The sequence below is a fragment of the Rhipicephalus microplus genome, chromosome 9 (assembly GCF_043290135.1).
Source record: "Rhipicephalus microplus isolate Deutch F79 chromosome 9, USDA_Rmic, whole genome shotgun sequence".
Taxonomy (NCBI): domain Eukaryota; kingdom Metazoa; phylum Arthropoda; class Arachnida; order Ixodida; family Ixodidae; genus Rhipicephalus; species Rhipicephalus microplus.
The window spans coordinates 132,491,843-132,633,302 of NC_134708.1; the positions used below are offsets into that span (position 1 = coordinate 132,491,843).

General features: G+C 46.0%; 2 protein-coding genes across 12 annotated transcripts; one reads left to right on the forward strand and one right to left on the reverse strand.

The window, feature by feature from the left end:
* Window positions 1–36,205: 36,205 nt before the first annotated feature.
* On the reverse strand, window positions 36,206–69,037 carry LOC119163062 (zinc finger and BTB domain-containing protein 41). 7 transcript variants are annotated; one of them, XM_075874323.1, is made up of 4 exons: window positions 68,919–69,026; window positions 65,454–65,516; window positions 61,762–61,903; window positions 36,206–40,393 (listed from the first exon to the last, which is right to left on the reverse strand). In XM_075874323.1, coding segments are annotated over exons 2-4 (381 nt in total). In that variant the 5' UTR covers window positions 65,455–65,516; window positions 68,919–69,026; the 3' UTR covers window positions 36,206–40,155. The 7 variants fall into 7 exon arrangements, with proteins under 7 accessions (XP_075730438.1, XP_075730437.1, XP_075730439.1 ...); XM_075874322.1 differs by lacking the exon at window positions 68,919–69,026 and adding an exon at window positions 68,205–68,904; XM_075874324.1 differs by lacking the exon at window positions 65,454–65,516 and having other exon boundaries at window positions 68,919–69,037.
* A 59-nt stretch (window positions 69,038–69,096) lies between these two features.
* LOC119163064 (uncharacterized) lies at window positions 69,097–108,055 on the forward strand. 5 transcript variants are annotated; one of them, XM_075874316.1, is made up of 5 exons: window positions 69,097–69,344; window positions 77,811–77,908; window positions 83,128–88,514; window positions 92,899–92,998; window positions 107,718–108,055. In XM_075874316.1, the coding sequence occupies exons 2-3, from the start codon at window positions 77,854–77,856 to the stop codon at window positions 83,718–83,720; spliced, it is 648 nt and encodes a 215-aa protein (XP_075730431.1). In that variant the 5' UTR covers window positions 69,097–69,344; window positions 77,811–77,853; the 3' UTR covers window positions 83,721–88,514; window positions 92,899–92,998; window positions 107,718–108,055. The 5 variants fall into 5 exon arrangements, with proteins under 5 accessions (XP_075730431.1, XP_075730433.1, XP_075730432.1 ...); XM_075874318.1 differs by having other exon boundaries at window positions 69,097–82,638; XM_075874317.1 differs by having other exon boundaries at window positions 69,097–77,908; window positions 77,976–88,514.
* The last annotated feature ends 33,405 nt before the right edge of the window (window positions 108,056–141,460 follow it).

Here is a 141,460-nt window from a genome sequence, read left to right on the forward strand (position 1 = left end):
GCGTTGCGATGCAAGTGTTAATATGGCGCAAGTGTGGCCGAGTTGATATCATGGAAAGCTCACTATCATCAAGCTTGTAGTACTACAGTGTTCTTTACTGTAGCCTAGTTATGCTGTACTTAGTGACGGCTGCCCTGGCGTTGTACCAGCGCCGGCTTAAAAAGGTTCTGCAACACTTTCTGAGCATGGTCAGAAAATGCTTCCGATCGGTAGTAGAGGCTCTAGAGATCACGCGAGCCAATTGTTATAGCACGCGGCCTGGAATTCACAATAAATTAGCAAATTCAGCTAAAAAATGTTTTACCATGGGGGACGATGCAAGTGGTGGCGCGAAAGCAAAGCTACCGTATACCACAACTACTACCCTATCTGTGACGTATAAACGATGGCAGCACCGGCCTCTCTAGTGGAAGCCCTCGCAGCCAATACTAAACATTTATCTTGAATTGAACTGGTGCTATATACCGCATTAAACATGGTATCTGTTTCCTTTTATTTGCCGCCATCAGTATTTTACTCAACGTAATCTTTCTAGAAGACGCATGAATATAACACAATTCAAAAACTCGTCAAATATTACGCTACGGCCTATAGTGACATTTATTACTGTGACTATTTGATGTAATGTAACGTGATTTTTTGTAACACGACTACTTGTTTCGCGATGTTGCCTTATTTCAGTCACGTGGCTATGTGGGGATATCTTGCGCACACTTAGCCACCTTAATAGATGTTACATGACCTTTAGTCACCTTACTAGTAATTACTGGCTATAGGATTTTAGTCCTGTGACTGGTTGCCACGTGATGTTACGTCATTGCAGTCCCATGACTAGTTCTAATATCGTGTTGCGTGATTTTTATTCTTGAAACAAATTTGCCTCTCATAATATGCGTATTTCAAGCCAGACGAACTGGCACACGTGTTGTTGGAGCGAAGGAGAAGTTGAAGGAGATGAACCGAACCCGTGTCATATCATGATGATGATAAACTGTGTTCACACAGCCTGGCGCAGCTGCAGTGACTAGAAACATATATTTCTAGTCATTCTAGCGCGGCGAAAGCATAGAGCAACATACTATAAGGCGAAGGATTCTAGAGCACACTCTCAAAAAACAAAAACTCACTATACTAAGAGAACTTGACTGGTAGACAAATAAGAACGAAATAGAATGAATAATGGAGAAATGAAGTTGTTCATTCTGCTGTTTTTTGCGGGCTGATTCGTGAAGAATCAATCTCGGAGTAGAATATCTGTCGCCTCAGGCTGCACGAAGTCGAATAGTATCGACAGACGAGAGGACAATCAAAAACCGTGGAGTGTTTGGTTCCGCCATCCTCACAATTGGCGTCATCCAAATTAATGGTATTTTCCCCTCTCTCTTACCATGCGGAATAAGGGTTGGGGAACAGAATATGTTTTTTTTTTTGTCTTTTCGATAAAATGCATTCAAGAACCTTTTTTTCTCACATTGTGAAACAATGTGCAGTATTTATTTTCGAGCCTACACTAATTTACCTACAATATTAACCAACACTGATTTCTCTCATGCCACCGTCAGTGGCTAGAAAATGTTCATTTTAGCTAATGTTGGTAAAGTAACAGATATCATTTAGACAAGTGTTTGCTAAAGAATAGATAATGGAGCCTGATTTCTGAATACTTGTTGTCTTTCAGTGCTGTTGTATACCTACAGCCTCGATAAGGCTTTTTGCTGGTGTGTCAGCGTTGACATATTTAGGTTGAAATAACGCGTTAATCCTTCGCTTAAAAATACATGGTTTAGCGTACCGTGTGCGCCACACTCAAGTTGGCTATGGGAAATCGCTAATCTGTCCGGAAAATAATGGCGTAGCAAAAAAGCATAGATTTTGTGTTTTCCCATAGGAAAGTTATGGCTCCAATCAGCATTTACAATCTACGTTGTGTATGTCGTTTGACAACGAAGCGGTAAGCAACCAGAAGGAATACCCACTCCGAATTTACTTTATTGGTATTCAACATCTTGATCGTGAAAGAGTGAGGTTGGTGCTCTAGCTTCAACGCGATAACCAAGAACGTCTGACATTGCAGAACAGCTACTCATACTCAATTGCATAAACTCATCTGACTCGCCGTGTTTATAGACGTGGCGCATTGGTTTGTGTCTAGGCCGTCGACGTATATCAGCTTTTCCCACTTGTTCTTCGTCTATCTCTCCTTAGTCCGGGAGACGTTCCGTAGATTCAGGCGAAATGTTGTTTAATTTGTATAGTGGTCTTTAGAGAAGGACGTCTAAAAAGTTTGGTAAGTGCGCCTTTGAAGTGGTTCTCAGTGTTGTAATTTCATCGCTTAAGCTGAGCGCGTATACGGAAGTATAGTGCCGAAAACGTCTATATTAACGCCATGGCGTTAAAGAGCTCGTTTCGCTGAAACTCTAATGGCGGCGTCGGCATTGTTGGTTGTGAGTGAAAAACCACCATCTCATGCGTGAGCTAAAAATCGAAAACGATGCAAAGAAGCTAAATATATTGTAAAAAAAAACCCTGCAGCTGAGTGGAGACCAAACCAGGGTTGTTCGGGTTCGAGTGGAATCGAATCCGGGTCGTTTGCGTGGCAAGCGAAAAAAGAACTTTCTCTGCTTGGAAATGCAGTGAAGTAGCTTTCATGCTTCACAAACACACGCGTCCTGTGTACATGATTTACAATAGAACATGACATATTGCAGTAATGATGCGTGGTACAAGCGTCCATTGCCAAAGGGCACCAGAATAAGTGATCATCATTTTGGCTCAGAGGTTGAAAACCCGTACCCCACTACAAAAGGCACACACGCTCCTGGGCCTATTCCCTTAAAACCACGTAGTGAGTGCATAGCGAAATCGAACAGGTTTCATGCACTAAGTGCTAGAAGTACGCATTTCGAAGAGATTATCGCTAAAGCGTTCAACTTCTAAAGGCGAAGCTTTAGGGCCCCGTAATTCAGGGGCAAAGCTTCTTAAACCGTGCGTCATGCGTCCGCGATGTATGTAGTACTAGTAGTAACAGCAATAGTAGTAGTAGTAGTCGTAGTAGTAGTAGTAGTAGTAGTAGTAGTAGTAGTAGTAGTATGTAGCCACCTCCACGGCCAGACTACAGGAGCGGCGTGCGCGCACTTTTTTGTAATGAGGAGGAAACCCGTGCACGTTATTCATAAATAAAAAAAATCACAGCATATCCACGGAGTGAATGATGATGAGTGGGACGAAGCATCCATCAGCTCGTCCGTGCTTCCATCCGTCCGCGCCATCATCCGCGCTTCAATCCATGCGTCCTTCCGTTTGTCTATGCGTCCGTCCGTGATTCTGTTCATTCATCTGTCTGCCTGTTCGTGTGTCCATTCATCTGTACGTCCGCACGTCTATCCGTTCATCCGTCCGTTTGCTAGTCTTTCTGTCCGTCCGTCCATGCGTTCATCTAGTGAACTCTTCAAGTACCCCCATCTCCCATCTTGCATCCCCTGTATCACATACCCGCTCTAGAGCGGATATGTGCCACCGGTGGCTAATCACTACTACATACATACAAGAGATGGATAGACCCAAGCCTTCAGGAGCTTCGCCCCTAAGTATGGTTGTTTCTCATGAAGTCACCTACAGAGACGAGCGTCCGTGGCTTAATCTCCCATAAAATTTGCCTTCAATTTGATGCTTATTAAAAAAACACTAGTATCAGAAGGACACACTTTGAGCACAATCTGACCAGGAAGCGTTTCCTCGTTAGACTCGCTCGCCGTAACCTCTTTGGTATTAGCAAGGTTTAGCTGGTGTTCGGTCGCAGTGCCATGAACTAGCCGCAAAACATGGGAACAAGACACGAAGTGCAGGCCGAAAGAAAGTGCGCGCGTGGCACTCCTCTAGTCCGGCCGTGCAACCTCTCGTTTAGTTCTTGTAATGTCCGCTGCATGGCAATACTTCTATATGAGGAATATATGATGAGTATATGATGAAAATATGCGAGATGACGGGGTTTGAAGAGTTCACTAGATGGATGGACGGATGGACATACAGACAGATGCACGGGCGGACGCGCAGACGGACGCACGGATGCACGGATGTCCGCACGGACGAATGGAAGCAAGAACGAACGGACGAACGGAAGCGCTGACGGACGCTTCATCCCACCCCACTCATATCATCATGCACTCTGTGGATATGCTGCGCTTCTTTTATTGAAAATCTGCACTCTTAAAACGAAGCGTCCGGACATGACAAAATTTTTGACAGCGAAGATTTTTTAGGGGCGAAGCGTCCGCGATGTATGTAGTAGTAGTAGTAGTAGTAGTAGTAGTAGTAGTAGTAGTAGTAGTAGTAGTAGTAGTAGCAGCAGCAGCAGCAGGAGCAGGAGGAGGAGGTTGCCACCCTCGCAGCCGGGCTAGAAATGTGCCACGCGCACACTCTTTTCAATCGGAAGGAAACCTATGCACGTTGATCATAAATGAAAAGTTCATTGTTTCTGATGAAATAACCGACGGGGACGAGAATCTGTGATTTCATCTGATATCAAACTTGCCTTGAATGTGATGCTTACTGAAGAAAACCTTGTGACAGAAGGACGAACTTTAAGTACTATCTGAGGAGTGAGTGAGTGAAACAACTTTATTCGGTCCACAATAGACGCGAGTAAACTCAGCGTCACCTGGCTAGGCCCACTCGGGGACCATCAGGTTAAACCTGACGGCCCTGTTCTGTTGCCTATCTGAGGAGAAAAGGTTGCCGCGCTAAACTCGCTGGGCGTAACCACCTTGGTTGTAGCACAACCTTCGCGAGCAGTCTGTTATTGAAGGCCAATCCCCATAAACGCGGAAATGCACGCGACAGCGACAAGCGATGTTATGCGCGACGAAACAGCGTTCGCGCGACGTGTCGCGTGGTAGTTTTCGCGCGATCACTCCTTTCTCAAGATTTGGAAACCGTCACCCATCGCCCGGAAAAGCTGTGCTAACAACAACGGAGCTTGATGTACATGACTGACGTACTTCCCGTTCTCTCAATGTGCCGGGAAACCAACCACCTCCCATGCGCTTCTTCGCCCGAGTCTCATGTGCACAACGAAGAAATAACGCATTGTTTTCACGTTCATATAAAAAAAGTGCTGCAAGGCAATAATAAACCCCTTCCGTTCAATATACAACAACACGTTTTATTTTTACCTTGCATATTGCCAATTACGTGGTTTTCTTGGTACGAGTAGACAGATGGCCTCTTGCAAGCAACGGTGGAGTTCGCTCGCCAAAGCCGTCGTGTGAATTAGGTTTGCCTGCGCTAGCGAATGTTCGCGCGATGGCAATCTACGTCGCGTCGCTTGTCGTTGTAGCGAGCATTTTCGCGGTCATGAAGTTTGGCCTTGACTCCCCGCGCACGTCCCCGTGCGTTCTACGTCAGGAGCATTCATCAGTGGCAGTCATGGTGACCGTCGAGTCTTGTACGCCTTCGAAGGCGCTTCTCTTCGACGTTGTTGTCCCTACGGGGACTAGTGCCGAGGACGTCGTTCATGCGACGGCCTCAATACTTGGCCACTCAGAGGTATACTGCGTGAAGCACCAGGGAGCTTCAAACTTTGAAGTCACCGTAAAGAGCACAGCCTCTATGTCTTTAATCTTTAATGCTGACTGCCTGGTGATTGGTGGCACGCGTGTGCAAGTCATCACCGTTGGCCCACAAGTGTCTACCATCGCCTGCCTGTTCCTGCCATAGTTCGTCTCGAACGAAGCTCTCGTCGAAGCATTATCCCCATATGGCGCTCACTGTCACCAGTATTTTGATAAGTGGGCGACGCAGCGTACTCTTTGGAACGCGGTTCGTTCAAATGGAGATGAACGCCGCTAATCCTGTGCCGAACTACCTGCGCATCTCCACGGTCGCCATCTTACGTTCGCCTACCGTGGTCTCCAGCGTGTATGTCAAGACGTAACTCATGAGGCCACCTACGAGCCCAGTGCACAACACCGTATTGTGGTCGCTGCGGTATGCACGGTCACGTGAGTGAAGGATGTGACAGCCCGTGCCAACGCTGTGGGGACGGCCATCCAACCGTGGTTTGCCCTGTCCGCCGCTCTTACTCAGACGCTGCCGCTAGTGCTTTTTCACCACTGACACCTGCAACGGAACCAACTACCGAATCGAGGGACGTGGAGGAGGTCACCGACGCTGCGCTGGCCTCACCCATTCAAGTTCCTTCGGACGAAGCGCACAACGAAAGCTCGATTGTCGATGCGACGCTATGCGCGTCGGCCTTCCCGCTGGTTCACGAACCGTGCGCTTCGAAAGATGCAGCGAGCCGCCCTGCAAACGGCGTCGGCGTCCCTTCTCTGACGCCACTTGATGTTCAGTGCACAAATGAGCCCAGTTCTCAGGCTTCTGGTGTTGGAGTTGACCCTACGACACCTTTACACCGGTAAACATGCGGAAAGTAGCACAGCCTCTTCTCTTGCTGCCGTTCCGATCACTTCGACGCCGCGTCGTACATGCAAAAAATCACCCACACAAAGAGTGCCTACACCAGTCTGCCGAGACGTGGACAGTGCTGCCAGCATCAAGGACGTAGATCCAAGCTTGCCGGCGGCACAATTACTACCTCCACAGAGCACGTCTTCGGAAGACAGCTTCAGCCTGGGTCAGGGTGGTAGTATCGGACTGTCTAGCCTTGGTGAATTCCACGTCGAAATGGGTGCTCCACGCTAAACCAAGCTAGGGCACACTTCCAGCTTTTGCTGCGATGAACGCAGTGATGGCCGCGGTAAATCCCAACGGTTCGAAATACCTCGATTCTCTTCCAGAGGGTCGAGAAGTGCATCGTGATTTGGTTGAGAAAATGTCCCCTAGACACTTTCCAAGGTATCGTCTAGAACTATGCGTCAAGGCTAGTCTTTACCTTTCATTCTGGCTACTATATTATTTAATTGAACGTTCGAGGTTTTCGGAGTACAGCAAATCTGACCGAAGTGATTAGTGTTGCATTTGCTACGAATTGTGATCCTTTGTGTCTGTATAGAAAACAAATTTTTTCTCGCTGTGTGACGTGCTGGCTTTTAAACGAAAGTTAAACCTAGATTGTTCTTTCTCTTTCGCCAGATCTCGTTTTACGATAGTAGGCATTATTATTTTTAATCAGGCTTTATTGCGACATCATCACGTTTTTTTACGATGGTATGGGTTGGTTGGCTTTAGAGAGAGAAAGAGAGAAGTGAACTTTAATAAACACCGGCGGAGATAGCAGGGTGTCTTGCAGGGCCCTCTTTCTACCCAACTATATGCAGTCATCAAGTTGCTTCTCGACGCTTACGCCAGGGAACGCAACATTCTGCATGAGGCTGTCGCCCCTGAGTCCCGTCAGGTGTGTCCTTGCGCATTTGGTAAGCAAGGGCTGTCTCGGTCCGCTGGATCGCCTGTAGCTGTTGCCCTAAGTCCTGAGCCGTTACGGCACTGGCAATGTCCGTTGGCAGTCTGCCTGGTTATGCCACTGCCTCTTCTAGATTCAGTTTACAATCCCACAACAGGTGAGGTAGCGTGGCAGTCGCACTGTTACACACACTACACTTTGCACTCTCGTAGACGTCGGGGCACATGAAGCGCGCGAGCGCAGGCGTGAGCACCGCGTGGGCCAGCACAAGCTGGACAGTCTAATAACTTTTTTAGAGACATGGATGTGTTTTTTACGGTCGTAATGTCATTCTACTTGGCGACTTCAACTGCGTTTTAAATACGCGAACTGATGTACAAGCTCCTGGCTGGGGTCGGTCAGCTTGGTATTCGCGAGAGCTGCGATGCCTTGTCCACCACTTTTCATTAGTGGACGATCAAATTGTAATGCACGGAAATACCTTTGTTCGGACATGGCGACGCGAATCATCCTCCAGCAGGCTCGGCCGTGCTTATATACTGCGTGCGTTAGAGGCGTTTGCCTCCGATTTACTCGTTCCGCCACCCACCTTCTTCTGTGTATGTATCTGATCATCGCCCTATTGTCTTGGAGCTCGAAGTTCCAAATTCGTTTTCGGAAAAGCGTGGCGTCTTGATGTTCGCGTCCTGCAGAATGCGCGCTCAATGTCAGTTCTGTCACGCGCAATACGTGTGTCGCTCACGCCGTCCGGTCCAGAAGTTCAGGATCCACTTAAACACATTGGTACCTGCACTGCTCTGTAGAAGGGCATTCGCTTCATCAAAGCATTTCTGAGAAGCTTGCTGATACTGCAATGAAGTTACGCATTGCTTTGCGCTCCGAAACGCCGTCTTCCCAAAAAAAGCTTGGCAACGTGAATTGCGCGAACGCTTTCAGCGCTTGGCTGCTGATTCATCCCTAGCTGCAGTAGCGGTGTGCTGTAGACACAACCCCTGTACATATTCTGAGGCGGTGCGCAACGCGAGACATTCCTTTTTTGGGCAATTTTAGCCATCTGTCTCTATGACCGCTCAAATACCACCTGCGCAGCCGCTTCCTACGCGTGATCAATCTGTTTTCTTGGCACATTGTGAACAGATTTCGTGTTCGGCCATGCAGAAAACCTTGATATAACACCGCCAATGCTTAAAGGTTTGCCCGTGTTCCTCAACAAGTTGCTGATTGTCTGCATATCCCACCGTCAGCCAAAGAGGTGAAGGTGACACTGAAATTTTTGAAACGTGGTACAGCCCCGGGGCCAGACTGTTTTCTTGTTCAGTTTTACGTGACATTTGGAATGACATCGGTACTGCCTTTACCGCGGTTATCCAGCGATGTTACGAGGACGGTGTCTTTCCATCTAGTTTTTGAAATGGCCGCATTGTGCTTATCCCAGAAGGTGACGCGTCCTCTGTTAACCTTGAAGATTGGTCACCTATCACGCTGCTCAATGTTGACAATAAGATATTAGAGACGGTAATCGTTTAATGTTTGAAGGGTCTCTTGATGATGATATGTGGCGTTTAACGTCCCAAAACCACCATATGATTATGAGAGACGCCGTAGGGGAGGGCTTCGGAAATTTCGACCACCTGGGGTTCTTTAACGTGCACCCAAATCTGAGCACACGGGCCTCCAACATTTCCGCCTCCATTGAAAATGCAGCCGCCGCAGCCGGTATTTGAACCCACGACCTGCGGGTCAGCAGCCGAGTACCTTAGCCAATAGACCACCGTGACGGGGCAAGGGTCTCTTGAGCGTCCTGGTGAGTCATCATCAGGCTTCATCAGTGCCTGGACTAGAAATACACAAGTAGTCCTTTACCACACGTGATATCACAATCTATATTTTGTCGCGGTCTGCGCGTCCTCTTCTTGTGTCTTTGGAGAAACCATTTGACTGCCTAGCGCACACGTATATCTTTAATGTGCTCGCAGCCTTTGACTTTTCTCATTCGTTTGTGTAATTAATTCGAAATAACTATACATTGGTCTGAAAAAGCACACTTGTTCTGGATGGCTGGGAGACTGATGCCTTTTTTTTTTCATTACACGTGGGGTCCATCAGGGATGTCGTTTGTCTCCTGTCCTGTTTGTCCTCAGCCTTGAGCTATATTTGCGCGTTCTTGAGACGAATTCGCACGTCTGTGGTCTTGCGATTCCTGGTAGCAGTGTCTTGAAAGTCAAACCTTCAGTTGACCACATAACCTTGTGCCTTTCAGATGAACATAGCCTTTCACAAAGCCTGCGTTTATTCTTTCAGTATGGCGACATTCCTAGTGCAGCATTGAAGTTCTTCAAATCCCGGTATTTCTTCATTTGCTCTTTAAACTCTAGGCTTAGCGTCGTTTTCCCTACTCATCCGGTCATGTCTCTTCGAATTTCAGGTATTCTATACAACCACTATGGCATACTTAATTTCGTTTGGCTAACAGCCGCTTTGTTTCTCCCGTTAGTTCCTCCAGCATGCCGCACCTGCCCTAATCGTGTGTCTTACAAAATAAAAAAGTTTACACCTAAAAGGGTGTAAAAATGGTTTTTTACGAAAAAGCACCCTTTGCAACACCTTTTAACACCCCTAAATGATCGATTGAAAAAAAGCACCCCTTTGTTTGGGTGCTTGCCTCGAAAGCACCCTAATATAGGCTCTAAGGGTGCTTTTGTGCCTAAGAAGGGTGTAGGTGACGATTCATCAGATGGAATATGCAGCAAAAAAGAAGACATTATTATATTATTTGGGATTTTCCGTCTTAACAACCTCGATATGATTATCAGGGTCGCCGTAGTGGAAAGCTCCAGAGATTTTGACCATTTGGTGTTCTTTATTGGGCGCTGATATCGCACAGTGCACAGGCTTCTACCTTTTTGCCTCCATCTTCATTAGACTGTCACGGCCGGCATCGAACCCGCGACCTTTGGATTGGCGGCCGAGTAGCGTAGCTACTGCACGAATATGTGGACCTTGCGTTAAATGACGGCCTAATTGACTTCGAATGTGTGAAGGTGCTCTCCGAACACAGCAGAATGCCAGCAGAAGCAAATCGCGTTTCATCTATGATGGCGATAAACGACAATCCATGTTACGAAAGCTTTCCTTAGCGTTGGTTATAAGCTACATGTTTGCTATGGATTATGTACACACACATAATGTTCGCCCGAGTATGGGTGTGTGTGCGTGAGCCTGCGCATGTGCTCGTGTGTAAGCGCGATTGTGTGTACACCCGTGCACGTGTGTGTGCGCGTGTATGTGCGAGTCCGTGCTTGTGTTGAGCGTGCCTGTGCACATGTGTACGCCCATGCGTTTACGGTCGCGTGTGTGTGTAGCCGTATGTGTGTATACGTATATGTGTCTGTGCCTGTGAATAAGCATGCCATTGTATCTCCCCGTGCGCCATCTAATTTCGTGTGTGAGTGTGCGGGGGGGGGGGCACTGATTCTTAGTGCTTAGGGTCCCACACCTGTTCAGACTGGGAGTCTATATGGGAGGTGGCTTAAGCAGTCTTATGGGAGGTGGCTATATGGCGGTGGTCAACGCACTGTACACGGACCATTCAGTACATGGAAAACACCTGCACATTCTCGTACCTCATCATTGCTTAGGAACTTGCTGTGGTAGCTGATTAGGTACGTTGAGGCGCTTCTACGCTCGAAAACGTCGGTTATGACCGATTCATACGGAAAGCTGTCACTGCACTTATGTACAACCATCGTTTATATCAACAACAATTACAAGAACGTACCTGCCTTTGCTACAGGTGCTTAGCTAGCTCATTGGGCAACCATATGGAATTATGTGCTGACCATGTGGTCAGCAAGAAGTTTGTAATAACGGCCTCGGCACGTTTCGTGGTGCGTGACAAGCCTTCTAAACATCCGCGACTGTGGATCAATTTGTTTCAGCTTCGACTACGCATTCAGTGTTCGCGCCACCATATGCGGAGTTGCCAGACACGGACAATGCGAAAAGAAATTCCTCTGAAAAAAGGTGTAGCGATGCTCTCCCGCTAATGCCACCAAGGACGAAATAATTATTGTTTCTGGCCATTCCAGGGTGCACTTTGTTTTCCGCAAGTTTTGCTTCACTATTTTTCGCCCACTGCAGTCGCATTCCGTGAAAATGCTCAAAGATCCCGAGGCTGGTAAACAACCTGCGCCGCTGTGCGGCTGGGTGGAAGGAAAGTTGCCATTTACAAGGAGTCATTCTTGAAGCGCAATTCGATTGCCTTCCGTGTCGAACCGCCGCCCGCCATATGCGCCATAGCGTTTGCCTTTCGGCGCCCTCTTTGGCGGGTTTCCCGCTCACCCCGCTTACCCCGGCCAGCGTTGCCCCCGCAACGGCGGTGTAGATAAGCTAATAGTTACGTCACAAAACACCTGCGTTGACAGCTGCGGCGCCGCCGCCAGTGCCTCCTCCTCCTTCTCTATCTCAACGTTGCTCTCTCTGTCTCATTCGTCTTTCAAATGCGTTGCGTTGGTCTGGGGTTTTGGTCACTGTGTGAGTTCCAGCAAACAGGCGTATCTTCAATGGTGGTCACGCATGACATCGTGTTCGAAGTGACGCTCGGATTAAGGGATATTCATGGAGCGGCGGACACGGACAGCGTGGGCCTGTTAACGGTGAGTGTATTGTTTTCGTAGGTAGTAATAGTACAGCCCTAGCTGGGCGCCTGCAGCATCTCTGCCGAAGTAGGCTGCCAGCCATTTACTACAGCGTACGTTCGCGGGCCTGTTGCAGATGCCTGATTAAACGTGTCACTTAACGAGTGCACACTGCTATGCACAATGTTGTGTAAGAGCCTGCATCACTCATACAGTGAGTGATGTGATCACTTAACAAGGGCGCGATTAGCTGCTGATCGCACTTTGTCTCTGCACTGCTGAAAGTGATTGATATTGTTTCAAGATGCGCTTTAGGCTACATCGTGATAACATTGCTATTAATACTCAAATGTGAAACGTGTTTCTGTAGGTGTAAGCGTAAAAAAAGAAAAAGAAAGAAAAATGTACAGAGGCGCACTGTACGAAATGGCTTTTTTTTGCTTGAAGACGGTATAGTTTAGGTGCTGATATAACGCGATGCTCCCAGCAGGTGCGCGTCCGTCTTTTAAAATATTTATGACACGTGTCCCTAGCAACAGGGAAAGATCTAGTAGGCTTGCAAAGGCGCGTTGTTGTGGCCATCGCCGTGCGTTGTTTTCCCTCGTTTCTGTTTGCTGTTTTCGAGCTTTGCTTTCATCTGCGATAACGTTCGGCGTTATAACAGAATCGAGAGAGTATACGTGACTGTGGGAGCTATATGCGGTAGCTCTAGCATGAGTCTTGGCTGCTGCAACGTAGACGGCGTCCGCGCGCGTTGGTGTCGTTGGAACGCTCCTCTTTGCTTGATTGTGTTTAACTGAGTATTTATAAGCACGGGTTACGTTTGTAAATCCCGTGGTCAATAATCGCTAATAGCGTGCCCCTGATTGCCATAAGAGGATGGGCTTGGTTGTCGAAATATGTTAGACGCTTTTTCTGAAAGCAAGCTTTGAAGATTTTTTTAAGAAATACTTTTATACGTGCTAGGCAGTGCCTATTGCAGGCCCGCAACTCCTTAAAAACTGGACGAGCTATCACATTTTTCATTAAATTACAATGAATTAAGATGATCGAATTATAGATGACGAATTTCTGTGCTAGATTAGGTCACAAAATACACGTTCGCAGACCTACGTCTAGAAAGCAGGCAAATAGGAAGCACAGCGTCAAATTTGGATTAGATGCCATGGATGGAGCTTCTTGTGAGGGTAGAAAGAACGAGAAAATTGTTCATTTTTGATGCCCTTATAGAGGCAGTCAGAATTGCACTGATTGCTGAATTGTCACAATTCCTCAAATTGTTAGAGGCGTGATTAAATTCAGTAAATCTTTTACTTTTTTTGCAGACGTTTTCGCTAGTGCCACGCCCAAGATCATTTGTTCTCATATAAAAGAGAAAGCAAAGATGCCTTGACTGTTTATACATGAAGAGGTAAGTTTCTTGTGCGTTTTGATTATTGCTACATGTTCTGAACGTTGTACTTTAAAAATTGTTTTTCACACTGTCTCATTACCCTATAAGGAATTTGATTCTTAGGTGAGTTCAGGCTTTCGTAAGTGCCATTTCTGAGCTGTAGTCTTACACTTCACCTCAATTCGGGAATTCGCTGTAGGCTGGAAAACTATCTTTTCTCTATCATACGAAATTATTGGAATGTATGGGCTGTATGCTTCGAGTTCAGTGTATTGTCAATTACACGCCATTTCAAAGGATACAGACTACACATTCTTCATATGTGGTGCTGCCGGAACAACACGAACATCATTTTATGAGAAATCATGTTTGCTCTTATTACAGGACGAGAGGGTGCCGCTGATGCCTTGCGTTGTCTACCCCGGCCCCAGCCTAGAGCAAGCCTAGTTCCTGAACCTCCGCATGGATGACCGAAAAATCTTCCGTGTCAGTAATGACGAAGAAGGAGTGGCAGTACTGATGAGTTGTTTTTTTTATTTTCGACATTGTCCACGGCCGCAAGGCCTTTAACAATTACCGTGATAGAGCGGCTTTTTCTCTGCGTGAGTTTGGAGTTTATCAAAGAAGTTGTTCAGGTAATACGACGCTGAAAATTTTAGTGTCACAATGCCTGAACAACTTTTTCTAGTGTGGTCATGGTAGATGAACAAATATTGTTATTTGTGTAAATTATTTTGCTTAAATATAGCTGGAGCATTCCATGCCAAACGTCCCAGCCACTTTGGTGACCATCTGAAATGTATTTTTAAAAAATGAGGTGACTTACTGCGTTGAAAACAGTGAACTGCTAGAATATTTCAGCGAGAAAAAAAAGTTTTGTCCATGTGGCTGGCTTCTGAACTTCCTCGCATAATGCCGTCTGTGTGCTGTTTGTAGAAAATTTCATTTTAAAAGTACCGCTTATTTTTTTCTAAAGCAAATTTGGTCTACATGTTAAGTAAATGTGCTTGTGTAAGCTATCTGAAGCTCCATAATAGTAGTTCAATTTTTTTGCCACACTCGCTTTCAAGAATCAAGCCAAAATGTGTTATGTTTGCATTTTTATTGCAATATTGCGCTTTGTATGAATATCTGAGCAGTGAATACTTACTCCACAGAAAGTATATTTTGAGAAAAAAAATATCTTTAGACCTCTGAAACTGCTGAAATATACGAGAAAATATCACGAATCTCACAAAATTGTGATTTTTGTCCCCATTGAGATGCAATTTGCTCCATGTTGTGATACAATGAAAACTCATCATTACACCTAAATTGTAAAAAAATAAAATTCTTTTTATAATAAAAACCTTATCACGAAAAGGACAGGAAAGAGCGCTGTCAACTGAATTTTATTGAAGGTGCTACGAGCGCTTTTATACTGAGCACAAGAACAGGGCTCATCTGCAACAACACATGTGTGACCATGACAAAATAATCTTGACCGAGAAAAGAATACCCTCTTTCGGAAAAGATAAGTGAAGGTGTACTGATGCATGGATCATTTGCCTTCCTGATAAAAAGTTCTAAAATCTCACATTTTTGTGCTTGCTTTCTTTTTCAAAAACCGTGTTTTATGAAACCTAGGACTGCACTTACATTCTTTACGGTGTCCGGCCATGAGACTACTATAGCCCTTCTTAACATTTGAAGCATGCTGTCTTGCTCGATCATTGAAGCATTGCCCAGTTTGTCCTATGTTTACTTTTCCACATGTTATCGGTATCTCATACACATTAGATTGGCATTCAGTAAACCTATTCTAGTGACAAATGGTGCAAGATTGACTATTCCTGTTGCTGTAAGTACATGCACCTTTGACAGCTTGCAAGGGGTGAAAAACAACAATATCATATCTGCTGGCTCTTGTCCTAAAATTGTGAGACACCTTATGTACGTAGTACCGTGTAACATGCAAATGTAATTGATCATTCTGTTTTTCTTTTTGTCCTGTTTTCTTTAACTTTACTTTCTGCAGCAAGGTTTCGCAAACGAGTGTGATGATGCTGTTGGGGTATTGGCTGGTGCTATCAGCCCAGGAGTGCTAAGAATGTTCTGCCTTTGATAGTGGACATTCAAAATTAGTAAAAAGAGGAATTGACACCACATGTTCTCAGGCCACCCTTCAGAAGTCATGTTAGCACAAGGGTGAGGTCAGGCTTAAAAGCCCGATTAAAAGGCAAAAAGATGCTGGATATTTTAACAGAATCATCACACCCGGTTGCAAAACCCTCCTGCAGAAAGTAAATTTAAAGAAGACAGGACCAACAAAAAAAAGAATGACCAAACCCTTTGCATGTTATACCACATTAGGTGTCTCACAATTAAAAAAATAGCCAGCCGATATATAATAGTAACGTGTCGTTTTCCACCCCTTGCAAGCTTTCAAAAGTGTGTGTACTAAACAGCAACAGCTAGGAGTAGTCAATCTTGCACCATTTGTCACGAGAATAGGTTTACTTATAGCCAATTTAAAGTTTGTAGAAGTATTTTTTATCAGGAAGACCAATGATCAGTGCATCACTACACCTTCACTTATCCTTTCCGAGAGGGAGTATTCTTTTCTCAGTTAAGATTATCTTGTAGTGGTCACCCTTCGTCGCGCATGAGCACTGTTCTTGTACTCCGTATAAAAGTGCTCGTAGCACATTCATTAAATTCAGTTGATAGTCGGTGGTCTTTCCTGTCCTTTTTGTCTCTTCCTGAAGTTGTCGCGCTGTGACTACTAGCACACAACCACGACGAACCAACTCGCCCAAATTAAAGTCTTGTTACTTAACACGTAGACCGAGTTTCGCATATAAAGAAGGAGCGGTGTTTTAAAATAAAAGTTTTCGCACACAACACCTGACAGCATTCCAGGAAGTTCAGAGGGCAGCCACGTGACCAAATATTTTTCCTCTCCTAAATATTCTAGAAGTTCACTATTTTCAATGCAGCACAAATTTTTCAAATACACTTGAGATGGTCGCCAAAATGACTGGGACATTTGGCTTAAGATGACCCAGCTGTGTCATTAGCCATAATTATGCATTACCTCTTTTGTTTTTGTGTCTTTACTCCGTTTTGCGTTTGTTTTTAACTTATTCTGTTTCTGATCATTGTATTGGTTTTTTAAGTATTCGCTAAAGTTATATGTGCTAAAACCCGTAAGTTTGCATGTACATTATTTCTCATAACCAATTGTTATACATCCAGGAATGCAAAGCTTAAACCACTGTGATTGTATACATTTGAAAACACTATCGGTATATATTTTCGTGTGCATCACTTCTTGGGAACGATTGTGTACATGAAGGGGTATATAGTGAAATCATGGTGATTGTATTGAAACGAAGACTATTCTATGAAATCTCAGCTCAACCTTCCTGAACTCGCCATTCGGCGTAAAATATCCCGGCTAAGTCTCTTTCATAAGCTTTATTATCATAACAATAGCCTTCGCGAACATTTATTTAAACCCCCTCATTCATATCACCCAGAATCGATCATCCACAAAACGTTCATGTTCCTCAATGCAGAACCACATCCCATTTGCACGCTTTCATTCCGAGAACTACATCTCGATGAAATCTGCTCCCACGATCAGCTACCACAATCCTGTTTGGCGCTACTTGATTTCTGCGTTGTGTTATATATGTGTATATCTGGATGTATGTATGTGTATGTGTATATGTGTGTCACGCCTTTTTTGTTTTGTTTTTGTTGTTTTTGAGAGTGTTTATTGTTCTTTGCTTAGTGCTTGAATATGTACTACCTGCATTATCACTACTGCTACGTTGTCTTTGTTGACGTACTTTATATATAACGTATTTCTGTATTATTCTGCCAATTATTGAATTTTTTTTTCTTGAATATATTTATCAAGTGTTGTTTCCCATTTTTACATGTAACATGCCCCTCCCCTCTCTAATGTGAAAACTCTGAGTGTATAAATAAATAAATAAATTCTGCACCGACTATTCTTCCAGCATTGACCGTATAATTAACAATTCACTTCCATCAACTGAACGGTTGCTGCTGCAGGAGGTGATCGCACGCTACGCCTCAGTCGGACTTTGCCCAAGATGAGACGTCTACCGTTACGCCACCGTCTTCACGTACGCAACACCGCATCTATACAGGCCAAGCACCACCAATACGCCAGAAGCCCTATCGTGTATCGCCTTCCGAAAGGAAAGTCATCGCTGAGCAAGTTGAAGACATGCTAAAGAAGGGCGTCATACAAGAATCGTGTAGTCCATGGGCAGCTCCTGTCATTTTAGTGAGGAAAAAGGATAATTCATGAAGATTCTGCGTAGACTATCGTCACCTAAATGCCATCACAAAAAAAGACGTCTACCCTTTGCCACGTATAGATGACGCTGTGGGCTGCCTGCATTCTGCCTCCTATTTTTCTTCTGTTGACTTGCGTTCTGGGTATTGGCAAATTCCTAAAGCATTTTGATCCTGATGCTTTGACTGAACTTCATACTGATGCTAGTGGGCTAGGTGTTGGTGCTGTGCTGGTCCAGCTCTGCAACAGTCGCCAGCACGTCGTAGCATATGCCAGTCGGACACTGACCAGAGCAGAGACGAACTGCATTGTCACCGAGCTCGAGTGCTTAGCAGTCGTCTTCGCCATTCAGAAGTTCCGACCGTATCTACATGGCCGCGAGTTCACAATAGTGACTGATCACCACTCACTATGCTGGCTTCTGGGACTTCGTGACCCGTCTGGCCGGTTGGCTCGTTGGGCGTTGCGCCTCCAAGAGTACAGCTTTTCTGTTACCTAAAAGAGCGCACGATGTCACACAGATGTCGACTGCTTATCCCGCCTTCCTTCAGTACACACCAACGCTGAGGACGATGACATTGATGACTATTTTGTTTCTGTCTCGTCCGACTTCCCAGATATTGCCCCGTCGCGGTGGTCTAGTGGCTAAGGTACTCGGCTGCTGACCCGCAGGTCGCGGGTTCAAATCCCGGCTGCGGCGGCTGTATTTCCGATGGAGGCGGAAATGTTGTAGGCCCGTGTGCTCAGATTTGGGTGCACGTTAAAGAACCCCAGGTGGTCCAAATTTCCGGAGTCCTCCACTACGGCGTCTCTCATAATCATATGATGGTTTTGGGACGTTAAACCCCACAAATCAATCATCGACTTCCCAGATACCAGCAGCTTCAAACGTGAGCAGCAGCGTGACCCTACTCTGAAACCCTTGCTCGAAGCTGCACATAACTCCGTCGACAAGCACTTTAAAATTTCAAATGACTTGCTGTATAAAAGAAACTATTCAGCCGATGGCCTCCCGTTGCTTCTAGTGGTGCCGGAAAGCCTGCGCCAGGTCGTCCTTCGTTCTGTCACGATGACATAACATCCGGTCATCTCGGTGTCACACGTACGCTACATCGACTACGTGAAAGGTTCTACTGGCCGAAAATGTGGAAGACCACAGAACAGTACGTCGCCAGCTGCGCTATATGTCAGCGCCACAAGCGATCCACCACTGCCCCGGCAGGTTATTTGCAGCCCATCCCTCCACCGACATCCCCTTTTGAAAAAGTCGGCACCGACTTGCTCGGACCCCTTCCTATATCCCTATCGGGCCCCCGATATGTTGTAGTGTGCGTGGATTATTTGACGCATTATACGGAAACGGACGCACTGACATCGGCCACAGCAGCCGCTGTTTGTTCTTTTCTGTTACAACGGGTCATACTGCGTCACGGTGCTCCACGGGTTGTCATCAGTGACCATGGACGACAATTTATCGCCGATGTGGTTGAAGAATTTTTGCGCCTCTGTGGCTCCTCTTATCGCGACTCCACCCCTTACCATCCGCAAACTAACGGTCTCACTGAGAGAACAAATCAAACTCTCATGAATATGCTATCGATGTGCGTTGATGCTGACCACAGGAACTGGGACGCCATCTTACCGTTTGTTACTTGCGCGTACAACACCGCCAAGCATGAAGTTACTGGACATTCGCCCTTCTTTCTGCTTTACGCACGAAATCCACAGAGTTTTCTGGACACTCTATTACCTTTCTCGCATCAGGAAGATCTATCCATCGCTCAGACGTTGTGTTGCGCTGAAGAAGCACGTCAACTAGCGCGTCTTTGAACATTGTCTTCGCAAGAACACAGCAAGAGTCGCTACGATGCCAAGCACATCCCCGTAGAGTTTTCTCCTGGTGACTACGTGTGGCTGTGGACTCCTGTTCGTAGAAAAGTATTGTACCGGTAGTTTCTAGCAAACTATTGCGGCCCATTTGTGATAGTCACTCGTCTCAGTGACGTGAATGACGTTGTCGCCCGAGTCACAGCCAATAACCGGCGTTCGCGCATTACGCAAATTGTTCACGTAGCCCGCCTCAAACAGTACCATCATAGGCCTATATAACTCGCTCGGCGAGCTTCGTCTGCCGCCGGGGGAAATGAAACGAAGATGCGCGAGCCTACGGGGCGCGGAAGAAGCAGAAGAGTAGTGGAGTGGCGCTTGGACAGTGTGGTTGGGTGAAGCGTTCTAGGCCTGTCTCAGAAGTACACTGCACTTTCACAACGCCATTTCACCTCATTTTTAAATAAACACAGTCACTCGTAACAGTATATATTTGAAAGAATTATACGTATATATTTGCCTGTATTTCATTCCTATTAGGCGATAGTGTACATGAAGAAGTATTAAACTGGAAACCACTCGGATTGTACATACTTGAAACAATTAAAGGGATATATTAGCGTGTATTTCATTTGTAGTCTCTATGTACTTGAAGCAGTATACTAAACTGAAACCAGTGTAATTGTATCTTTCAAAGAATTCTCAATAAAGTGAAACTGAAAAATATAATAAACATTTGATGTGTTGCGTCTGTAGTGTACGTATACGTGAACATGTTACACATCTGGTGACAAAGTTGTTAGGCAGAAGAAAAGTTTATAAGTTTTATTTGCCTATTAAATGACTGCAATATGCAAAGGCAGCAAGGCTTAGTTTTCTGTAACGCGCATTATGCATATACTGTGAAGTATATATAGATCCGGCAGGAGTTCATACACGATTGTACGTGTTTATGTTTTTGCCAACACGCAATGAATGGAGCTTGACAGGTGGCACACCATTGGTAATCAAGACCACTTTCTTAAAGTAGTGTGTAATCAGTGCATGCTGATATATATTAGTGCAAAAGAATACTGGCACCCCTGCCATGGGCACTCAACACCCTTGTGCACACTTGTCGCACCCTCCTCAGTGGGTGTTAAAAAAGTGAAGGACATTGAAGGCCCACTTCTTGAAGGGTGTTTTGTAACACCCTACAGTTTTTTTACATGTACACCCTATTCTAAAGGTGCATGGATAAGCACCCTTTTTGGAAGGTGCTGAATTAACACCCTTAGGGTGTCGTCCATGGGACAAGCTCATTTACACCCTTCTGGATGTAAAAATTTTTACTGTGTATAGAAGAGCGCGCTGACGGCATCATTACTGCCTGGCCACCTCCGGGACTTCATGTGGCGGTTGGGGTAGGGTGTTCTTCCTTCCCTTGACCACCTCGAAAGGTGCACAATGGTCCAATCAGCAACATGCCTGAACTGCTTCCTACGGGAAACAAATCAGCATGTTTTGAGGCAGTGCATCGTCGCTCATGTTTTCTGGAGGGCCGTGCATGCTGGATTTTGTGGCCTCGGGGTAAATCAATTCGAGGCGTCTGTCACTGTATTGTCAGCCGCCTCGGTCGATACAGCTGCAGAACCTAGTCGAATGTCCAGAGGTGCTGGTGTAAGTTTGTCAACTGATGTTGCAGATTCGCTGTTCAAATTTGCTGCGACCTGATCTACGCAACCTTCAGGCTCGTCCTCTGCTCTCGTCATGTGTTCGGTTGCATAATCTGCTTTCGCTGACCCGGTCACTGAGGCGTACGAACGGACGCATTCCACGTCCACGTGCCCGAAACGCCGGCAGCGTGAGCACCGTGGCACATGTTTCGCTGCAACGCAGGCATTGCATTGGTCGACCGGGGGCTACCAATGGAGCCAATTCACCGGCGACTCGTATCTGATGTGGCAGGTCCTCCACTTTCATACCGCTTTTCTGCTTAATGAAAACAGTGCGGGTCGTCAAATTATTCTCACTTACTCTTCTAAACGCCAGCGTTCTCGGGTCATTTCTGTAACGTTTCCGAACGCCGCCAACGCCATGCGGACATCTTCGTCCGCGACGCCATGTGAACAGCCAGTGTAGCCGCAGTCTCACTTGCTGCTCCTGAGGGTCGATAACAAGGCAGCGGCATCTCTTCACTGGGAGTTCTTTCCGCTCAGGCAACTTCTACATCACCTCCGGGCTGTTTAAGTTGACGGCCCACACATGGTTGATCTGGTAGGCGCCCAAAGCTATCACGTCGGGATGCAGTCGTTCCTTGTCCAGCGCATCCCTGAAATCTTCGACCTTGAAAGTCCTCACTCGAATATCACCATGCAAAAACGCTGTGTTTAAAACAACACGTCCTGTTGGCATACTCGGCAAGATTATCTCAAAATCCGCGTAATTTTCGTCTGTATTACTGTTTCCGGGGCCACCAAGAACCACCTTCGCCGCCCCTCGGGAGCCAATGATTCTTGCATCCGACGCGTGCGAGTACCGGCGAAAGAATGACTACACCAAACTGAAATACGGCAAATAAGTGTTTATTTCTTTTTGTCAAAAGTATGTTGGTGATATGTCTGCAATTTTTTTTTTTTTGACGTGTAGATTTTAGTGTGTCTACGGTTCTCAGAACCAGCCCGACTGTAGCTAACGTGTCTACTGTGTTAGCTTTGTGTTTCGTGAGATCAGAACGTCTATCCAACATGTTTTTTACAGTAAAAAAAGGAAGGTTAACGCAACCAATTATATCAACGTCATTTGCCTTGACTCTTAAAGTGGTTATAGTCATTTCTGCGTGCGAAATGTCGCGCTTCTGAAGCAAGTTTTTTTAACCCTTTCAAACATATTTTTGGTCATTCTTGTTCACGTTTTACGACTAAAGCCACAATACTTCACTGTAGCCGTACAATACGTTAAACTTACGGCACCATCGCCCTTGTGCAATGGTCGCAGAGAACATCATGATTATTATGTAACGAGGGCAGTGGGCATGGAGCTCGAGTATAGAGAACGAAGAAGACTTGCTCGTCGTGCGCACGAGCTTTCGATCAGCGACTGACGTTTGCCTGCTCTGAGGGTTTGGCCAAGAATTCAGTAGTTGTGATTGATTTTGTTTATTCTTTTTTTCGTAAGCGTTTCTATAGTGTTTTAATTGATTAGCGAATGTATTTTCAGATAGTACGACCAGGCAGATGCCGTTTTCCTCACCTGGACCAGAGGCTTTCCTCTGGTCTGCTTCTCTTGCTTCGCAGGAATTGTCAGTGGACTTGTTTTTACGCAATGGCATCTCATCCGTTCCTGTGGCATTGGTCCCAGGCAACGATGGTATTATACGGATGAAGAATCCGAAAATGATTCAGACGGAGTTGAGAGCCGCTACAACTCACTACCAAAGCATCACAGAGGTCAGGCAGTTTGGCAAGGGTGGCATTCTTTGCTTCTCGTCTGACCAGCTCTGTGTTCGAGACCTACTAAAATGCTCGGTATTCGCTACCAACCCGGTGAGCGCATTCATTCCACATCACCTAGCTTGCGTCAAAGGCCTCGTTCGGGGTGTCGATGTCAACTTGACCCCAACTGAGATATTAGATATGTTTTCAGAAGCAGGTGTGATAGCTATCTATAGATGTAGTCGAGTTGTGGACAAGAACAAGTTCCCAACGGAGTCCGTGATTGCTACATTTGCCTGGTCGAATCGCCCAACCGAAATCAAAGCGTGGCCTTTAATATACAGAGTGGAGCCACTATCACCTCGTCCCCTACAGTGTATTAAGTGTTGGCGTTATGGGCACACGGTGAAAGGATGCAGGTCAGTACCTAGATGCAGAATTTGTGGTGAGACGCACAACTCAAACGACTGTAAAAGTAATGAAGAAAAGTGCTGTCTTTGCCAAGAAGCACACTGCGCTGACAACCCAAACTGCTCAGCCAAGGCACGTGAAATCCAAATCCTTGAAATTGTGGACAGAAGGCGATGCTCCCTAAAGGATGCCATTGCTGAAATCCAAGCCCGAACCAAGGGTATGCAGGAGCAGCTGCCCGCCATAACATAGCAATGGAAGCATCCGTTTCCCTATCAATTGCGGACATGATCGAGAAGGTTGTGGATAAGGCTATGCAACGCCTTGCTACCACCCTATGTGAGTCGCTGTCGCACATTGTGAATAACCAAATCGCACAAGTCTATGGAGCACAGATAGATATAAGTACGGCTGTAAAAAATGCTGAGTCTGCACACCCGACAAGTGAGGCAGAATTTGAGATAACTCCACCGTATGCACAGTCTGCAGAGCTCTCTGGAGAAGGCGTTCAGAGGCAAAGCGAGGGTACACAAGAAGCTTCTCAGGACACACACGATAAGGACATAGATCTCAAATGCCTAAAGCGTTCTAGATCCCCTGTATCGAAAAAACCTAGCTCGCCGAAACATGTAAAAAGCAAGAAATACCAGAAAGACAACCTTTCAAAAACCAATTTTCTAAAAGAAAGTATTTTATATAAGGTAATTGCCGAAACCATTTTAACGAAATCATGGGGTCTCTTAAAATTATACATTGGAATTGCCGATCTCTTCACTCAGCCATAACAGATCTGTTATACCTGTCTTTCAAATTCGATCCGGCTATTACTGCATTACAAGAAACTTGGCTATCCACACATCATTTATTTCACCTACCCAACTTCCAAACCTTTCGTCTAGACCGTCCATCCAAAGGTGGAGGTTTAGCTTTCTTTATAAACAATAAAGTTAGTTTAAAAGTCAAAAACTCATACAAATGTATGTCTTCTGAATGCGAAATTTTCGCGTTAGATATTACCTTGCCAGGATACTTGCCTTTTTCGCTAATAAACGTCTACTTTCCTGTAGGCGTTCAAGACAAGAGATTGTTAGATATGGCTGCTAATTCAGGCTGTAAAGAAAAAATTATAGTTGGCGACTTCAACTCACACCATACCTGCTGGGGTTTTAGAACAGATCAGTGTGGAAAACGGTTGTGGGACTGGTCGGTAGACAACAACTTATTGTGTCTTAACGCTAGAACTCCCACATTTATTCGAGGTCATTCACGCTCCGCCTTAGATTTAAGCTTTGTAAGCTCGACCATTGCTAGTACATCGTGGACAGCCCTTGATTGCGCCTCCAACAGTAACCATGTTTCCAATAATGTTCGAGATCGCTTGCCCCGTCAAACCATCATGCTTCTATGCCCAGACCTATATAAATTATGCAAAATTTCAACACGACCTAAAGACTGCTTTAGACGCTCGTTCTCAGGATGGAAATGACACTAAAGCTATGAAAATAAGCGCAGTAATCAAACGGGCATACGAAAACGCTGAATTTGCTGTTAAATTGGCGAAGAGAGTACCCTATAGCCCCTGGTGGAATTCCAACTGTTCACGAGATCACAGACGAAGACAGGCAGCTTGGAAGAAGCTAATACATAATCAGTCCCCTAAGAACTGGTCAGATTATAAATTTCTTGCCGCTGTATTTAAACACACGGTGGCCCAAGCTAAAGAAGAATATGATAAAAGACATTTCGATTTTCTCTCGAAATCTAAAAATAAGAAAGCTTTATTTCAATATATGCGATCTTGCAAAATCCTGCCGTCTACATTAAATACTGATTATGAAAAACTATCATTGGAAGAAACGAAGAACTCTTTAGAGTCAATTGGCAGAGGTCTAGAAATTAGATTTTCTTCGATTATGGCTTTCAACTGGCAAAAGTCTAGCATAAGCACTGACTTCGAAAACGTAACGCTGTCTGAAGCATCAAAAGTCATTCGAGATCTACCATCGTCAGCTCCTGGTCCAGATAGAATCACAGTTTCTATGATTAAAATTTTATTCAAGCTATCCCCCGGTGACGTCCTCAATCTTATAAAGTACTCTTTAATGAATGCCTGGATACCGTATGACTGGAAAATAGCTAAGGTAATCCCATTAATAAAAAAGCAAGGATTAGGTTTTACCATAGAAAATATCAGACCCATCTCGCTAACTTCGAACATGGTGAAACTCATAGAGAGGGTTCTAAAGGGCCGAATAAACTCCTGGATGACGAATAAGGTCATATTAAAGCCAAATCTAATTGGTTTTCGTTGTGAATGCTCAATTTGGTGCGCCCATGCGGATTTAGAGAGTCGAATACAGCTTGCTCGTAAAAGGAAACAGTACGCCGCATTAGTAACTCTCGACATAGATAAAGCGTACGACATTGTCGAGCACTCTATTCTACTGACCACCTTGCAGAGTCTAAAGTTTCCTCAGTATATTACTGAGTGGATAGCAGAATTCCTAAAACCAAGGGAAGTGTATTGCGTGAAGGATGGCTGTTGTTCGCATAAATTCAAACAGAAACGTGGTGTTCCCCAAGGGTCCGTCCGAGATAGGACGGCATTATTCCAGCATTATTCAATATACTGATGAGCTCTATTCCAATTGTTCAGGATGTGAGTGTCTACATTTATGCAGGTGATATCGCGTTGTTCGCTGCAGATAGTGACATTTACTCACTACATCAAAAACTGCAAAGATATATTAATACACTAGAAATTTGGTTGCAATCCATTTCATTGTCATTGAACATCAGTAAAAGTGCGCTCTTGGTGTTTCCTATAGCAGATACAGTTTCAATTTCTGCATTGTATAATCGGGAACCTATTCCACAAGTAGATTCAGTTAGGTACTTAGGAATGATTTATAATGAAAAGCTAAATTGGAGCCCACACATTGAATATATAACAGCAAAGGCACAACGGACGTTAGGTTTATTACGCAGGTTAAGCAACAGAAAATACGGGCTGCGCAGACACACGATGTTAATGATATATAAAATGTATGTGCGACCAATATTGGAATTTGGGTGTGTATTATTCTCGGGGGCCGCTGGTTATAAAATTAAACCGCTAGTAATGTTAGAGCGAGAAGCCCTGCGAATATGCCTGGGACTTCCCAGGTTCGTGGCGAATAATGTATTGTATCAAGAAGCGCGATTGCCAACACTCCTCTGTCGATTCCGCATTCTAACGGTTCAAACCTTCTTAAAGTTCTACAGTTTATCGGTGCGAAGATTAGAGTACGCATTTATCAGCGACCCTGACTCTTTCTTTCTTGCACATTGGCCTCGATTTCATACCCCTCAGATAAGTTTCGTTAAAAAGAAACTGGATTGCATAAATGTAGGCATTAGCACAGCGATTGAAACTAATTCCTCAACCATCAACATTAGAATAGAGTACGATGAAATCTTCCCCCAACAAGCCAAGTTGCAATCTCTTGTATTTTTGACCACTACATTAAACGATTACTTGGTACATGCAGAAACAAAAAATGTAATAGCTACAGATGCTTCTGTCAACAATGAAAAGGCAGGCGTAGGAATTGCGTCTGATTCCCCCGGCTGGTCTTTTTCAGTAAGGCTTCCAGATTTCACTCCTATATTTGAAGCCGAGCTAGTAGCTATTATTATAGCTCTTCGTAAAATTCCTACGACCGAGACCAGTGCAATCATCCTAACAGACTCACTTTCGGTGTGTGCAACTCTGACAACCTCTGGACAATCTCGTGCCCTAGCAGCGTTCCACACATTAGCACCACCGCATTTAAAACTCCTCAAATTAGTGTAGGTCCCAGGTCACTGCGGATTACAATTAAATGAATTGACAGATGCTTTGGCCCGAGCATCACTCGATGGACCAGTAATTTGAGTACTTCCCGAGTTACAATACTTATCAGGGGTTAGATATAGAAAATTCGCTATTTTTACTGATAGTTTAGAAAATATCACACAATGGACAGATTATCAGCACCTCGAATTTCAATGAAAAGCCCAGTGAAGTCCGTCAGAAAAACTTGAAATTATAATCTCCAGATTCCGGTGCCGTGTCCCTCCATTAAATTTTTATTTACACAGAGCTGGTCTGACACTTTCCCCCCCTTTGTCCGTTCTGCGAAGAATCGGAAACTATTGAACATTATTTTGGCTCATGTCGTAACTATGCATTAGTTAGGAAACGACCTTCAGATATTCCATTTGCGAAGCTAAGTTTAAATTTAACCACAGAAAATGTTCTAAGTTTTGGTGCCTCTGTTTTGGGAAATAGCCACAGAGATGCATTCGATGCGCTGTGTAATTTTATTCAAGACTCTAAACGTTTTTCAACATAAAGCCCACGTTAACAGATACTAAAAAAAACGGGTCGAAAAGTAATTTTCAATTCTGGATAAATCTGTGACATACCGAATTAATCAGGTTTGGCAAAACCAGCTGTCTGGTCGGCTCCCAAAATCAAGTTGTAGCTATTAGTGTCTACTTTGTTGCTGATTCTTTATTCTCACTATCTAAACCTTTGGTTTCTTTCTTTTTTTTAAACATACTGTCTTCACTATACAACTCCCCCCCCCCTTTTTTTTTCGTTGTAAGTAATAATGCAGTCATCGTCCATATGAGACTATATGTTCTCTTGGCCGATCCCCCAGAGTGGGTACGAGCCATGGATTAGAGTATACAAACAAACAAACAAACAAACAAACAATCGCAGGCTTGCGTTCAGTTAGTCCTTGCGCTAAATAAAGCTTTCGTTCGCCGAGTCAACTACTGCTGGTTCAACACCCCGTTTCAAGTGGTGGAAGTGCTGGGATACATCTGGTCCTCCCCCTGGAACTTCGCAGCCACACGCTCCAACCACCTTCTGCAATGACTGATCCGGGACCGTCTCAGGCCGCCACTCCAGGTCTCGCACCCATACCTGTCTTCTGCGCTGGCGCTCTCCCGCAGTGCGACCCCCATTTGGTGGCACAGAGGACCAAGATGTGGACAACTGGATTGCCGAGTATGAACTGGTGAACGCGTACAATAAGTGGAACGCAGCCGATAAGCTCACAAATGTGAGTTTTTACCTGACCGACGTGACAAAACTATGGTACAGGAATCATCAAAGTGATTTCAGTACCTGGTCAGAATGGGCAAAAACCCTCTCGGAAGTCTTTGGACGTCCTGCTGTCCGCCGCCTTCGTGCTGAACAGCGCTTGCGTGGCAGAGTACAGAAAACAGATGAGACTTTCCCGAGCTACATCGAAGATGTGCTCTTCCTCTGCCAGCTCGTCAACCCGACTCTGGATGAGGCAGGCAAGATAAAAAAACATCATGAAAGGAATCGACGACGGTGCATTCCAAATGCTTGCTGCGAAGTATCCCCAGACGGTCGTCGAGGTGATTCAGCTCTGCCAAAGTTATGATGAGCTGCGTATGCAACGTGCTTCCACACGTTGCGCTGCTCAAGACACCGCGGACCTCTCATCCCTCGACTATCGCCATGACACTGCCGACCACTCTGCTTTAATGTCACTCATAAAGCAATTCATACGCGAGGAGGTCACCCGGCAGCTATCTCTGACCACCATAACTAACGAGCCGACGGCACCCTTATCGCCTTCGCTTCGCCAGGTCATTGAATCGCAAGTTGCCGAAGCATTGCCGCCAGCTCAGGCTCCACCATCTGTTACCGCACCACTAACATATGCAGCCGCTGTTGCTCGGCCACGCGCTCCATCGTCTCCGGCTATCTACGAAGTAACTCGCCACGTTTATTCGTCGACGCCACCTGCCCGCCCGTTGACTGCCCCGTCTCCGGCTGTATACGATACAACTCGGAACGTTTATATGAAGCCGCCGCCTGCACGACCGTTTCCGGTACCTTATTCAGCGACAAGTGCCCCTACCGTCAGCCAATGGCGCACTCCGGATAATCGGCCAATATGTTTTTCATGTGGCATCCCAGACCACATAGCTCGTCACTGCCGCCGTCGCAGCTTCCCTTCTCATGAAATTGCAGGGGCCTCACACTACATGCCCACTCAGCCGCGATATCCCGTTCCTGCCGATCCGCCTCTAGACGTACGTACCGGTCGCCGCCCATCCGGCTCAAGCCGTTCACCTTCTCCTCGTCGCAGATCTATTTCTCCAATGTTACGTCGCAACAGCCCACCACGAGGGGAAAACTGACGGGCGCAGTTCCGGAGGCAAGAACTGCGTTGGCAGCGAAAATTTCGAGACCTAACTGGTGTCCCCCGAACGAAATCGAACTCTATATTGATGGCATTAAGGTGCACGGACTTGTTGACACTGGAGCTGCCGTATCTGTAATTAGCGAGAAACTGTGCCGAAACTTGAAGAAAGTGACCACGCAACTTACCGACCTATCTTTGCAGACAGCTACGTCCCATCATATTCAGCCTTCAGCTTTGTGCACTGCATGAGTCGTCATTCAAGGTGTGATGTACGTCGTCACATTTCTAGTTTTATTTCGTTCTTCGCATGACGTTATCCTTGGGTGGGACTTTCTTTCGTCAAATTCTGCTTTGGTCGACTGTGCTCGTTCCCAACTCGCATTATCTGTGCCGCGCTATGACCCCGACGATGGCGCTTCGTGTAGAGTGTTTCCTGCTTCTGACGTTGACATTGCGCCTTTCTCAGCTGTTGTCTCGGTGTCGTGTGCCTCCCCTCTGAAATCGCCTGTGTTGTTTATGCCATCGGTCCCATCTGCGTGCCGTCGAAATATCATGCTTCCGTTTGCCGTCGTCGTTTTTCGCAACGGTCACGCTGCTATTTATGTGTGCAATCCCTCGGACAGCCCATCATCCCTATTACGTGGAGAATGCCTAGGAAACTACGAACCTTACGAGTGCATTCTTCCGGCTACTATACCCGATTCTGCGGTTTCGCTCCCAATTTCTGCTGTCACTTCTACCAACATGCCTAATGATGTTCTCGACGTATTCTCGGATGACATCGACTCTGAGCTCGCACCAACTCCGCGCGAAGAGATTATAAATCTTCTAATCCGCTTTCGCTCTTCATTCGATCGTGACCAGTCAGGCTTAGGCCGAACTTTTGCGGTCGTTCACCGTATTGACACCGGTCAACAAGCCCCGCTAAGACAGCGTCCGTACCATGTGTGATCTCCTGAACGCCGTGTCATCAACGAACAAGTGGACTACATGTTGAAACGTGGCATCATCGAGCCCTCCAACAGTCCCTGGGCTTCACCGGTTGTTCTCGTCAAGAAAAAGACGGATCCGTCTGGTTCTGCGTTGACTACCGCCGACTCAACAAGATAACGCGCAAAGACGTATACCCTCTGCCGCGCATCGATGATGCTCTGGACTGCCTACAAGGTGCAGAGTTCTTTTCTTCGTTAGATTTACGCTCCGGCTACTGGCAGGTGCCCATGGCAGAGGGTGACCGCCCGAAGGCAGCCTTTTTAACACCGGATGGACTATATGAGTTCACCGTTATGCGCTTTGGCCTCTGCAATGCGCCTGCCACTTTCGAAAGGATGATAGATACCATCTTGCGAGGTCTGAAATGGAAAACGTGCCTCTGTTATTTGGACGACATTGTGGTATTTTCAAGCGACTTTGCGACCGACCTCAGCCGCCTCGAGCAAGTTCTTACGTGCCTTACCACGGCAGGAGTTCAACTTAACTTGAAGAAATGCCACTTCGGCGCTCGCAAGCTTGTAATTCTCGGCCATGTAGTTTCTAAGGACGGCATTCTCCCGGACCCTACGAAACTTAATGCAGTCGCGGCGTTCCCAAAGCCAACCACCATCAAAGAGCTTCGAAGCTTCATCGGGTTATGTTCTTACTTTCGGCGCTACGTCCGCAATTTCGCCTCCATTATCGCCCCCTTGACCAATCTTCTTGCCGGAAGTTCTGATTTGTCAGCGTGGTCGCAGGCGTGTGATGATGCATTTCAGGAACTCCGACGGCTCCTCACCACGCCTCCCATACTCCGACATTTCGATCCGTCTGCTCCAACGGAGCTTCATACAGACGCTAGTGGTGTCGGGCTAGGGGCCATAGTGGCCCAACGCAAGGATGGCTTTGACGAGTACGTCGTTGCCTATGCCAGCCACACCCTTAGTAAAGCCGAGAAGAATTACAGTGTAACTGAAAAGGAGTGCCTTGCCTTTATTTGGGCAATCGGAAAATTTCGGCCTTATTTATATGGACGTCCGTTTGATATTGTAACAGACCACCATGCACTTTGCTGGTTATCTTCACTAAAAGATCCTAATGGTCGGCTCGCTCGTTGGGCATTGCGGTTACAGGAGTTCGATATCCGTGTTATCCACCGTTCTGGCCGGAAGCATTCCGACGCCGATGCCCTGTCACGTTCGCCATTGGCTTCAGAGACTGTCGGCTCGCCTATCTCCACCAGTGCTGCCTTGGCCATCAGCATTTCGGACATGCCTTCTGAGCAACGCAAAGATGCTTGGATTTCTTCTCTTTTGGACTTGATCTCAAACCGGACGCCCGCTCCAGTTTCCAGGACGCTTCGCCGTCAAGCAGGACACTTCGCGATTCGGGATAACCTGCTTTACCGCCGAAACTACAGGTCGACGGGCCGTAAGTGGTTGCTCGTCATTCCCCGACATCTGCGCTCTGACATCTGGGCCACGTTCCACGATGATCCGCAATGTGGCCACGCTGGTGTGTTAAAAACATACACTCGCTTGCAGCTGCGGTACTACTGGCGCGGTATGTACCGTTTTGTTCGCCGTTACGTAAGGTCTTGCCTTACGTGCCAGCGACGCAAAATGCCCACTCAACATGCCACAGGTCCCTTGCAGCCGTTGCCATGTCCAGCACGAGCTTTTCATCGTGTCGGAATCGACCTTTATGGTCCGCTTTCCTATACTTCGAGTAGCAACCGCTGGGTCATTGTCGCTATCGACCACCTAACGCGGTACGCTGAAACAGCTGCGTTACCTTCTGCTACAGCAAAAGACGTTGCATGTTTTATACTGCAAAACATGGTTTTAAGGCATGGAGCCCCTCGAGAGTTACTAAGCGACCGCGCCCGCGTTTTTCTCTCCGATGCCATCAAAGCGTTGTTGAGCGAGTGTCGCATCATACACCGCACTACCACAGCCTATCACCCGCAAACTAATGGGATGACAGAGCGTTTTAATCGTACACTTGGGGATATGCTGGCCAAGTACGCTTCATCCGACCAGTAAAATTGGGATAGCATACTGCCTTTTGTGACATTTGCTTACAACACTGCAACGCAAAGCACCACTGGATTTTCGCCTTTCTTTCTTCTTTATGGAAGCGAGCCATCATCAACAATGGATACTATTCTTCCTTATCGACTGGACCCTTCAGAGATGATTACCGTTTCTCGAGCAGCAGCACACGCTGAAGAATGTCGGAAGCTTGCTCGTGCGTTCACGTCACATGACCAGACGCGCCAAAAACATCGCCACGACGCGTCAGCCACGCCTATGAACTTTGCTCCGAACTCACTGGTGTGGTTATGAATTCCTTCTACTCCTCCAGGACTCGCCCACAAGCTTTCGTCCGGGTACCATGGCCCTTATCGAGTTGTACGCCAAACATCCTCTGTCAACTACCTGGTCGAGCCGCTGGATGCATCTCCGGACAAGCGCCGTCGGGGACAAGAAATCGTACACATTTCTCGGCTCAAGCCATACCATGACCCTTCTGTGTACACCTGTCCTTAGGTCAACAGGATGGCTCCCTCATCGTCCGGGGGTGATTGTAACGAGGGCAGTGGGCATGGAGCTCGAGTATAGAAAAGGAAGAAGACTTGCTGTGATCGCAAGCTTGCGTTCAGTTAGCCCTTGCGCTAAATAAAGCTTTCGTTCGCCGAGTCAACTCCTGCTGGTTCAACACCCCGTTTCAATTAATACAAAAAAGGAGAATGTTACAGCTGCTTGCGTTGGGTTTCGATCACTACCGAATAAATAAGATAGTATTAGCTTATTTCCCTACACAGATCCAAAGCTAAAAACGTGGATATTAGGAGTTACAAATGCCTTCCAGCGCGCTGAAATTCGCTGGCGCGCGCTGGAAACGCTGTTCTTTTTGTTAATCGCCTCCGACCCCTCCACAAACAAATGCATACGTTTTATTACATATATATGTGGTTATTAAGCAGTGCTAATCCCTCGCGGTGTGCCGACGCATCTAAAGGTAATCAAGAGCAGGAGTATAACTGCGTTTTACTCTCTCATGTCTGAAGAGTTTATGGGCATTTCACTAATGAGAGGAAGAGTAGAAAGCTGTTTCCCTCTCGTTTCATACAGAGTGAAAATTAATTTCACTCTATCTGATGCTTTGCGAGAGTAAAACACTCTGAAGAGTAACTTGTCCTTTTCACCCCTCCGATACTAGTACTCCGCAGTTTTTAGAGTGTACTTTGCTACATGGAGAAAAAGGGTTGGACGCTCCATCGCGTGCCCTTATCTCGTGATGGGGAGGATCCTGAGTCCTGTCTGGCCTTTCGCTTTCATCGGAACGATTCTGTTGTAGTAACCGGGTGCACAATGGTCGCTGCAATTGTTGCACAGTATCCGCTTGCGAAAGAGCGCGCTTTTCAGACACAGTGAAGTCACAACTGAGACGCTTATTTGCGTTTATCTGTAGCTGTGAGTACACTGCATGCGTTATTTGTGCGTGAGAAACGTGGGACACGTATCGATCTGCTTGCCATTCTGCGTGTCACCTTCAAATTTGCTGCTATCATATTCACTGCTTCACCTTTGCGGCAAAGCTGCGACTTTTTTTTTTTTCAATGCGAAGCATTTGTGACCGAACTTCGGCAAGTATAACCATTTCTATCTATCTATCATCTATCTATCTATCTATCTATCTATCTATCTATCTATCTATCTATCTATCTATCTATCTATCTATCTATCTGTCTGTCTGTCTGTCTGTCTGTCTGTCTGTCTGTCTGTCTGTCTGTCTGTCTGTCTGTCTGTCTGTCTATCTATCTATCTATCTATCTATCTATCTATCTATCTATCTATCTATCTATCTATCTATCTATCTATCTATCTGAAGCCGCCTACGACTATTAGCTCTCCTGGACGTTTGGATAATGGTATCAATACCGAAATCAGTATGGCATAACATGACTGTGAGACAAGCATAAGTTACTAGTCATAACATGAAAATCATGACATGCATGCCATGAATTTCAGGATTTACATGTCATGGTCTTGCTGCTCCTGTGGTGGTTTCGTTCACATGACCTATCGCAAAACTAGTATGGTACGGCGTGACTGCATGGTAACCATAAGTGACAGGTCCTCACGTGGAAATCATGACATGTATGGCACGTAAGAACATGACTACATGCCACGCTCATAGTGCGCTCACGGCCGTTTCGCTAGTTTCACACATATTAAATTTGGTATTACACGAATCAAATGGATGACGAGCTCAAATGCCAGACGCAAACTTGATAATTATGACATATGGAAGCCGTGTACAGCACAATTTACGTACGTCCACCGTGTAGCATTGTGCAGATTTTAATGCGACATTTCAACCTTCCTTATTCGTGATTAGCACATCATCAATTCCCTCTGTAGTTGGGATCTACCAATTTTTTTAGAAAACAAAGTTTGAAAATGGTAGCCGATTGTGGGATCGCACTTGTGAACGCGGGCGACCTTGCATATATGACGTAAAGGCCTACTCTTTTTCAAAAACCCCGCCTTTCCCAGCAGACGGACGCAGCACGCACTTTCTTCTACAAGACGACGACAACGCGAGCACAGTTCAGTTTTGTCTATTATATGTGTGGGTTAACGTCCCAAAGCCACCATATGATTATGAGAGACACCGTAGTGAACGGCTCCGCAAATTTCTACCACTTGTGGTTCTTTATTTACGTCCACTCTAATCTAAATACTCGGGCCTACAGCATTTTCGCCTGCAACGGAAACGCAGCCGCCGCAGCCAGGATTTCATCCCGCGACCTGCAAGTCAGCAGCCGAGTACCTTAGCCACTAGACCATCGCGGAGGGGCCAGTTAAGTTTTGGCAGTTGCACACAGCCTGTTATAGTCGCCCTTGTCTGGTCTTACAATATTAAGCAACGAGGAAATTGGTTCGAGGCCCGACAGATGCTTTACGCGCAGGCGGGTTCAAATCAAAAAGCGATGCTTCCGCACTCAGATCGTACCTTCCACATAGAGTTGAAATCTATCTCTATAAGCTGCAATCATCGCTGAACTTGTCACTGGTAAGTTCAGACAAGCGGCACAGCTTTATTCCGATCGAATGACATCGCCAACTTGCTTTTCGCACCTCAGAAGAGGCACGTGAGCTATGTTTACACCATGGCCAGCTGTGGTGGGGTGTCGTGGATCTCATGACGTCATCATCCTATACACACCGTGCATGACGGAGCAGCTGCTTGTTTGGGTTTCTGTTTCGACTCCTCGACTAAAGCTTCATCAAAATTCTTGACGAGTGCCTGGGCGAAATGACCCACCCTAGCTTTTGCAGGACTATCAATACTATTAGAAAACAGCATTATCTTAACATGTTCGAAAGTGCACCGGACTTCCCCTTTAAGCTAACTGTTACATTCTTCATCTTTATTGGAAAGTGGTGAGCAAGGGAATTTCACCCAATTTCTGTGGCACAACACATTCAGACGATAGTTTTCTGCGATCGAATCGCAAGGAGTGATTTGCTAAACAGCTTTGGCGTAAAAACAAGACTAGAAAAAGTTCAATGAGTGCATGAGCAACATTTATCAAGCCATGTCTTCATCATCAGCAACTTCAGCATTAATTCGAGTTGTCAACAGAGAGGATAACCAAGCATTTTATTGAAACATTTGGGCACAGTGCAATGACACCTTAATTATGGCCCTTGCCTATATACTTTGCTTTCAAAGGGGATCTAAACACTGACAATTACAACTTTATGAAATACCCAAGCCCACATATGCATTACACAAAACAAAACACTAAAAGCATTGAAGTGCAAGAACGCAAAAGAGGAGGCAACATTGTAACTAACTAACGTGTTGCACTTAGCCTGTGTAACGTACAAAGAGAGAGCATGGCACAAAAGCATTCTAGTCAACTACACCAAATATATGTATGTTAAACTTTGTCCATATGGAAAACTCACCTACAGCAACAGTGACACCACTGGTTCAAGAATTTTTCATCTCTTCGAGTCTCCATTTTCCATTCAATTCAAACTTTGTGCAGAAATTTTTAATAGGAATGACAAGAAATAAAGGAACAGAATTGGTTCCAAAAAAACCAGTGTGCTCAGTCCTGTTACATTATCCTGAAAGCTACAACTTAGCACAGATTGTATATGTGTGAGTCCCTCACACAAAAACTGGTAAATATGCCAAATACAGCAATAATCACTCATTGATACGAACAAATAAGCTGCCCCTTGACAGGTGTCAGAACGCAAATCATGCGAGTGAGCAGAAATGTAAATTATTTCTGCAATAAAAGTGACCTAGGGCATAGTCACGAGCACAGCCCCAAATGCGGGCTATGGCTGACCCCCCTCATGCCTAGTGTTGCTGCACTGTGGTTTCCGAGCAAAATTGTGGCAAACAGTTCGACATGAGGAAGTGGGCACTCTGCAAAAGTATATGTAGAAAAAACAAATGCAGAAGTAATAATAAAAGAATGTAACATCCAGTCATCTCTCGATGCAAATTACAGCATTGTGACCAAGACCACATACTGAAAAACATACGTGCGCTTCTGTATGAAAACAACTTTGATGCTTATGGCAAAAACAGAAAGAACGAAAAAGAAGGTGTGATCAATAATTCACATAATGTTGCAATGCTAGGCAAATGGCAACACTTGCTCTATTTTAGCACGAACTATACATGGGCAATTCAATACTTGTTCATACACAAGCCTGTCATTTATGATTGATGCAATCAAGCAGTGTATCACCCTTCAATATAATATGTAACTAAGTTGAACAGTAAGTAGTTGGGCTAGTAAAATTTGTAGCTGTCACAGATCTATAACTTGTTCCTGGTCAAACGCAGCCGTCTACAAACTACAATTGTGAGAACTCGGCAAGTCTGAACAGATACACTTAACTTGATTTCGCCAGTGTACGACATCCTTAATCTACCTGGGCTGCCAGTTACAAGACTTGATTCATTGCTGCTACAATAGCACTTTACATCTCTGAAAACTGATTTGTTCAGAAATATACAGGCGGCCATTTTGCAGTTTCCCATGCAAGAAACACCATAATTTATTGAACCAGGGTAAGCCAGGAAATCGTTTTTTTTTTATAGTGTTTTTCTTTAGAAGTATGTTGGATGTATTTGTAAAAGCAATCCTTCGTTTGACAAATCACAGGCCTCTACCAAACAACTTTATCAAACAAATGGCCAAACTAAGACAGCCATCTATAACAGGGCTGATCCACAAACACCATGAAATGGACTTTTTTAACACTTACAATGGCCATCCAAAGTGAGCACTCACTCAACTCCAAGGTATTACTGACTTGTTTATGCTGCAGGATGGCAATGCTGCTTCTAAAGAGTGCGATCTACTTCATCAGCTTTTGCTTAACAGAATGGAAGAGCAAATTGGTGCTTTCAAAGACCGCTGTATCACTAAAGGCCTGACCCAACGTAGTTGTTGCAGTGCGTCGGCGCCAAGCCCTCTCTCATATCGAGAGACAGAGCGCGCAGCTTCGGGTAGCCACATGACCTTTCTCTTTAAGGAGGAGGGCACGATGCCAAGTCAAAAACGTACTCGCTGATGCGCTTTAACGAATTCGTGGAGTTAGGCCTAAAGAGTGACCTCTCTATAACTGTTTGCAGCTCAGAAAAAAAAAAATGAATGAACTAACATGGTGCCGCCAGCTGCATGGGTCCCTCGCATGTTAACAACTTTGTGGCTGCTTCTCTTCAAGCCAGAGTTTACAGGCAACACATCATTGGTGCTCCATTCCTCACAGACAACTCCCAAGCTGCACACATACAACTGAAAAACTAGGGTGCACGAGCTCTCGTCCGTTATATGAGGGAAACACCACAACCCAGTTCTGACTTGTGTTCATGCACAAAGCTGGTCAACCTATGCAATCCTATTGGACACATTCAAAAAGAAGGTGCTGCCTTCAATTTATTTGTGGAAGATAGATACTTCCAGTAAAGCCAGGGAGAGTGAGCAGCATAACTTTTGACAAGGCACTTTGCTCACAGATCACCCACACAGAATTCGGAATCGTAAACATGCAACAAGGCATAAGATGCTCGGTAGAACGGTATCACACAGTTTCTAGAGGGCCACATCCATTTGGCTACTCATTAACGCCTAGTGGCCACAATGTTTTCTGAGTTGGCTTATAGAGTTTCATGCTGATGCATTACATGAATAAACAGACTATCCATACAAAATATCAAAACAGCAGGCCATCACATTACAAATGAAAACTAGTCAACAAAAAACAAGAGAAGCAGTCAAAGCATAGAACTGGCATAGATGCCAGCCAAAGTTGTGTAAAACTGAAATGGTCGCTAAGCACTGTAATCAGATGACGAGCAAAATCATTGAGGCATCCAAGATTATTTGCCTGGGGAATGACTGCATCAGTCTGGCTTCATTGGGACTAATGCAGACGAACATACTAATGTATCTGAACTCATAATGCAGGATGTGCAGTAGTTGCATGTTTCCTCGGCATGAGTGGTTATTGGTATTGTAATGCTTATATTTCTCGTAAATAACCATTTGTAAATGTTTTGTTGTAACCAAGAAAAGCAACTGCATAAAAGCATTGTGTCTGTCCAACAAATTTAGTCTAAAGTTTGAGCTTGTGTTCGCGTAGTTGCTCGTCTCCCAAGTCTTCTTCTTTCACGCGGTGCACAATAACGTAACAACAAAAAGCATGTCTTTACCAAAATCTATGTTACAAATTGCTTGCCACTGCATTGCTTTAGCCAGACAAGCACTTCTGCACTAGTATTGGTGACGGCAAAATCATCACCAGTCCGATGCTAATAGAGCAAATGCCAGCTGCACCATGCATGACTTCATAACACATACACACGCAAAACAAAATATTTAACAGATTGAGGAAGCTGCACAGCCTGCCAAAAGCCTCATGCCAAAGAACTTGAAGGCAGATGTGGGTTGCACCACATCATGCTGTTACAAAGTTTTTCAGAGATCAGACAGCTCACTTCTGCCACATAGTGCCACTGTAGTTGCTGTCTGCTGCAACTCAGGTAGCACAGTGACTGACAGCTTTCAAAATAATGAATCATTAGCCCTGGAAAAAGCAAGTCCGCTTGTTTGCTTCCCTTCCGGCTTAAAGAAAATTGTTGAGCTCAGGAGGTTTCGTAGACAAACCTTGCACCACAAACCACTCCAAGAGTACATAAGTAGTTTCTGCATATTAGGCAAAAGAAAACATCGCATGCAAAAGATAGCAGATGGCACATGTGGACCGATGTACGTGAATCAATGAAGATCCACCGCACAAATCCGCAAGGTGACAATCGCAGTCACGACATCGCAGCACAACTCCACATTCAGATGGTGTGCACAGCCAGTTACACCAACTTAGCAGGCTGTTGTTAGTACACAACATGGCATAATGAACTTTAGTTGGTCTTGAATCACTAGAGAAAATAGAACAATCAAAGGTTGGTCCAGGTAGTAGAAGGGCTTTCCTGTCCATGAAGGCTGCTTCAGCGAATTTACCTAGTCTGAAGCCACGGAATCACCGTTCCAATGCACTCCTATGGCACAGGATCGTCGTTGGCAAGTATCTCATCCTTGTGGACGCGCAGATGAACTGTCAGCAGCTGGCGAGTGACGAAGCCCTGGGGGCAGAAGCTGCACAGAAAGCGCTTCTCGTTTGCGTGCGCATATTCGTGGGCGATGAATGGTGTCATGTAGACGAAAGTACGGCCACAGTAGCGGCACTTGAAGTTTCCTCTCTTGCGTGACTGGTTGCTGGCCACACGTGGGCTATCGCTGCGAGCAGACAGCGAAGGTAATGTGATCCTTATCACATAAAAGCATGCCAACGTGTCTTACCTCTAAAGCATTCTTTTATGCAGCACTGACAAAAAAATATCACATATTGTTTTCATGTTGAATAAGTGACCAATGAACCACTTATCATAGCTGGAAACCTCATTTGCTCGAGCAGGCGACAGCTAGTACAAACTACCTAAGGAAATTTTGATTCACAGTTTCAGTGGGAGAGCACCAGGAGAGGCGGGAGCCAGCGTGGTTTGTTGGTGAACACAACTAGCCTCGCGAGACCACAAAACAATGACGAGCTTGCCATGGATGCATGTGCGAAACTGTAAGGAAAAGTGTCTACAAGGAGCATGGCAAAAAACCAAAACTCATGACACAGCTGTTTGTTGGTCGTTCACAATTAAACAAAATTGATGCTGACAACACAAGGTGCTCTGTGTTGTGCATAATTGCATGGCACACACATTACAATTGATTGTAAATATCTTTTAGCCTGTATTTATCACTATTATTTTGTAGATAACATGTGAGCGTGATGCACAAATATACTTCAAAAGTTACCTCGCCGCAAATGTTTTGTCTCAATACCTTTTTAAAAACACTTCCAATGCCGACTTCGTTCCACTTGAATGGCTCTGAAAGATATTCTGCATGGTTCATAGATAATTGTTGATGACCTCAGATGGCAAGAAGGGCTGGCAAGCAACAGCAGTGCACTAGTATATAAACCACATCATTTGCAAGGCTTTCCATTTCTGATTAATGCCACTTTTACCAATTGAATTTTGTTTTAGCAAGACATGAGCAAAACACAATGAGTTCTGAAAAAGGCATCGGTGTATCAGCAGGGGGGAGGGCAATGGGGGCACTAGCTCTTCCATTGAGAAAAGTTGGCGGGGCTGAGCCTCCCCACTTTTGACAGTAGTCACTGTCAGCTGCACGCTGGCAAAACGAACAACTAAGGTGAAGTTTTCCTTCAACACAGTGATCACTTAATTATATTGATACGAGGAAATGAAAATGTTACAAGAGAATGTCTTAATATAGTGAAATTTTTCCTAAATTTCTACTGTGACGATTGTCCTTGAATATTCCTTGCGGTGCAGGCCGCCTATGCGACTCTTTTGGGTTTTGTACTGTAGCATTGCAAAGCCGGCGAAAGTACAAGGCGCGAAAGTGTCTTGCACTTGCTTTGTTATGAATGAGAATGAGCAGTCGTTTGATGGAGCAATCGAAGCATTTGCTGCTCCAGGAAAATTGTTTTCTTCAATCAAAAATGAATAGTGCCATAGCTGCTTTTTTGAAGGTGCTGTGAGCCGATGATTGTAATAAATCTTTTTAAATACTTTAGTTCTGCTGTACATAAAGTGCCACAAAAAGGTTTGCACGTATGTCTCTGATAAATCTGATCAGCCTTGCTTACGGTAATTAGGAGCAATGGCAGCAGTTTGCAAAGTGGCGAAGAATAAAGCAGTGGACTCGAATACAGTGGGAAGCTCAGTTTCTAAGCTTATTCTGCCACTTGACCCACCGGACCAGGGAGAAGGTTAATGACCGTGGTTTTTTGCACGATGAAGGCCTGATTAGGAGTCGGGCTAGTTAGTTTTCATTCAACTTGAGTTGTCTATTACAGCTCAAAATACAACTCTGACAGAAAAGCAGCACACACGTGCAGCACTGTTTATTTCTTTCTCTCTCAGCAAGGATGAGTTCACAGAGATGTACAAGCACACATACACTCTAAAAAGTTTTCTGAAGTAACTGCACAGAGAGAGAAAAAAGAAACTTTTATTTGAGCAAATGCATTGTGCACCCAAGGTGGGCAGCCTCTTTGTTCCAGGTAGCCACAGGCCTTTGCCATCTCCCGTGCACATTGAACATTGAAGCATGCTGTGCCAATTCTTCAGACTCGGGTCTGATAACTTGGCCTACCACTGCTCTTTGGTTAGTGTAGTGGCTCCAGGGCTTTGTCTGCACCCCCATATTATATGAAATAGAGTTTCTTGGACACCACAGTGCTTGCAGTGGTATGAGTACTCAGTTGATGAGATTCGGTGAAGCAGCCTATCGTGAACATAGGTGTTCGTTTGCAGTTCCTAAGGGTTACTGCCTTTTCCCGAGTCAGGCTGTGGTGAGCTAGCGGATAAATTCTTCTGCTTAGCCTGTAGTGCTGCAGTATATCATTGTACTTTTTAAGTACATCTTTCCTCCTTAGCGCGTCCTGTGGGATGGGCCGGTGAACATAAGCTCGGGCAAAAGCATTGATCGCCTTATTTCCCATCAGGGACTAGTGACCTGGAGTCCAAACAATCTGCATGTCTGGTAGACTCGTCTTCGCTGCGGTGGCCAGTTAATACGAAAAGGGCTTTTTGCTCCTCAAAAAGACGAAATGTGTGTAAAAGATTGCACATGCCACCACTTGGAGGGGCATTTTCTTTCTTGTGGAGAAAAGCACGAGTTCTTTGCACTCATCAATGTCTACACAATCCTGTTTGATTTCAGACAGTTCTGTAGCGTGGTGTGGTGTAGTGGTTAGTGAAGGCACATGCTGACTGAATGGGGGTGAGTTGATTGATCTATATGTAGTGCTTAACGTCCCAAAACCACCATATGATTATGAGAGATGCTGTAATGGAAGGCTCCGGAAATTTCGATCACCTGAGCTTCTTTAACGCGCACCCAAATGAGCAGACGGCCCTACAGCATTTTTGCCTCAATCTAAAATGCAGTCATCGAAAAGCTAATATATATATACATATAATATTGACATCTAACAGACAATAATGCCAAGGAATGTATAGGGGAAGTTATTAGAACCAATGTAATGTAAATAAGAAGAAAGAAAATATATATATATATTGTAGTGAAGAGGAATGCCCACTACTGTAGCGACATTGACACGGTGGCGCGAGGCACGAGGACTGCCAGTGGCTGCTGCGACGCTGCCCGTACACCAGGCTAGCTCTTGCTGCTTTTGCACCGACGCTGCTACCGCTTTTGAGCTAGCATTTACATTATATTTTGGTGGAGATTGCTGAGGTCTTCCACAGTCCTGGAACTGCGTAGCCGAAAGCTGCCGTCCGTCATGCCTGACGACACTGTCTTCACACCCCCACCGGCTTCGCCACGCAGGAGCTGTCCCGGTGCCCAGCTCTTGCGCGAACCCGACATCTTCAGCGGCACCGACGAGAAAGACGTTGAGGATTGGCTGGAATCTTATGAACGAGCCAGCGCTACTAACAAATGGGACGATCCCACAAAGCTTGGTACCGTGATGTTTTATTTAACGGATGTTGCCAAGCTGTGGTACAGAAACCACGAGGCGGATATCCCCACTTGGACGACCTTCAAAACCTGCATCGCAGATGTTTTTGGACGCCCTGGTGTGCGCAAACTTCGCGCAGAACAACGCCTATGAGGCCGGTCCCAACAAACAGGTGAGACATTCACCAGCTACATAGAGGACATCCTCGACCTCTGCCGGCGTGTCGACCCGTCGATGGCAGAAACTGACAAGGTGCGACATATCATGAAAGGCATTTCCGACGACGCCTTTCAAATACTGCTCTCGAAGAACCCTGTCACTGTCTCTGATGTCATCGAGTTGTGTCAGAGTTACAACTGCTGCGACGACAGCGTCTTCTCACGCGACGCCCTAACGTCCCGGAGGACACCCTCTCAAGCCTGACCACCACATCTGACCTTCAGTCACTGCTATCGCAAATAAAGGAGTTTGTTCGTGCTGAGGTCGGATTCCTCTTCACTACAATATATATATACCATGCCTGACAATTGAGGTATGTTCTTTGCCCCCCTCCCCCCCACTCGTGAAAAAACTACTGACTAAATACCTACAAGTGCAAAGGTCTGATCAGTACGATTCGCTACACATGCTATTAAATTACTGGAAGAGAAAAAGGTGCTTTTTGTTAGGCACGATCAGATAAGGCCAACAGATAGTTAAAACAACAGAAGTGTAAAAGAGATTTATGATTTTTAATACTTTATGTAGTTCAAGACAGTAAATTACATAGTTGAAACAATTAAAAATACACAACACCTGGTAGGAGCTGAACCAATGACTGAAAACTGTTTAGAGCAGTAGCAGTCTCTGCAGCCACATTCTTGAGCTTGCAATAATCAAAGATAACGTGTTCTTGGGGTTTGTAACCTACTAACTTGTAACGCTTATAAAGATTTCAGATATAACAATCTATCCATTGTAACGACCGTAATTTGGTGCATTTACGATTTTTCTATGCTACCCTATGAAACTGAGTCAACATACAGCGAACATTTTTCAAAGCCTCCTATTTTTACAACAAACAACCATCACGGTAAAAATATGGCTATACGAAGCGAAAAAAAAATGTTAAAAACAAAACAGGCATTCGAAAGCATGTGATAGGTGCCTGTTCGCGTGTGCCCCACTGTAGTTTACTAGCGAAGAAGATATCACAGATCGTGGCCAGCACCGCACACAGATTTCAGGTGTTGCGAGCGAGGTCACTCACTTTTTAGATGTTTCTTCACCGCCAGAACGAAAGTGAGGAAAAAAGTAACGAAATGGAATATGAAGCAGCATGAAGACTTGCGGCCGTTCTTGGCATTTACAACCGCCGACGATTAACCAACCATGCCTTTGGATGCAAGAAGCCATAAATGCGAGAAGCGTTAAGTTTTCTTGTATAAACTTTCCCTGTTACGCTCAGCTTGTCAACACCACACTGTGCCGCAAAATGTTTTCCACCTTTCGGTAACAGCAGAGGCCAGTCGATTACTGATAATAACTTCCACACAGTTTGCGATGGTGCCCAAACGGATAAGCATCAGAAAAGAGTGGTGTCTTCGGCTCATTGCCGGCAACCTTATCACTGTCTTTTGCAGATAGCTGCTCAGCGGAGAGACGGTGGTACCGCTGCCGTTTGCAGGTTCTCCGCTGCCGCATCGTGCAAGGCTGCTTGAGTGCGCTTCTTGCAAAATTCTTCAGTGTGTTAAACGAACAGGCTACTTGCTCCACCTAAGCACGATCCCGAGTGAAGCTTGTGCAAAGAACACACAAACACGCGCATACATTGGACTGCAAGTGAACTGGCATGCAACGGCGAGGGCCGAGTAAGTGACGTGCTGATTTGATAAGCGACGTGCTGGATGATTGGTTCGACATGGCCGTAACGCGCTTCAGTGGAACGCCGCGAGTTCATTGTGAACATGGGTGAATTTACTCGTGAGCAAACGGCTGTCTGCAGCATGCCAAATGGCCTAACTTGTCATCAAAATGATCGTTCGCACTTTTTAAAAACATACACAAGATCAAAAAACTGGCATGGCCACTTAGTGAACGTTTTTAAGGGCGGGTCCATATACAAAGAGCTACTGATATAACGATTGATTGATACGTGAGGTTTAATGTTCCAAAACCATCATGTGATTATGAGAGACACCGTAATGAAGGGTTCCGGAAATTTTGACCACCTGGGGTTCTAAAACGTGCACCCAAATCTCAGCACACGGGCCAACAACATTTCCGCCTCCATTGGAAATGCAGGAGCTAATGATATAACGGCCTTTTATCTCGGTACTTTCGACTTTATAACAAACCAGTTCAACTGTATTCATTACAAAAGTCAGTGCGAAAGCTGGAATCATTGACCCAGTAAAGGCTTTGATATATATTGTACATTCCATGAGTATTGTGTTCTACATATAAAACACTTTTATGAGGCCCGCAATAATCTTTTCAACACTTTCACTCCATGGATCACCAAAACCTGGGTCTGCATTCCCAAGGTGCTCGTTCATCGTGCCTCAAACAGTGCTCATTTTTAAATGTCCTTGATGACATTGAAGATGAGGTGCTGCGCGTGGTCATCTAGAGAAAGTAGAGAGTTTCAAAATAGAGTGATAAATAATGATGAATATGTCTGTGAATAAATGTATTCGCTTTCTGTTTTATTCAAGCTATATTAGAGTGACAACTTTGCTTTATCATGTTTGCTAGCCCCAAAATATGCCTCACAATATGGACAGGTCTGAACTATATGCAGATTCTTATGGCAATGATAACTAACAGAAAGTGATGCTAAGGAAAGTATAGGGGATGTCATTAGAATTGTAATGTAATTATCAAGAAAAGTGGACGAAAAAATGACTTGCCGCCAGCAAGGACCAAACTTCTGAGGTATAGTTGTACTCATCCTATGTCCATTTTATGCAGTACATTTGTACATTTAAACCTAATAGTGTTAATGCCACCAATAACCATGACGGCAAGTGTGGAACACTCTTTTGCTGCCTACTGTCATCTTATTACAAGATGGCACCAGAGCAAGAAGATCATATTTGGATCACACGCTACATGACACTAATAGGCAGAAACTGTATGTTCCACACTCACTGTCATGCCTACTGGCGGCACTGGCTATCAAGTTTAAATGTACACATATACCCCATAAAATAGGGGATGACAGCTGCTGTAGCTCAGTTGGTAAAGCATCGAACGCGTTAATCGAAGGTCGCAGGTTCGGTCTCTGCTGGGGGCATGCTATATTTTAGTCCACTTTTCTTTCTTCACATTTACATTACAGATGTTTCTAAGAAATCCAAAAATATTTTCCTTGGTATCTTTGTCTAATAGATCTCATTATTATTGTATCTAACAAAAAAACTAGCCCTAAAATGTACATTTCTTTCCTTTATATGAGGCTATAGCATGTGCAGCAAGAGGCAGTGAGACACGTGAAATCCCGCCACTTTGTTCTAGGTTAAGCAGAGCGGCGGTGGCCGCCTGCATCCATACCGCCGGGCGCAAGGACTCGTTCTGTGTCTAGCACGTGCCTCGAGCTCCGAGTACGAGTGGTGCGAGAGGCACAGCACTGTGACTAAGAAGTGATGTTGATGATGAAAGATGAAGATGAAAGCGCTACAGATTACTCCTACCCCCGCAGAAATGAACCCGGAATGAAAAACTATGGGCACATATATACAAGAATGTTGATGTCGTGAAGCAAAGGGTCCATGGGCAGTCCAGATCGTTAACATAAAGAGGCACGAGTGTTCGTAATTATTGTGGTGGTCGGCACTGGGAGAAGTAAGATGGGCGACGACCTTTGTGATAGTATGTCATGGTCGTACCCAAGCGGGTGTCCGGATGACAAGATGGCGCCTGCCGGGAGCACACCAGGTGCAGCAAGTGAGCATTGGCGGTAGGGCGCTTGCACAAAGGCTGACGCAACCCTGGCGTGTGAAACAATAAGTGCCGCAATGGAGTCTTGAAAACCACCCATAAACAAGCAACTGCTGCAATTGTGCTTTTATGTGGATGCACAGTACTGACACCGATGTCGGAACGTAGGTATCATGATTTGAACAGCTCCGAAGATGGGTCAACTTGACCACTTACGTTGGTAGTGGCCAAGTAGTGCTGTAGACGTCGGATAGAGGTGAATGATGCCTGTGGCGTGTAGAAGGACATGCCTGCATTCCAGTTACATGCCTGCTGGTTCACAGCCTCCTCGGCAGGAGGCATACCATGGGATCCAGCAGGCCTGGACTACGGAGGAGGCTCAGTGGGCGCTTTTTAACTTGGGGCACCACCTTCGGTAGTCCGCGCACAAGGGCTTGTGCGCACATCGGTATGCCCTGTGGCTGCCTCTATGGCAGGCGCTGCATGTGTGGTCTGCTGTGCGGCGGACCAGGAACATTGTCCTAAGGAGCATCTGTCATTGTCGCAGCATCTCACATGATTGGCCATAGATGGTTAATAGTACGAACCTCTGCTGTGGTAGACTTCGAGGAATGGTTGTTCCTGCTGGTAAGATGGGCAAAATGTCATATTCAGTGAAAAGTTGGGTTGGTTGGACACCGCCAACGACAATGTTATCACGATGGTAGGGGGGGGCGAATAGTGAGTTTTACGATGTCCATGGTCGTAGCAGACTCCAGGGCTTACAGCGATGTAGCTGTCGTGGAGCCGACATGTCAGTGGGGTCGCGGGCAGTGGAGGTCGGACAGGACATGCGGGTGGCGAGCATGCCTGAAGTATTGTCAGTCGAGGACGTCGAAGAAATTCCCCTCGTGGCTGACTGGTCGAATGTAGCACGAACATTCTGAACCTCGTCATGTGCAGAAATCGCTGCACTAGAGACCGGACAGGAGGTGGAAGGAGACATCGCCGGAGAAGTTTAGTCATGGTCAATGAAGGGTTGAGGGCCTGTTGGTAGTGCATGCTGCGACGCAGGGGAAACGTGAAAGTCGTGTGTGCCCGGAGGCGGGCGGTAGATGTGCCTGTAGCAGGCAAGCACCGCAGAGCAGAGATCATCATAGGGCTGCAAACTAGAGCTTAATGTGGCAGCGAGATGACATGGCTCCACCAGGAGGGCGTTGAGTAGAATGGCATGCATTGTCAGCTGTGGCTTGATGCCATTCAGAGTGAGGATTGTGTCAGGTTGCATGAACCATACTTTGGGGTAGACTGAGTAAAAAGGCTTCACTGGCAGGTGATGAAAGGTGTGCTTTTCGGGTCACAACTTGTAGTGAGAGAAAGAGAGACATGTGGAACCTAGCCACTTTATTCTAAGCCAAAGCAGAGTGGTGGCGTCTGCCTGCGTCCATACCGCCAGGCGTGAGGACTTGTTCTCTATCTAGCACAGGCTTCGAGCTCCAAGCATGAGCGGCGCGAGAGGCGCAGCGCTGTGACCAATGAGGATTTAAAAAAAATTCCTGGAGTGGAAGCTCCAGCAATGCCTTGCCAGCAGAAGTGAAGCCAGCTTTTGCCACTGCCAAGATGGCAGAAACATGCTCTTTTCTGATAGTGCCCACTTAAAAATCAAGTGGCTTTGATATGTTAGTGTAAATTCTGGGTTAGTTCTATATTAAAAGACAGTTTTTCCCAATGAAATAACACACAGAAAGGAGTATGGGTGACTGAATTTCCCAAGAGCTTTGCCTCTAATTAGAGGCTCAATAAGCAAAACTAGTAACACTAAGATGCACTTGGAGCACTATGTGACCCGAAAAATTTTCCACATTACACTTGTTGGGCGTGCGAGGGAAACACTCGATTCTTAATCGCTGAAAGGTGACACTTTATCATGCCCCTAGTAAGATGGCCGCCACAGCCGCCATCTTGCCAGAGGCACGGCTTCACTTGTAGGCAATGATTTCCGTTGCAGCAATTTTTTTTTAAGCTCCTTGGCTGTGACTAAGTGATGACGATGATGAAAAATGAGGATGAAGGCGCTATACATGCTTTACTTTCTCACTCCTTTTCTTTAACCTCATTTCCATTTTCCACTCGTTTATACAAGGCTAGCATGCCTGGATACCTGAGCCGTTATGATGATCACCTTTATCACGAGTGCAGTGTTTCGTATTCTATCTTGCCAAGAAATATTTTTCGCCAAGAATTACTATCTTTCTCTTCATTCTTCTCTCTCTCTCTGCACTCTTTCTCTGACTCATCAGTTATTCTTGCATGCCATGTTGGACTAATTGGCACACATTTTTGGGAACGAAGAAGTTTACTGAGAGGATGAAGAGAAGGACAAAGAGCATGTGCCAGTTCCCAATGATGATGATAATTTCAGTTCATGACTAACAGGGCTTGATACTGAGGGGAACAGCGCAAAAAACGAGACAAAAAAAGATTGAAAACACGACGCAAGCGCTGTCTTCAATCTTTCTCTGTCCCGTTTTTCGCCCAGTTCCCCTCAGTATCATGTACCAACTAGCCCTTCAAGAAACCCTTCTATAACAGGGCTTCACTACCTTAAAGAGATCTGCTACAAAGAGTGCTCTCCTTACTGCTGCCAAAGTTTGAATGCACATTGACACATCTGATAAGCTGGGAAGGCCACAATGAAGTGCCAATTTTCTAATTTAGGTCGGGGGGTGGAGAAGCACGTAAAAGCAAGCCAGCGAGAGCAGACAACGAAGCAGCCAATTGATGGAAGAAGAGGAAAAAGAGTTTGTGATTCACAGAGAGACGAAAAGGGGGCTTGCTCAGGCGAGGCAGTTTGGAACATGGGCAGAAAAGGCCGGAAGTCTATCGAAGCCACATCGACGCACCGGATTCGCGTTCACACATGCCTATCTTCGGGATAGTATGTGCTTCCCGTTCCCGGCCTAGCAAGACCTCTTGCATGGCCTGCTGGTTTCGGGGAACCAGCAGCTACGAGCGTGGTTCATCCTACTGGGGCCTCGTTCCATGTTCGGGACAGCGAGTCCTGGCCTGGCACTGTAGAGGCACTCGTTGCTACTGACAATGGCAGCTACCAGATACCGAGCGGGGGGTCCTGACTTGCTCGCTCCCTAACTCCTGCTGCCTCTCCATCACTGCCACGCCGGTCGACGACCACCTGACGACAACTATACTCGGCAACAACTTTTTGTGGCAGCACAGCCAAGGCTACGAAGCCCAAGCACGCCCTTTTTTACTACGCTTTTGCATGTAGTCCACAAACGCTAACTTTTGTATACTGCATAGCATAATGAAAAATACAAAAAGAAAATATATGAATATTATGTTCAAGATTGTTCGCATTATATTAGGAAGCATCACTCGTGTAGGTTTGTCGTTCTTCGCTGTTTCTAGTTTTCTGGTTCTCAGGTGTCATTTCACCTTTTCCCTGCCCCGGTAAACAATGATGGCATCGCTCAATTGTAGCAACTTCACATCGAAGCTTGTGAGTGAGAATGAGTGCGTGTTCACTAGATGATCTGTATTCAACGAGCAGAAAGAAACGAAGACAGCGGTGCGTCATGAAACATTTTGTTTCCCGCACATGCAATCACTTAGAATTTGTGTGCGAGTGATATCACCAGTGAAAGTGGGACTCTAATCGCTATAGTCGCCTTGAAAGTAGCACCAGAGACCTGCCAGTCTTCAGCAACACCAGGAAGAAAGAGTACAACTGGAAACTGCACGCAAAAACAATGGCCTTTTTCCTAAATTGCGTTACATGCGTGGTTGGTCTTTCAGCTGCCTAATATTGTTGATACGATAATGCTGAAGATCGCGTACTGAAGCACCAATCTCATCGGCATCTACGAAGGGAGTCATTCCTCGCGCTTTGCATGGGTTAACAGAAGCGTTTGTGTATATTACCCTATTGACTGTGCAAAAACCAAGTTCTTAGCTGAGTGAAGATTGCGTTTCACCCACTTGGGTCTGCAAACGTCAGACGCCCCCTCATGACTGATCGCTGCCAAGATTTCTGCTTGCCATGGTTGTCATCGCGCCCCCTAAAAATTTAACGTTAGTGTCTCCTTACAGTTCTCGCGTCCCTAAAGGAATGAAAATAATGATGCCAACCAAGTATGCACTTAAATTTAGGAAATGCTTTCTTGGCTCTGCGTTGTTCCAATCACCCAGTACCTGCTCGGCTGTGTCTTTTTTTTTATGAAATAAATCTCAGTGCTTCAAAGAAGCTTTGTGTTCTTTCCCTTATTAAATGAGCATTTTATTTATTACCTCCCGAATGAATGTAAGATTTATTGCATGGTGATCGTGCAAAAAAGTACTATGTTTGATGTGCTTGCGACACCGAAATCGCCCGAAAACGGACTACTTGGCGTAGTAACACATGTGCAGAAGCTCCGCCCATGTAGCGTTGGCTGTGCGACCAAAGATGGTTGTCGCCGTGTATACATCACTGCCGGGACTCTGCCAGCCCACAAGTTCCTGGACTGTAGCGCTGCCAGGGGAGAGAATAGACTTTTGTTACGTGTATTTTGTGTGTGTGTGCGTGATCCAATATACCTGTCGCGTTCTTTTTTTTTTTTTTTTTCAAAAACAGCCATGGTCTCTTCCCTTTTCAACGTGTTACACGCTCTGCGGCGTGACGATTGTAAACACAACATCACTCAGGACTATCAAGCAAGGTCAGACCTAATCATAACTGATGACACTAGCATTAACTATATGTAGCATGGACTATAGTCGAATACACTTCAGAAGTGCGCCACATTGCCTTCTCAAACGCAAGCACACAAGCCTCACCCAGTGAGCAAGCACTCCGGACTCGCACCATGAGCCGGACAGCCCCAACTCTGGAAAATGTCGCTGAGTGCTTGAGGAGGGCTATTTGTTTAGTCAGAATATTAGCCCCAGTTCTCCAGTTACCTGGGCCTCTCCGGACAGTTCAAGTTATATTCAGCTATATACTAATAGTCAAATCATTGACTACATGGACACCAAAGTGAGGTAAAGACTTTGGAGTCATGCATATTAACTATTGCTCATCTTCACCAATAAGAGGAGAATCCATCACGTTGCTTTTAAAGTTTGTTGCTTATTGTCGCTATTTGAGTCATAGCCATAATCGAGTAAGCACACAGTAGTGGCGAAAGTTACAAAGTTAAGGCCGTGTGATACAAATGTGTCTATGTAGAGTTGCTATTTACCGCGTGCTTACAGAAGGTTTTCAGAGGCCTAGCATGGGAAAAGTTAGAGATAAGAGTTAACGGAGAGTACCTTAGTAACTTGCACTTTGCCGATTACATTGCATTGCTGAGTAACTCGGGGGACGAATTTCAACTCATTCTGGAATGACTGAACAGAACACTGGCTAATATGTTGTCAATGTATGTTTATATAGAACACCGTACGTGGAATAAAATATTACCCAATGCAACATTCGTCTATAACACTGCGATACAAGAAACAACACGGATGACGTCATTCCAACTTGTTTTTGGCCGGACGGTAACGACACCTTTAGATGCAATGTTACCTATTGACGAGACGCCCGAGAATTACTATGACGTTCACGACTACATACAAAGAGCAGAAGAAGCCAGGCAGCTGGCACGATATCGCATTCTCCAACAGCAGAAAACCGACACGCATCGATACAATCTGCGAAGAAGAGACGTCCAGTACGCACCAGGAGACAGAGTATGGGTGTCGATTCCTGTACGAATATGTGGCCTGTCAGAAAAACTGCTTCGCTGCTATTTCGGTCCGTACAGAGTGCTCCGCCGCGTCGGCTCGCTCAACTACGAAGTTATGCCAGAGAGACAGGATATTTCATCCCGACGGCGGCATCGCACGGAAACTGTGCATGTCCTCAGGATGAAACCATATCACGACATGCAATGAAACGCTGAAGATACAACGTTCTTTGACATTAGCGACATCCCCGACGAGGGTTTGTGAATGACTGCCATGCAACCAGTTTGACACAAGCATCGGGACGATGCACTCTGGAAAGGGGGGCAATGACACAATGTGACTTCAAATTACGCGCGCTAGCAAATACTTGTGTCTTCTAGATGATTTGCGACGCACGAGCCTGCGGGACCCAGCTGCGCGCGAACCGTGTTGGAAAAAGGAAGAACGTAGAAGAAGAGGCAGAAGTGAATCCTCGAGACAATCTAGCTGTGTTATTATTCTCGGGCACAAGTTCGCCCTGCCTACAGTAGCCTATTAAAAGAGTTCATTGAAGAGTGTGTTACAGTATGGAGGTCGGTGAATGGGACTCGCGTCACCAGTATTGATGCGATAGGTAACAACACTCGTTCGGCTTAAGGCCGTGCTGGCAAAGTCAGAAATGTCACTATAGGATTCCAGGACGTCACGAAGGGCTTCCGCTTGGTCAGGAGCGAGGTCTGATGATACCATGCGGTCAACGTCGACGCCCGATGAATGTGATAGAGTTGGTTCATGGTCTGAGGTGCATCAATCATCCACTCTGAAGGGCTCAACCATATGGTCTTGTTGGGCAGTAATTTCAGCCGGGGAGATACCTTGGAGAAGAATTTTGGCAGTGAGGGCAAGATTGACAATAGGAAGGCATGTGTGGTTTCAAATAATTGTCAAAATCGTGTGCGAAACAGCAACGCCATGCGTAAGCATCACGGCATTAATTGGTGCCACCATGTAATCGCCGTCAGGTACAAGTGGCGTAGAGGAGAGGTCGATGTGTGTAACACAATTAGGTGGAAGGCGTATGAAATCAATGTAGCAAAGATGGCTTTGGGGTGGGTTGGTCCGATTTAAAAGTAGAGGCATCTCAAGGTCAAGACAGCCGGCTGAACAATCTATAAAGGCCGAGTGAGCAGTTGGAAAATTCATACCTAGAATTAGATCATGAGGGCAATTTTCTATGACGGTGTTGAGAACAGCAGTGCTTCTATCGGCAATAGTCACACGAGCAGAGCACATGCCAATAATGGCGGCACTTCCCCCGTCGGCGACTCGAACGGCTTGGTTGAAGGCAGGTGTGACAACTTTCTTTGGGCGGCGACGAAGAGCAGCGCTCATTATCGACACATGTGCGCCAGTATCGATCAATGCGCGCACAGGTACATTGTCTAAAGTAACGTCCAAAAGATTCCGGATAGTCGGTAATGTTACACGAGGATTTCTCGCAGAGATCGTCGTCAATGCAGCTCCACCTCCAGAAGCTGCCCTGCCTAGTTTTCCGATTGGGGGGACTGCGAATAGGTCGGAGAGGCAGGACGGCACTGCGGAGCGAATGAGATTGACGGCGAGCAGGGGATGGTGAGCAGGCGTAGCAAGGTCTCGTCAGAGGTGCGGCAGAATCAGAGAATGTCGTCGGCACAGGGGAATCAAAATCAAATGCTGAGGACGACTGGTGGACAGACGTGGCCTGGTGGACAGAAGGCCCATAGTGTGCCAGTGCAGCCCAGTGATTGCGGCAGTGGCGAGCGATATGACCGACGCGTCGGCAGTTGAAGCATATAGGCTTGTCGTCCAGTGTGCGCCATTCGGACGAATTGAGCTGTTGAGAGTAGTTGGAACCAAAACGAGGAGCGGGGGGACGACGATTAAAAGGCTCGGCAGAGTAGACAGGTTGAACAACGTGTAGGCTGACGTTCGATAATTCTTGACGAGCAACAGCTTGTATCAGTGAGATCGTGGTCGGTGAAGGATCAGGCGTTGGGAATGGAGTGACTACTGGTTGAGCTGCCTCGAACTTGCGACGAATGATGTGGGTGAGGTTGTCACATCAGGGAACTTGGCAGAAGGCGTCATCGCAAGAGAAAGTAGCCACTGTGTTCGGCAGGCGCGTGATGTCGTGGGTGACGCGACGGGCTTTAGCCTGTTCTAGATGGCAGCATTCCATCAGGATCGTGTCGATGCTCATGACGTTATTAAAAACCAGCAGGTTGAAGGCATCGTCAGCAATCCCTTTGAGGGCGTGATTAACTTTCTCGTCTTCCGACATGCGCTGGTCGACCTTGCTACAAAGCGCCAAGACATCAAGAATGTATAAGACGTACGATTCAGTAGACGTCTGGGTGCGAGTGGCGAGTCATTTTGGCAGCGAGCTGACGACCAGATGAATCGGCAAAAAGATCACAAATCTTCGTTTTGAAGAGATCCCAGCTTGTGATTTCAGCTTCGTTGGTTTCGAACCATGTCCGCGGTGTGCCGTCGAGGTAGAACACAACATTGGCGAGCATGAGCATGGAATCTCAGCGGTGGGTAGCACTGACCCACTCGTACCAGTGCAGCCAGGAGTCAACGTCGATGGTACCGTCAGCGGAGAAAGTGCCAGGATCCCGCAGGGGTGGCAGGGAGACGTAGGTTGTCGACTCGGATGGAGAGGCCGGTGGTGATGAGGCACTGGCAGTTAAAGTAGCCAAAGAGTCCCCGGTGTTGCGACTGCTGCGCGTCTCCATCGAGGTACAGGAGTTGCCCACCTCCACCAATAATATTACAAGTAACCTATTTATTAAATTATATGCGATGCATCGAACTCGGTGAACAAGATGGCGCCAGTTCATCAACAACCAGCAACCGACGTCTTTCTCTTTCATGCAGCAAGGCTGCGGCGGCTGTTCTGTATCAATATTGTTACGTAAAAATGTCACAAGGCGTGTCTATTTAAAATCTATATTCAAACTGATGTGTATGGCGTCGACTAAGACGGTGTACAGCACGCACATCCAACAGACCACTTCCTCGTTGTCGTCTTCTGACCACTGATATGTCAGCTACGTAGCATTCCCCCCCCCCCTCCCCCGGCGGTAAAAGCGCCATCTCGCACATTTACGGTCTTCAGTAGGCAGGTGGTAAGGTTTTAGCCTGCTGACGTGCACAACATCACTGGGTGTGGTCGCAGGCAGGCTTGTAATCTCAGATGCAGGAATGATCTCATAGGTGACGTGAATTACCTGGCAGATGATATGGTAAGGACCCATGTAGCGAGACAACTTCTCTGATAAGCCAACTCGACCAACTGGACACCACAGGAGAACGAGAGAACCGGGTGAGAAGCGAACGTCAACATGCCGGCTGTCGTAGATGGCTTTCTGGGTGGCTTGTGAAGCCGAAAGTTCAAAGCAGGCAATCTGACGTGCGTGGTAGGCACGAGCAATAGCGTCGCGTGCATATTCGATTGACGGCGTTGTAGTGGTTAGAAGTAGGATGACGAGTGGTAACGTTGGATCATGGCCATAATGCAAATAAAAGGGTGAATAACCAGTGGTGTCGTGGTGCGAAGAATTGTACGCGAAGATCACGTGACATAGCGCCAGATCCCAGTCATGGTGGTCGGAGGACACATAAATCGCAAGCATGTCTGTGAGGGTGCGATTTAGCCGTTCGGTAAGGCCATTTGTTTGAGGATAGTAGGAAGTGGTCAGCTTGAGCTGCGTCGAGGAAGAGCGCAGAAGACCGTCGATTACCGGGACAAAAATGCGTGGCCGCGATCCGTGAGTAATTGGCGAGGAGCGCCATGGTGTAGGATGACATCGTGGAGCAAAAAGTCAGCAGCGTCAGTAGCGGTGCTGGTGGGGAGCGCTCGAGTGATGGCGTACTTAGTCGCATAGTCTACAGCAACGGCGACCCACTTGTTGCCCGATTTCGACTCGGGAAAGGGACAGAGAAGATCTATACCAACACTAAAGAAAGGTTCGGTTGGGATGAAAATCGGTTGAAGAAGTCCAGCCGGGGCTGCAGTAAGTCGCTTCCTACGTTGGCATTTATTACAGGAGAACACGTAACGGGGAACGAACCGGTCGAGACCGCGCCAAAAGAAGCGGCGACGCACGCGGTCGTACGTCTGAGATACACCCAGATGACCAGCAGTAGGTTCATGGTGAAGCTCGTGCAGCACGGTTGAACGCAAATGTTTCGGCACGACAAGAAGGAGCTCAGGGCCATCTGGCTGAAGCCTACGACGGTACAGCGTGCCATTCAGAAGGACGTACACGCGAAGCGACGTGTCGTTCGGAGCAGATTCGAGACGGTCAATGAGCTGTCGCAGAGAAGCATCACAAAGTTGTTCCTCACCAATCTGAAGAAACTGGGACACTGATATGATGCTGAGGCTAGGCTCGATGATGTCTGGTTCGTCGGGCTGATCATCAGGGTAGCGGGATAAGCAATCGGCGTCCAGATAAAGATGTCCAGACTTATAAGCAACCGAGTAGGAATACTCCTGAAGGCGTAATGCCTAATGGCCAAGTCGTCCAGAGGGGTCCTTCAGAGAAGAAAGCTAACACAGCACATGATGATCTGTGATGACACGGAAAGGGCAGCCATACAATTAAGGACGGAATTTCGAAACCACCCAGACAAGGGCGAGATATTCCCGTTCTGTTACAGAGTAATTGCGTTCAGACTTAGAAAGCAGACGGCTTGCATACGCGATTACACGGTCGTAGCCCCGCTGAATTTGTGCCAAAACTGCACCAATTCCGTGACCACCCACCTCTCTTCGCACTTCTGTAGATGCATCGGTGTTGAAATGTGCAAAAATAAGAGGTGTCATTAGAGCGGTGATTAGCTCAGAGAAGGCGTCAGCTTGAGGAGGGCCCCAACAAAATGGGACGTCTTGTTTGAGAAGGTCGGTGAGTGGCTATGCGAGTGCCGCAAAGTTTTTCACGAACCGGCAAAAGTAGGAGCAGAGACCCACGAAACTGCGAGCATCATGGACAGTGCGTGGGACTGGGAAGTTTGTTACAGCGCGTACTTTTGCCGGGTCTGGTCGTACGCTGGCAGCGTCAACAAGGTGACCCAACACGGTAATCTGACGAAGACCGAAGTGACACTTGGAGGAATTGAGCTGCAGGCCGGCCCGTCTAAATATGGATAGAATGGTAGAAAGGCGTTCAAGGTGGGTTGCAAAGGTAGGTAAGAAAATGATCACGTCGTCCAGGTAACACAAACATGTCGACCATTTAAATCCTTGTAGGAGCGTGTCCATCATTCTCTCGAAGGTCGCTGGAGCGTTGCAGAGACCGAAGGGCACGACCTTGAATTGGTAAAGACCGTCAGGGGTAACGAAGGCGGTCTCTCTCGGTCAATGTCATCTACAGCAATTTGCCAATAGCCAGATCGGAAGCCGAGAGATGAAAAGAAGGTGGCGCCATGGAGGCAATCAAGGGCATCGTCAATGCGTGGTAGAGGGTACACGTCTTTTTTGGTAATTTTGTTGAGGTAACGATAATCAACGCAGAAACGCCATAAGCCATCTTTCTTCTTTACTAATACCACGGGAGATGCCCAAGGGCTCGTTGATGGTTCGATTAAGTTTTTTGTAAACATTTTCGCCACTTCTTTCTGAATCACTTCTCGCTCGGATGCTGACACGCGGTACGGCTGACGGTGAATGGGCGCCGGCTCACCAGTGTTGATTCAGTGAGTGACAATTTAAGTCCGGCCCAAGGGACAATCGTCGGTGTCGAAAATGTCACTGTATGAGGCCAAAACCTGGCAGAGAGCGTCGGCCTGGTGAGGCGACAGCTCCGATCTAATCATGTTTCGAAAAATACCATCGTCTGAGCTGGGGGACCACGAGACTGCGCTTCGATCAGGAGCAGATACAGCGACAACACTGACATCGTCCTCTGTTATGGCAGTTAGCTGGGCTAGAGGCATATGGCAAGGCAACACTTGAGGGGTGAAACCAAAGTTAAGGAGCGGAAGGAACACACAGTTATGCGCTACGGTCGCGATGATATGGGGCACAGTAACACTGCACGTCAACCGAACGTCAGCAATCAGCGTAACGATATAATCACCGTCAGGACGGGAGGGGCCGATGACAAAGACACGTACGTGACGGCTCGAGTGGCAGGCGAACGAAAGTGGTTGGGCTCAAGCGGCTGGTGGGTTTTGCAGAGTAGTCGGCAAAGATTGGCAGATCGAGGCTGAGGGTACCAGACGAACAATCAATTAAGGCCGAGTGTGCCGAAAGGAAATCAAGGCCAACTATAAGGACATGAGGGAGCAGGCTAGCACGGCAAAAAGGACCATGGCGTGACAACCGGCAATGCTAACACGAGCAGTGCACATTCCGATTACTGGTACAGTACCGCCATCGGCAACACGTGTTGCCTGCGTCGTAGACAGCGTCATATTCTTTTGTAAGTGGCGGCGTAGAGAGGAGGAGGAATAAATGAGGAAGGACAGGGAGGTTAGCCAGTTCTCAGACCGGCTGGCTACCCTGTGCGGCGTAGAGAAGCACTCATAATAGACAGGTGCGCGCCTGTGTCCATGAGGGCGGTCACAGGAACATGGTCGACTTGTACTTCAAGCAGGCTGTGGTGCGTGGGAAGCGTCAGTAGAGGATTTTCGGCCGTCATCGGTATTGCAATTTCACCTCTATAACCTGCAATATCTAGTTTTCCTGCTGCAGTCGTCCAGAGAAGCTGGGCAAGGAAAAGCGCCGAGGTGGCAGAGAGCAGGATTGGTGACATAGCGGCGATGGGGAGCGAGCGCTGCGGCGACCGGGCAAAGGGGCGTTCAGTGGAATGCTCGCAAGATGACGACGAATGGAAATTGAAGGGTCCGGCGAGTGAACGTCCAGGGGTCGTCGGATGCATGTGCACCGAGGTAGAGAAGGTCTGACGTGGTTGGTTTGACCAACGGTGGCGGCAATAGCGAGAAACGTGCCCAGGCTAGTCGCAGGAAAAACAAATAGGCTGGTCGTCAGGTGTTTGCCATTCCGAAAGGTTACGGAAGGGTATTGTTGGAGGTGAACGGTGAGCGTGTCCTGGGGAGTAAGATGGGACTTCAGGGCAAGTCAAGGGACATGCTGATGGAATGCCAAGGTTTGCAAACTCCTGCCTCACCGCAGATTGTATTAACGCCACTGACAACTGTTGTTGGTCAGAGGCGAGCGTTGCGAAAACTGGTGGCTGAAGAGGAGCCGGACAGGCGGCTTCGATTTCCCGACCAACAATCCGTGTGACGTTGTCATACGTAGGGGACTGGCGGGTGGCTTCACACGATGAGGTTGTGGCCGTGTTGGGCAGCCGGGTGAATCACTGAGTAATGGCGGCTCTTGGCTTCTTCAAATTGCTGGCACTCTTTAATGATGGCGTCGACGGTGGCAACGTTGTTGTATACTAGAAGATTAAAGGCGTCGTCTGCTATGCCTTTCAGCACATGGTCCACTTTCTCAGACTCACTCATGTGATCGTCAATCTGGCGGCAAAGGGCGATGACGTTGTGAATGTACGCGACGTACGACTCCGTCGACATCTGTGCACGAGCCGCCAGTTGATTCCGCGCTGCGATCTGCCACCCAACGGTGTCGCCAAAAAGGTCGCGGATCTTCTCTTTAAGGAAGCCTCAGCTTGTAATCTCCGCTTCGTGCGTCTCGAACCACACTCGCGGTGGGCCATCGAGGTAAAAAAGCACATTGGCAAGCATAAGAGTCGGGTCCCACCTATAGCTTGCGCTGACCCATTCGTACTGGTTGATCCATTTGTCGACGTCAACGCCATCCTGACCGGAAAATACACCGGGATCACAAGCAGGAGGTAGAACGACGTATGTAGAAGTCACGCAAGGGGCAGGTGGTGAAGACGATGGTTGTTCAACCTGTGACATAGTTGGACCTATGATAATGCGGCCGTTGCGGAGCTTCGTGATAAAGACGGGAAAGTACCCAGCAGTTCACGACAAAGATGTTACGTAAAAATGACACAAGGCATGTCTATTTAGAATCTATATTGAAACTGATGCGTATAGCGTCGACTAAGATGGAGGACAGCATGCACAACCGACAGACCACTTGTTTGTTGTCGTCTTCTGACCCCTGATATGTCAGCTACGTAGCAATATCATAGTTGAAATCAAGAAAAAAATGGACATGGGCATGTAGCACGTAGACAGGATAACCGCTGGTCATTAAGGGTAGCCAACTGGATTCCTAGAGAAAGCAAGCAGGTTAGGAGAAGACAAAAGGTTGGGTGGGCAGATGAGATTAAGAAGTTTGCGAGTATAAATTGGTAGCAGAAAGCACAGGACCGAGTTGACTGGTGGAACTTGGGATAGGCCTTTGTCCTGCAGTGGACATAGTCAGGCTGCTGCTGATGATGATGGTGGTGGTGATGATGATGATGATGATGTAGAGTTGCATGTGACTAACCTGCCATGCTGTGGTGAGTTGTAGGAACCATGCTGCTCTTTGGAATCCCCCATGTAAGCTTGGGTGTTCAACTGGGTGCCTACACCACTTCCTTGTGTGCCAGGAGGCACCAATCGTGGCATGATGTTGCGCAATGCAGTCACTGCAGAGAACACGAAGGCACCCATGCAGGATAATTACTAACAGAACACCGTGAAAGGACCCAAATGTGTGAATTGGCCATAAGCAGCCAAAAAAGTGCAACCTTCGCACAGTGCCCATTCTGTAAACTCACTCTGCTATATAAGTGTTATTAAAGATCAAGCTAGGTGTATCATTATACACATATAAGTAAGCCAAGGCTTTAATAACAGTATTTACAAACAAAATTTCAAGTCTCGCATGTCTTCATTCAAAACTGAAGCTATTTGATTATAAGTCAGAGTGTAAGTTTACGCTAAAGTAATGAAAAGGTGAAACAAGTGGCCTCCACAGTTGCAGACTAAGTACATAACTGTATTTTAGTGACTGCCTATAAAGATAAATCACGCGTCTCTATGAAAGAAGATGAAAGACAACATTATGTAAGGCAACAGAATTTTTTTCCCATTAGTTTCCTCATATTAAAAACTGCGCCAGTTGGAAGTTACTTTATTCCTAAAAAAAACAATTTACCTAGATAACGTGTTTCAACATTACCATGATTTGAACAGTTGGCTTCAAAGATTATTTATATACATAGCCAACAGAAATCAATCAAACCAATGCAACAGGTTAAACAAGGTAGCAGGTTGCAATGCAAAAGTAATAAGAAACAATAAAATCATTTGTAGAAGCAAGAAAAGGCACACCACCAACATTCACATTACGAGAGTTGCTTTCTCCAAATTAAGCTATAACAGCAACTGTACCTCTCCGCCCTCATCCGCCTGTGGTATAAGCACACAAATATACCTCAATGTGGTGTCTGCACCACCAGAGGCAGAGGCAAGTTATCAAGAAGAGGAAAAATAAACAACCAACCGTCTGCAGCACAAAGCCACAAGAAAATCTCTACGGATTTCTCAAAAAGAAAACTTCTTAGTTGCCGAAAAATTCGTCCTGGTTTGGAGTTCAAACCTAGAACCAACGCCTTTCTGGGGCACATGGACACACGTAATGTGAAAATTGCATTACTTCTGTCCATATGCTTTGAGCTGGTGAATTCACCCTCACATACAACTTTCCATTTCATTGCTTGCTACACAGTCTTTAACTTTCTATTGCATTTCCAAACACTTTTGGCTTCAAGGACAGCAGCGAGCCAATGATCGAATTTTGAGGATGTCTAAAAACATACACCCAGGGCTATGTTAAAAAAACAGACACATGCAAAAAAAGTGAACAAGGGGAAGGGGGACTGTTGTGATTGAATGCTAAAATGGCTTGTATTTCTGTGCAGCACCACAGATTGAATGTAGTGCTGGGAAGAAATTCTCTGCAATGATGCTTGCATGCAATGTCTGCTTGGTTATAGTAGACAATGTTGCACTGTTTCTTCATCACAATGGTGGCAGAAGCAATTCTGATTTCACAGAGAGACAACTTCAACATTTTGCAAAATCTTCGTAAATCCTCACTTGGCCTAAACTAAATTAATTACTTTTAAACTTAAACTTAAAAAATTACTTAAAAGCACAATTACTTTTTGCATAGAAGAGTGAAGGCTTGGAAAAAAAAGAAGACAACATAGAAGACACTCTTCTATGACAAATGTAAAATCGATTGCCCAAAAATTCATTAATTTGACTGCATTACAACGTAAGAGGGTATCAAGAATATGTTGCTGAAGCCTATGGCAACGCAAAGGTCTTGCGCAGCCGTGCAAATCCACTCATAAGACAGCAAACGATTGCTTGGTTGACTTGATGCGACATGCTTTTAGTATTACCATAATCTTGACGATCACAACATACATTATGCATGATTATGCATGACGTGTTTCCAGAGTTTCAGTATGATTATGCGGTCTGTTAACTGCATTTAAAGAGGTGGTAAACAAAGGGATGAACAGCACGTATGCAAGGCATCTATATAAAACTGCATCTACGTTGGCCACAGCTATAGCACACAGGTAAGTGTTTTCGGACCACATTATCACTGAAGCACAAAACATGCATTACGCATGTTGTGATCGATCACCATTACTTTCTATAACATTTCACTCTAACTAAAAGAAATATGCATAGCTTAGCAATTTCCTTTTTGATTGCATCTGTGCTATATACATAGCCTCGTTTGGATGAAGCATGCTACCCTCTTTTACACCATTTATACAGTGAATTGGAAAACCTTTTTCAATGCATAATAAGAATAAAAGGAGCAAGAAAGACTAGTAATGCCTAAATGTGAAGCTGCACTAAATATGGAACATTACAAGAGTTCTAAAAAGCCTATTGTACAGCACATGACTTGCACATGACATTTCTATGAAAATACTAAAAGGGGCACTAAATAACATTGTTAGGGAATTATTTTAAAACATTAGTTCTATATATCAAAGTAAAAGCCTTATGTCAATATACTCTTGGTCATTAAATTTTACACCACAACAGCAGTACCTGCACACTAAGACCACGCACTCACCGTTGCATTCCTATCACTGCAATATCACAAAATAGCACATTTTAGAATGCTATACTTGAAAACCGAACTTTTTCAGAATATTACTCCTGAACAGATGGCAAAAAATAGTGTGCAGGTAAAAAGAAATAACAAGATATGCCAGAATGTCATTACATGCACTCCTATTTCTCTCCTAAAACAAAAAACTAGCACAAAGATAGAACGTTTAATGGCGAGCCCTTTCATGCTCAGAATAATGCCCTTTTCTGGCTACTCTGCAAGTGCATTTCGAATGAACACCAAATATTTAACGTTAGGAGAATGGTGTTCTTTTCGGCCAATTAAACTTGTGGCAATGCATTTGTTGAAACAGACACCACTCTTTTAGATTGCTTTTCTTCAAACGCAGCTGCCCTAACAGCAGGATGGCCATACTGGATGTACATCAGCATGAAAGGACACAAACAACAATCTTCGACATCCAGGCATTTACATTATCACAGGGTGTCACGATTGCATTTGTCATGCTCTCACAGAACTCGCAACATAGTGGGAACCATTTGATGCAGTAGGATGAACACAAAAAGGAACATCCGAAAAAAAAGTGCGACTGTTCTCTTTTCTGTCCAAATCGTTCCAGCTTATGTTCATATGAGTGCATGTGCCATGATTCCCACCATAGACATGCAGCAGCTCACTCAAAAAAGAAGTCCACAAAAGCCCACAAATATGTTGTCCCAGCTGCACTTTACTGCAAGAGCTTGCAATGAGACATGCATATGATGACATTCTTAATGTGCACAAAATTTCTCTGACAAAACAGGAAGCCAGGGATGTAAAATGGGCTGCTGAAGAATGTCCTCTGAAAAATATGATCACGTTAGTGAAAAATGAGGGAAACCAAAACAGCCATATGCACACAGTCTGTTTCCGGAGTTGTCAGAACGAGTACGTGGTCTGCTTACTTCATTTAAAGGGGTGGTAAATAAAGGGATGAATATAAAGCATACCAGGCATCTATGTAAGCACATTGCATCAATGCTGGCCTTAGCTATAGTAGGCAAGGAAAGATTTTTTGGGCCACATATTCACTGAAGAGAGGTACACACTGCGAAGCACTCCACCACGGCACTAAAAACATAATCTTGATGCTGTGGAATGCATGTGCAAACCTGGAACACAAGAAAAAAGGAGTCATCAGAAGAAGGGTAAGGAGAGCATAGACACAACAATTTTGTATCTTGTTCTTTTTTCTGTTCCTGTAAGTAGCTAGCGAGCCACTCATGAAGGTAGGAAGGCTCGCTTGCTCAAGCGCACAATGGTGAATTACTTGGAATAGTTTTATAGCACCCAGTCGCAGTTTCGCTTCTATAGAGGGCATAGTGAAGCGGGACCCAGAGTGGTTTCCATGTAAGCATAGCTGGCTGCATAAGCACACAAAACTACGTGCACATGAGCACTGCATTGGCATCTTTTTTCAATGAAGACTTCCTGTGTGCTGCTATTCGATTTCGAGATTGAGCTTAGTCGCTGTCTAACGGCCACTGGTTGAAGCACGCTTAATGAGGATTGCTCCCTGCTTCATCTGCTAGCCACACAAGGCTAGAACACACGCGTACGTGATGTTCATCTGCAAATGGAGGTTTATCCTGCTCTGTCAGCACAATTTTACCTGCTTGTACGTTTGCCTGGCACTATCTACAAAAGCATTTGACCTTGTTCAGCTGCATATGCTCTGCAATATAATTAGTTCGCACACTTGTTGAGAGTGCTGTGTATTGTCATCATACCGTCAATTCGCCTGGAACATTTCCGCATAGGTGCTGCTTTGCAGTTGAAGCGTAGTGCCCTTGGTGTCATCCCAAGCATGAAGAATATTATATATCGTTCGATTGCAGCGTTTTAGTGACTCGTTAATAAACTAAATTTTGCTTGCTGTGTGTGTAACTGCAGCACTGCTTAACGATTATGCAATGAGTTTGAATTGTGCTTTAAATATATTTTTATTGTACAGCGCTGGTCCCGCTAGGTACAGTGAAATATTCCTTTAAAGTAAGTTCCAAAATTCGGTACATAAATTGTTCCTTAAAAGAACAGAACACGAAGTGTCACGGAGGTAATTACACTTGAGTCGCCGTGTGCAACTTGAACTTTGGGCAATATGACTTGAGTTCACTTTAAAGAATCCAGACGGTCAATTAATCCAGATCATGTTCCCCAGTTATATAGTATGTTAATGCAAAATGTCTTTTTTTAAATAGCGAAAACTGTTATAAGAGGGTTGTGTGTGGCGCCGTAGTTGTCCGCCACTACCACCACCGGTGTCCGTAACCACTATTCCATGAAATAAGAAAAAGAACTTGATAAACAAAAACACCAAGGACACACTGGGATTCGAACCCAGGTCCTCTGCATGGCAGCCTAGTATTCTACCGCACAGTAATGCCCGTGCTTGAAGCACCATTGAAAACTTGCCTTGATGTCGGGGAAGGCTTGATGTCGGGGAAGATATTGAGTTAGCATGAGTCATAAAGCGTTTTAAAGCAAAGGAACAACCAGCCGTCACCGGATGCAAATTGTGTAACGAGTGGGTCATCCAATGCATCAAGTCAACACAAAAGCTTGTTCGTGATCACCTGTTAACTGTGGCGCATACCCACATCAGGCATAATTCTTCGTCGTCATCCACTGCATAAAAACTTTGCACAAAATTTCTTGCAAGTGTCTGGTGGGTACAACACTTCTCCGAAGAATGACAAAGGATAGCATAGCGAATGCTGGCCTACTACACAAAAATTATTATGATTATTGGCATAGTGGGTACCCACCAAGTGTTCTTGTAGCAATTACCCAGAGGGTGTTCTGAAAAGGTTCTGAAAGGCTGCTCTTCCCACTTTTGCTGTGACTGTGCTGCGTGCTTTGCACAGGCCAGGCAGTTTTTTTTCTTACATCCTCTTGAGTGCCTTTGTGGCAGTGTTATCGACTGACAGAAAAAGTGGACATTATTTGCTTTAAAAAATACTTTTGTCCCATCAATAAACAAACCTTTCTTGCATCACTATCATATGCAGGTAACCAACAGAAGAAAGCTGCGTGCTGAACTGTTAACTTTATATACCGTGGAGGGTTCCGGAAATTTCGACCACCCGGGGTTCTTTAACATGCACCCAAATCTTAGCACACGGGCCTACAACATTTCCGCCTCCATCGGAAATGCAGCCGGCGAAGGCGGCATTTGAACCCGCGACCTGCGGGTCAGCAGCCGAGTACGTTAGCCACTGGACCACTACGTCGGGGCTAGGTCATGCTTGAGTCACCTGAAGTAATGTGAATATTAAGATGGTCATCGTGATACTCAAAGTGAACTCACGCAGTTTTTGATCCTATAGCAGCTGATTCACGTGTATATTTGCACGTGTACCTTTGCACAAGTCTATACACTGATCATATACTTTTACTTTTTGCCTAATGGTGACGGATCCCACTAACGATAGCCAGAATATTATCAGTGGAGTGATATAGGTGGTTTCAAACGGGGAACTCTCGGTCGTGATCGAATTTCCTGGTCACACGAATAGCCCGAGTAAGCTTCGGAAAGAAGCCAATCACCACCAGAAAATATATTCGATACCGATCACCCCTCGATCGAAAGCGCAGCAAGAGACAGTAGCCCACGCAGAGACCATTAATTCGTTCCTTGACGAGAAGTACGCGACAAAATGCCCTTTCCTGGTGAAGTGATATGATCGCACGTTAATTGGCAACAATAACCATCGTGTTTAACTGCCACTGAGGCGAGTGCTAATAACAGGGAGCACGTGCTGATAACGGCGGATGTTCGCCGACACGAGCGCACGCACAAAGTGGTTTCTTTCGGATCCTCTGAGATGTCACCATCGTAACAGGCCGTGCAGGTATCTCGATGTAGGCACAGCGGGACGACTTCACAGAGGTTCAGAAAAGATACACGTTTGTTCTCTCGGATACAGTTCCTCGTTGTCTCTTTTCCTCCAGTGAAATCCGGCACTAGCGTTCGGCGCCGCGCACTTCACGAACACACGATAAATCGCACGTTTCCAACCGTGCCATCAGAGCGCGCGCAAACGGCCTTTACGCCCTTCACAAGTTTTCACGCGCTTGTGGTTGTTTCACTTTCCGCATTCACGCATTAATCCGAAAAAGCGTCCATAGATGAAGCTGTAGCGTTTAACTGCTAAAAGATTCATTTAGTTTTGTTGTCATTAGTGCTCCTTTGTTGTAGATTACTTACTTGAAACACCTATTTCACAAAGTACGCTTGTTCGGCCTGGCTCAATCGAGTGGCCTCGAAATCAAAACATATCGATGTTAACGATGCCCCCCATCACCTCCGTGCCCCCCATGATGCTCCTTGTGGTCATTGCTTTCAGTTTGCGTGTGTTGACTGTGTAGATAAGTTGTGTTTGTGGTGTCTTCTACTGTCCGTTGTGTTGCGTGTGTGTTCGGGCACCGTGTGGGAGTAGAAGACGCCAGAAAGGCCTGTCTCTTTTTTGTATCGCGGGGAAACGTTTGTGTACCGATATCAATTTCTTTACCTTAATTCTTCTTGGCCAAGCTTTGAATCGATGTCAGGCAGTCGCTCTTCGCGCTGAACACCTGGGAGTACGATGAACGTTAGTTGGTACTAGTTCATGGTGTTATAGCGCGACTAGAGCGAGGAAAGAAAAAAAAAAAAGAAACAGGTCCGCGTGGAAGGCGCAGCACGGTCACGGCGAAAGCTAGAAGAACGGCCTTTCAGAGCCTTTTCTAAACACTCATTGGATAACTGCGGCAAGCACACTTACTTGATACCCACTACGTCATTATTAATAAAAGTTTTTGTGTAGTAGGCTGACATTCGCTGTGCTACTTCTCGTCATTCTTCTGAGAAGCGTGGCATGCGCTGAACACTGCAAGGAATTTCGTGCCCATTGTTCATGCATGAGCTGCATGACGACGATGACGAATTGTGCCTGAAGTAGGTAGGCGCCATAGTTTATAAGTGAACAAGAACAAGCTTTTGTAATGGGTTGGAGTCTTTAACGACCCACTCGTTGCGCTATTAGCAATGTGTGACGACTGGTTGTTCTTTCGCTGTTTTAAAACGTTTTATAAGTCGTAATAACACGATTGCTTTCCCGATATGAAGCCTGCCTAAGGCAAGTTTGCCAACGAGTCCCACGCACCGGCGTGGCTCAGTGGTAGAATACTTGGCCGGCACCCAGCGGTGCCTGCCCAAAAGAGACAGTATTGAATTGGCCCATAAGATGAGCCTTAAGAGCGCATAGCAACGATGGACACACTAACTTTTCTGTTGGTCTCATAAATAAATTTTGTTATAATTTGGTGGAGACACATAGAAGTCTTTGCACCTACCAACTATGAAGTTTCACTCATTAATGATGCCACAATAACCCTCCGTCTACGCGACCTCCCAGGCAGATGCTTAGCAATGGGGGGGGGGGGGGCGCATTCTTTTGATTTCGGGAAGGGCACCCCCTTCAAATGGTCATTTTTCTGTCTGCATGCCATGGCGAGAAAATAAATTTAAGGGGGGAGGGAGGGGGCACGTGTTTGGTGTGCCACCGCCTGGGTACGCCGCTGCTCCCAGGTTCCAGTTTCTACTTGTCCCAATGTGCTGCCGCTGCATCACCCACTGATGTTCAGTGGCATTGATGACTAAGACTAGTTTGCTGCTTTCAAGATGGTGAGTGCAGCAAACAGGTGACATGATGCAGCTGAGCTGGCTTGTGTACGCTTTTGCTTACAGAATTGATTACAGAATCACGCTCTGATTAAAGAATCACGAAGCTGACATTGCCAACAGGGCTTAGATTAAGGCAGCCTTTTCGAAAGTCTTCAGCCGTCCCACTGTATAAAAACTTTGCTCAGACCAGCGACTTCATGAGCACACTCAACAACTGTTAGAGGCCCTCAGCAGCTATATTGAAGACATTCACTTGCACCAGTTTGTAAACCCATCAATGCTCAAATCAGACAAGATTGAGCAGATCCTCAAGGAAACAGCTGATGACACATTTGTAAAGTTGTTAACCAAAGACCCACAATAGTCGCTTAATGCCGGAGTTTTGACACATTGCACAAGTAACACACCTAAACACGACACCTTGTGGAACAACCCCTGGCAACCAGGATGCCATATTGACTCAGATGGATTTGACGAGGTCGCCTAGCAGCCCTGTCTTTTATCGAGCAGGAGGGTTGCAATGGGGGTATGTTGGTAACATATCTTCAATAGACTTTCCTGTAGTACACTCAGGACAAATGTAGGCATAAGATGAGCAGGGCACTGTGTGTCCATGTGCGACTGTGTTTGTTTTGCCTTCTAAAGTGAGCTTCAACAACACCTACATTATCAAGCATAGCCAAACCAGCAGACACAACTAATCTGGCCCCAGCCACATGATTAGTTAAAAGGATGTACTTGAAAAACCAACAGCCAAGGCTCAAAGATCTCAATCACTGTTGCGTGCTTTACGGGCTCCCTGACTTCTGTGCCCATTCTATGCCGTCTTTTTTTTTTTATTACAACACTCCTTTGAATACTAGCTTTGGTTCTGATACTGTACCTTGACGTCACGGCATGTTGTCAGCTTCTCAACATGTGCTCGCACATATCATGACGCTCTGCAGCTGCTTCATTTCGTGGTTCGTCTGTCAAGCTAGTGACCATGTCCATACACCACGCGAAAACTGACACTAGCCAATTGCCAACCCTTAGCTGTAGTTGTACTAGCTTGTAACAATATCGCTAATATTGAGTTACTGATCATCCGATTTTATTTTACACTTATTCCACAGTGAAAGACTATTATGGTTCTCAATTGCTTTGCCTGCAATTTTCCGACTCTAGTAAGTGGTAGCTGTCGATGAAAAACTGCATTACATGTCTGTCAAGGGGGTTTTAAGCTTGGCAACAGTAATTTCATAATGACGCTCTGCATGAAGAATGGTGGTGTCGGAAGAAAAAGACATTCTTCTTGGAGCAGTACAAAAAGCAGCATTAGTGACGATGTGGAATTTCTGTCAGAGTGTTACTTGCGCATTGTCTTTGCCCTAAACATTGCTCCAGATGACAAGGTTTTGTGTGGCACCATTCTTCGAGATTCACCACACAATGTACAACTATTAGTCGTGAAATCTTCTGTTACGACAAAGCAGTGTCCGAAACATTGTGTGTTGTTGTGCATTGCATATAACAGGTACTCTAACTTTCACCAATTACCGCGGCACGCATTGAGGAAACGCGGACTTCAGCAGAAGTCTTTCTTTAGTTACTTTGCTAATTCTGAGCTCATATCAGTGATGTCATATACCTTCAAAATCAGAATTACATGGAATAAAATTATGAATATGTGATAAAAATTGGTGATATTAGTACACTTTCTAGAAGTTATGTTGGCGGTTTGAGGGTTAATGTCGAAATGAAATATATCCTGAGTATTTCCTGAGCTTTGTGCTTGTTCCGAGTTGTCTTTGTTTACAAAAGATTTGTACAGTACAGTAAGCACCTCTATGAAGGGGTACTGACAGAATGGACCTCTATCGTTTTAAGACAGTAAAGACACTCAAAAGAAAAACAATGACTTGGCTTAGATTGATAAACTACACTCCAAGAAATTTAATGCCATAAGTTTCAGTGTCATAAGTTCATTATTAGCAGAGAAAATTAGGGTTGAAGTTTCATTTTTAAATTTTTTGCCAAAATCACCGCGTGTAACATAACAAATTAGAAAATGTATTTTTCATATTTTCACGGCATCGGCTCGATGAAACATTTTAAAACTTCGTATGCTAAGTCTATGGCACCCAGAGATGACAATGTACTTCATTTTTATTGGTTAGGAGCTATATAAGCCCCGCCGCGGTGGTCTAGTGGTTAAGGTACTCAGCTGCTGACCCGCAGGTCACGTGATCGAATCCCGGCTGCGGCGGCTGCATTTTTCATGTAGGCAAAAGCGCTGTAGGCCTGTGTGATCAGATTTGGGTGCACGTTAAAGAACCCCAGGTGGTTGAAATTGCCGGAGCACTCTACTATGGCATCTTTCACAATCATATGGTGGTTATGGGATGTTAAACCTCGCATATCAATCAAGGAGCTATATAGGAAAAACTACATCACGGTGCTTGGTGTGGGAATTTCATGCTGGCATCTCCACCCACATTTTATTTTCGTGCGTTTTCTGTCTTACGAAGGAAGTATCATGTTGCGGTAAGAGTGGCATTTTCGGAATTGTGAAACTTTACTAATACACGAAAAATAGTCTTACTCTTTAGTGTCCCTTTAAACACCGAAAAATATAATATTTCTATGGCACATCTACCGACATCGAAACTACCTTAACGTCAGGCTACAGTAGGAATTTTGGTGACATTATGCCGCAGTCTGCCTAGCTGTGATGACGTGAGGCACCAAATGCTTCTAAATGGCTGCTTTAATATCGCTAGGAGAGCCGTGATACAAGGCCGCTGTTAAAATGTCCGCGTATGATGAGAAGCTCGTGTCCTGCTGTGACGTCAGGGTACAGAAGTAATCGAGACTAGCTTTTTTAAATTTCACTTCAATTACTTTTTTAGGGTGCAATCTTAGTTAGCAGCATATTTTCTCCGCTGTTGATGGCTTGGCTTTCAATTGATGCAAAAAAAAAAACAGCAAAAAGTTTTTACATCGCTACCTGTTTGACTGTTTTGAAGAGATCATTGTTGTGTTCCAAGCAAAATAAGAAGATGGGGATGGAGAAGAGTATGATTAGAGCAAAATTTGAGCAGTCTCATATTCCTATTTTGTGATTTGAAACTGTGCTAATAGTCACTTTGAAGAAGACAACAAAAACGAAAAAAGAAAATGAACAAAAGATGAGTTCATTCTAAGTAGATCTACTGGCAATACTGAACTATAGATGATTCATTTTAAATGAATTGTCTATTAGTACAGCATTGCTAGGTGGCCTATTTGGACAGTGCCGCTGTCTGTGTCCTTTTTTTTTGCCATACATTTTTGGAACTCTTTTTATAAGTAATAATCCTCATGAGTACTAGCACACGAGTTGCTACTTCCCAGGCATGGGAGGTATCGGCATGGCCTCAGGGACTCCGGACAGCAGTGTGGGGCTGCTTTCTGTCCACCTTGTCTTGCATTGATGGAGTGCAATGCAAGGCACCTAACGTCATCGCAACAAGCCATGATGAATGTGTATACGTTGTGTCATATTAGTACTCAAGGTCAATTATTCTAAAGCAGCTACTTAAGTACGCAAGTGCACTTAGTGCGCAGGTCGGCAGTGGTTGGCATTGTTAAGGTTATAAAGATGCAGAACGGTTTCAATACTCTCTGCTTGCGCATCTTTTAGTGAAAGTGCATCAGTGTAAGGTATTGCTTTCATGTACGGCTCTCCAGGTGGAGGTTATAAAACTTTAATCTGTTCTGGCACATCTGTGACACATATGAAATTTTTTTTTTCTCCAGGCATTGGCTAACCCAGTTGCTCGGTGGCTACAATTTCGGCCACAGACTTGAAACACATGGGGTTGACCCCAGCTGCAGTTGTTGCATTTTGACTGGCAAAAAATGCTAGAAGCGTGTTTAGTGTGTTATATGAAAGCACGTTAGGGAAGTCTAGGTGGCTAAAATTATCCAGAGCCCTCCACTATTTCAAGAAGCTGGGCCACGATTCCTAGAAGTTTGGGTGTTAATTTACCATGCAATAATTGGAGTTGTAATACTAACTGCAGTATTACGATAGGGATAGTCTAAAGAACAATTCTAGTCTAATTCTTTTCATTTCCACACTTTACCAGAAATCCGATTGCTGCTGTGGCTTCATCATTACCAGGAATGGCTCGTTGCGACCGTAGGATAACATCAAAAAATCGAATACAGATGAAATGAAGTTGCAAGATTGCACGACCTTTATTTTTCTGACTGGATGAACTGCACAAGCACTTGTGTACTGCACAGTGGTGCAGATTAAACAAAAAGTTAAAGTTAGTGTGGAGCATTCCGCTTGGAGTATTTTTTTTTATGTGTCACTTGTGTGTTGTTTGCAGCAAAGAAATGCCACTTATTCGCACGCTATAACCTTGCTATAAAAGCAAGTATACTCAACGATCAATTATAATGGTATAGGTGAACAGTAGCAGAATGCTTATAATGAATTTTTGCTTATAATAAATTCTGTTTTCATGCCAGATGCAGCTGAATTGTAATGGTAGTTGTGATGTGTTGATGGCATGCCTAAGCAGCTTGTGTTCATGATTCTTGCCAGTGACACATTGTGGCTTAAAATGTTGAATGTGTTATCTAAGTTCTGAGTTCAATCTTGAAAATTTTTTTCCATCCTCGGAAAAAAAAATTACTTGCAGGTTTATGTTGTGTGCCATAAGATAATGAAAGTGTAATCATTTAGTTATATGGTCAAGCTTTATTTACACTGTCAGTTGTGTATGTATTCATGCATTTGCTCAATCTGAAATATTGTTGAGGCACTTTTCTCTTTGTGATGCTAATATTTTCATGTTAATTGACTTTTGGTATAGATTCTTGAGTAGCCCTACCGTTTTTGTTGTTTTAATTTTATTTTTTTAAGGCGCCCTGCAAAACTTTTTCTAGTTGCCATGAAATGGATTCACTAAAGGAGCTTATTGCTTTAGGAATTCACTGCCACAAAAATTTTTAGAATCCTTCCAGTACCAGCGGAGTTAAAGGCCTGTGTGCTCAGATTTGGGTGCATGTTAAAGAACCCCAGGTGGTCGAAATTTCTGGAGCCCTCCACTACGGCGTCTCTCATGATCATATGGTGGTTTTGGGACGTTAAACCCCACATATCTATCTATCTACCAGCGGAGTTAAGAAGATTTGTGGCACGCTGCAATTGCATTCTTTTTTTCTCTCACCCCGACGAAAGCACTGGAAGCTAAGTAGGGAGGGATGTCATCGAGAAAGGAAATGTGTCACGCGTATCTCGGGACCTTGAGCACTTTTTCTCTCTTTTTTTTTTCAATACGTGTCGTTCAGTGCGATTACACGTGCGTGATCAAATTGCGACCTCCCACGGCAGCCCGAGTAACAATCAAGCATGCCATGTTCAAATCAGCCAATGGCTGGTACAATGGCTGTGACAAATGATTTCCTAGCTGCTATCGTCATTTGTTGAGAGAAGAGAAAGCAATTTTTAGCTAGCTTTGAGAATGTATTGTGAGTTGCAGGCCGCATGTCGTGCTATGATATCTAGCTCGCATTTTCTCCGAAGATTTGATTACCGATCGGCACCGTTTCTTTACCATGCTCAAAAAGTATTGCAGGGCCCCTTTAAAGAGTACATGCACACTTGAAAATAAAAATTATTTGTGGCATAGCATAATTTGTGTAGAAATGATTTCATTAGTACCTTCATAGTTTAATCAAATAGGCATCTATCACTGGATCTTCATTGGAGTGTATTAAATACTCATTGATTGATTTTCGATGAAGCCTTACTTCATTTTTTATTGAGGCATTATATTCAGTGTAGGAAATATGATGAATTAGCCTCTATAGGCCTAATGTTACGCATACTGGTGTTCATCTGGAAACATTGTTAACTTTTACAGCAGAGCGTCTTGTGTTTTTAATCTTTTATGTGGCTTATTTTACGTGATTTTGCCATGCTAGTGCACTGGGTGTTGTCATCACCTCCTAATTTTTCGCTGCCCCGAAGCATGTACTTCTTTGTGTGTGTGTGTGTGTGGGTTTGTCTTGTTTTTTATTACAGTGGAATTAAAGTGCTAAAACTTTCATCTCTTTAAATATTCTGATAGAGAATAATCAATAACTTGTCCTTTTTTTTTTCAAGTTATTTGTTAAGACTTGGAACGTTATTTCACGCACTTGTCAAATGTGATGGCAATGAGTAAACCATGCTTATATGTACTTTCCTGTTGCTGTGTGCTGTGACTTAAAAATATTTGGTCACTGCAACCATGATTGATAAGAATTTCTAGATTTAAGTGTTGATTCAGTGCTCATATTACAGTAGTAGCATTATACTCTGCTACAACTTCAGGAAAAATGTCAGCTTCACCAACAGCCATCGCTGTACCTCCCACAGAGAATTCGCATGCACACTACATCCACTAAGGCCTTCCCATTTTTGCTTCATCCAGCACTTCTTGTCCTTCAAACACTAGTTGACTTTCTCATACAGACACATTTACTTTACTAGTATTAGGTTGGAAACTAGAAGATGCTGCCAAATTTCATCGGGGATTCCAAGACTGGTGCTCAAACATAATATTTTATATGATAACGGCAAATTCTTAACTCCTAATACAGATCGCATTTAGATTAGCCAAGAAAAAGTAATTGCAGTAGGAGCTAAAGCTATCTACCACTACTCTATTTCAATGCTGAAAGACTGGCATAGCACAGTTTTGTGGGTGTAGCTCATATTTTCTTTTAGCTTGTAACAACATACAACCTATTTCTTGCTCTTTTCATTTTCTCTGTGTAAAGATTGTTGGCCTCCGAACTCCCTGAAGTAATGCTAGTTAGTTTGAGAGCACTCTAGATATTCTGATAGCATTTCTACTCCCATTCTCTGCATTGTATCTAAAGGACCTACTGTGTAATCGCACAAAAGGTAGCTGCATGAGAGCAGGAAATTTTCGAAGTCTTCACGCCCGCGGCAACTCACTCACTTACCACCCATGCTGCTATTCATCTTAACAATCGATGTCACTCTATAACATTTTTTTTCTTTTGAAGTGTTTCATGCTCTCGAGTGTGGTGCCAGCCTTTTTCATCTATTCAAGCTGTTCAATTTCTCACTGCTGCAGTGATAAACAAAACACTTGCTACATGGATAAAAACTGTAGCATCATCTCTCATTGCTAGAATCAGAGCCCTTAGCATGTACTATAACAATCACATGTGGTGCTAATGCTTTGTTCCTAAGAAAACTCCTTTTTTTTTTTTGTCTGACATGTCTGCTAATGTGAAATATTGCTTTTATGTGGTGAATGCAATGAACTAGTTTTATACCATTAATAATAGTTACATGTTAATAATGTTCTCCATCTTTTAGTCTTTATGTTGGCTTGAATCTACAATTGTATATTTCGTACACAATTATTTTTTTTCTAATTGACCTGGAAGTTTTCATTGCTTGCACATATGAGTCTAAAATAGTAATAATTGGAATAAGTAAGTCCAGAGCATAGTGCAGTAAGCAAATGTGACATAGTACATTGTCTTTTCGGTGTAAATGAAGTGCAGAGGCAAATCTGACCACTTTGGAGGTTTGTGTGCATTGAGTTGTGCACATTTAAGCATAATGTGCATGTGCATTTGTGTGCCACAACTGCACAAAAGTGCATTGCATGTGCCATCTTACAACCGAGACAGCTTGCCTAAGTCTTGGGCACTTCCTTCTGCTTGGTGCATTGCGCAGTTTCGGATTCTGGCCATCATTCCACTGCCAACACTGCAAGAAGATGCTTCAAGCCTGTCAAATGTGCGTCGGAATTTCATCGAGGTGGCTTTTCGAGGGTGAGAGCAGTGGTTGAAATTTTATCGGAACCACATCAGAGCTGTGAAAAGACTGGTGCCATTGCAGCTCCTGAGGGTCGGAAGCTACATGAAGATTGGCGCTTTTTTTCTGGAGGACAGTCGGCCAAGTGTCAAAAGGGCGCGCTGCACCGCTCGCCAACTGAAATCTTCCAGCCACATTGCAGTTTTGTGCCAGTTCAAACTTATGATTGTGCGATGTGTGCAGAGTCGTTCAGTCAGTTGAAATACCTTATGTCCCATGTCAGAGAGTACCATGCTTAATGATGAGTCATTTATCACTTGTATGTGCTTGAGTGGTGTGTCTGTTGTCAGGGTTTTACTTGCAACAACTAGTGTTTACTTAGACAGATTTTTGTCCAATTGTGAATTTTCTCATGTGGTTTCGGACATATTAGTACTCCTAAAGTAGGTGAAAGCGTTCACTGTAGTATGATGAAAATTCAAACAAAGGAAGTTGGGTAACAGTTTTGTGTTCTAGCTTCAGTACAAAGCAGTGAAAGAGGCAATATGACATGTCACTGTTATCCTGAGATGGCTGGCATAATGCATTCTAGGAAAATCGTAGACAAAGTGGAATGCTACAAAAAATGCATTCTGGATGCATTCCGAGGCTGAAAGTGCCATAATGATATTTGTGATGTTGTACTCGTAGCTCGTTTCTTTAACAGGCATTAATCAACACTAGATAATGTAGAAATGGGCTGTGTCAACTTCAACAAAACATTTCCTCAGGCATGTATTTTAGAGTATCACATGTAATTTCTAGATGAAAAAGAAAAAAAAGGGATAATTGAAAATGGGAACGTGAAAGTTCAACTGTGTAGGTTATAGATGCTAGCTATCTTTTACTGCTATTCAATGGGATCAGGGCTCTTTGAAACCAATTTATAGAGCAGTTTTTCAGTAAATGTAACGCTTGTTCAAGTGGCCTGTTTTACATTTTAAAGATGGTGTATTACCATATTGTTATTTACAAAAGCAGCTTAGGTAGAGTTTCTAGTCAATCTGCTTTATTGCTCTATATTTTAGGAACTGTTTAATCACTCTTTGTAGGAAGCGCTCAACTTTTACACAAGAATTAAATAGAAGAGACCCAAGCGCTTGGCTTCAGCTCAAGGTTTATTGCAAAACGTCAGAATATATATATATAGGGGTGAAAGAAGGAAAAAGAAAAGTAAAAGGCAGAATAACCAATCAACAGCTCACGTGCCGTGCCATAAATTACTCATCCATTATTATCAATCACCCCATCCAAAAAACAGAGTTGTTTCTATGTGAGCGAGACAGATGTTCCGCTTACACACTAAGAGTCATCACATGTCAATTCTGCTGCTTCAACAATCAAACTGGTTAATAAATTCCTGTCACGATATAAAACGCATGTGTTGTCAAAATACGGCACACAACCACGCTCATTACAGTAGACAACCAAGTGACCAGCCAAGTGGCCTTTTGCACTTTATTGTGATGTCCTTTTACCCTCTTATTAATACATCTTTCAGTCTGTCTAACGTAAGTGCAGCCACCAGACAAGGGCACTCTATAAGCAATGGATTGTGCACAGTCAACATAGTCATTAAGATGTTTAATTCTGCAACCCTTCTTTCCTTTGAAAACAGGACAGGATTCATGACTTGTTTGTGACAGTATCTCTGGAGCAGACATAATCACTCGTACGCCAACCTTATTTCTAACCTTTTTAAGATGATGTACCACAGCATGGATATACGGGACAACAGTCGTTTCATGCTACTGTAGGGAAGTGTAATTACACGGCCAATTTCGTTTCTTTTGGTCCTTATAGAGTGATCCTGCCACACCCATAACCAGTCCTTGTGGGTAACCTACTGTCTGCAATTGCAAAACTTATTGCTCAAAGCTCTTCTGTTTTTTATATGGTGTGATTGACAATAATGGATGAGTAATGTATGGCACGGCACATAGCCTGTTGGTTGTTTGTTCTGCTTATTACTTTTCTTTTTCCTTCTTTCACTCCTATATATATTCTGACGTTTTGTAATGAACGTTTAGTTGAGGTTTAAACGCTTGTATCTTCACTCGTGTTCTCGCGTAAAAGTTGTGCCCTTCCTACCAAGATGGATTCATATCAACTTGCCCAGTGCAATTATATATTATGTTTTATTATGCAGCTGCGATTTCACTTCAAGTTCTTTTAATTTTTTCTTCTTGTATGATATTGTTGCTCGTGTCAATTCTGAAGTGGGCATTTTTTTAGAGCCTTCGCCGAGTGACAAGTTCCATTTAGCGTCAGCTCTTTGTGTAGCTTCACAAAATTGAGAGCTCCTTGCTGTATTCTTCTTGCAATTTATATTTATTGCATGCAGGTATTACTGCTGATGATTGTAATAAAATAACCATATTCAGTCACTACTGGTGACATAATTTTTTCTCTTTCCTGTTCTATCAGGTTATAATAATGAAAGCGATGCCCACTTTTGTGCTGTTCTTTGAGTTGACCATCCATTCGAATTCAAATGGTGCTGAGAAGGTATCACGTCTGCTATGGTCAGAGCAAATGTTAATACAAATTGTTTGTTAATTAGCTCAATGCTCATAGCAATATTGTGTGTGCTGTGTTCTAAGGTGAGCCTGGGCAACAACAAAATTGAGCATTGGCAAGATTTTTTTTTTTTATTGGAATGCTCCCATTTAATGCTGCATGCATTTGCTCTTTGAATATTTCGTTGTTCACATTTTTTTTTGCTTACACGTGCCTTGAATTTTAAGTGTGCAAGTCTCAGCAGTGCATAGTTAGCTGTATATCACCTTTGCCTACACCTAAGGTAAGTTTTAGAATGCCTGTTTTAAGGAAGTTTGTGAGAGGTTTTTTTAACCTGTACAAGCACTTACAAACTCTTTTTTCAGTTACGGTCTCTTATAATTTGCCTATTTATTTAATTGAAGTATTTGAAGGTAGGAATGCCGTGCTGGGTGCCTTGCCGGCTGCCTAAAAATAACCAGTTTGTTCATTCTTTGGCAATACAAGCTTGGGTGTACCGCATTGCCATGCTACCTTTTATTATTTGTGATTTTCACTATCAAAAGTGCCGCCTTATCCACGAAGTGAATGATGATGAGTGGGCGAAGCTCCGGAAGTAAACCTGGTAAACCATGAATCCTCCGTACATTTTTCCCACTCGATTTTATAACAACGCTCCCCCTAGCGTACGTCGCCGCACTAAATCGATGATTGCCTTCCAGCAATGACACGTGCCATATGTGGCATCATTCTTATTTTATAACATCTCGCGTCTTTCATCATCAACTACAAGTACCACCGTCTAGTTTATAACAGCTTGCATCTTTTTATCATCTAGTGAACACTGCAAGACCTAAACGAAAGGTGGCTACATACAGGGGACGCACAGCCCACGCCTTAAGGAGCTTCGCCCCTAAAAGGCCTGTTCCCTTAAATGGTTCCTTCATAAAAATATTGTGTCTGAGCCTGCAGCAAATGAGTCTGTCACGTTTTTTTTTTTTTTTTTTCAAAATTTATGGCTACGCTGTAATGAAAAATCAGGCTAATGCAAATATAACTTGCTATTGGCTTCAAGCATGGTCAAAGTGAATGCTAATTAATATCAATTAATCTATAAGTAAATTAAACTTGCAGAAGGACTTTAATTTTTGTATGGTACAGGTTATAAGCAGTAAAATAAGGCATGTTTTAAAATCTGTCATATTTAACCAATGTAGGCTTGTATAGCAGGCTTTCAAACTTTACAAAGGAATTGAGTTGCTGGCAGTGTGCAAACTGAACCTTGAAGTGTGGCTTGATGACTGTGTGGATTTCCCGAGAGTGAGTGGTCTCGCGGAACAGCAAGCCTAAACTGCAGTAAAACAACCTTTTCAGGAGGTTTACACGAGTTAAAATTCACCCGTTTAGTTGTTTTGAATAGGTTTGAATACCAGACATTTTAAATTTGTGTCAAAGCAAATTTGATTATGGCAATATTCAATAAAATATTAGAAGCACTGGAATGTTCACATAGACCTAAAGAAAAAATGAAACAGTTACTGTAGATTTCAGTTCCATTATTTGCTTATATAATGATGATAAATGCTTGAAGTGGTAGCCAGTTGGAGCTTTGTTCAAACTGCATTATTATAAGTATATTCATGAAGCATTTTATTTTCTTGCCACCAAAAGATTTAGTAAGATACTTTGAATGACCAGGTAAAACAGAACATTGATATCTGCTATTAGGACAACTGTCACACCACATTGTGCATTCAATACTTTTTCATATAAATAGAACATCATTTAGTGACCATCACGGTACAGTCACTTGTTACCATGCTTTTTAATCTTTTGTTTCCTCTGGCTTTACAGTTCTGTCTGGTCACCTATGTGGGTGGTATTGTCAATGCACAAGCTGTGGAAATTGAGAGAATACATTCTTTTTGTGAACGAAACTGCTGTAAATATTCAGCAGGGGGCCCCAGCTTCTTGCATGTCGTGTAGTTGTACAGACATGTCGTTTTACTTGTTATACTCCACTAGTAAAGCCAGGGGACATTTTTCATTTAATTATTAGTTTGAGCTTGTGACAAACAAAATGAGGCCAAACTTCTGTAACGATTATGTAATGGGCTTTCATTAAGTGTGCACCATTTCTTTAGTTGTACGTGCAAGTGGCAGGGTGTGAAAGATTACGATGGCATCCTTGGCATTTCCTGTTGAAACAGTGAGTAGCAGCTGGTACTGATCAGTTGACTAGCATTCCTTCAAAGCTTGGCAGGCATTTGTTTGTTTGTGCTAACAATTTTCATTTTTACTCAGTGTGAATTTTTGTTGATTAAAAAAAAATTTATCTAATGGAAGTGAGTGCAATGACTTCAACAAGTAAGAACTGCATCTATAAAAAGCTTGAAAAATTTGTCCGCTATGTAAAAGTTCTTTTAGCAACCTCTGAATGGGTCAAAATCTGGCAAGATGTCACTTGGTTGTTCAGTATATTGGAAAACATACTTGAACACATTTGTGATCTATCACCTCTATCTTGCCGCTATCACAGAAGGTATCTGCTTTTGTGCTTCTTGTTCAGTTTTTGTATCCCTTTATGTTTTACTGAGGCAGCGAGTTTTACTTATTTTGTGCCGCAGTTAAGTTGTCTAGCTCATCAGGATGTAAGCAATGACATCGTTCAGAAAGCTTGTTTTCCTCAATTTCGCAGGTTGGAGTCCACTGCCATGTACATTTTCTCAAGAGTTGACTCAGCCAAGTCGCGTTCGCAGTGGCTGCAATGAACGGGCCAGGCATATGCCGACTAATATCACCCCTGAAACTAGCGGCACACTTGACCAAAATGACATCGTCGAAGAACTCCGTCTGAGTTGGAGTGCAGCAGGCCTTCCAAGCGTCTCGACGGCTCCGTCAGAGCCGCAGCATCGACAGCCACCACTGGCATCGCTGAAGCGCCGCTGGCCATGCCAGTTGTGCCCGATCGTCTGCAGCACAGAGTTCAACCTAACGAGTCACATGCGGCGTCATGCAAACCGCAAGCGCCATGCCTGCCCCGTTTGTCCAACAACGTGCAGCACGCTGTTCAACTTGGCCAGCCACATGCGCACCCACACGGGCGAGAAACCGTTCAAGTGTGAGATGTGCCCCATGGCGTTTGCCGCCAAGGGCACGCTGGTGAACCACCGACGGACGCACACGGGAGAGCGGCCATTCCAGTGCCCCATCTGCAACAAGAGCTTCACGCGCAAGTTTGTGCTGCGGGACCACATGACCTTCCGACACGCAAGCGAAAGTGTCTCGTGATGAAGCTTCTAGACCAACAATTCTCCGCTAATGTAAATGTTTTGAGTTGGCATGTCGTAAAGCCAGAAAGGCTCGGTGATGGATGTGACAACGGTAGTCCTTTTGACGCGACAGCGTTAAAGTGCTCATTTTGCAGAAATTCTGGCGTCGACATCGGTGTCGTTGGTTGTGAGCGAAAAATCGTCTGTGGCATAAAAATCGAGAACGATGCAAATAAAATAAATAATAAAAAAATCCTAGAGCAGAGTAGAGAGCGAACCAGGGTTGTTTGGGTCCAAGTGGGGATCAAACTTGTGTTGTTTGCATGACAAGGGAATGTTCTACCCCATGGCCACGCCTCCTTTTGTGAAAGCAGTGGAAAAACTTCCTCTGCTTGGAAATGCAGTGAAAGTAGCTGTCATGCTTCACAAACACATGCGTCCTGTATACATGCTTCACAATGCAACATGAAATATTGCAGTAATAATGCGTGGTACAAGCGTCCATTGCCAACGGGCATCAGAATATGTGATAATCATGACTGGGTGGTTGAAAGCCAGTAAAATGTGCACGCTACTGCACCTATTCCCTCAAGTTAAGGCCACGTGGTGGGTGCATATCAAATTCGAGAAGGTTTCATGCACTAAGTGTTTGAAGTATGCACTAGAAACAGGATATTGTGTTCAACTCCTAAAGGCGAAGCTTTAGGGTCCCCTAATTTTTTGTCCAAACAATTTAGTCTTCAATTGTACAGCACATCACAAGCAGTTATTGTTGTGTCACTGTACATGAATACTCAGGCAGTACTGAGCAGTTATACCAATCACAAAATTTATACTGGTGTGCTGCTAAAGTTGCAGAAATAGTAAAAGTCCTTAAACAACTTGCTGTGTGTGAGTGCACAAACCTTTTCGGGGATGGTATGTCGGTAATCATTCATTCCAGGACATCACAGTACCGCAGGACTGAATAGTTGCAGTTATACTTCTGTCACTTCATTTGTCTGCTTTGTTAGAACACTTTCTTTTGTGTCTGGATTCAACTCTAAACAAAACCGAATGTTTGCATTCATTGTGTGTCTTTGTGTCTGCCATGTTTCATTATTTATTTTGCCATCGCTGTGATAAAGAAATCTATTTAACGAAATTTCCAATATGAAGAAGAGAGGGACAGAGAAATTTCAGCTGATTTTTTTCTTTTGCTATTTGATAAATTCTCATCCCATTCATTGTATACATAAATTATTACTGCATCAATAAATGCATTCATTAGTTTCTTGCAGCTCGGCATGATAGAAATCTAGCCGCTTCTTTCCAAAAAACATATTTATCACGGAACTTTGTAACGTGCACAGAATGCTGAAGATTATGCCGACTTGACACTTTGCTTCCTGCACAGGCCATATTTACCCATTTCACACACCTGCAACCACGTTCTTGCTGCGATCGTCCTAAAAAAATGTTGCAGTCGTTATTGTCTAAGACAATCTGCACCTACCGTATTTGCATGACTGTAGGTTGGGCTGTTATGTCTTCTTTGGAAATCCAAAGTTGGAGGCTCGACCTAGAATTGAAACCTATTTCCAGTTGTGAAGTCATTACAAAAATAATGCCTGCATATTTTTGCAAAGCTAGCTTTTCTGCGGAGCTTTAAAGCACTGCCATGAAGCTATCTTATCACACCAGAATTCAATTTCGTTGATTTTGGAGACGTAATAAATTTTGTTTCATAAAATGTGCTCGTGCTCTTTTTGTTTGTGTTTTTTCTGTTGCTTTTTTTTCTAAGCATCTTTTTAGGGGTCGACCCGCATTTAAGACAAGACTTTTAGTTGTGTATATGCGGTAGCTTTGTTTTTGTCTTGCACGGAGTGTGCTACTATTGCAGTGAAGCCAGCTATTTCCCATGTGCAACTAAATTTTTCTTTGTGTACTTTAAAAAAAGTGTTCTTTTTAATGTCTGTCTCATGTATATTTGAATTGTTAATTGCTAGAAACACAGAAAAAAAATCTGAAGTTCAGGAATGCTCACAGGAATGCTAACCTGAAACGGTTAGACAATTCTAATTAAGCAGCAAGAATATGCAAGATAAGCACACTGCACTTGTATCATTAGTATGTACAGTCGAAGTGAATGGTGAGATGCAAACCCCATTTTATTTCCCCCCACAAGGTGCTTATATTTTAAATTTAGTTTCAACAAAACTTGATATTGAAAGCATATTTGTAGCTGTTCGATACAAAGTTATCTGTATTGCCTGTGAGAGAACTAGTGAAAGCAGTAATATTATAAAGAGTGATTTGGCACATATCTTGTATCAACGAAGCTTTGTTTGCATGTTCATGATTGTGCATTGGGTGAAGTGTGATAGACAAGCCTTTTATGTCGTGGCATTTTCAAAGCATTGCAGTGCCCTTTCAGAAACTTGCATAGACAGGCAGTGTTGTGAAAGGCTAATCTTTAGTTGATGTGCAGATGAGTGAGAGCATGTGTTTTCTGCATTGCCAGGTTTGTTTAGGAATATAAAAAATTTTCGCTAGCACTCGTAGTAAGTTGCGTGATGTTGCATTTATTTATAAAAAAAAAAGGTTGTTTTAAAATGCACAGATTAATACATTGTTCAAATACTCATCTCATCAGTAATAGAGATTTTTTTTCCTTATTGAGAAGCTTGCTTTCTGAAATAAATCATTGATTGTTCTTCAGCATCGTCAATGAGTTTCCTCCTGTGATGATTATAAGTTTTATGATCAGAAAAAGAATGGACAGTGACACTAGCATAACAGATTTGATTTCCTGTATCCAAGTTCTGAGAATGTTCTTTCAAAATTTGCAACAGAGAAAAAGCGCTAAGAGTAGTGACATGTGCTCAACTGCTTTAGTGACCTTTTTTCACTTGAAATGGAATGTCAGTGTTCTTTAGTCATGTTAAAATATTGCCACTTTCAAAAGGTAGTGCAATATTGTGATGTCAAGGTTTCTTCAGTTTGCTTAGAAATTCATCAACAATATTGAGTAACCAAGAAACAATGTACTAAAGTGGGCAGTCATATCGTCAGTGTCTGCAGCATTGTCGCACCCCTACGCCGTTTTGTAGAGGCAGTGCATCTGGTGCTAGTTCTGGAAAATGAAATTTCATGATGCACAAAGCTGTACCAGCTTTTCAGAACTTGACTCACTGAAATATGATTGTTTTCTTTCGATCCACGCTGTCTGGCAGCTTATAATAACAGACACCATTGGTCTCTGCAGCTTAATTTTTTCAACCTTGGGGAGACGCCAGCTTTCATCAGTCACATTTAACCACATAAATATAGTACGGCTTGCAAAACCTAAAAGTTTGTAGTATTGGTATTGGTTGTCGCACTGACAAAAAACCCAGTTTCTTTGCCTGCTCCACAAAATACTCAGGGAGGCCTGTATCGTGCAAACACAGGGTTGCCCACATTTTAAAGCGTAATTTGGGAGCTTCAGAGTTGATATTTAGGAAAACTGAACAACTTTCTGTTTTCATGTGGCACATATCAGAGTAGCTGAAGAGATGTATGGAAAATTTGAGATCAGTGCTTTTCAGAAAATCATTGGAGTTGTCCTCTTTGCTTTACTGTTGCTTGGATGTTGGCTTTAATGTTAAAAAGTGCACATTACTCTCACATCATCAAATTGGGTGCTTAAGCCATCAGGCTCCTGAGTACCACATTACAACTGGAAGGGATTTATACAGCAGGAAGTGTAGGTGTCTTAAGCCTATTGCATGAGTCTCAAAGCGGCGCTTAAGATTCACAGCTCAGCCATTGTTCAAATTCTGACTGCCAACAACAATGGCTGCTGTTCATTCACTGCATTGAAGGTCTACCTACGACATACTTCAACCCTATCTTCTCCTGAAGCTCCTCTCAACTGTCTGAAGCGAGCATAATTGATGAAAACGAAAACTTACACTAACTTTTCAACCGAGATATTTTACTCGACCACGGACTTTGTAGGAGTAGGACAGGATGATGAAGCACACCAGGGCCCACATGTTAGTGCTGTTAAATAGAATAGCTATTGCTGCCTTGCAATCTGGCTACACTCTTTCCTGTGTCACACGATCATTGTAGTCAGTCATGCCTCGGGAGTTAGATGTGCCTGTAGTTACTGATGTTAACATTGGTTGCTGCATAAAGATGCTTAGGTATGATCACTTTGCATCAACACACATGAGATGTTGTTTCAGTTACATGGAACTGTGTCATCAATTAAAGATTGAAGAAGAACAGATAGTTGTTGACTACGCAAACTAATAACTATAACTCTACTTTTATGAGCAGAGAATTGGCATAGTGAGCTCCAGTTAAGAATTATCAAATGCGGTTTACAGTGCAAGTATACCATACCAATAACTTCAGCTGAATGTATGTGAATCAGCTGTGGATTATGTTTTCGGGCTTGAAACTGCTGTATCTTCATCCAATAGTGAAAATGTATGGATGTGATTGGCAGGTTGGCATTGCTTAATGCTACAGCATGTGTGGATAACATTGTGTGCTTTTGTTTTCCTGTGCTCTCTCATACCAAAAGTCAGGCTTTTTTTATATATTTTATTGGTTTCCCTTGTGCTCCCCTACTGTGCATCTGTTTTCAAAACTGCTAATCCACCTTGTTGTTTGTTCCCCCCTCTCAGTGCTTGGGCAGTTTGAGCCGGCAGATTCATTCGACCTGAGCACTGCTTTTAGCATCCACGAAGGTACAGCGCCAGCTGGCCATGTGCTTCTCCAGTTTCCTTCTTCGGTCCAGCTGATCTTCACGAAACAGCTAGAGGCAGGAAACGTGGAGGTTAGTGAAGTATTGCTTTCTACTGCTGTGGCAGTATTCTTATATGACCACTAATAGAGAAAAAGGAAAAACATTTGGCATTAGAGCTGCTTCATAAGTGGAATCTTCAGGGACTGCACAAAATATTATAACAATTTGCATGTTGTCCCTCTAAACAAAAACAGTTGTGTCGAGAACCATAAAATAAGCATTGCTGGGCCTGGGAATGCATGTAGTATATTTTTAATGTAACTGCCTTAAAAAACATCAATGAACAAATGCGTCTGATGATTGAAGCACGGCGTATCAATAATAGTGGCAGCACATGTGTGAGTCAACCATTGATTAGCATACATAAAGATGAAATCAAATCTGAAGGTCTACCTGTCGTGTAGACCTCACGTGTCGGATCGATAGGATCGCTTATTACATGGACATGCGCAAATAAGTTTTCGTGCATTCTTTCCTTTCCATCATTGTGCGCATCTTCAGTTGTTAGGTGCTTGTGGTGTCTTCTGTCCATGTCTGCACACCCTGTCTTCTAGAAGAACACACTGTTGTGCCAATTGGTAATCCATTATGAGAGAAACTGCACATACTAACTGAAGTTTTATTGGAAAAAAAAAGCGAAATGTAAGAGGCAATAAAATCACGTGTGCAAGATTAAACAGCAGAAAGGCACTACGTAGGCAGATCGAGATACCGAATCTCTACTTTGGTTAATTCCACAGATGGCCTCGTGACACAGATGTCTGTGGCTTTGAAAATAAAGTGACCTTAAGAAAATATAACAAGCAGCCTTCAACAAGCCTGTCATTACAATGCCGGGCTTGTGTAAGTGCAGCCTGGTTTTCCAAGCAACAAAAGTTGTGGCACAGCACGAGGAAAGTACCATACATGAGGTTGTTAAAGCTTATAGTATGTGTTTTCTGGCTCAAATGTATGATGTCTGAATACTGCATGCCGTGAAAGTTATCAGTGTGGCTCTTGCGATGCCTCAGAATCATTTCGATACTCCTTTGAATTGTTGCAGAGCTTCTTATAAAACGCAAGGCAGAGCTCTCATCGGAGCTTTTTTTTTTAGACTTGTTAATGTCGAGGCTTCAGGCGGTAGCGCAGATTTTTTTAACCCTTTTTAAAACAGGCATCTTAATGAACACTGGTCACCACAAGGGGATTCAAAACATGCACTGCTAACCAAAGCCACTGAGACCACAGCACATAAGGACACGAGAACAAACGCAAGTGCATGGTATCATAGAAAAAACAAAGAGAACATTTGTTGGCTTTTGGTGAATCCAGTGGTATTTGGCCAACACATGTTGCCAACATAAATTGTGAAATGGCCGGAACTGTTGCCGTTGATTGGAATTGGGAGCATTGTTGCACTATTTTGGCAATTTTAAATTTCCGGATTTGACTATAAAGCAAGGTTTGACTTCATGTGATAAATATCTGGGAAATATATAAATAACTCTTACTACAATCGAATAAGTATAGTGCAATGTTGTTGGGAGTAAATTAGTATATTCTCAAATTTGTTTATATTGCAACATAGTTGAAAACATTACATCACCCATAAAATTATTTGCTGACGACTGCGTCATATACAGAGAAAGCACGACTGAATCTGATACTTGCGTTTTGCAAACCGACCTAGATCACATAGCGGACTGGTGTAAAGAATAGAAAATGAATTTAAACATTAAAAAGTGTTGCAGTGTAAGCTTCTCAAGGAAAATATTCAAATCATTTCATGAATATAACATCTATGGCGTACTTATTAACACACACAGCAATTATAAGTATCTCGGTGTTCATTTTACTGAATCGTTTACATGGAACCAACACATTAACACGGCCATAGCAAAAGCTAGTAGGATGTTATACTTTATTCGAAGGAATTTCAAACAGGCGACGCGCGAAATCAAGGAAACTTTATATTTCTTGCAGGTCAGGTCCATACTTGATTATGCATGCGTAGTATGGGACCCCCACCAAGACTATCTTATAAATAAAATAGGAAAACTTCAGAACCAAGCGGCAAGGTTTGTTTTAAATAATTATAGCTCCTACGCCAGCGTTTCACAAATGAAGGCCACTTTGGGATGGGATCTGCTACGTGTACGTAGACAGAAACTACGGCTTAAACTGTTGCACCAGATATATTACTCTAACACAGGAATCAATCACCATAGCTACCTTGTTCAACCCCCCTACACATCCACTCGCTGTGACAATAGCAAAAAGGTATCTACCTTCAAATGCAGATCCAATACTTTTTTTCACTCATTCTTTCCAAAAACAATAAGAGAGTGGAACAGCTTAAGTGACGACTTGGTTAATATAACAAATGATTTGTTTTTTCTATGCTGTTCAATTTTTCTTGCATTATGTATGGTCTGTGTGTATGAAAATGTATTTTGTGATGCATTATTATGTTCTGATAAATGTGGCGGTGGTTCTTTTTTTATCTTTATTTTTATGTATTTTGCTACGAATTCCTTTGTACTGACTGTTTTTTTTTTTTGTTCCCCCCTACGTAATGCTTATATGGCGATGTAGGTACTCTGTAAATAAATAAATAAATAAATAAATAAATATCAGGTTCAGTGGTAATGTGTGATAGTAAGGCATTCTAATCAGTTATGGTGCATTGTAAGAAATAAAATGCATCATGAGAAGACTGATAGATTATGCATTTGACGCTATATGAATGGTCACAGCGAAGAAAGGTAACTTGAGTGACTGAAAAAAAAAAATTGTGACAAAGTGAAGGATTGGGATATGGAAAACTGATAGGTGGGAAACCATATCATTGCAAAGTTCTATATTGTTTGTCATCTATATTTTTTAGCTTGTTGATGCTGGTGCAGCATGGATAGTCTGAAAAGATGAATCGCACAATACTGTTTTGCAGGTTTTCAGCGCTACTGATTGTATAGGTTTGCTAGATATCCCAAACAGCAGACATGTATTTTACTTTAAAACATGTATTCTGTTTTTTTTTTTTTATTATTTACTGAATACTGCAGGCCCAAAAAGGGACCCAAGCAGGGTGCGAATGTACAAAGAAATGCATTTAAACAACGCAAAATGCACACAAACATTACAAAATGTCAACAATACATAATGAGCAAAAAATAACACAATCAATATAAAACAAAAAACAAACAAGAGAAGAAGGAAGGCGCAAACCGTACAATTATGAAGAATGAACAATGCAAAATTTAGACATCAAAAGTAGCAAAAAACCAAAATTAGACACTAAAATAGAGTCAAACATAAAATGTTGACATATTTCAAGTTAAAGCCACATTAATAAGAGTGCACGATATATAGATACTCATGTATGCATGAAAAAATAAAATAAATAATCACTTTCCAGAAGTTGTGATAGTTTAATAGACTGTGGATCAGGGAACACGAGATAACTAATTAATGAAGGTATAAATATAGTGTATGAATGACTGTAGTGTCAAATGACTACATGTTGTAAAAGATAGGCGGTAAAAAGACGTGAAAAAAGTAGGTTGTTCCAAGCTGTTATGGTGCGTGGAAAGAAGGAATATTTGAAAAGATTAGTTCTTGTACGATGAGGTCTTAAAAAGTCAGCATGACGATGCCGGGTTCTACGAGCTGTAAGTGGTTCTTAATAATGACTTGGGTTTATAGCTAAAATATTATTGGGAATCACTTGGCAGCACCTTCATTAATGCGAAACATTTTTTACCAAACTTTGGTGACTTTGAGCGTATCCATCCACCCATCCATGTTTGTTTGTACATTCGCCCGTCCACCTAGAACTTTCTGTTCTCCAGGCCATGCTGTTAATGAGATTTATACCAAAATTGGTATGGTACAACATGACTGTTGGATGAACATAAATGACAAGTGGTAATATGGAAATCATGACATGTCATGTGCAACACGACTTGCATGCCATGCTCATGGTGCACTCAGGGTTGTTTCGCTAGCTTGATATATACCCCAAAGTCGCTATTGCATGATGCGACTGTATGACGAACATAAATGACAGGTTCTGACATGTAAGTCATGACATGCATGTTATGCACAGCATGATTTGCTCCTTGCTGGCTACTTCTCATTACATCAATGCTCACAATGCATGGGAGCTGCCTATTTTCTGCACCAGATGCAAGTGCAGTGCTCTGGATGAATTTTACACAGTACTAGTTGTATGCAGTTAGTTCAGTGCAATTTTGCATGTTTGTATGAATTAGCATTACTTGTGTACACAACATTTAGTAGTGGATATTCTGCTCGAGATTCAGTGGTAAATTGCTCCTGCATTTCTCACATAACTGCCGCAAAAGCTGCTATAGCAATAAATGAAAGGGGAAGCCTTCTTAGTGTACTGATAATGTGTTCTTGTTGGTTGCAGCAATCTGGATGTGGCACGAGAGTTATTGGTCCAAAGCCAGCTGTGATCCGAATAGCAGAACCTGTCCACTCTGAAAGTCCTAAGCCAAGATCCAGAACTGGTACGAAGTTCTCACCAGTACATACTGCAGTGGCTGACTAGCTCTGCTTTCGATCATTACATTGCAGGTTCAGTAGCTGGCTAGCGGTAGTGCAGAGGCAGGCTGTTCCTTTTAAGTTTAGGAATTACCTACCTCACTATCTTATGGCCACTGCATCTTATCTTGCCAACCGCTTCAACATCATGCACAGTGCCAGTGTTTATGCACAGTATGCAGCCTATTTCATTCTTAGTTTAACCATTTGGGCTCCTCCATATCCCCTCGCGATTTGGTCATTTTTGATAGAAGGTATCAAAGATACAGAAATTGTTTCATTCTGCGAACTCTACTAATAACTCTTCTCTGGCATTTTTCGAACTGTTACCATATTTGCTCAATGTAGTAAAGTTGAATTCTGGGTCAATTAGTACATAACGCTAAAGCATAAACCACTCAAGAAGACGGCAGACAAAGTAAAGAAGCAGTGGCGTAGCCAGGAGGTTGCACATCAAGCTTGTGCCCCCTCCTCCACCCCCAAAAAATTCTGCATACTCCCGTGGAAGAAAGTGACACGCAACTGATTGTTTGGTGCATCACTTCTCTTCCTTGTCTTCCACCATCGTCTTAACTGGTTTATGTCTTAGTGTTTCCCAATGTCTGAAGTTCAGCCTGCTTGTTGCCTGTCTTGACATTAAAGTCACCCATCAGTACAGTATACTGTGTTTTTATTTAAGTCATTGCCGATTCCATGTCCTCATTGTTAAGAGAGAGAAGACACCGACACCCGCATTGCCATGGTAAAACCCTTTCTTTTCTTCTCTTTTTATTGCGTGCTCACATGCAGCCCCACTCTGTGCTCACTTCTTTGCGCGTCTCGTGCACAGCTTAGTGTTTCCCGCCGACGTTTTTCCGCAGTAAACTCAACATTCTCCCAGGGCCGCGGCGTGGTCGCTTGCCTGCAAAGCGTGCAATCGTTGAGCGGCGCGACGAACTTGCTCACCGTTTGGGAGGGCGATCTAAAAATACTTTTCAAGGCGGTCTTTGCCTGGAAACACCTCGACTTTTCTGCCAAGCTTCCATTGCAGCACTGGCACGTTGTCGTCCCTAACAACCACCAAGTCACTGAGGGGCAGCTAGGATGAAGACAACGGCTGGCAGTGATGGGCGGAGCACAGGAGAAGTAAATATTCCTTCTTCCACTGTGTCCACGATTGGTGCAGAAGCTCATCGCTGTATCTCACTCTTCTTTGCAAGTCATGTGCAGTGAAAGGAGGCAAACTGCGGCTTGTGCTTGCTGGTAATCCCACAACACGCTTGCCTGTTAAGAAATGTGATGGCGTCAGTGCCTCTGCATCCTCGGCATCCTCGCAGAATTGGGTCAGAGCGTGGAAGTTGACGATTGCTTCCACTTCTGCAAGCACAGTGAGCAGCTCTTCGTAACTGAGGCTGCTTCGTCCAAGGCAGAGAGCACATTTTTAAGTGTCCGTATGACTCGCTTCCAGAAACTTCCCCACCGTGGGGCTCGTTCAGCGACGAACCTCGAATAGATTCGGTGGGTACTTGCGTGGTTTTGCACGGTCTCGCTGAGCAGGATCGCAGTTTCTTAAAACAGTTGCGAAAGGTCTTGGCGTTATCCGAGTAAACGGTAGACAGAATGCCACGCCTAGACGTGAGTGGTCTGTCATGTTCGAGTGTTCTGTCATGTTTGAGGTTGAGTGGTCTGTCATGAAATGAGGGGTCTGTCATTTTCGAGGTTGATTCTCGGTGCATTGCTCGTGTCACCGCACAGGAGAAAGCAGCAATATAAAGTTTCGCCGACTTGAGTAGAGGGGTAGTAGAGTGGGCCGCAAAAGTCCACTCCCGCAACGTGGAACGATGACGCCTCCGTGATGCGGTCTTTTGGTAATGGTGCCACTGGGACCAACTTTGGGCGCAAACGTCCGTGATGACATAGCAAGCATGACTGAAGCACCCTTTTAACAATTCGTCTGCCCTTCAAAAATTCAGAACCTTAATCGGAGGTCCAGCAGCGGAACTTGAACGCCGGCGTGCAGAAGACGGACATGCGTCACGGATATCAAAAGCCTCATAAACACGTGGTCGTTTGGTAGGATGATTGGGTGTTTTAGCTCCTCTAATCCATCAAGTTTCTGTAAGCGGCCTCAAACTCTGAGTGACCCGTCCTGGTCAATATCCGGCCTTAGTGTCAAGACACTGCTACCCGACAACAAAGGCTGGCCCACCTGACGCGTAATGACCTCTGCTAGGAAGGCCATTTTCTGGACAAATTTGAGCTAGTATCGCTACGTGTTATCTATTTTCAGGGACATCAGCAGCCCAGAGAAGAGTGGCGGGTTTCAGTAGGCGTTTCAAACGAACCTTGAAATCCAGGTGGTTACTCTGAGGGGCCTGGAGAGAGAGCTGTACTTCTCTAGGTCCAGTAGTGTCGGTGTATGTATGGCTTGCGGTGAGACTGCAGTTGGGCACACGGCCGCCACTTCGCTGTTGAGGTCCTGCACCATAAGCACCGAGTAAGGATTCAGAGGCCAGATGCCTTCTGGTTCAGCCAACCAAAGAGGTCCTGTCCAACACTTGGCCTCTTGTATTAGAACCGCTGCAAATATTTCGTGCGTCAAACGGTCTGCTGGATTGTCTGCGCTCGTGCAGTGCCACCAAGTGTAGCCTGAAGTCAAGGTCTGAATCTCTTGCACACAGTTTTTTACGAAGTTCTCAAATCGATGAGCATTGTTAGAGACCTAATGTAATGCAATCATGGAATCCGTCCAGAATGAGGCGACCCAGGATGAGAACTCGGGCATTTTCTGGATATAATGCTATAATCTTATCGCGAAAAGACACGCAAGAAGCTCTAAACGTGGCAGAGAAATTCTCTTTAGTGATGTAAGGCGAGACTTGCGCATGAGGAGTCACACTGTAAAACGGCATATTCTAGTGGTTGGCACACTAACATGGCGGCTCCATACGAATGAGGGCTGGCGTCAGCAAACAAGTGTACAATAGTGTGTCCATGATCTTGCGATGCAACTGCGAGACAACGTGGTATGCAAATGGTAGACAAAACAGGCAGTTCGGACACCCACTTCTTCCATATTTTGTCAATGTTAAGTAGAAGATGCTTGTCCCAGCTGATGTCGCCATAGCCTCTGGAACAGGAGTCGTGCTGCCACGTGAAATGGAGCGACGAAGCTTAGTGGGCCGAAAAGTCTGGCGAAGGCTTGCAAAACAGTTCGTTTCGTCGATGGTTGGGTTGCAATGAATGCGAGTGTAGATGATGATGTGATCTGATGAGCGATCCCAAAGTATACCAAGCACCTTGGACTTAAAGCTCTGCTCGGTGACATTCTCAGGTGAGAGGACGTCTTTCAAGAACTCGGCGCATAGAAGGCGAGAGTTGAAACCCACTTTCTCAATTTCATTCCCACATTGGCAATGATAGCATTCGCTTCCCTGTAAATTTTCAACGCCTCCTCTTTGGAAGACGCACCTATGATTAACTCGTCCATGTAGAATGACTGCTGCAGATGGGAGGACATGTCTGAGTGTTTAGTCTTCCATGTTTCGAGGTGGTGCTGCAGAGTGTCTGACTGCAAGAATGGGCTAGAAGATGCTCTGAAAGGGACCCGGGTGACGCGCCACTCAACGATTGTTGGGACAGGATGCTCAGATGTCGGAAGTTGGTCAAGTCACAGGAAACGAAGAGCATCTCTGTCTTCCGGGTGGATGCATATCTGGAGGAATGCCTTTCGGATGTCTGCAGTAAGAACAAATTTGCTGCTCCTAAATTGTAACAGTAATTGCAGGAGTTCAGGACCCAGCTTGATGCCTTTATCGAGCATGTCATTCAAAGACTGTTTACCATGTTCATTTGACGATGCGTCGAATATGACACAGACCTTTGTTGTCACGGCCCGTCATCGAACTACCACATGATAAGGCAGGTAGTAGATCGTATGTCCAAGAGGTGCTGATGGTGCTATTTTCTCCGCATGGCCTTCCTTAAAGTGCTCGCTGATGGTGGCATGGTATTCCTGCAGAACCTCTGGGGGATGCTCGAATCCCTGAAGCTGATGCTTGTGCATGGTTTCAGCCACGCTTCGGTTCGTAGAAGACGTGAGACTTGGTGTCTTGATCATCAGCAGTACCTCGTAGTGTCCTGCACGCTTGCATACTGTGCTACGAAAGTGTAGGAGTGCTAGGTGCTTGCTGACATCGTCTTGTCCATCAGTGATACCGATGGCATCCAAGCCCTAGATATCTCCACTTCAGTGCACCAGTTGTCGCAACAAGCCAGGAACAAGGCAGTGGCACTGATGTTACGCGATGACAACTGATGGTTGACTTTAGTGCACACTTCTTGAATGACCAAGTCAAATGTGGTCTTAACTGCACACAGAGTGTCCGTGAAACACCCGATGCGCCCGGTCAGTACTGCCCAGTAGTGGTCGGAGCCGATCAAAACGCTTATCATGGAGTATTGGCGTTGGTTCCTTTGAGTTTCATCAGCAAATGCCTGATTGCAGTCACACATCATAGCGACAACGCTCAGCTCTAACGTGGGACCATTTATGGTGCAGACCTCCAGAGCTTCAAGATCAACATCGATAGGCTCCATACGTCCACAGAGCGTGACGTTTACCCTTAGACACTGGTAACGCCGTAGATGATTTAACCCGCAGAATGTAAAGACGTCGACCTCTTCAGTTACAGTGCAAAATAGCCAAAGCTGCTGCGATAGGTCCTTACGGATGAACGTTTCGTGGAAAAACACAGACGACGAGCGCATGCTGCTTGCAGGAGCCGTTGTTACGCGCTTTTCTTGCTATGAGGCCACCTGGCGAGGTTCAGTTTCACTCAACTGTGGACTGTCAGTTCCTTGTTGGCCCCAGATCTCGCACAAAGCAGAGATAAGGCGTCCTGAGTATTGGTCGCACTTAAGGGGGGACACGGGTCTTAGAAGGCAAAAAATCACAAAAAATTGACGTTTTGAAGCTGACATTTTCGAAATCTGCGCCTATTTTTGCACTTATCTGAGAAGTTTCTAGCTTCTCGCGTCATTATTTCTGGCGCAAAAACAGTTTATAACATCCCTGTGAGATGAATGCGATCGCAGATTGACGCTAAAATCGCGCTTTTTCCGTGCCAAACTGTTGCCGTTACACACAAGCTATCGTGTTCATCTTGGTCTCGTTTGTGAGACGTCTTCACTACGCCACCGATCGCCAAAGAGAGGGAAGACCCCTCAACTTCTTTTTATCCGGTTCCCTCTTGACTACGTGTCCCAATCACTTTCCACATACAGGGATTCGTGCTGGGGCCGGGAAGTAAGAGACGTCACGATCTTTTCTTAATCATGGACGCATTTAATTCAATAGCAACTGCAAATGGCGTACACACATACTGTCCGTGAACAACATCTCTGTTACACGAAATTGTAACACATCAGCAAATACTCGCGACACGCGAAACAGGATACATAAGCGAAGTAACGGTGACAATACAAGGGTCCCTCAATACAGAGTAAACACAGGACGACACAAATGATAAAGTCATAAATAATAAAACTGCGCAATGTCTCAATATGCCGCATCCATTCCCGAAAAGCTCGTTTAAGTAAGGGAGGTAAAGTTCCTCCTACAGAATGTCCATGTAGTCGGAGCCTCGGAGTTGGCTGCTCGATTCGGGGCCGAAGGTTAGTTCTTAGTGTCCAGGTCTGATCTGTTCAATTCGTCAGCGTCTTCATCGTCTTCGTCATCGTCGCCTACACCGTGCCTCTCAATGATTTTCATCTTAGCCCTCTTTCGTAATGCTCCATTCACTCGCCTCCTATGCCTAACTTTCATTGCTCATCGTACCGTCCTTGCCCCAGTCATCATCTCATCGCCTCTCATCGCTATCTCTTCGCACCGTTATCTTCCTTTTCCATTCTGTCTCTCTACCATCTCGAGCTCATCGCATCCTATATCTCTCTGACTCTCCTCGTATTGTCTCGTAGTCTTTTTTTGTAGGACCCGACTCCGCCCCTCCGTGGCACCTAACCAATCGCCACTGTTGACACGACACATTTCTCTGTCAGTCGGAGTGTATCATCTTCGACGGCCGCCCACGCGGCCCACACCAGTAGAAAACCCTCTCCCAAACAAAGCCGAGCAAGTAACAATGTACAAACTCAAGCCTCAGAGAGAGAGATGGGCGAGCTGTCCCAAGACACTTTAATTACGGGCGAACAATGGTCCCGATGCTTCCGACAAAGTGCGTCGTCTGTAATGGCCAACGTCCGGAGTTTGCAGTGTTGTTCCGAAAAGTTTTCGGCCGAACCAATTGCCCCGGTTTCTGGTACTTGATGAGCTGATGTCCAGACCAAGTCTCAAAGTTTCCATGCAGCTCGGTGTCTCCCGCGAAATTCTCCGTAGTTGCTGCTTCTTCGTTATTCAACGCCGCGGGTGGCCATCCGCGCAGAGCGCAGTAATGAGCCCTGGAGCCACGGAGACTGACGGAAAGTCAAACCGGACCCGGCACAGGCGCTGCGGCAGGGTCGCATTCCCCGAACCAACAAAAGGTACTCTGCTGCTCCCCCATGCCACAAATCTGAAGGGTGCGCGGTTATTGCCACCGTACACTGTCTGTAGACAACAAGGCGCCGCCCGGTCCTCGTGTTTGCGCGGGGGGGCCCGCGAGAACAGTAGAAATAATCCTTCCAGGTACTCCACTTCGGAATGCCCATTCGTTACACCGAAGGTTTTTTTTTTCCTTTTTTTTAATGCGTGGTTTAAGAAACGAGCGTAAACATCTTAAAATGACTGAAGTTCAGTCCGTGTTTCCGGGGACGTCACAATCCCTTCATCTTGCAGAAGAATTTTCCTAGCGGGGAAATTCAAACATGAGAAATGCGAGTGCATAACGCCTTCAGGTTGCGCAGCGAAATTGAGGCATTGTAGCAGGTTTAGGAATATGGTAAGTGAACACAGCACACTTGTGATTCAGCCCTGGCGGCAGCGCGTCACTGAGAGGAACCAATCTGTGATTGTCGCTGAATCATCACCCACCACGAAGCAGTTTAATTCCGTGTTTCTACCGCGCACAACACACTTGAAACCTTCAGAATCACCGCAGAAACTCGTGGATGACGCGTGGACAAAACGCACACTGGTCACAGCCGCTCATCGGATGGTTTGGCACGCCGCGTTCATTCATGTGTGCCGAAGGTTCACTACAATGCAAACACATCACACACTTCGCCTGCAGTGTCCACTCTCACCACAACCGAACAGAGGATACACACATTTCAATATGCTTTCATTCCACACATGTACAAAATTTTAAGATCTTATTGTACATCTCAAACCAGACGAAAAGCGGGATGGCGGGAGAACATAGGTCATGCAGGTAGCAATACTGAATTACCCTCGCGTACCATCTCCTGCCCGGCCTCTGCTGCACCTGTCGGTGAGGGAAAAAGACCTTCAACGCGAATTGCGTGTTCGGATGGGCTGAGAAAGTAGCGCATATGCTGTCCTATGCAAATGTGACGTTGGGCGTTGTACATCAATACCGATCACGACGCCCCCTGCCTCCTAAGGAGGTGCGACACTTCCATGCGGGTAGACATTGTGAAACCATTTCAATTTAAACTTTCACCTCGCCTCGTCGATACCGGGGCTGCTTCATCTCTTCCCACAATGACCGAGCAGAAATCATAGAACATAAAATGGCATACAACATTGCGGACTCTTATGACCCTAGCCGATCCCCGAGCGCTCAGCGTCTACCCGTATGCAGACCTCTTCCCCGACCCCGAGTCCCGGACACTCGTTGGATGGTCCAAACTTCCACCTACTCAACTCAGTCGCGGAGTGAGGCATGTGCGAAGCTATCTGACAAGACCACCGCTGCGCATGCCTGGGTTTGGTGCAGTGTACATCAAGTGTGCTGCAGTTCCCCTTTGGCCCCACACAAACCACCCCATTGCGATCTAGGCATTCCTCAATCTCACTTACTCTCTCTAACGTTCGGCCTACCGCCGTGTCCTCCAAGACTCCGACAACTGCATCCTCAGAAAATCTATTCTCATCCAACTCCATATCTGCCACTCCTACTGGTAATGGGTCATCGTCTCGTGGGACCTTCGAGGTAGAAACCGCAGCTAAACTGTCTGTATCTGCTCCAGCAACTTCGACAGCTTTTGTTTCACACAGTGGCACCGGCGTGCTAGCATTTCCCCCAAACGCACACTCGCTCAATGGCGAAACATCCTCCTCGATCACGGAAATTACATTAACCACATCCACACAGGGTGAACCGCGACTCGTTTTTACGGAGCGTCTTTCCTCACGAATATTTACGGTCGCGATTGACCTCTGCACGTCACCGTCATGAGGAGGAGTTGCGTCTAGATTTTCAGATTAGAATTTTGTCACCATCTCCTTGTCTTTGTGCATGCGGCTGCCACCCGTCGAATTCCACTTTCGTCGCCAGTACCGATAGCATTCTCGCCAAAAGTGACCAAACCTGCCACAGTTATAGCACCCGCCGGAATAAGGGAGCTGCTTCGGGAATTCCTGCCAATTCTGTTTCACCTTATTGCGTACTGCCAAGCTCTCCACAAGTTTTTCTAGGCGGTCAAGGCGGCTATGCATCTCATGAATATCTGTGTTCTCTTCTACGTATCGAACGGGTAACGTATGGCTCCACGACACTTTTTCATTCTGTTCCTCTTTGACCGCTATAGCAATGGCCTCGCCAAACGTTTTCGGGTCCCAAGAGAGAACAAATCTGCGGACCGGATCACTCAGGCCTAATAAAGATTGCAATTGTTCGGCTAGAATTTCGCGGCGCAGTGAAGCTTTCACCGGATCCTGACTATCGGAGCTTGCCAGGGTGGCGGTCCCGAGCGTGCGCAAGCGACTCGCAAATGACCTCACTTCCTCATCTGCCTCCTGCCTCGCGTTTAAAAACTTTTCTATTTTGAAGATGAGTGGCTCCGTATCGAACCTGTTGAGGGCCGAATATTTGAACTCAGAAAAAGTTGCAGCCGCAGTGACGCCATCGTCCCACCACGCAAAATCGTGCGCCGCGCCTACCATTTTGCATCGTGCTATGCAAATTAGCGCACTGTCTCGCCATGCACCCAAGCGACCAACCTGCTCCAAAATTTTCAAGAAGACCCCAACATCCGGACCCGTATCACCTCCCGTAAATGATGCAACCATGTCCACTAACATTAACGCGCTCATTTCTAGTGAGTCGTCTCTGTCGGTCATCTTGATAGCCTGCTTGTTCATTTTGCTGCCTCTCCTTTCCTAGTACGAGGGTGAAATCTCGCACCGTTGCCCCAGCAGTAATCCCACCGCTGCCACCACTTGAGACGTCCTCACTACGCTACCGATCGCCAAAGAGAGGGAAGACCACTCAACCCCTTTTTATCCGGTTCCCTCTTGGCTACGTGTCTCAATCATTTTCAACATACAGGGATTCGTGCTGGGGCCGGGAAGTAAGAGACGTTACGATCTTTTCTTAATCATGGACGCATTTAATTCAATAGCAAGTGCAAATGGCGTACACACATACTGTCCGTGAATGACATCTCTGTTACACGAAATTGTAACACATCAGCAAATACTCGCGACACGCGAAACAGGATACATAAGCCAAGTAACGGTGACAATACAAGGGTGCCTTAATACAGAGTAAACACAGAACGACACAAATGATAAAGTCATTAATTAATAAAACCGCGCAATGTCTCAATATGCCGCATCCCTTCCCGCAAAGCTCGTTTAAGTAAGGGAGATGAAGTTTATCTCACAGAATGTCCATGTAGCCGGAGCCTCGGAGTTGGCTGCTCGATTCGGGGCCGAAAATTGGTTCTTAGTGTCGAGGTCTGATCTGTCCAATTCGTCAGCGTCTTCATCGTCTTCGTCATCGTCGCCTACGTCGTGCCTCTCAATGATTTCCATCTTTAGCCCTCTTTCGTAATGCTCCATTCACTCGCCTCCTATGCCTAACTTTCATTCCTCATCGTACCGTCCTTGCCCCAGTCATCATCTCATCGCCTCTCATCGCTATCTCTTCGCACCGTTATCTTCCTTTTCCATTCTGTCTCTCTACCATCTCGAGCTCATCGCATCCTATATCTCTCTGACTCTCCTCGTATCGTCTCGTAGTCTTTTTTTGTAGGACCCGACTCCGCCCCTCCGTGGCACCTAACCAATTGCCACTGTTGACACGACACATTTCTCTGTCAGTCGGAGTGTATCATCTTCGACGGCCGCCCCCGCGGCCCACACCAGTAGAAAACCCTCTCCCAAACAAAGCCGAGCAAGTAACAATGTACAAACTCAAGCCTCAGAGAGAGAGATGGGCGAGCTGTCCCAAGACACTTTAATTACGGGCGAACAATGGTCCCGATGCTTCCGACAAAGTGCGTCGTCTGTAATGGCCAACGTCCGGAGTTTGCAGTGTTGTGCCGAAAAGTTTTCGGCCGAACCAATTGCCCCGGTTTCTGGTACTTGATGAGCCGATGTCCAGACCAAGTCTCAAAGTTTCCATGCAGCTCGGTGTCTCCCGCGAAATTCTCCGTAGTTGCCGCTTCTTCGTTATTCAACGCCGCGGGTGGCCATCCGCGCAGAACGCAGTAATGAGCCCTGGAGCCACGGAGACTGACGGAAAGTCAAACCGGACCCGGCACAGGCGCTGCGGCAGGGTCGCATTTCCCGAACCAACAAAAGATACTCTGCTGCTCCCCCATGCCACAAATCTGAAGGGTGCGCGGATTATTGCCACCGTACACTGTCACACTGTCTGTAGACAACAAGGCGCCGCCCGGTCCTCGTGTTTGCGCGGGGGAGGGGGGGGGGGCCGCGAGAACAGTAGAAATAATCCTTCCAGGTACTCCACTCCGGAATACCCATTTGTTACACCGAAGGTTTTCTTTTCCTTTTTTTTTTAATGTGTGGTTTAAGAAACAAGCGTAAACATCTTAAAAAGACCGTAGTTCAGTCCGTGTTTGCGGGGACGTCACATTTGGAAGGGTCGTTCTTCATCTTCGATTTCCCGCTACTGCTGGCTCACCTTGCTCATTGGTTTTTTCACAAAAACGGGTCATCGAGAAGCACTAGTGCGCGATTCAATTGGCTGCTTGGGGCACGTGATTAAATTTAGCCATCCGATTGGCCAAGGGGCGTTTTCGGCGTCTGCTTCACCATCATGACGCGCACGGACATGCGCCATTTTGTCATGCTACTGACTGCTTGCGGCAGTAAAGAAGTTTCGTGCTACAGTAATTTGTGAAGCGGGTGTGGCGGTCAATCGTTCGCTGTGAACTTCAGAAAGATCCCTGCTATGGCTCAGGACAACGAGGATAACGAACTCGACGCGGTCAATGGCGGTCGCTGAGTCACTGGTGTAGGCCTAACTCACGTACGAGCCCGTTGGTTGCCGACAACATTACTGAGAACGGCTGTGTTTTGCAGCCTCATCAGTTAGAGGACGGCAAGTAAAAAGCAGAAGTGAAGCTACCAGAGATATCAATCTTTGTAGTGACGGAACGGAAGTGCGGTCTTATTGCTAAACCCGCCGATGTTGTGGTTCCCCCCCACCTGACGAAAGGACTTTGAACTGCGCGACGGGTCGTCAGAGTGGAGTACGCCGCGCGTCGACCAACAACAGAAAGTCAATCCGTTCGCAGTGAACATGCTCGCGGCCCCTGCAACGGAGGCTACTGGCAACAGATAGACTGCATTTAACGACGTGTTCGCAACGTTGTCGCGATCTTCGCTCGAAAATGCGGCAGTCTCAGGTGAAAAGGAAACTAACACCTCGGCACTCGTGTAGCCTCGAAATCAATGAGCGAGGGAACAACTTTGGTTCGCGACACTTACGAGTAACTTATTCTGGACAAGCCGGAAAACATTGCCGCGTTATTCGACGGATCGTGTATGACGCACGAGCATTTGTCGCACATCACCGTCAGTACAGTCACCGAACTGATAAGCGGCCTCGCGCGAGACGAGGACACAGCGATAACTTGCTACAGGACTAGAAGAAACGACATGCTCGTACAAACAATCAGTCCTATTACATTCCTGGTGCATATTAACTGACTAAAAGTATGTGTGCCATGATATTTTTCCCTCGGAAGGGCGAAATTAAGTTTCAACAGCATTATTCGCAAAGCACAGATTTTGACCACTTTCTTTTGCTTGTTCGGTAAAAGTGGACCTAGGACAGCTGTAGCTGTAATTGTTTTTCACAAGGTAGCTAAATGTGCACAAAGGACAATGCTGGAGGCCTATCTTTAATGGGCAGCTTCATTTTTTATTTTAATATAAAAATTTCTGTATTTGGTTACATGCAATGAACCTTACTGTGCTGTAATTTGAGAAGTACTCATTCAATTTTCGATCAGCTTGTAGCATTGCACTCCTTAGGCTTTCTAGTATTCATTTATATGTCAATGGCTATGTAATTATAAGTGCATACATTTTTACAGTTAAAAATGTTAGAATTCTTTGTTTTCATCATTTTCTCAAATTGGCAATTTTGTACACCCTGCATGAAAATTACTGCAATATATCTGAAGCTATTTTAGATAGCAGAATATCCTATTCTGCAGCATGAAGCTATATGTTTGGAGCACACAACATAGGAAGCAGATTTTGATTTCTCTTGATGCAAGTTTGTCAAACTAGTCTTTTGTGTGACCACTCAATGGCCACATTCAGGGCTGTGAAGTTCAGTGTACTGTAAAGTAAGAAATAATGACCCATTCAAAAAAGTGCTTCTTATGTTGCATGTCTTATGCTTTGTACTGTCAATCCCTATGATATTTATAAATTTTTGACAAGTGGTTATTTTTCTATTATGGTAAGAACAATAGAAATTGTTATCTTGATTGTTTAGTTAACTAATGAAGCTACAGAAAAAATAACTACATTTTTAGAATATGGAGAACAAACTAAGTAAGCATGCCAACTTTTGTCACATTTGGTTCAAAACTAAATGAGAGAGCCCAAAGAACCATGTCCCCCCTTAAGGGAGACTGTGGTTCGGCAGCTGCGAGCAATGTGTCCTTGCTTCCCGCACCTGGAGCAGCTGCTGTTACTTGAAAGACGTTTGCGCTTTTTTTCTGCGGATAGCACAACCTGGAAATCACGTGGGACGTTTCCTGAGTTGCCTCAGAGGGGCCATATTGTCTGTCCCGGGCTTTAGATGGGCACCTGGCGATGATTACCGTGCTGTTAGTGCTAGGGTAGACGGTAAATGAGGTGGTATCACTGTGTCCGCAGCCTTGCAGTTCTTTGACATTCTTCCTGAAGTCCTTTTCTCGCATGACGCTCGACTCTCCTCTCTACTTTCGACTTCAGCTTGAAAGAACTTCAGTATTCCTTTCACTTGCTCGTCTCTCGACTGGACTACAGAAATACAGAAAGGCGGGCTAGTGCGTTTTGTTGCATACTGAAGCTTTAGCCCACACACATGAGGACAAATACGGTAGAGACACAGGGACCAGCGCAGTCTCTATCGTATTTGTCCTTGTGTGTGTGCGCTAAAGCTTCAGTATGCACTACAAAGTCCGCGGCAACTGTCTCAGTTTTCATGCACTTTCGATACAGGATCGCGAGGTATTCTGGCAATGAGCGCATCAGAACCCGGTGCAAAACAACCGTGTACTCTGAAGACGGCATATTAATGCCTTCCGAACACCCGGTCCTGAACTGTATTTGCTCGTAGAGGTCCCACAGCCCTGATACTTGCGACAGTGTCTCAATTGCTTCGATTGCAAGGAAGCTGTAACTGTGGTCGTCAATGAGGAGGTCTTTTTGGCCAAACCTTTTGGTGAGCACCTTGACGGCGATGTTGTAGTTCGCTGCTGTAAGGCGTAGCCTTCCGCGGTGGTCTAGTGGCTAAGGTACTCGGCTGCTGACCCGCAGGTCGCGGGTTCAAATCCCGGCTGCGGCGGATGCATTTCCGATGGAGGCGGAAATGTTGTAGGCCCGTGTACTCGGATTTGGGTGCACGTTAAAGAACCCCAGGTGGTCAAAATTTCCGGAGCCCTCCACTACGGCGCATCTCATAATCATATGGTGGTTTTGGGACGTTAAACCCCACAAATCAATCATCAATGCTGTAAGGCGTATCCCTTCAATGGCTTGCACGTCTTCAGGTACTTGAACTTCTCGATACTGGTGAGATTGCCATTGCCATCGCTATTAAATGAAATTGCCATTGCCATTATTTCTAAAGTACACTTCGCTTCCTCGTGTTGCAGCGAACTGCCAAAATGACACTTTGTGAGCGTAAATACACTCGCTCAAAATGCACTTGACTTGCGACATGCAACAGGGGTATGAGCTTCACGTCATGTGCTCGCACAAGATGTGACATTTCCCCAGCCACTCCACGCAGTCGCTCTGTTGGTGATGCACAAGTAGCCTGACTGCTGTGTGTACTCATTTTGAAAAGACAGCATAAAGACGCAAGGAACAGAAAGACAGCGCGAACTAGCAGCGCTGACTAACAACATCTTTGCAGCAGGCATAGGCAGGCTGATGATCGTTAGCTGGTGTAGTCTGCAAAATTTTTCATTCCAGAAATTCGTGTTGTCGATTGCTAACTAGCCTGGTCTCACACCATGATACAATTAAGCAGCTCTTTCGTTTAAGAAATGTTCGTTTACTGAGTTTACTATACAGCCAAGTGTCTTATGATTTCTGCCATGCAGCAAAGGAGCGGCATAAGTGCCACCTGTGCACGAAGAGCTTTGTCACGTTGCGGGACCTGCGCACGCACCTGCTGAAGCACCAGGGTCACAAGCCATTCCACTGCCACCTCTGCCCAGCCACCTTTCTGGCACGTGGCTATCTGGCTGACCATCTTCAGAGTCACTCGAAGACCAAGCGGTGGAAGTGCGACGAATGTCCACGGTCGTTCCTGCGCCCTGCACAGCTTGCTCGACACAGAGAGCGCAGCCACTCCAATGTGTTGTGAATGCTACCGCAGTGCTTTGCACTGGTGCCTCTGAACAATTTGGCTAATAAAGTGCTGCATGATGTTTTTTTATTTGTGCAATGCAGTGTTGTCCTCTGAAAGTGAGCTATTGCATTGTTACGGTGTGGCGCAATTTTCAGTTAAGTGTACTGGTAAAAATGTGTTCTTAGATAGACACTAAAAGCAAACAGCATTTCATGTGACAGTGGAAGATGAATGCTTCAAATGTCTAAAGCTTCAGTATTGCACACCTCAGCATTTCTGTAATCGAGAGATAAAGGTAGATGTGGGTCATAATGTGCACCACGAGTGGGACATTCTGGAACAAAAACCGTACAATGTAGTACACTCTCAGTACAGTTAATCGCAAGTACCCACAACTATCCATAACAAAAAGACCATGTTAGTCCTCTGCAATGGAGCATAAAATGCAAATTGTGCATTGCAGTCTGAGAAAGGTGGCACAAACACAGTTTCTGTCAGTTTTCCAACCAATGCAGCAGCTAATCTCCTAGTTTTATATGTTTGACTTATATGTCATTGAAAATCCCAATCCTTCTACATTTCACATAAATATTATCGCCGGGTCACTACTGCAACCTGGCGATTGCTGGTGCGGCGCAAAGCTGGTAAGTGAGCTCTTCTGGATTTATCTGTGTTGTTATTGTCAGGTAGTGATAAAATTGGGCAGTAATGGGTTGATGAGCAAACAGGTTGTCAATAATAGGCTAAATTTACACAATCTCAGGAGGGAAACAAAGTCACTGGAAGTTCTGTTATGTTGTTTGGACGCGTTTCTCTTTCTTCACATCGGTAATTTTAATCACACCATTGTAAGGCTTACAGTGGTGATTAGATATGCAATAATAGAAATTATGGGTTGTTGATTTTATGAAAGTTGTGGGTTTATACTATGAAAACCTAACAATTGCTATTAGAAAATTTAATTGGCTAAAAAATCTTTTTTGGCCTTGTCAGTGTACATAAAAGGGAATAATTGTCCGCTTTCCATATTAATAAAATTCTGGCCGAGGTCTACCACTGCGTATAAATTATTTTGATCGATCATGTAAATTTAACTAATATAAAACGTAACTGTAATCAGCATTAATTCTTTTTAAATGTAGTCAACTGCGCTAGAGAAATGTGCTTCGTACAGACTAACGTATAGACACACCCATTTTGGTGAAGAAATTTTGATTCAGTGGTATCTGAAATACTGATGCCTTTGGGGGTTGTCGTACTTTCTGGACAAGAAGGAGAGGAAGCAAGGAGCTGATGAGGAATGCGTAAAGAACAGAGGGGTTGCATGGCAGAACTGCCAGAACGGGGTGTAGGGCGGTCCACGTTTTCGTGGAGGGGGGGATGCAAGTTTGAGAATAAGAAAATAACGCTTATTTCTGCAACCCATTTGACAGTGTTGCAAATTGTGTATGGCTAAACGTAGGGCAGAGAGTGTTGAAAATATGATAAACGCAGCCAGCCAGCGAAAGGCAATGATCGTGTTCAGTGACCGCAACGATGTCTTCTAGCTGAGTTTCTCCGTGCTAGTTAACGTTCTAGTACCCACCTAATTCAGTGGCGAAAACCCACGTGCGGGCAAGCCTTCCTTTTTGCGCACGGCGCACAGGTCTTCTACTCTCGCTTCACGTCACGGGCGAAGAGGGCTCGACTGGTGGCTGCGAAGATCGGCGTTGGCCGACGTCAGCCAAGAGCAAGGATTTATGAGCTCGAAGCATCACTCCGTGACCACAACTGACTCCAGCGAAAGTCTCTTTAACCGAAACCTTCAACAGGGTAGGAAGACAACTAAGCAGTCTTTCGACCGACAATGCGTAGTACTACCATGGACAGACGACCGCAATCAACGGGGCGACGACTTCATAGAACGGCGAGGGACACGCATGCCGTTTACCTCAACGACAAGGCTTTCTCTCCCTCTAGGAATAATACACCACGATTTGAAAACCTTAAATGCAGAAGACGGAGTAGCTGCCCAAACATCGAAGCAGAGTTTCTCTATCGATGGTTTGCGGCGAGGAGCTGATCGACCCTTTCGACGAAAGACTTCAAGCGTGTAACTCAAGATCAAACGTGGGCTACTGCATAATAAACCTAAAAAAATGGAAGACAAGACCCTCGATGAATGCCCGTTTCCTTCCGCTACACCCTATTGGCCTACTTGTCGGCCATTCAGTCCCATCTCATCCGGAACATCGCTCATATGTGGCGGAACTTCACCACAACATTGGCGCACCGACAGGGGGATTTGGGGGTTGTAACCTACCCCCCCCCCCCCTCCCCATGAATGCCTAAATGTCCGTGTCGCCGAATCCTCTCCGTACGCCTTCAAGGACCTTGCGGACATTGTGATTTCAATTCAATATGTGATTTGAGCAGAAACCTGGAGCAGAAACCTGGAGACTAACAAAGAGGGTTCAGCTTAAATTGAGGACGACGCAGCGAGCAATGGAAAGAAAAATGGTAGGTGTAACCTTAAGAGACAAGAAGAGAGCAGAGTGGATTAGGGAACAAACGGGGGTTAAGGATATCATAGCTGAAATCAAGAAGAAGAAATGGACATGGGCAGGGCATGTAGCGCGTAGACAGGATAACCGCTGGTCATTAAGGGTAACTGACTGGATTCCCAGAGAAGGGAAGCGGGTTAGGGGGAGACAGAAGGTTAGGTGGGCAGATGAGATTAAGAAGTTTGCGGGTATAAATTGGAAGCAGCAAGCACAGGACCGGATTAACTGGCGGAACATGGGAGAGGCCTTTGTCCTGCAGTGGACGTAGTCAGGCTGATGATGATGATGATGATGTGATTTGAGGTTCTTTTTTTTTTCCTGAATGACTATAAATGCACTGTATTCACCACTGGGTTAAAATTGGATGAGTGCAAACTGCATGACTGGTGGTTCTGTGTTCTAATGTAGTGAAGCAGCTTTGGATGAAAAAGATGCTTTCACATAGTTGGCAGTCACCTGTTTTTTTCCCCCTTTTATTACAGTCACACAGCACGGAGATATCTCAGAATATCCAAAACAGACTAACGTTGGGGTTTTGTACAATAATAATAGGTTGCCAGACATATAGTCACAGGCTTTGGTGCACATGGTATATATCAAAATGTATTACATATTTTATTGTTTGGCTACATGAGCTATGTGCGCACTGTTAAACATGTCCAGAAGAGTTCATTGTGTTGTAACTTCCTTATTCACGTGTGAAATCTAATGCACTTACTTGCATATATGCAAATAATACCTGTTAAATGGGACTCTTCCAACGTATTTGAAGTCTCATGTACCTAATAAATGCCTTCAAACTGTCGCTCGGCAAGATTTAATGGCATATAATGTCCGAGAGCGATAGTTCCGCAACAAACATGTTGTCACGGACAGCCATTTTTGGCGGCCCCGCGTCACGGCAATTAACGGACGCCGTACTCCCCCACTGACCGTGGGAACGGCGGGCGCATAAAAGAGAGCCGAGAAGTGCAGAATGGGGTGCTCTTCTTGGAACGTCGCCGCCGACGTTTGATCCTTTTGTGACTGCGGCGGCGTCTGTAAGGTCGTGGAAGGCCGCGATGTACCCCGAACAAGGATTAGACTACGGGACGCACCGGCTGAGAGCCAAACAGTCTGACAACCGTTTCCCACGGGGGAAACCGTGGGAAAACCTCTGATGGCCAAGCCGTATGACAACATCCCAACAGGCTGTCATTCTCGCTAGTTGAGGGCCCTCTCCCAATTAAAAAGGGGTGGGGCCAATATATTTTTGGGGCGGAGTTTCCATCAATGAAACGCGCATGATTGGACCCATGTAGAGGTCTCTTGTCCCCAAGGAAGAGAGCGAGGAGACACGAGAGAGATTTAAGCGCAGGATTTTGCCCTGCTAGGCAGACTAGTCGCTGACCAACATGGTGTAGAAACAGATCCGCAAGCTCCTCAAGATCCACAAACTTCTAGAAGTTTTTAGTGTGGCTCTGTATCGGCTGGCCACCTAAGCTTAGCCGTTCGTCTAGTTGTGACGCGATATTAACGTCTGAAACGTAGACATCGGGACTTCGCCTCGAGTTAGCTCAACCTGCCCGAAGTCACCTGCAAGCACTAGCCTCCCGGAGCCACCAGCGTTGCAACACCGCCGACATCGCAGTCGTGTCAGAACTCTCTTCGACTTCTCGCATCCGATCGTCGGGGACTCAACGCTGCCGGTCATCACACGTATGCCTTCACCTGTTTATATCTTCGAACTTTCTCCTCCGTAGTTCTATTGTTGTTAGTTTGTGTAGTTTGTAATAGTTCTCTCTCGTGAGCTGATTTATTGTTTTGTTTATATATTTTTTAGTTGTATCAAGTGTTGATGTATTTTGTTAGTTGTATTGAAGTGTTGTACTAGATTCCGTGTGCTGCAATATCACTAGAGTAATGTTGTTTTGTTTTCTCACGTCTCTGATCTCTTCCCTGTGTCTGCTTGCGTACGGAACAAACTAACCTGCTGTCATTCCCGTCGCCGACTTCGCGCTGGCGACGCCAGAGTGGCAGCTTGTAACAAAACTGGCGTCCGCAACAAGAACGTTCCGTACAAGAGTAAGACAGTGAGGGGTGAACGAGAACCGTGCGGACAGCGTAGTGATAGAGCCGCACAGTTGAAGCGGTTGCATCCTGGATATGATTGCGCTGTTTTTATAGTGGCATTATAGTGACAGTTGCAGTATGGAGTGTATGGATTTTGATAAGTCAATCGCGCACGGCAAACAGTTAGGCCTCGAGGGCGCCGAACTGAGACAATGGGTTAAGGAGCAGCAGGAACAGGCGCAGGCGTTAGCCAGAGAAGAGCGGGCACTGGCCCGGGAGGAAAAGGAAAAAGAAAGGGAATCGGCTAGGGAAGCCGGAGAACGGGAAGTGCAGTTACTGCAATTAAAGATTCACCTCAGTGAGAGTATAGCAGTGTGAGCCGATCCAGAAGTGAGCACGGCGATGCCGGGGAGGAGCCGAGTTTAAGAATACACGCAGGTAGATTGCTCGTCACCTTTGACGAAGGAAGGGACGACTTAGATGCGTTTATACGCCGGTTTGAGAGCATCGCCAGAGGGCAAAAGTGGCCTGAAAGCCAATGGGCGACGGCGCTTTCAACATGTCTTACAGGAGAGGCGCCAAGTGTTTATGGCAGGCTACCACTTACAGATGCAGCGGACTACACCAAGGTTAAAACCGCCCTCCTGAAGCGCTTTCGCTTCACGGCGGATGGGTTCCGAGACAAGTTTAATAAGGAGAGGCCAGTAGGGGGTGAAACAGCAACACAGTACGCGGCTCGCTTAAGACATTACTTCGATAGATGGGTTGAGCTGTCCAAAACTGAGACAGAATTCGAGTCCCTCCGCGCATTGTTGATTAGAGAGAGGTTTTTGCATGGATGCGGTTCTAACCTGGCATTATATTTGAAAGAAAGGAGGGCGGAATCCCTTGGAGACATGCTTGAGCTGGCAGACCAGTTTTTAGAAGCTCAGGGTGGAGCAAGCCTAGCGAAAACAAAGAAAGATGGTCCCATAACGGACGAGAAGGGGAAATACGAGAAAGGAGGCAACAGCCACGCACCACTACCACGGTGCTATATTTGCAATCGTGGGAATCACCCGCCGCACTTGTGTCGCAACAGACCTGCCGCTAATGTAGCCATCGTCTGCTTCAAGTGTGGGAAAAAAGGACATAGGGCAAACGACTGCCGGTCAGGAGCAAATAACTCACTCCAGGCGTCCTGCCTCTATGCACAAAGAGAAACGCGTGAGGATCCCATATGCGACGGGTATATCGAGCTTGGGAATGGCGAAAAAGTCCCCGTCGTCAACGCCGTAAGGGTGACACCGCCGAAAAATCTGGCCGAGAACCTACCAATGGCCACAGGGACCCTCCGAGGCACAGAAATATCAGTGTTGCGGGATACGGGGTGCAACACAGTAATCGTGCAGAGGAAGTTGGTGAAGGAAGACGAGCTGACAGGTACAAGCGCACTCGTCTACTTGGTTGACGGAACAGCGAGGATGCTGCCCGAAGCACGGATTGAAGTTGACACCCCCTACTTTACTGGCAATCTGACAGTACTATGCCTGCAAGATCTACTGTATTACCTCATTCTGGGCAATATCGATGGCGTAAGACCACCTAATGATTCCAGAAAGGAGACTAAAAAACCTGTGTCGACAAAGGAGTTAAGGGAAGAGCCTGTAGCAGCAGCTATCACCCGTTCCCAAGCACATACACAGCCGGAAAAGTTTGCCAAGCTTCGTACGCCTGGGACAACGGCGGGATTGCCGGGAGATAACTATGGCTGCGAGCAGAGGGGAGATGCGACACTCAAACAGTGTTTTGAGAAGATCGGCAGGAAGCAAACATGCCGAAATGAAAAGGGAAGCGTCGAGTATAAACAAGAACAGGGACTGCTGTACCGACAGTACACAGAGGCCAACGGACGGCTTGTACGCCAATTAGTCGTTCCGCACTGCCACCGAGAAGCTGTGCTTAAAACAGCACACGATGGTATCATGGCAGGACACTTGGGCACGCAGAAAACCAAGGACCGGATCTCGGAGGAGTTATTTTGGCCAGGCATCACAGCTGACGTAAAAAGGTTCGTCGCCTCATGTGACATTTGTCAGCGCACCGTACCAAAGGGCCGTGTACCACATGTTCCACTGGGGAGGGCACCCATAATCGACACCCCGTTCAAGCGAGTGGCGATCGATATAGTGGGACCAATTCGCCCACCCTCAAAGCATGGGAACCGATACATTTTGACTTTAATGGATTATGCCACCCAGTATCCAGACGCAGTGGTGCTCCCGAGTATCGAAACTGAGCGAGTGGCCGAAGCCCTGGTCGAGATGTTCTCCAGATTTGGCGTCCCCCGCGAGGTACTGAGCGACCGGGGCACGAACTTCACGTCGGACCTAATGAAGAAAGTAGAGCGGCTCCTCTCCGTGCGCCTTCTCCATACCACCCCATATCACCCCATGGCGAATGGCTTGGTGGAAAAATTCAACGGCACCTTAAAATTAGTGAAGCGCGTGTGCGCCGAAAAACCGAGAGATTGGGACCGCTACCTGGCACCTCTCCTCTTTGCCTATAGGTTGGTTCCGCAGGCCAGCATGGGGTTTTCACCCTTCGAGCTTCTCTACGGCCGCCATGTGAGGGGACCCTTGGCAATACTGAAGGAGCTGTGGACGAACGCCGACTTGACTGAAGAAGCTAAGACGACGTACCAGCATGTCTTCGACCTTCGGAACCGTTTGGAGGAAACGTGCCGCCTGGCACACGAGGAGTTGGAAAAAGCCGGAGCACGGTACACGAAGCTGTACAATCGAAAGGTGAAGGAGCGGAGTTTCAACCCCGGAGACAAGGTACTGATTCTACTTCCTACCGACACAAACAAGCTGCTGCTGCAATGGAAGGGCCCTTTTGAAGTCCGGGAAAAGAGAGGGGAAGCTGACTACGTCGTAGACACGGATGGCGGCAGAAAAATCTTCCATGCCAACTTACTGAAAAGGTACGAGGAGAGGGACAGCAGCCCACCAGGAGGCTAAGTCTCAAACAACATGTCTCTACGGAGCCGATACTACGGCTACCAAATTTGCACCAACCATTCGTTCTTCGAATGGACGCATCGGACACAAGTCTCAGAGCCGTGCTCATGCAGGCCAACGAAGGCAAGCTCCACCCCACAGCTTATGCCAGCCGAAAGCTGCTTCCACGGGAGGCTTCCTATAGTACCATCGAACGCGAATGTCTCGCGTTGGTATGGGGAATTCAGAAATTCTCCATGTACTTATATGGAGTGCATTTTTGTGTCCAGACAGACCACCAGCCTCTGAGTTATATCCAACAGACAAAACAGCAGAACGCTCGAGTACTTCGATGGAGTTTACTACTCCAAGAGTACCAGTTCACCCTTACGCATATTAAGGGTAGCGAAAACGTGGGAGCCGATTACTTGAGCCGGATATAGTTCTTGAGGTCTGGGGAGCATGTTTTTTTATTCCTTTCATCGTTTGTTTTCTGTTTGTATGTGCGTATTTCATTGTATAAGAAGTGTATTTTGAGTTATTTTCTTTTTGCTTGGTGCATTGGTTTGTTTTTACATGTTGTAACGCATATTGAAGGATTTCACTACAGTAGAGGAGCGCACCTGTTCCGTTTTGTTCGTAGTATACCTTCGTGCAGTGTATATTGTATCGATGGCTGCCGTACACGGCTATTTCTTTTTGTTGTTTGCATGGCGCATTGATATTGTTGCGTGTAACTGAAGCTGGTACTCTAACAATTGTTTTTTCCCTTTTGTTGTTACTTTGATGCACTCTGCCTATTTATGTTGTGTATGAGAGGGACAGTCCTCATGTCTCCCTTGTTGGTGGTGTTTTGTTCCTTGTTATCGAAAAATTCCCCTCCGTGTGAGCCATAGTTATGAATAACATTCTGAAAGTGGGGGGAAATGTCACGGACGGCCATTTTCGGCGGCCCCGCGTCGCGGCAATTAACGGGCGCCATACTCCTCCACTGACCGTGGGAACTGCTGGCGCATAAAAGAGAGCCGAGAAGTGCAGAATGGGGTGCTCTTCTTGGAACGTCGCCGCCAATGTTTGATCCTTTTGTGACTTCGGCGGCGTCTGCAAGGTCGTGGAAGGCCGCGATGTACCCCGAACAAGGATTAGACTACGGGACGCACCGGCTGAGAGCCAAACAGTCTGACAACCGTTTCCCACGGGGGAAACCGTGGGAAAACCTCTGGTGGCCAAGCCATATGACAACATCCCAACAGGCTGTCACTCTCGCTAGTTGAGGGCCCTCTCCCAATTAAAAGGGGGTGGGGTCAATATGTTTTTGGGGCGGAGTTTCCATCAATGAAACGCGCATGATTGGACCCATGTAAAGGTCTCTTGTCCCCAAGGAAGAGAGCGAGGAGACACGAGGAGGATTCAAGCGCAGGATTTTGCCCTGCTAGGCAGACTAGTCGCTGACCAACATGGTGTAGAAACAGATCCACAAGCATCTCTTCTAGAAGTTTTCAGTGTGGCTCTGTATCGGCTGGCCACCTAAACTTAGCCGTTCGTCTAGTTGTGACACGATATTAACGTCTGCAACGTAGACATCGGGACTTCGCCTCGAGTTAGCTCAACCTGCCCGAAGTCACCTGCAAGCACTAGCCTCCCGGAGCCACCAGCGTTGCAACACCGCCGACATCGCAGTCGTGTCAGAACTCTCTTCGACTTCTCGCATCCGATCATCGGGGACTCAACGCTGCCGGTCATCACACGTATGCCTTCACCTGTTTATATCTTTGAACTTTCTCCTCCGTAGTTCTATTGTTGTTAGTTTGTGTAGTTTGTAATAGTTCTCTCTCTAAGCTGATTTATTGTTTTGTTTATATAATTTTTAGTTGTATCAAGTGTTGATGTATATTGTTAGTTGTATTGAAGTGCTGTACTAGATCCCGTGTGCTGCAATATCACTAGAGTAAAGTTGTTTTGTTTTCTCACGTCTCTGATCTCTTCACTGTCTCTGCTTGCGTACGGAACGAACAAACCTGCTGTCATTCCCACCGCCGACTTCGCGCTGGCGACGCTAGAGTGGCAGCTTGTAACACATGTTATGTTCGTTTGCTTTGAATGTGTGTTTCTTCAAATTCAATATCATAAGGCACATTGTATAGAAGTGATACGCACTGTGAAATGCATTCGATGACTTCACTGCCCCGTCGCGGTGGTCTAGTGGCTAAGGTACTCGGCTGCTGACCCGCAGGTCGCGGGTTCAAATCGCGGCTGCGGCGGCTGTATTTCCGATGGAGGCGGAAATGTTGTAGGCCCGTGTGCTCAGATTTGGGTGCACGTTTAAGAACCCCAGGTGGTCGAAATTTCCGGAGCCCTCCACTACGGCGTCTCTCATAATCATGTAGTGGTTTTGGGACGTTAAACCCCACATATCAATCAACCAATCGATGACTTCACTCGCTCTGGAAACTAAATACGCCCGATGATGGACATTTTCAGTAAGTCTGCTGGGGGTATCCCCGGCACTTTGTTAAAAACCCTTGATTCTTTAGGGAACGCGAATTCTGTCCGTCAGGCATCCTCCTTGTTTTGCTTTAAATAGTCAATGCGCAAATCTACTTGCCAACATATATTCTTTTTGCGTCAAAGATGAGCTCTCCAAAGCACAAACTGAAAACGAGGGCGCTCTATGAACTGCCAATTGAGCTGTGAGAGCTTTTCTGGCTGAAAATGTTATCGAGCCCTAAATTTTATAACCACAGGTCACCGCTTCCGACTGGAGGTCGCCGCAATTGGCGCTGCTTTTGATACGCGAATGAGGCACAGTATAGTTCAATTTGGCACCGAATCAAAGTAACAATCGATCCACGAAGAAAAATAATTTTAAGCACTTTCGAGCTTCAAGGTACACGTAGATTTCTTTTATATATATATATATATATATATATATATATATATATATATATATATATATATATATATATATATATATATATATATATATATATATATATATATATATATATATATATATATGTGTGTGTGTGTGTGTGTGTGTGTGAGTGTGTGTGTGTGTGTGTGTGTGTGAAAAATAATTATGATGTTTTGATCGGAGACCGATCTTTATCTGACCTCTCATAAAGGTCGGTCTCCGATCGAAACGTCACCAATAAACAGTTTTTAGGCGTATATGCGTATATTTATTTTCTCTTAATTCTATGGCAATCGAAGCCAGATTGCCGTAGAATTAGGCCATATATATATATATATATATATATATATATATATATATATATATATATATATATATATATATATATATATATATATATATATATATATATATATATATATATATATATATATATATTGTTACCAGGCTGTGGGCATGGCTCCGCCGTCGTAGACGCATCGATGAAGAAGAAGCGGATTCGGCGCGCGAGATCCTAGCAGCCCTGGGGTGTCACACTTACCTGTAAATATTGCAAAGATAACAGATGTGTGGGTGATCAGCGATGGTGATACGTGCTGTGCACATTCCTGTAATGGCAAGACTTCTTCCGTCGGCGACACAAATAATGCCAGAAGCAGCCGGTCTGAGAACTTTCTTCAGTTGACGACGAAGTCGGGAACTCATCACACAAATATGCGCCCCGGTGTCGTCAATAAGTGCAGAAACAGTCAGGCCGTCAACGTCTACGTCGATCAAATTTCGACGTGTCGGCAGTACAAAGAGAGGATTTAGTTCGGTATCGAGGATGCAGTTTCACCTCTAAGAGCTGCACCGCTTAGTTTCCCTGATGAGAGCGGGGAGGTCGGGCGTCATAATAGAGGAGAAGGGGACGACGGGCCACGTGCATGCGGCGAACGAGACTGATGACGTCGAGGCGACGGTGAGCGGCTATGTTGCGTATCAGGGGCATCGAAGGGGAAGGCGGCGGTAGCTGTCGGGGATCGGCGCAGGAGGCTGGAAAAGGCGGTAGCTGTCGGCGCGGGGAGCAGTGTTGTACTGTGTTCGGGACGAAGACCAATGGTTGCGGTAATACCGTGCGACGTGCCCTATGCGGTGGCAGTTAAAGCAGATCGGCCGATCATCCGCCGTTCGCCATTCGGCCGGATTGCGAAAGCGTGGGAAAGACTGTTCCTGGAGCGGTGACCTGGGGCGAGGTGGTGACCTAGAGCGGAACCCAATTGGTCGAGACTGAGCAACGGCGCAGACATCGAAGCCCAAATTGCTGAGTTCTTCCCGCACTATCGACTGTACCAAGCAAACGTGAGGTACTTGCGAATTGACGTGGCCATTGGTGGGAAGAGCAGGTGTAATTGCTTCGATTTCTCGGCGGACGATTCGCGTAATTTCAGACGCCGGTGAAGACGGCCGAAGAGAGGTCAGTCCATCTTCGCAGGAAGACGTCGCAGCGGTGTTCGGCAGTCGAGTGAATGATCTTGAAATGCGCCTGCTTTTGGCCTGTTCAAAACGCCGGAATTCCTGAATAATTTCCTCGACGGTCGCGCAGTTCCGGCACATTAGCAGGTTGAACGCATCGTCCGCTATCCACTTGAGGACGTGGTCAACCTTATCAGACTCCAACATGTCGTTGTCGACTATACGACATAGAGCCAGCACGTCCTGTATATATGAGATATATACGGCTCTGTGGACGTCTGAGCACGTATACACAACTCCTTCTTTGCAGCCGCCTTCCCAATTAGGTCACGAAGCTTCTCCTTGAATGTGTCCCAACTGCCAATCTCCTCCTCATGGTTTTCGTACCAGACTTTGGCCGTGCCTTTCAGGTAAAACAGCTCGTTAGCCAGCATGAGAGTCGGGTCATACCGGTTGAGCGCACTGCTACGTTCGTAGTCAGCTATCCAGTCGTACTTCGTCCGTACCGCAGAACGTTCCTGGATGTTTCGGATTCTTCAGCACGTATACGTGGGTGGGGGTGGGGCCGGTGGAGGCGTTGCAGTGGATGGTGCAGGCGTCGCCGAGGCCGATGGAGAGGTGGCCGTGGGATCAGTCCCGTGTTCCATTTTGACGACCACTGCGGAGCTCCGTTGTATAGCGCTTCGTGCCCACCGCCTGGTAACATGACGTCATTCTGCGGCATGGGGCTCCGCGCCAGCTTCTGATGGATTGTGGCCGCTGCTTCTTCGCAAAAGTTATGGACGCAATCCTCCGTAGCTGCTTTACCGAACATCACCTTACTACTGCCTACCATCCCCAGACCAACGGTCTCACAGAGCGCCTCAAGCGAACTCTTACAGACGTGTTGTCCATGTGCGTCTCTGCTGATCACCTTGACTGGGACGGAATGCTCCCCTACGTTACGTTTGCGTACAGTTCATCAAGGCATGACACCACCGGCTATTCTCCTTTCTTTCTTCTGTACCGAGCCGCAACCCTGCGTTGTCATTCGACACACTCCTTCCTTCTGATACTACCAAACCAACGGTGTATGCTCAGGACGTTGCTTCTCGAGCCCGCGTCGCTCGCCAAATCGCGCACACTGGGCTCACTGCTTCTCAGGCCGCACAAAAAGTCCGCTACGATGACTGGCACCGCGACGTTGACTACCCTGCTGACTCTCTCGTCCTACTTTGGACACCGCATCGGCGTGAAGGCTTGTGCGAGAAGCTCCTTCCACGATATACCGGGCCCTACAAAGTTCTCCGCAAGGTCAACGACGTCGACTACCTCATCACTCCCGTTGAACCACACTTATCTTCTGCCACACCACCTACTGATGTTGTCCATGTGTCGCGACTAAAACGCTACTACACTGCCAGTCTTGATTAACTTAGCGGTGCCGTGACGGCGCTTCGTCTGCCGGGGGTGATGTTACCAGGCAGTGGGCATGGCTCCGCCGTCGTAGACGCATCGATGAAGAAGAAGCGGATTCAGCGCACGAGATCCTAGCAGCCCTGGGGTGCCACACCTACCTGTAAATATTGCAAATACACTCGTTTCTCTCTTCCGTGTATTCGTGATACCCGTAACAATATAAATTTATATATATATATATATATATATATATATATATATATATATATATATATATATATATATATATATTGTATATATATATATTGTATATATATATATATATATATATATATATATATATATAAATATATATATATATATATATATATATATATATATATATATATATATATATATATATTGTTGCATACATCCACGAAGACAAAGAAGCGTATACGGTGAACGCACTTGTCGCCCAGAGCGAGAGAAGACGAAGAGGATAAGGAGGATTTTTAACCAGTCGGCCGCTTCTGAGCTGCCCCTCACTACCTAATAAATGGCCCCTTTCAACGTCTACCAGTTTCTTTCAAACGTAACAGAGTGGTGGAGGAGCTGGGTAAGCGCTTCAACTACGGAACGATCGCTGCCACAGCGACTTGCCGGTCTCCCACCATCTGCCGTGACTGACTTCGACATGCCCGAAGAAGCAGGCGTTTCCAGGACGGCACCATCTGGCCCGCTTCCGTACTACCGAGTTCCACCGCCCTTCGGAGGAAAAGCCGAAGAAGATGTCGACGCCTGGCTCACCAAGTACAAACGTGTGGGCAAGTCGAACGCTTGGGATGCAGCCGCTATGCTAGCCAACGTAGTGTTCTCCCTTACCGACACCGCACTGGTATGGTACGAGAACCACGAGGACGCACTCACGACGTGGGATCTTTTTGTTGAAGAGCTCAGGGCGTGTTTCGGCGACTCGGTTGCTAGAAAGAAGCGGGCTGAGCAAACACTGTCGCAATGGGCACAGCTACCAGGTGAGACATGCACCACTTACATAGAAGAAGTGTTAAGGCTGTGCAAGGTGGTCTGTGCTACCATGTCGGAAGAGGACAAAGTTGGGCATCTCTGCTCAAAGGGATAGCTGAGGACGTGTATAATTTTCTAATTGGAAAAGAAAGCCTCAGTTTTGTGTCCGACGTCATTCAGCATTGCCGAACGTTTGAAACGCTCAAGATGCGTTGAATTGCGCCCAAGTTTGGTCGGCTGGCTAACGTTACAACTGTTGCCAGTGTGGACACGAATCCTGGCCTCGATCTTTTTTCTATAATTCGACAGATTGTTTGTGAGGAACTGTCCCACCGAGAAATGTCGTGTTCGACAGCTTGCCATCGCGAGTTGTGTCTGCCACGTGAGGCTATGGATGTGCCTCCTTTGACCCTATGGCAACCGACGATGAGCGCGGCAACTGTGGAGTACAGCCCAGCCCCACAGTCAAGGATGACAACCAGATTTCCCGCGTCACGGTACGACCGACGCTCTCAGCGCATGCCTCCTCGACACCTGACGTCTCGGTACGACTCACCCAACCAGTACATCCGTCACACAAGAAAGAGCAATTGATGACGCTCTATTCATCGACGAGCGACCGACGTTTCGACCTCGGCCGGTGTGCAATTTCTGCGGTGTGTCAGGCCACATATCGCGATTTTGCAACCGTCGGGTGACTCCTCGGTATCACCAACCATCTGACTTTTCACGACCCTTCGAACAGCCTCATGGTGTCCGGCGGCCGGCTCACATACCACCTGATGACAACTATTGGCCCAGCAGCTTCCGCAACCACTCCCCGGCATCTGACAGGAGTTTAACGCCCCCACCGCGACCTCGTGCTCATCGTTCTTCACCGCTGCGTCGCAAAGCGCCCTCTTCGCCACCGGAAAACTAGCCAGCGCGGCCAATGGGGGTGAGGTCACTGGAAACGTGCTACTGAGAGAAATACCTCCTGTGTGTATGTTTAAAAACAAAGCGCGTGTTTTGGTGGATCATGTGCCTGTGATGGCCTTGGTGGACACAGGTGCAACGATTTCCGTGATGAGTGCTTCCTTTAAAGACGTGTTAGGGCGGAAAGTTGTTTTTACCTGGGATGAAACTTCGACGTTTTGTGGAGTGAGTGGAGAGCCATTGCGCCCTATTGGTGTGTGTAGTGCTGAGGTATTTTTGGGAGGCCTTATGATAACGACAGAGTTTGCGATTATTCCTCGGTCGACACATGATGTCATTCTCGGCATGGACTTCTTGCGAGAATGTGGTGCCACTGTAGACTGTCGCACGGGGAAAGTCTTTGTGAGTGGCCAGATGCCTTCAGAACTTCTGGAAACTCCGGCAAATGACCAAACTACGCTGTGTGTCTGTGGCGATACGTTCATACCTGCGTTGTCTACCGTACGTGTTCCTGTTTGTCGCGGCGCGGATTCTGACAGCTTCGATGCGAGCGTAGAACCAATGCACATAAACTGCGTGAAGAAGAATGTGTTGGTTCCCCATCGTGTGGTGTCGATTGATGGCGGACGAACTGGCCTATGGACTGTAAACTGTTCCTCTGAGCCCGTGACACTACCCAAAGGTTTGAAATTAGCTTCGGTCAGCAAAGAACACGTGACCTTATCAGTGGTCGAGCTCACAGACGTGCCGGAAGAACGTGACGGAACTGGTTGTCACAATTTGGACGGGGCGCTTATGGCAACGATAAATAAGTCGCTTAGCTCAAGCGAGCGCCGTACTTTATTGAATGTGCTGTTGAAGCACGTTTCGGTATTTGACTTTGCGCAGAAGGGAAAAGTAATCCCTATCCCCCTGTCTCGAACGCGCCATACCATCAACACTGGCGCGGCAAGTCCGATTCGCCAAAAACCATATCGTGTTTCCCCGTCAGAAAGACAAATTATCAACGACCAAGTGCAGGAAATGATGCAAAAGGGAGTGGTACAAGAGTCAGCCAGTCCGTGGGCAGCACCGGTAATCCTTGTTAAGAAGAAAGATGGATCTTGGAGATTTTGCGTTGACTATCGCCGACTGAATGCCGTGACTAAAAAGGACGTATACCCGCTGCCACGTATAGAGGACGCAATAGACTGCTTACATTCGGCCTCTTATTTTTCCTCCGTAGACTTACAATGCGGTTATCGGCAAATTCCGATGCACCCAGAGGACAAGGAAAAGACTGCCTTTGTAACCCCTGATGGGCTCTTTGAATTCAAAGTGATGCCATTTGGACTGTGCAATGCACCGGCCACGTTCGAGAGGTTTATGGACACCATCCTGCGTGGCTTGAAGTGGAACATCTGCATGTGCTACCTCGACGATGTCGTCATCTTTGGCCGCACGTTCAGTGAACACAAATCTCGTCTGGATACTGTTTTGAACTGCATCCGAAACGCTGGCCTAATTTTAAACTCGAAGAAATGCCACTTCGGAGACCGCCAGACGCTTGTGCTCGGGCGTCTTGTTGACAAGGATGGCATCCGCCCTGACCGCCAGAAGACAGCAGCAGTTGAGGAGTTCAATGCGCCGCCTTCCGTCAAGGAGCTTCGTAGTTTCCTGTGGCTTTATTCATACTTCCGCCGCTTTATTCCGAAGTTTGCCAACGTTGCGTATCCTCTCACATGCCTCTTACGAAAGGACAATTCCTTTGAGTGGACTCCGGAGTGCGATTCTTCATTCCGTCAATGGAAGTTTTTGCTGACGTCACGACCCGTCCTTCAGCACTTCAGTCCTTCTGCTCCGACAGAGCTTCATACGGATGCTAGCGGCATAGGTATTGGAGCCGTCCTAGTACAACGTTACGGCAACCGCGAACACGTCATCGCATACGCAAGTCGCTCCCTAAGCAGGCCGGAACAATACTACACTGTTACCGAACAAGAATGCCTGGCGGTATTATTTGCAATTCAGCGGTTTAGGTCTTACCTGTATGGACGGCCATTCACAGTTGTAACCGACCACCACTCGTTGTGTTGGCTTGTCAACCTTCGTGACCCTTGTGGCCGCCTTGCGCGCTGGGCACTCCGGCTACAAGAATACAGTTTTACCGTCGCTTACAAGAGTGGTCGTCGACATGCTGACGCGGACTGTCTTTCGCGTATGCCACTTAGCACAACAGACTGTGAATCTGATGACCTTGACCAGCTTGTAGCGTCTGTGTCGCCTACGTTCCCGGACTATCCCAGTTTCAGAGCAGAACAGCGGAAAGATGCTAAACTAGCACCACTATTCGCCGCTGCATTCGCTTCCACTAGTGCACGCCGTTTCTGTATGCGTGATGGACTGTTGTTCAAAAGGAACCTCTCCAGCAGTGGCGCGCGTTTCCTTCTAGTGGTCCCGGAGAGCCTGCGAACAGTTATTATGAGTGTCATGCAGGACGACCCTACATCTGGACATTTAGGTTTGGCGCGGACGCTTCACCGGACTAAAGAACGCTTTTATTGGCCTGGTATGCAGAAGTCTGTTGAGAGTTATGTGGCAAGCTGCATGCAATGTCAGCGTCACAAACGTTCATCAACTGGTCCAGCTGGTCTTCTACAGCCGATGCCTACTCCAAGCGCACCTTTCGAACAAGTGGGCATTGACTTTCTGGGCCCCTTCCCAAAATCGGCTAAGGGCAACCGATGGATAATTGTTTGCGTCGACTACCACACACGCTACTGCGAGACGGCAGCCGTCCCCTCCGCAACTGCCAGTGAAGTCTCGTGGTTTTTGTTACAGTACGTCATCCTCCGACATGGCCCACCTCGCCTGATTATCAGTGATCGTGGATGACAATTCACAGCGGATGTCATGGAGGAGCTACTCCGTTTATGTGAATCTCGCCTGCGTCACTCGACACCATACCACCCCCAAACTAATAGGCTGACGGAGCGTACCAACCACACCATTATCAACATGTTGTCTATGTATCTCATGCGACCACAAAAACTGGGATGACGTACTCCCGTTCATTACTTACGCGTTCAACACCGCGAAGCATGAGATTACAGGCTATAGCCCTTTCTTTTTGCTTTATGCACGCTCGCCCCGGCACACAATCGACACAATATTGCCTTTATGTGACCACGACAACGTCACTGTCGCCAAGACTCTCTGCCTCGCCGAAGAGGCGCGTCACATAGCTCGACTACGCACATTGGCATCGCAAGACAAAGCGAAGGCACGCTATGACATTCACCATCGACCAGTGATTTATCGCCGTGGTGATCTGGTATGGTTGTGGACTCCGATGCGCAAGCGCGGGTTATGCCAAAAGTTTTTGCCACTTACGATGGACCTTTTGTAATCGTCGACAGACTTACAGAGGTCAACTATGTAATAGCTCGTCTCACGGCGAGTGGTCGACGAGCTGCCAAAACTCAAGTGGTTCATGTTGCGCGCCTGAAACTGTACACGCCACGACAACTCGACTGACTCGTCCGGCGGCCTTCGTCTGCGCGGAGAGGAATGTTGCGTACATGCACGAAGACAAAGAAGCGTATACGGTGAACGCACTTATCGCCCAGAGCGAGAGAGGAAGAGGAGGATCAGGAGGATCTTTAACCAGTAGGCCGCTTCTGAGCTGCCCCTCACTACCTAATAAACGGCCCCTTTCAACGTCTACCAGTCTCTTTCAAACGTAACAATATATATATATATAAATATAATATATATATATATATATATATATATATATATATATATATATATATATATATATATATATATATATATATATATATATATATATATATATATATATATATACCGAAATAAAAGTGATGCTGGGTCCGGGAAAGATTATTCGTATAGGGAAGACAATAAAATCACTTCGTATGTGCGTCTTCTTCCCTATACGAATATATATATATATATATATATATATTGTAAAGGAGAGGAAGTATCCTGAAGAAGAGGAATATCCCTACTGTCGCTCTTGTATATACCGGTGCAGCTGTTTCAATTATAGATGCTGGATTTTGTCGCTCAATTCGTAAGGTTACGACGCCTTTCTCCAGATTATCGCTTCACACAGCCAGTGCTCAACCTGTTCAACCGACCGCAGTATGTACAGCTCGCGTGACAATTCAGGACGTTCTGTATACGATAGAGTTCGTGGTTCTTTCATCATGCTCCCATAATATTATTTTGGGATGGGACTTTTTGTCGCGTCATAACGCCGTAATCGACTGTGCTAGGGCCGAGGTCGAATTTCACTCACTGGATGACCAAGCGTCCGTCGACACCCAGTTTGCCGGTAAACTTGTCGTTAGCGATGACACCTACATCCCTCCATGCTCTTTTGCGTTCGTGCCAGTTTCATGCAGCGCCATATCCAACGGCACGGTCTTCTTCACACCATCTCCAATATTCGTCGCCCGAAGAGCCCTCCCCCTGCCTTTTGCTTCTCTTGATCTTGTAGAAGGCTCAACCACAATGCCAATTTATAATCATGAGTCGTCGTCTTTATCCCTACTTTGTCACGAGTGCCTTGGCCACGTCGAGACAATCAGTTCTTCCAGAATTATATCCGTCCCCGATGAGGTGCCTTCTACCTCCGTCTGTGAACTGGCGGTCGTCTCAGCGCCTGACTCAATGTCGGCAAACATATTTCAACCATTCATCGCTGCAGATTTGACATCTTCGCAGCGTTCACAACTCCTCACCATTCTTGAGAGCTACCGCCACTCTTTCGACGTTGAACAAACATCTATCGGCCGTGCCTTAGCAGTAGAACACCACATCGACACTGGGTCCCACTCACCGCTGCGACAACAACCATATCGCGTGTCCGCTACAGAACGCCGCGTCATTGCTGACCAAGTAGACGACATGCTTCGCAGAGGCGTCATTCGACCTTCACAGAGCCCATGGGCGTCTCCGGTGGTTCTCGTCAAAAAGAAAGACGGTTCTATTCGTTTCTGTGTCGATTTCCGGCGATTGAACAAGATCACGCTGAAGGATGTCTATCCACTACCGCGTATTGACGATGCTTTGGACAGTTTGCAGGGTGCCGAGTTCTTTTCCTCGTTAGACTTGCGGTCAGGCTACTGGCAGGTGCCTATGGCGGAGGCCGATCGCCCCAAAACCGCTTTTGTCACGCCAGACGGCTTATATGAATTCACTGTCATGCCCTTCGGACTTTGCAATGCACCTGCAACGTTCGAACGAATGATGGACAACATCCTGCGTGGACTAAAATGGAAGATATGCTTGTGTTACCTCGATGATATCGTGGTCTTCGCCCCTAACTTTGACACACACTTACGTCGCCTTCAGCACGTCCTTACTTGCTTAACTAACGCCGGTTTGCAATTAAACCTCAAAAAATGTCGATTTGCCATGCGTCAACTGAACATTTTGGGCCACGTTGTTTCCAAGGAAGGCATCCTCCCGGATCCCGAGAAATTGCGAGCTGTTACGGCGTTTCCTAAACCTGCCACCATAAAAGAACTTCGAAGTTTCATCGGCTTGTGTTCGTATTTCCGGCAATTCGTCTGAAACTTTGCGTCTATTATATCACCTCTCACGCAACTTCTCAGCAGCTGTAAAGACCGCTTATCGTGGTCCCCTGCCTGCGACGAGGCTTTCACCACCCTGCGACGGCTTCTTACGACGCCACCCATTCTACGCCATTTCGATCCTGAAGCTCCAACTGAAATCCACACCGACGCCAGTGGTGTAGGCCTGGGTGCTGTGCTCGCACAGCGTAAACCGGAACATTAGGAATACGTCGTGGCATACGCTATAGTCGCACACTTACCAAGGCTGAGAGCAACTACAGCGTCACAGAAAAGGAGTGCTTGGCCATTGTGTGGGCCCTTGGAAAGTTTCGCCCATATCTATATGGTCGTTCTTTTGACGTCGTGACCGACCACCACGCGCTGTGCTGGCTTTCGACGTTAAAAGACCCATCTGGCCGCCTCGCTCGCTGGGCCTTGAAAATTCAAGATTACGACATACGCGTGGTTTATCGGTCAGGACGGAAGCATGCTGACGCCGACGCCCTTTCCCGTTCCCCCCTGTCCCAGAATGCCACAGCTGACCCTGTTTTCGATTCTACATTGTCATCGCTTGACTTTGACACCATTGCTATCGAACAACGCAATGACCCGTGGACTGCGTCTCTCCTCAATCATCTCTCCGACACTTCTGAACTCCCAAACACGCGAACGCTTCGGTGCCAAGTTCCACACTTCTCGATACGTGACACGCTTCTCTATCGACGTAACTACGCACCAGAGGGACGCAAGTGGCTGCTCGTCGTTCCACGAACCCTGAGGTCGCAGATTTGTTCCTCTTTTCACGCTGACCCACAATGTGGCCACGCAGGAGTCTTCAAGACCTACGAAAGGCTTCGACATCGCTACTACTGGCGTGGCATGTATACCTTCGTCCGCAACTTCGTCCGCTCTTGTGCCGAATGTCAGCGCCGAAAATCTCCACCACACGCCTCCGCCGGTGAACTGCAGCTTTTACCATGCCCTTTCCGACCCTTCGAACGGGTTGGAATAGATATTTATGGGCCACTTCCATTGACTCCGACTGGCAACAGGTGGATAATAGTTGCTATCGACCACCTAACGCGCCATGCTGAGACCGCTGCTCTTAAAACGGCTACAGCACAGGAGGTTGCCACTTTCCTACTGCGTCATTTTGTGTTTCGTCATGGAGGCCCTCAAGAACTCCTCAGTGACCGCGGCCGCGCCTTCTTGTCCGAGGTCATTGAAAAATTGCTCGCTGAGTGTGCTATTGTACATCGCACATGTACCGCTTACCACCCACAAACCAATGGGGCTACCGAGCGCTTTAATCGTACTCTCGGTGACATGCTATGTATGTGACGCCTGACCACTCTAACTGGGACTTAGTTCTCCAATTCGTTACATACGCCTATAATACGGCAACGCAAGCGACAACAGGCTTCTCCCCTTTTTACCTCCTCTACGGCCGTCACCCCTCCCACACCATTGACACCATTTTGCCCTATCGACCGGACGCGTCCGAGTGCCTACCGATCTTGGACGCCACCAGACACGCAGAAGAATGCCGCCAGTTAGCTCGTCGCTTTACCTGCGATGACCAAAACAGGCAAAAAGCAATTCATGATGCCCAGACCTCAACTACCGTTTTTCTTCCGGGTGCTCTTGTATGGCTGTCAGTGCCGCGTCGCACACCTGGGCTCTCTTCCAAACTTCTGCCAAAGTACGATGGACCATATCGTATTGTGGAACAAACTTCGCCAGTAAACTACCTCATTGAGCCTCTTACGCCACCATCAGACTTGCGACGTCGCAACCGCGAGGTTGTACACGTCCAGACGCTCAAGCAATACCACGGTTCAACGCCGCCTGCCCAGGACTAAGTCGCCAGGATGGCTCCTTTTTTCTCCGTGGGGCCATTGTAAAGAAGAGGAAGTACTCCGGCGCAGAGGCAGCACCATCGAGTGTGCAGCAGCGGCTCGAGCTCGGAAATTGCGGCTGGTGCATCGCCTTCCAAGCCTTCCAAGCATCAACCTTTCTGCTTAATAAATCTCCTTTATAATATATATTGTAACGCGGACTGAAAGAGCGAGGAAGAAGAAGAGATCGGACGCGCTCGAGCGATGGTGATTCGGCAGTGACGGTAGAGCGCTGACATTTTTCATTGTAAATAAACCCATCACATCCGTAACAGCTTTGGTGGAGCGGTGCTGGGTAACTTGCCATCCTGCACCCCGCAGCAGAAGTTCTTCGAAGAAGCAGACGCTTAGCTGGCCTACCTTCGGACAACATCAGCATGAACGACGACACAGCAATCCCATCGACGTCCTACGCTGCTGCATCCACCAGTGCCACCTACACGGCACAAGGTGGCCGTCGACCTCGACAACCAGACTAGTGGGCACCTGAGCCACGAATTTTCTCAGGTAAAACTGACGAAGACGTGGACGCTTGGCTAAAACACTTCGAGAGAGTTAGCCGCTACTACGAATGGGACGCACCGGCGAAGCTCGTGAACGTAGTATTCTTCCTTGCCGTGACAGCCTTGCTTTGGTTTGAGAACCATGAACATGTCCTCCCCACTTGGGATATATTTGTTAAGGAACTGAAGGCCTGCTTTGGGGACACGAGTTCCATGAAAAAGAAAGCTGAGCAAACGCTGTCACGTAGGGCTCAGTTGCCCGGCGAGACGTGCACAACCTACATTGAAGAAGTGTTGAAGCTTTGCGGAATTGTCAACGCAAATATGTCTGACGAAGACAAAGTCGGTCATTTGTTGAAAGGCATCGCCGAGGGCGTGTACAATTTTTTGATAACAAAAGAAAACTTGAACACTCCTTCGATTTTCAGGCAGCAGTGTCGCGCATTCGAGGCGTTGAAGACCCGAAGAATTTTACCCAAGTTCGGGCGCTTGGACAATGTTCCCACTGTCGCAAGAATGGACGTCGCCACCTGCGAAGACATTTCCTACCTCGTACGTCGGGTAGTTCGAGAAGAGCTCGTACGACTTCAAGCAGGTGACGTTCACCACCAATGCTCGTTCGCCGCGTGCCCCGAACCACCTCCCTACTGGATGCGAGAGCGTCACGTCGAAAACCGACCACGCACAGAAACTGCAGATTTTACCCCGCGGCTTCCGTTTTCCCCGACGGGTCGTGGCCACCACCGGATGTCATCATCTCGACGTGCCGCTGCGGACCCCCGACCATCGTCAACCAGGCCTCTACCAGAAGATTACTATGCTTCATCACAAAATGTTCCTGCGGAGCACGACCCGTCTCCGCGTACTTCTGCCACCTCTGCTCCGGCTAACGTAAGTCGACAAGTCCCCGTTTGCTACACATGTGGTCTCCCAGGGCATATTCCGCGCTTCTGTCCCAGACGGCCGCCTGCACCGCCACGTTTTTCGACGTATCCGGCTCGTATGTACGAAACGCCTGTGCCGCCACGTTTTTCGACGCACCCGCCTCGTATGCACGAAACCTGGACCTCTCACTCGGCCGACCACCGTCCCCGACAGCAATGGCCTAACGAATTTCGCAGCGAGTCCCCTGCCTCCGAGAGAAGCCTGACGCCGCCTCCGACACGGTCCCGCCGGTCGCCGTCTCCGCGTCGTCGGTCACCTTCCCCGCATCAGCTGGGAAACTAACTGGTGCGACCGATGGAGGTGCGGTCGCGGGACGGTCAGTTTCGCCAATTCCTCCTTCTGCTGTGATGTTGATGAACAAAGTGCGTGTGTGTATAGACGGTGTAGATACTCTTGCTCTTGTAGACACTGGTGCTGCTGTTTCAGTTATGAGCCTTCGTTTCAAACATCGTTTCTTGGGTCACAAAGTTATGTTCGCGTGGAATCGTAAAGAAACTTTTCGTGGAGTTGGAGGCGAAACGTTATGCCCTGTTGGTATTTGTTCAGTTGTACTCACGATTGGTGGACAAAATTTCCGAGTTGAATTCACCGTACTGGCTCGCGCAACTCATGACATCATTTTAGGGATAGACCTCCTTCATGAATGCGGCGCTACGCTTGACTGTGGAACTGGAGAGATTCTTCTACAAAGTACGTTGCCCGCTGCAATGATTGACGATTTTCCGACTCTGCCCATCGATGCTCTTTCGTTGTCTGAAGATGTGACGATCCCTGGTCGGACAGCAGTGTTTGTACCCGTATGCTCTTCTCATGTCCGCTCAGGACCCTGCACTGGACTTGTGGAGCCTGATCATGCAAACGCCATTAAGAAGAATGTGCTGGTCCCACGGTCTGTCCTTACAGCCATCGACGGACATGCTTGCTTGTGGGCACTCAACGCAGCCTCAGAGCCTGTTGTTCTACCAGCCGGATTCAAACTGGGTACGTTCGAGGAGCAGGCCACAATTGACGTGAGAATGGTCTCAGAGTCTCCAGCTATCAGTCAGACTGCGCCCAACTACTCAGCCGAGATTAAACGTATGATCAACAAGTCGTTGCCTTCTTCCGAGCAGAATGTCCTTGAGGAGGTACTTACACGCTACGCGGGAGTCTTTGATTTCGCTCAAAACAAGCGTTGTTCCATGTTGCCCGAATCCCGTATGCACCACCGCATCAACACGGGAGATGCTACACCGATACGCCAGAAACCCTATCGCGTATCCCCGTCAGAGAGGCAAGTGATCGCCGATCAGGTCAACGACATGCTGCAGAAAGGCGTTATTCAAAAGTCAAGCAGTCCCTGGGCAGCTCCTGTTATATTGGTAAAAAAGAAAGACAACTCTTGGCGATTCTGTGTAGACTACCGCCGTCTCAACGCCGTCACAAAGAAAGACGTGTATCCGCTACCACGCATCGACGATGCTGTTGATTGTCTGCACTCAGCCGCCTACTTTTCGTCTGTCGACCTAAGGTCTGGATACTGGCAAATACCAATGCATCCGTCTGACAAAGAGAAGACTGCTTTTGTCACGCCTGATGAATTATTTGAATTCAACGTTATGCCGTTTGGCTTATGCAATGCCCCAGCTACCTTCGAGCGATTCATGGACTCCATCCTTCGCGGTCTCAAATGGGAGATATGTATGTGTTATCTCGATGATGTAATTATTTTTGGCAAGACATTCCACGAACACAACCATCGGCTTAGCGTTGTTCTAGACTGCGTCAAACAAGCTGGTCTCGTTTTAAACGCAAAGAAGTGTCATTTTGGTGAGCGTCAAGCCCTTGTGCTTGGATATCTAGTTGACAAGGACGGTATACGACCAGACCCGCACAAAATCAGTGCTGTCCGAGACTTCAAGCAACCGACGTCTTTGAAGGATCTCCGTAGCTTCGTGGGCCTGTGTTCTTATTTTCGTCGGTTTATCAAAGACTTCGCCCAGCTTGCTCATCCCCTGACAGAGTTGCTCCGCAAAAACACTCCATTTCGATGGACCATTGAGTGTGAGGCTGCTTTCGAGCAGCTGAAGTATTTGCTTACTTCCGGGCCTCTCTTGCGCCATTTCGACCCGGAGGCACTCACGGAACTGCATACAGATGCTAGTGGTATCGGAGTTGGTGCCGTGCTAGTTCAATATCACGATAGCCGGCAGCACGTCGTGGCGTATGCAAGTCGTACTTTGACTAAGGCGGAGAGGAATTATACGGTCACCGAACTGGAATGTCTTGCAGTTGTTTTCGCCGTCCAAAAGTTCAGACCTTATTTGTACGGCCGGCAGTTCAAGATCGTCACAGATCATCATTCGCTTTGTTGGCTTGTCGGACTACGTGACCCAGCTGGTCGGTTGGCTCGCTGGGCCTTACGTCTTCAAGAATATAATTATTCTGTGACCTACAAGAGCGGTCGATGTCATGCAGATGCCGACTGCTTATCTCGTCTTCCATCTCCAACTGTGGATGCTGATGATGATGATTTTGACAACTACCTGGCCGCAATCTCATCCAACTTCCCAAATTTGGATGTCTTTCGTCACGAACAACAGCGTGACCCTTCGCTGAAACCAATGATTGATGTGGCTCGTAGCTCTAAACGCGCCACGCCATTCGTGATTCATGACGCCCTACTATATCGCAAGAATTACTCCAGCCATGGTTCCACACTACTACTCGTCGTGCCAGAATGCCTGCGTCTTGCGGTATTCCAAGCCATGCACGATGACATCACGTCTGGGCACCTTGGATTTGCCCGAACGCTTCACCGTATCCGACAACGTTTTTACTGGCCTCGACTCTGGAAGACCACCAAGCACTACGTCGCAAGTTGTGATGTCTGCCAACGCCACAAACAACCTACCACACCATCGGCCGGCCCACTGCAGCCGGTTAAGCCACCGACATCACCATTCGAAAAAGTCGGCATAGATTTACTGGGCCCTTTCCCCAAGTCTACCACCGGCCGCCGCTGGATTATTGTGTGCGTAGATTACCTGACGCGGTATACTGAAACGATGGCGGTTGCTTCAGCCACATCATCTGATGTGTCATGGTTTCTTCTACACTCGATCATACTTCGTCACGGGGCCCCTCGTGTGGTGATAAGTGATCGCGGCCGTCAGTTTACCGCTGACGTTGTCGAAGAGTTGCTACGGCTTTGTGGGTGTCAGTATCGCCATTCCACGCCATACCACCCTCAGACCAACGGCCTCACTGAGCGCACCAATCGTACCATCATCAACATGCTTTCAATGTACGTCGCAGCGGATCACAAGAACTGGGATGCCGTATTACCTTTTGTTACATACGCCTTTAATACCGCGAAACACGAAGTCACAGGTTATACGCCTTTCTTTCTTCTCTATGCTCGTCATCCGCAAAGTTTCCTTCACACCATACTTCCATTTTCGACGAACGAAAACGCCAGTGTCGCGCAGACTTTGTGTCGCGCCGAAGAAGCTCGTCGACTTGCTCGGCTCCGAAATCTTTCCGCCCACGCTCGCGCGAAAGACCGTTACGACGCAAAACACCCGCCCGTGACTTTCGCTACAGGTGATTTGGTCTGGCTGTGGACGCCTGTTCAAAAAAAGGGACTTTGCCAGAAGTTTCTTTCTAAGTACTCAGGACCGTTTGTCATTACTCAGTGCTTAAGTGACATCACTTACGCTGTCGCGAGAGTGACAGCTCAGAACCGGCGTTCGCGCAAGACGCAAATTGTGCACATTGCCCGATTGAAACCCTACAACAACCGATCGCTTCTACTCGCTCGGTGAGCTTCGTCTGGCCCGGAGGGAAATGTAACGCGGACTGAAAGAGCGAGGAAGAAGAAGAGATCGGACGCGCTCGAGCGATGGTGATTCGACAGTGACGGTAGAGCGCTGACATTTTTCATTGTAAATAAACCCATCACATCCGTAACAATATATATATATATATATATATATATATATATATATATATATATGGGCAGAGCCAGTACACACAGACCGATGACGATGATGATGACCCAGAGTGACAATGAGGACAAAGAGACAAGCGGATGATGGTGATTGTGATCATGCAGGAATGAGAACGATGTAAGTAACAAATGCCCACAACATATATATATATATATATATATATATATAACATGGCAGGGTATTCATCCAGGTAATCCTCGCAGCACTAGTTGTACACTCAGAAAGCGTGCAGGAATGTACAATTTGAGTTACAGGCCATTTGAAGAAACACGCGGCGTGTTACATGCTTTGGAAGTTCGCGTACCCAATTCTGTGCGCCATGACTGAAGATGATATGGCGGAAAACAACCGTGTGCGCCACCTGCTAAAAGGCATTGCGACTGTCGCTTTTATTGCGCTTGTGGTGCAGAATCCCCAGACCGTCGCCGATGTTGTAGCTACCTGTCAACTCCTCGAGGAGCTTCAAACCACTCGGGTGCAACCTGATATGTCTGATCGGAGCTCGAATCATGACACAACAGAGCTGCGTGCATTGATCCGCTCTATCATCCGCGACGAACTTCATGCACAGGCCTCACCTCGCCACTTTGATATTCGAACGACGCCACCTGCTACTAGTTTACGTGACGCCGTGAGAGAAGAACTGGCCTTGATGACTGGCAAACCAATTTCGAGCTCACATCCCGGGCCCATACCAAGATAAGCCCACGTTGCTGCAACGACACCTGCGCCCCACCAAAGCCTGGCCTCGATGACTGTCACACATGTTCTGAGCTCATATCCTGTGGTCATGCCAACTTATGCTGAGGTTGCTGCTAGGACACCTGCACCCAGCAAAGCCCAATGCAGCTACCAGCGCCTGGAGTGCATGGTTCACTCTACTCTTTCGCACCGCGACTATCTCCCCAGCCTTACAACGCCTGGCGCACTACGCGGCCGACTTGCTTCTATTGCGGCATACGTGGTCTTATTTCAAGATTTTGCCGACACCGTCAGCAAGATGAAAGATAAAACTACGATGACTTGAAATGGGACGACTTCTACCCCACTGGACCACCCTATCGCCGACTGTATCAGAACAGCACACGTCGGTCGCCGTCTCCACAGAACTTCGGCACAGTTGGCAGTTCCCGTTTCTCGCGTCGTCGGTCACCTTCACCGATGCGGCGTTCCTCTTTTCCACTCAGACCTTCTACTTCAATTTCCGACCGCCAACTGGAAAACTAAACACTGCAGCTTCGGTAGGGAAAGCTGCATCTTTCGGACTGCGTCAAACTCCTCCGGACCACCCATCAAATGTCTTATTAGCGTATGTTGAATGTATACAGACAGAGGCACTGGTAGACACAGGCGCATCACTTTCCGTAATTCTTGCAGACTTTTGTGCCCGTTTGAAAGAAGTTAGGACGCCATACAATGGCCCTCCCCTTCGTGGCGCGGATGGAGTCCCTATTGAGCCTTCAAGAGTTTCTACAGTCCGCGTTTTCGTAGATGGCATACTTCACCACATTCAGTTTCTTGTACTTCCTTTTTGCACTCACACAGTCCTTTTAGGATGGGATTTTCTTTCTTCGGCATCAGCTTTCATATCGTGTCATCAGTGAGTAATTCATATGTCAGCTACAGAGAGTTCATCCAATGTCGATCCATAGAGCTTCCGTTTCGTTGCTGCCGCTGATTGTTTCATTTTGCCAGGAGATGAACGAATTCTCACGATCGCTTCGGATACTATAGATACCAGTGACGTGTTCAGAGCTCCATCAATTCGCTCCAAACCTGTGGGGCTTACCATTGAACCCGGTCTTGTGCGGTTTAACGATGGTAAAGCATTGGTCACCGCCTTGAACCCAACTCCTTCGCTAGTGATGCTGCCCCAGGGCACTGCTGTGAGCTGCTTCGCTGACAGCGAACCTTTCTCGGTGGTTGCCCTTCAAGAAGAATCACCGTCTTTGTCTGCTACAACTGATATCAAAGCTACCACTGTTGCTTTAAATGCTACCATAAGTCCTCACCTCACTGCCGAGCAAAAGAGAGAGCTTTTTAGACCTTCTCCAAAAGCGCAGCCTTTCGTTTGACGTACATACATTCCAAAGTTTTGGGCTGCACCTCCGTTGTAGAGCACAGCATCGAAACCGAAGGCATCTCCATTGCACGCCGCCGCCCATACCGCCTGTCTTCGGCGGAACGGCAAATGTTTGAGGAAAACGTCACTGACATGCTCAAACGGGATGTTATTTGACCTTTATCCCGCTCTTGGTGGTCTCCTTTGGTGTTGGTCCGGAAAAAGGGTGGCTTGTCCGTTTTTGTGTTGATTACAGAGCGCTCACTAAGGTCCCGAAAAAAGATGTATATCCGTTGCCACGCACAAATGATGCCCTCGACTCCCTACAGGAGGCAGAATATTTCTCGAGCCTCGACCTTCAATCCGGGTATTGGAAAATACCTATGCGCGAAGCAGATAAGGAGAAAACGGCGTTTGTAACGCCTGACTGGCCTTACGAGTTTAAGGTCATGCTTTTGGCTTATGCAACGCTCCAGCAACATTGATTGATTTGTGGGGTTTAACGTCCCAAAACCACTATTTGATTATGAGAGACGCCGTAGTGGAGGGCTCCGGAAATTTGGACAACCTGGGGTTCTTTAACGTGCACCCAAATCTGAGTACACGGCTCCAGCAACATTCGAGTGCATGCATGATAGATACTGTCTTACGTTGTCTCCAGCGGAAAACCTGCTTCTGTTATTTAGACGACATCGTAATTTATTCTTCTACTTTTCCTCAGCACCTTAAGCGTTTGGACGATGTTCTAACGTGCATTTCGAACGCTGGCCTTCAACTCAATACAAAGAAGTGCCACTTCGCCTGCACAAGCATCAAAGTATTGGGTCACCTTGTCAGCAAAGATGGCGTTCGACCCGACCCCATCAAGGTTGCTGCCGTAATTACTTTTCCACGTCCGGGCAATCAGAAACTATTGCGAAGTTTCGTGGGCCTGGCGTCTTACTTCCGCGGCTTCATCAGTCACTTTGCTGCCATTTCGGGGCCGTTACACAAGCTTCTGACGTCGGGAACGGCCGTCACTTGAACTGACGAGTGCGCTTTTCAAGCCATTTAGCGTGCTTTGACATCAGACCCCGCCCTTCGTCCCTTCGATGAGAATGCACCTACTTTCCTGCGCACAGATGCCAGCGGCCACGGAATCGGTGCTGTCCTCCTCCAGCGCGACGACACTTCACGTGAGCGAGTAGTTGCGTAAGTCAGCCGCGCACTAACACCTGCGCAGCAGAACTACTCGAAAACAGAGCAGGAATGTCTCGCCATCGTTTGGGCCATCCATAAATTTCGACCTTATCTGTATGGACGCCACTTCACTGTGATTACCGACCATTATGCCCTATGCCGGTTGTCCTCGATGAAGAATTTGTCTGGGCACCCCGGCCACTGGATACTCCGTTTGCAAGAGTACACTTTTGACGTTGTGTGCAGGTCTGGCAAACAGCATCAGGATGCCGATGCTCTCTCTTGCTGCCCTCTGATACTTTCACCTTCAATCACGCATCCTTAGCACTTCACAGGTGATCAAGCGGCTTCCTCTTCATTCACGTTATCACCCCTGGCAGTTGCTGGGTCGCTATCTTTAAACAGCAGCGCTCAGTTTGCCGCGTGCGAACGTGACGACCCCTACCGTAACCACATCATCGGACACTTGAATGGCTCGCCTTCTCCACCTAATGCCAGACTACGTCGTCAGCTACGGCAATTCAAGCTAGAGAACAATGTCCTGCAGCACTATACTTACAATGCGGATGGGCATCGGTGGGTTCCACTACGGTACTTCCCCGTTCGCTGCGAAAACAAGTTCTAGAAGCATTGCACGACGACCCGTCAGCTGGACACTTAGGATTTCAGAAGACCTAAAACCGCGTTAGTAGCAGTTTATTCTTATTTCTACCTTATAGTGGCTCATTATGTCGCTTCTTGCGCACATTGTCAACGCCGCAAACGACCAACTTCAGCTCCTGCTGGCCTATTACAACATATTCCATGTCCGGATACACCTTTTGTCGTCGGAATAGACCTCGTCGGACCACTTCCCGTAACGCCAGCGGGGCCACCGCTGGATCGTCACAGCCGTCGACCACCTCACACGATACGCGGAGACCGCTCCTCTACGCACTAGCTCTGCCTCGGACATTGCCGCCTTCTTTTTAGAAGCCATTGTGTTGCGTCATGGTGCACCTCGCGCGTTGTTGACTGACCGGGGCAAGGCCTTCATGTTGACAATTCTTGACGAAATTCTTAAAACTTGTGGCACAGCTCATAAAACCACATCCGCTTACCACCCGCAGACAAATGGCCTGACAGAGCAATTTCACCGGACTCTAATAGACATGATACCCATGTACATCAGACCGAACCACGATAACTAGGACAAAATCTTGCCGTTCGTAACGTTTGCACACAACACCGCTGTTCAACGAACCACCGGGTATTCACCTTTCTTCCTCGTCTACGGTCACGCGCCGACATTCACCATTGACGCCTCTTTCTTCAATGTAACGACAAAAACGTCCACGACTGCGCCATAACATTTCGTCTCCAGGCTCGTTGAGACATGGCAACGTGCTCAACTTAACAAGGAGGCCGGTCAACAAGACCACAAGCAACGCTATGACAGCTTTCGTCGAGACGTAACCTTCCGTACTTTGCATGCCTGTTCGTACACCAGGATTGTGTGAAAATTTTCAGTCACGCTTTCTCAGACCTTACGTTGTTTCTGAACGAACATCTCCTGTTAATTGCCTTGTTACTCCCGTAGAGGGTTCCTCGGACCGTTGTTACCATGCCTCCGAGATAGTCCACGTTTCACGTCTTAAACCCTTTGTTCCCCGTACCTTTTCCGCCTAAGTCTCGGCCGGGCCGGCCGCTCAAGTGCGCGGGGAATATAAGTGTGAGCATTTTAGGGGCGAAGCTTCTTCAATCGGCACCCGTTCGTCTCTCGTAGTCGTAGTCGTAGTGTGTAACAAGTGTTAAATTTTGACCTGCAAGGTGGTGCCTGTGGGAGATTTCTCCCAGGCTTTGTTGAACAATAAAAAGTTCGCGGCGTACGCGATAACTAAAAGCCGAGTGCTCCTGTCTCTCATTCCCAATTAGCAGCCATTGACATGTTCCACTAGAAAACGTTAGTAGAAGTAGAAGTGTTAAAAGCCGACATCTGCTCTCTCTCATTCCCAGTGGCAGTCATTGTTTACCTCCGAGGTAGTGTCTGGTGAGATTTCTCCTGTGCGTGATTAAACAAGAAAAA

Excerpts from the sequence above, each read along its gene's own strand:
- LOC119163064 (XM_075874314.1), top strand. The coding sequence starts at position 77,740 with ATGTGCCATCTTACAACCGAGACAGCTTGCCTAAGTCTTGGGCACTTC. Across the intron at positions 77,909-83,127 it reads ATCGAGGTGGCTTTTCGAGG|GTTGGAGTCCACTGCCATGT; the intron begins GTGAGAGCAGTG and ends TCAATTTCGCAG.
- LOC119163062 (XM_075874320.1), bottom strand. The coding sequence starts at position 61,928 with ATGGGTGCCTTCGTGTTCTCTGCAGTGACTGCATTGCGCAACATCATG. Across the intron at positions 40,394-61,761 it reads AACTCACCACAGCATGGCAG|CGATAGCCCACGTGTGGCCA; the intron begins GTTAGTCACATG and ends GTCTGCTCGCAG.